The sequence below is a fragment of the Suncus etruscus genome, chromosome 14, assembly GCF_024139225.1.
Source record: "Suncus etruscus isolate mSunEtr1 chromosome 14, mSunEtr1.pri.cur, whole genome shotgun sequence".
NCBI lineage: Eukaryota > Metazoa > Chordata > Mammalia > Eulipotyphla > Soricidae > Suncus > Suncus etruscus.
In genome coordinates, this window is record NC_064861.1 from 70,660,883 (window position 1) to 70,805,061 (window position 144,179).

The 144,179-nt window shown below is 45.3% G+C and overlaps 2 protein-coding genes across 2 annotated transcripts; both read left to right on the forward strand.

Moving 5' to 3' along the window:
• The first annotated feature begins 16,173 nt into the window (after nucleotides 1–16,173).
• VAT1L (vesicle amine transport 1 like) lies at nucleotides 16,174–116,526 on the forward strand. Its single transcript, XM_049786277.1, has 9 exons — nucleotides 16,174–16,491; nucleotides 39,669–39,798; nucleotides 44,247–44,462; nucleotides 67,821–67,963; nucleotides 73,131–73,234; nucleotides 75,935–75,990; nucleotides 78,368–78,562; nucleotides 114,699–114,782; nucleotides 115,186–116,526. Exons 1-9 carry the CDS (start codon nucleotides 16,262–16,264, stop codon nucleotides 115,282–115,284), a joined length of 1,257 nt encoding a protein of 418 aa, XP_049642234.1. The 5' UTR covers nucleotides 16,174–16,261; the 3' UTR covers nucleotides 115,285–116,526.
• Nucleotides 116,527–133,199: 16,673 nt separating this feature from the next.
• Nucleotides 133,200–142,646, forward strand: CLEC3A (C-type lectin domain family 3 member A). The gene is made up of 3 exons (XM_049786285.1): nucleotides 133,200–133,371; nucleotides 139,288–139,371; nucleotides 142,255–142,646. The coding sequence occupies exons 1-3, from the start codon at nucleotides 133,257–133,259 to the stop codon at nucleotides 142,644–142,646; spliced, it is 591 nt and encodes a 196-aa protein (XP_049642242.1). The 5' UTR covers nucleotides 133,200–133,256.
• The last annotated feature ends 1,533 nt before the right edge of the window (nucleotides 142,647–144,179 follow it).

Here is a 144,179-nt window from a genome sequence, read left to right on the forward strand (position 1 = left end):
AACAAACAAACAAACAAAAAACAAAAAGAAATCAAAGTTGGGATCTGGGTAAGACTCAATTTGAGTATCAACACAATGTACCATGAGCAAAGTGGCTGGAGAAAGAACCAGGAAGGGTCTGGAGAAAGAGGACAGCAGAGAGGGCACTTGCCTGGCATGTGGCTGGCACCCTCTATGTTTCAGTCTCTCACACCCCATGTGGTTACCTGAGGACCTTCAGGACTGATCTCTGAACATAGAGCCAAGTAAGCCCTGAGCACCACCAGGTATGTGTGGCCCCCAAACCAAAAATAAAAATAGGGACAACTGTTAGGAATTGAGGGTGAGTGGAATCCCAGGAGAAAGCATACGGTGCAAAAATGCAGCGAGAACAGTATGTTCTGTGCTGCTGTATCTGAGGCGTAAAGGAGAAAGTACCAGTGTTTGCAGATGGAAGCCTGAGGACCAAATAGCGGCAATGAACTCAAGAGCCTACTGGGGGAGGTGAAAAGCATAGCTAGTGCTTCTCTGAACAGGACTTTAGGGTACTTTGGGGAAGCACTTGGTCACTTCACATATTCAAACAAGTTAAATTAAAGCAATGAGGAGAAGAGAGGGGGAGGAAAGGAGAGGAGAGGGGAGGAGAAAAAAGAAAAGGGAGGAGAGGGGAGGAGAAGAAAGAGGAGGAGAAGTATGTCAAGTGTGTGGGCACACACTCCATCAGTGTCTATATGTATTCATGGTGCACATCTGTGTTTCTTGTCAACAGGAGTAAAATGCAAATAAAATTATTTTCTATGCCACAGACTTTGCATCAGTAAGTGAGACAAGGGATATAAAAGCATCATGGGGGACCTGGAGAGATGGTACAACAGGGAGGGAGCTTGCCTTGCCCCAAATAGACCTAAGTTTTATACCAGGCATTCTATATGGTCTCCAGAGCACTGCCAGGCATTAATTCCTAAGCACAGAGCCAAAAGTAACCCCTATACATTGCTCGATGTGCCTCCCCCCACCAAAAAAATAAACCAAAAAAAAATCATCGATGAGCCATAAAGTCACTCCCTTATTAAAACTCACTTCTTCCTCTTTTACTGGTAGAACCAATGTATCTCAGAACAATTTTTCCCTCAAAGCAAGGCCAGTGAAAAAGATGTGCATGTAAGCCCATGACATGGGCATTGTGGATAGAATCAGAAAGCAGAGATACGTGTGAAGAATATGATTGCAAGCTTCTCAGCACAGCTCCGGGGACCACTAGAACCTGCACTACGCTTGGCAGGTCCTTGAAACACCAACTGTTTGGGTGCTTCCTGACCTCACATAAAACACACCTCCAGTGAAATTACTTTAAAAATCCTGTTGTTGGGATCTGAGAGATAGCACAGTGGCGTTTGCCCTGCAAGCAGCCGTCCCAGGACCAAAGGTGGTTGGTTCAAATCCCGGTGTCCCATATGGTCCCCCGTGCCTGCCAGGAGCTATTCCTGAGCAGATAGCCAGGAGTAACCCCTGAGCACCGCCGGGTGTGGCCCCCCCCCAAAAAAAAACTTGTTGTTTTCTGTATTGTCATTATAAAAAACAAATCTTGGGTCAGAAGAAAGTCACAGGGGTCAGGGAACACACATCAGCCTTCCATCAGTTCCTGGCACCACATGGCCCATGAACACCAGTTGGAAGATTCTGGAGATCCCTCAGCCCCTCTCCGGCACCACTGAGATGGGTCCAGTGGTCCCCAGCATCACAGCGTGACAGAGTTCAAGCAGTATTCAACTCTGCAGAGCATCAACCAATTCAGGTTGGCTGAGGATCATCAGGGGTGATCCCAGGGCTTTTTGCCCGCCCCCTCTCCCCCCAGTACTGTTTGGGAGACACCCTCTAACAAACACACACAGGGAAAGCAAATAAATCTCCTATCAAATCTCTTATCCTGCCTCTTCTGGTTCATGTTTTGAGGTCTAGGTTCAGAATGTTATAATTAACACTGCAGAGGAAAGACAGGATCGGAGCTGAATTATTTGCATACATCTTTAATAATTTCCTAATCGTCTTTCTAAAAAGGGAATTGCTGAGCGGACAGTTTACATTTTCTCAAGGCTTCTGTCTCAAATGCACAATGAGCTTTCCTCATGTGTTATACCCCCTCACACTTCTCCAAATATTGCACTAGTGAAGTGGGGGGGGGTGTTCTTTTTTTTAATAACTGAGACCCAACTACAAACATGTTTGTAATCGTGATGCTTAAATAAAGATATAATTTTCAAAATAAAATACAAGTAAACAAAAATATTTAAAATATAACATTTCTGAAGGACCTGTTATGAAAAGCTAGGGGACCTTAGTATTCAGAAATACACAATCTGACTCTCACACATGGCTCAAATTTGCTCACAAGGGAAAGGAAGCCAGTGTCTAAATATCTGTTTATTTGGAGCTTTCTTTTTTCCAGCCATGTCTTGCTCACTAACTAGAGAACATTCTTCGAGAAATCACTGCCCTGCCTGCATATCTTTCTTGGGTCTTTTCCACCACAGGAGTTGAGACTGTCTGGAACTGACTTTCATGCAGAGCACATGCCTTTCTATAAAAGCCCAAATTAATACCCAGATGCCCAGACATCCAGATGGAAAATTCTTGACCAGATTATGCGGTCCATCTGTTTCCAGTACTATTCTTATGGTATAATTTTGTTTTGAACTGAATTGAGAAAATTTGGTCAAGCAAATTTATAAGGGGCCCTAGGGTTATTTTTCTTGTATTGTTTCATAATAAAACATTTCTTTTCTCCAAAGAAGCTCTATAGTGTGTTGACTGATAACAGCAAGACCTACTGCCCAAGAGTTCTTGAATGCTTCCATGGGACTCTTATTTATTTTTGGAGGAGGGGAAGGTAGAATATTTAATACACTGAGTATATATATTTTTTTGGTTTTAGGTCACATCCAAAGATTACTTCTGGCTCTGCACTCAGGAATTACTCCTGGTTGGACCATCTAAGATGGCAGAGATAAAAACCTGGGTGAGCTGCATGCAAGGTAAGTGCTCCATCTGCTATATTATTGCTCTAGCTCCTACACTGAATATTTTTATAGATCCTTTGACTTTTCTACCCATGAAATCTTTTTTCCAACCAGAGCTGAAATTACCTAGCTTCAAAACTCCTTTGCTAGGTCCCCCCTTTTTGTTTTGGTTTTTGGGCCACACTTAGTAGAGTCAGGAGTTACTCCTGGCTCTGTGTTCAGAAATCACTCCTGGCAGGCTCAGGGACCAGATGGGATGCTGAGGATCAAACCTAGTTAGTCCTGGATCAGCTGACTGAAAGACAAACACCCTACCCACTATGCTATTGCTCCCGCCCCTACTTGGTCTTTTTTCCCTACTCGAACGTTTTCTGTGTTTTTTCTAGCAGCTCCATTTCTCCACTGTCTCCTGCCTGCTCAGTGTCTCTTGGGCTCACATTCAGGAGCTGAAGCCCTGGAGTCACCCTTTTTTTTTTCCCTCTCTCCTACCCTCTACCCTCTTGAAAGCTAGTGGACAGAGTTTCTCACCTGCCTAGGAAAGAGAAGGAAGAAATTATGTCTTCTAGAACAGAAGGCTGGCAGAGGCATTAGTGATCATACAATATTATTCTCTGGACAGCTCTTAAAAATCTCCTAATCTGGAACTTACAACTTTTTTTATTTTTTATTTTTGCCATCCAGCCACCATCAATCACTGGTGATATACGGTCATAGAGCAGCCCACTTGTGACCCTTTGTATCAGTCAATGGTCAGTGTAATAGATCAATGAAGAAAGAGGAAAGAAAGATGCTCATGGCAAGTGCTATCTATGCTGGCTCTGAAGTTCCATCCTACCCCAAATATCCCACTCTTAGAACTCTGTCAGATCTCGCTTTTGTTTCAGTCTCAGGCTCAGGGGTTGACCTGCCCTAACCTGCTCTCTGCAACCTGAACTCTTTGCAAGGGTGTAAAGGAGAGTATCCAGAGATTTCAGGAGGAGCTGCTGAATCAGGGACCTCCAGGTCAAGTTCTCCAGGTGCCCAGGGCTTGCTGTAAAGGTATAAAAGCAAGGCTTCCATGCTGACCAGAACTGGAGATAGTCCTCTCCCTAGAAGACAAGGGCTTGAGCGGCTGTGGTAGTGGTTCTAGCTGCTTCCACCCCTTCAAGAGCCCAGAGTTTGTCTTGGCTTCTCTTGGCCCCACCTAAAGACACTCAATCCATCCCTATCCTTCCCAGGTTAATCCAGTCTATGTCCAAGAAGACCAGTAGGAGGGGCCAGCACAATAGTGCAGTGGTAGGGTGTTTGCCTTGCACACAGCTGACACAGGACGGACCTGGGTTCAATCCCCAGCGTCCCATATGGTTCCCCAAGCCCAGAGAGATTTCTGAGTACATAGTCAGGAGTAACCCCTGAATGTCACCAGGTGTCACCAAAAAAAAAAAAAAAAAAAAGACCAGTAGGAATGCAGCAAATTCAAGATAAAATTATTATCAGTCACATAAGCCCAACAAAATCAACACCAAAATGTTCCACTAACTATTAACTGCTTAGTAAACTTTCAGATATTAACATGATGACCCCATTATGAGATACGACAATTTTCACACGTTTTGTCCTGGTTCTATGCTTGTGCTCAGAAATTACTACTGGCAGGTTTAGGGAACCATATGGGATGCCAGGGACCGAATCTGGGTTGGCCATGTGCAAGGTAAAGACCCTAACAGCTGTGCTATCACACTGACCCCAACACAAATTTTGTTTTTGTTTTTGTCCACACCCATTTGATACTCAGGGATTACTCCTGGCTGAGCAGTAAGAAATCGCCCCTGGCTTGGGGGGACCATATGGGACGCCAGGGGATTGATCCTTCCTTGGCTAGCATCTGCAAGGCAGACACCTTACCTCTAGCGCCACCTCACCGGCCCCCATCACATATTTTTTAATGAAGTTTTTTTTTCAATCAATGCATTACCATTTAGCAATATTAAGTCAATTATTTGTACCTATCAAGGAGCAGGCTTTAGGGAGGTTGGGAAATTGGGAATAATGGCAGAGAGAATGTTCCACTGGTGATGTGATTGACATTGGAACATCGAAGACCAGAAACAACTGTGTTGTGAGCAACTCTGAAAACTACAGTGTTTAAAATAAAGACATTCAATATATTTAAAAAAGAATAACAAAGAGACCACCCAGAGGGTCTGGGAGAGAGCACAAGGGTTATGGTGCTTGCTCTTCATGAGGCAAATTCTAGTTTGACCTCCTGAACTGAATGTCCCTCTCTAAGTATTGCCAGGTATGCACCCTGATCTCCTACAAACACTACACAAAACAATGCACCTAAACTAAAGAGCTCACTGTGGCTGGATTTCTATCTTGTAGTAGAGTGATATAGGGGTGTGTGTGTGTGTGTGTGTGTGTGTGTGTGTGTGTGTGTTTGTTTCTAGGCACAACAAGATACTCAACATCCACAGGAATGCAGCATGGACAATAGATGCTTTGTTCACACCGCATTTACATGGCTATCAAGGCAGCTGCAATTTCCTTGGACCAAACACGGCTTCACCTCCCCCCCCCCCCCCCACATCACCTTGAGTTATTATGGCAATTACGGCTTCTATTGCTTTTCACTGCTCGAAAATGGAAGAGGTCAGCATGTTTGTGCTTTTTGGGAGGCGTTTATAATAGCTCTTATAAGCATAAGGATATTATAGTTGGCGGGCGTTTGTATCAAAGTAGTTGGATGATAATAATAGTTGAAATCAATATACTTTACCAGGTACTAAAGATCGCTCCACTCATCTGCCCTCAACATTTTCCTCAGTACAACCTCTCACCCACCCTTGCCAGCTGCCAGCCTGAGACCACTGATATTCTATCTGGGGGCTTTTTTTTTTTTGGAAAGAGGGACCACACCCAGAAGTGATCAGGGATTACTCCTGGCTCTGTACTCAGAAATTACTCTTGGCAAGCTTGAGGGACCATATGGGATGCCAGGATCGAACCTGACCCATTTGTGCAAGGCAAATGCCCTACCTGCTGTTCAATCCGGTACCTGTCTGGAGGCTTTTGTCATGGGGACCTGCTTGGCCTGAAATCAAGACAAAGGCCTAAGTTCAGAATGACTAACACTGCCTTGGGAACTTCTAGGAGAGTTCTCCATGAATCATAGGAAGATTGTTCTGGGAGCCCATCTTCTCATTGCCCATTTGAAATCATGAGTAGATTTGACACTGTTTTTGGAATTCCCTGGCAAGATAACTGCAGATATCTACAGTCTGGGAGGGACACATTTCTGTGGTCTCTCACTCCTACCTCCCTGTCCCATACCATGCAAGACTACCTGGTTGAGATCTTTCCCTCAGAGACCACGTGGGGCTCAATGCTCCTCTGGGTGGCGTTGCTTTGAAAGAACCTGGGCAAAGGCACCCAGAAGCTTTTCCTTGGAAGCAGTTCTCAAGGGCATCAGCAAAAACATGCCTGGTGCCTTCTGATTCTTCGCCATGACACAGATTGCCCAGTTCATGGAGCTCTGTGTTCACCAGCTTCTGGACGTTCCTTGGCTCTTCAGAGAAGAGGTGGAGATAGCAGGTTTGGCGCGGCTCCTCCAGCTGGAACTCAGGGACTCTGTGGGTATCGCATGGCATTTGCTTTGCCGTGGCTTTTGGATGCTCAAGCTTGGAACTGCACTTTCAGGGAACATGCCCAGACTATGGGCAGGCAGCCCCTCACTCAGATGCTGTTCACACCTGCCTTTCCTAACTGAAATGTAGCATCAAAGGTCACAGCCTGCAGGGATCAGAGAAGGTGAACAGGTCCATGCCCATGGGACCATCAAACCCTTCCCATTTGTCCTAGCATAGATGGCAGAAAGCTTGAGAAGACTTGCAATGGGCCAGGGAAGGAATGATACTATTGGGGAGCTGGAACTCTTGCTTCCTAGAGAGAAGGGCTGGGTCTGTTTGCATTGCCTAGTCACTGGGTCAGTGGGATGTGGATGTTGCAATGAGTGCCAGATAGTCTGGCTCCTCCTTTTAATTTTCTTTGCCAGTTATGACTCCATTATTGCTTCCCCCTCTAAGTGTCCCTGGGTCTCCTGCAGGTACCATTTTCAGTCTGTGTCCTACAGCTGCCTCAGTTCCTCCACTGAGCACCTGATTGAATAAATCCCCCAAATCTGTCTCATACTCTCTGACACACACATACACACACCCATTTCTCTCTTTCTCTTTCTGATACACATATATACATTCTCTCTGTCTCAAATTGAAATGGCCAACTGGATAAATAGCCTAGAACAGTGCCAATACCCCAAATCAGTCTCTATTTGGAAAGGCAGTGGTGAATTAAAATAAAGCATCTCTTTTGATTCCCACCCTCCTCCTCAACAAATAGATGAATGATCGCTGCTAAAACCACAAAATTCCCAGGATGATTAAGTCCGTTTCACATGTATCACAGAGTCTGGAGGGAGGAAAGCATGCAAAAATGTGCTCCAGAAGTCCTCCAAAGGAAGAGCCAGAGCTGGCAGGAAAAAACCCCCACCCCTCAGTGCCTGCTGTCATTTCAGGGAGCCACCACATGCCATCAATGCAGTTTCTGCCCAGAGAACCCATGTACTTAGCCACATGGTTGACTAACAAGGCCTTAGCTCTGGGGCTAGAAATACCTGGAGCACTCGAGCTACCATTACCTCCTGGTTCATCTTTTCCCAATGGGAATGAGGATATTTCCTGTCTCGTAGATGAAAATCACACATGGAGTCCTCCTTGCCTGCTGGAACTGGGTGGGGTGCTCTGTGGCTTGATATAGAGTCTCTAGGTGACACTTGTAACATTCAAGCTAGAGCCATCTTTGTGACCTCACAAAGAAGCTGGTCTGTGTGTTGCATGTTGTCAGGCCACACCCCTACCTTCCTTCTATCCTTCCCAGGCTAGTCTCAACAGTAGTTCCAAAGTCTAAAATGCCTCAAGACCTCATAATATCATTCAAAGGACAAAAAAGCCCAGTGGAGCCAAAGTTGCCATCACTGGAAACCAATGTTTTAGAGCAAAACCAGCTCATGGATGCCATGTGGGCTAAATCCAGCTCATGGAGATGTTTGTATAGACTGACTATTGTTTCATTTGTTTGTTTTGTTTTTGGGCCACACCAGGCAGCACTCAGGGGGTACTCCTGGCTCTGAGCTCAGAAGTCCTCTTGGCAGCTCAGGGATATGGAATGGCAGGAATCGAACACAGGTGGCCAAGTGCAAGGCAAATGGTCTTCCCACTGTTCTATTGTTACTGTCCTGTTTCACTACTGTTGCTCAAGAATTTTTGTGGGTTTTTTTTTTGGAACTGGAGATTTGATTTAAAAAAAAAATCCAGATTTCTGGCATCCCTTAGACACCTGCAACCTGGCAAAATGCTTACATAGCCTTAAGCTTCCTGGAAATGGATGGGAGTGGAGAATGCGGATTCCTTCTGAATGGCTCCCTACATCAGAGTGCCCTCCACCTTAACCCACCTTACTAGTTTTATAGGCCTTGTAGGTCTTGGGGTGAGTCTGAGCCTTCTCGAGACTGTGTTTTATATCATTTTGTTTTGTTTTTGTTTGTTTGGGAGCCATACCTAGCAGTGCTCAGGGTTATCCTGTCATTGCACTCAGAAATTACTCCTAGTAAATTCAGGAAACCATGTGGGATGCCAGGGATCAAACCCCGTTTGGTCACATGCATGACAAATACTTTACCCATTGTAAAGTACCCATTAGGCCCCATGGTTTTAAGCAAACTCTCAGCTCACTAAAGGCTCAACATCCCAACCTCTTACTCTGTCTCCCTAAATAGGTTCTGAGCAGACACAGAAATGATAAACATTTCTCTGCCAAGATAGCCTTTCCTCAAAGAGATGCTGTATAATCTGGAGTCCTCAAGACCTCAAGAGAGAAGTGCTGGCTGTTTTTGAAGGGGTTGGGATAAAGTGAAAATGTGTATCTATAATCAGAGAGCCCCAAATCACAACTGACATACAGTATTGAAATGACCCAATATTAAGGAAATCCATTTTATCTCACTGGACCTGGGTGGCTCCTAGGCTCATTAGATCCTTAGAACTCTTTTTTGCCTTAGCATCAGTCACTCTCCAGAGACATGATATCCATGGAGACCAAACATGGTTTTGCTTGTTTGATTTTTAACTGAACCCAGTGGCTGACATGGTAAGTGCCAAGACCAAGAGGCTTACAAAGTCCCAACCAGTCTTGAGAAAGTGTCCAAGCACTGGCATCTATTTTTGTATGAGCTCGAGTTTCCTCTCACATGGGCATAAAGGATGTAAAGTTAATAGCCACATTCTTTAGCTTAGAGAATTCAGAGGCAAAATGATCAGGAAACTTGTTCAGGAAAGAGGTCAAAGTAGCCTTGAGATCCACCCATGGGAGCCCACAAATGCTTAGGGCTGGGATTTTTCTCATGAAAAGAGAAGAAGGCAATTGTCCTTTCATCAAGGATGGTGAGAAGAGTTTCATACAGGCAAGAATTGCTCTTTTATCAAGGACTCTGGGAGTTACACTTAGGATTTTGTGAGGTTTTATTTTCATCTTTTCTGAAAATTTGAGTTTCAGGGCAAGTATCAAACTCTTTGGAGCCTATTAGTCATTGTGAGTAAAAAGTGAAGAGCTGGAATCAGAGTTCCGGAGATGAGTTGTGTATTTCTTCCCCCTTGCTTACCTCAGAAAAAGAAGAAAAAAGAAAAAAAGAAGAAGGATGGATGAGCAGAGATATCAAGAATGGATGGGTACTGGGGCTGGAGCAATAGTACAGCGTGATGGAGGATTTGCCTTGATGTGGCTGACCTGGGTTTAATCTCCAGCATATCATATGGTCCCCCAAGCCTGCCAGGTGTCATTTCTGAGCACACAGCCAGGAATAACCATTTAGAACTTCTGGATGTGACCCCAAAACAAACAACAACAAAACAAACTTAATATAACAAAGAAAGAATGGGTGGATGGATTGATGTATAGATGGATGGATGGATGGATGGACGGATAGGTGGATGAGTGGATGTACTGATGGGTGGGTAGATGAGTGGAGGGGTGGATGGATGGATGCTACTTCTTGCCCACAGACAATGTGTGGGGCACTTCACCACAGCTTGTGAAAAAATATAGTGACAGGAAAAAGAGAGGGTGCTACCCCCCACCCCCAGGAAATTTCCCCCATTTCCTTCTATTCTCAGGTCAAGGAAAGCAGCACACCTTTCTCATAGCCTCTCTATAGATCACCTTCACTCAATCATTTTGTTAAAGCCCCAAAGGACTGGATGTGGACCCAGAGAATAAAGGCAACACAACTCTCAGGGAAATCAGTTCTTAGAGCAAAGCAGAGGCATGAGGGAAATAAGAAATGAAATTAGCTGGAAGGTGATTTCATCTTGATTTAGAATAGAATGCTCTCAGCTGGTAAAAAAAATTTTTTTAAGAAAAAAGGGAGAAATAGATAATGGTGATTGTGGAGAAGAGGGGGCTGGGGACTCCTTCCCCTTGGGCTCCATCTGAGAAGTAAATGCTCCATTTTCATCTGAACCTGAATTTTGCATCCCTAACCCATTACCATTATTCAGAATGATGTATGGGGAAGTACTTTGGGGGAAGGCAGAGCTCTCCACAACATTTGAAAGAAGCAAATAGCAACACGGGGACGATGATTCATTCAAGAAATCACACCGCCTCTCAGTGGGGTGGGGTGGGGGGAAGCCCCAGACAATATTATGTAAAGGGGTAAAAGAAATCACTCAGAAATGATGTTTTAGCCTGAACGAGGCTTCCAAAACACGCTCGACTGATTTAAATTCCTCCCTCTGAGCTAGGGAGCATATTTGCCAGGACTGTTTACCAAACGATACTAAACAATTGATAAGCTCAGTCTCTCCACAGAGAACAGCTACTTATGGAAAAAGGAGTAAGAGCAGATGAAATGTTTTTTAATTCTATTCATACACGAGCAGGTTCATAAAGAGCTAAAGTGGTTTTCATGGTCTTGTGCCTGACATCTTTGGGTTACAGCGAGATAATTGGATTTTCCCATTAACTTCCACGATAATGGGGCAGTGAAATTCCTGCAAAATGGAAAGAGGCTAAAAATCTCTTGTCGAGGAGCTGTGGAGAGGGCAGAGTCCTGGGGATAGAGGTCCCTGGACTGTGCTTTTTGGTTTGCTTGAGGCAGCTTGAGGACTTGCTTCTATTTGCTTGTCTATTCTATTGCTAATTTATTTGCCACCCTTTGGTGGCATCTGCCATATCTCTTCTATACCTCTGTACCTTCTATACTTCTGTATTTCTGTATTACTGCTATTGTCTCTTCTCCTCCCCAACAAGTTTAGAAGCTTGACTTTTACCTAGGACCCCGTCACTAAACTGAGGAAAATCAAACAACCCATTCCCAAGCTCACCTAGCTCTATCATGTGGCTCTGGCCCTAATATGGTGAACAAGTAAACTAGTGAAACTGTAGAAGAATGATGTGGGCCTAGTATGTGATTTGTTGGCTGAAAATATCTGCTGTCTTTGAGTGAGGCCCAGAATTGGATCCTTCGCACAACCACATGTGTCAAACAAGTTCCAAACAGCTCTATTGTTGGGACCTTCTGTGCTACCACAGAACATGCAGAGTCCAACTGTGTGACCTGGCCAACAGCACCGCCAAGGTTGTGAGCATCACAGTTAAGTAGGCATGCCCCCACTCCTGCTGCCATCATTACAAAACAGCAAGAAGGGAAAGAAAGGGGAGAGGAGGAAAGGGATGGGAAGGGAAGGGGAGGGGAGAAAAGGATGGGAAGGGAAGAAGAGAGGCGAGAAGGGAAGGGGAAGGGAGGGGTAGAGAATGGAAGGGAAGGGGAAAAGGGAAAGGGGGAGGGAAGTGAAGGGGTGGAAAGTGAAGTGAAGATGAAGGAAGGAAAGGGATGGGAAGTGAAGTAAAGGGGAGGGAAGGGAAGAGAGGAAAGGGAATGGAAGAGAAGGTATACCCAGTTGTGTTCAAATCTTGCTTCTTCAGAGATCATTTTTGGAGGGACTGGGGGGGTCATGTGGGGTGTTGGGGTGGAACCCTGGGTGGCTTTGGGCAATGCAAACATCTTATCTACTGTACTATCTCTCCGCCCTGGATTTTAATTTATTTTTATTTGATTTGATTGGCTTGAGGGTTCATTTCTGGCCCTATGCTCAGGGATCACTCCTAGTGGGGACCAGATGGAATATGGGGGATGAAGTCCAGGTAGGCAAGGGCCTAAGCAGTCTTACTCCTTTTTTTTTTTTTTTTGGTTTTTGGGTCACACCCGGCATTGCTCAGGGGTTACTCCTGGCTGTCTGCTCAGAAATAGCTCCTGGCAGGCACGGGGGATCATATGGGACACCGGGATTTGAACCAACCACCTTTGATCCTGGATTGGCCGTTTGCAAGGCAAACGCCGCTGTGCTATCTCTCCGGGCCCAGTCTTACTCCTTGTCCTATTCCTTTGTCTCACCCAACCTTTTTGGGGTTTTGGGCCGCACCCAAAGGTGCTCAGGAGTTACTCCTGACTCTGCACTCATAAATTACTTCTGGTAGGCTAGGGGAACCCTATGGGTCGCAGGGAATTGAACCTGAGTTGGCCACTTACAAGGCAAATGCCCACCTCACTATGTTATCGCTTCAGCCCATATAGCAGACAAATTTTACAATTATTTTCCTTTTAGACTCTGAGCTTTGCAAGCAGTTTCTGACAGGATGTCATGCATATCACTTTCTCTCAGAAGAGTTTTCTCCCCAAGGGGCACAGACAGGGGAAGGGGGTTGTCTCTCAGTTGCCAGGACAGTAAGCTGCAGATCAATTAGAGGCTGGGGTTTAGAAACAAGCAAAAGATTCCCTTGGTGGGAGTAATTATATCCCTTAATACTCTTTCTTAAGCATGCTATGTGCTGACTACAAAGCAGATTTGACTTTATCGATGCTAAGGGAAAAAGCCTCACAACCAGGGCAAGGCTCTTCGTGGGACAGAGGCAACAAGAGACCATGAGAAAAGAAGGCACCAAAGTGCCACAGGGAGGGATAGCAATCTGGAAACTGCTTGGCTGTGCAAAACTTGCATAGTGAGAGAACTGAAAGCCTCGATTGGAATCAGTTTCATCTGTCACCATAATCTTTGTGTTCCTCTGAGATTGAACATTGAGTAAGACTCCATTTCTTCTTTTTTTTTTTTTTGTAAGAAAGAGAATAATAATTCTCACTAAGGGTATCTGAGAATCCAATTATAAATCATATCTAAAGTTTCTAGACCCTTAGTCATTTCTCAAAGAAGAATATATATTACTAGCCTATTATTCGGTCCAAATCTGAAATTTTGTCCATTTCCGCTGATATCTACTACTCCCTGTAGGAGATGAAAGCACCCTAAACTCTCTGGCAGTGGTTCATTAGATCTTATCTTCATAAGGAAGAACCCTATAAAAGCATTAACAGAAAAAGCCCTAGGCCAATGTAGTGGCCTACATTGTAGTGTAGTAAGTTCTTATTCATTCATTCATTCATTCACTTATTTGTTCATTCATACATTCCCTACTCCTCAGGTCCACTTTGAGCTCAGATCTACTTGGACTGCTTTTAGGGGTGGGAACTGAGGCCCATTTTCTTTCTGAAGAAATCTTTACATTCACACACCCCACAATGCCTTTCATCACGCCCCTGCCTCCCTCTCTCACTTTCCAACATCACTTCCTGGGATGACCCTCCCAATAATAGATCACAGTGCTCAAATTCTCATTTCCAAAGAGACTCTAGCCTGAGTATCACATCTCACAATCCCAACAGCATTAATAGGCTTCACATGGAAAGGTCCAGTTCACCAGCCACGCCTTATCTTTCCAGCTTCCTTTCAATACCTCACCTCACTCCAAGCTATGACCTCTGTGGAATCAGTACTTTCCAGTTACCTTTGCCTGCACTGTGGTCTCTAACCATTCTAGAAGCTTCCAGTAAATTCTATCATCTCATCCAGAGGTTCCCATATTTATTTGCTTTGTTGCCCCGAAAAGCAAGTTTCATCTAACCTTTTGTTTTGAGGCCATACCTTAGGGTCTTCAGGGTTTATTCCTGACCCTGTGATGGGGATCACTCTTAGGCCAGGGGTTGAACTCAAGCAGGACAAGTAGCTTAAACTATCTCTTTGACCCTCATCCAACTTTTACTTTTTTGTTTGTTTTTGGGACACACGCAGTGGTGCTCTGGGTTCTTCTGGCTCTGCACTCAGGAATTACTCCAGGTGGTACACTAGGGATCAAATGGGATGTTGGGGATAGAACATGAATCTGCAGTGTGCTAGGCAAATGACCTAACCACTGTACTATCTGACCACCTCATCCAACTTTTGGGCCTCAACTATCTCTGCTGGTTGCTGAACACGCCTGTGCTCAGGTCACAGAAATCAACCTAGTATCTTCTCAAACCCTTTACCTGTCACTTCCTATGTGTATGTGATCATCTTTGTCACTTCCTATACATATGTATGTGATCGACTCCATCTGGAGAACTCAGTTCATACTTCAAGGTCTGGCTCTAAGGTCCCCTTCTAGTCTTGGATAAGTGGATGTCCCCTCTTCTGGGTCCTTGCAGAAGCATAGCGGTGCTCATTGTCTTATTCATTCCTTCAACAAGCAGAGTTCTTCTACTGTTTCCTACCACATCCATGTCACGTGTTAAGCCATGGGGAAACCAGGCTGGCTAAAACAGAAATAGTTTCTGACACATGAACATCGGGATAGGAAAAAGGAAGCAGCTGCCTATCAGGTAATCACATATAAAACTCCAGTAGTAAACTGCCAGGAGACTTTACGATCAAGGTGGCCAGCCCAGCTTCTCTAGGAAGGGGCACTGAGGTCTGTGGACAGCAGGTGGTAGAGGAGATGTGATACTCTTTGAGGGAAAGAAGATCTGTGCTTTCATAGCAGAGATGCAGAGGGGGATAGAGAAGAGGCCTTTAGAAGGCCTGTCCTCCCTATTTTCTGCTCCTGGAAGGGAAGGACCACTAGTCACTGATAGGCAAAATGACCCCAGCACACAGCCCAAGACGAAGAACACTATAGATGTACTCATTTTACAGGTGAGAGAGGTGAGGCTCTAAAAAGGGCTGACAGTGACTACAAGATAAGTAGAATTAGCCACCTCCAGCCCAGCCTCTTCAACTACCTCCTCCTCCTTTAAATTAACACAATGCATATCTCAACTCCAGTGACACCTCTGCTTTTTTTCCTTAAAAAAAAAAAAAATCCCACTAAGTTTCACAGAGTTCTTCTAAAGGTCTTGATAATATCTACAAACAAAAGATAGGGATGAAGGAAAGAGAGAAAAGAGGGAGAAGGGGTGGGGAGAAAGAGATGGGGAGGAGTGTAAGAAGAGAGAGAGGAGAGAAATAAAAGAGATGAGAAAGGGAAGGAGAGGAGAGAGAGAGAGAGGAAGGGGAGAGAAATAAGAGATGAGAAAGGAGAGAGAGGGGAGAGAGAGAGAGAAGAGAGAGAGAGAGAGAGAGAGAGAGAGAGAGAGATTTCAGGAGAGAGAGAAGGGGTGCTGAAAAACATGTATGGGGGGTATCAAAAGATCAAAAATCCATATCTAGTCCAAGATCTTGCAGGTCTTTTCAGACATCCCGGAGGGTGCGAGTGGTGAGATTTTAGGCACCAGGAGGGGGGGGGGGGGGCTCCTGGATCTAGGAGGTCCGGAGTGAGCGGACTCTGGGTTGGGCTCCGTGAGCGAGATCTCTAATACCACGCGTCTCGAACCCCGATCCCCGAGCTCGGAGCCGGCAATTGCCAACAGCGCCCCCGCTTCCCTTCCTCCCCCGCAGACGGGTGGGCGATGAGGCCACCTCGTCTCCGGGAGGCGTCCGCCAGGCCCAGACGTTCGTCTCTGTCCATTTCCAGGCGCCCAGCCCGCGCCGTATATGACCAAGTACTGCGCCCCCAAAGAGGGGACGAGGCGAGTTTGCTTCACGCTTCTTGGACTACTCTCAGCACTCGCGGGGGCTGCCCTCTAGAGCAGGCTTGGAGACCGGTGTGGGAGGCCTGGAATTGGGGCGTCGCCGCGAGGCAGGGGAGGCGTGGCCGGGGGCCCGGGGTGGGGCGAGCGCGGCGGGGGCGCGGCTCTTGCGAGGATTACGGCGGAGGCGGTGGACCGCGGCGCGGCTCCCGAGGCTGCAGCCATTGCATCGCGGAGCATCCCGCATTCAACAGGAGGGACCCGCGGCCGAGCCAGCCCCGAGCCCCGGAGCGCCATGGCCAAAGAAGGCGCGGAGAAGGCGGAGGAGACCGAGCAGATGATCGCCAAGGAGGCCGGCAAGGAGCCGGCGGAGGGCGGCGGCGGCGGCTCGCACCGCCTCGGGGACGCCCAGGAGATGCGCGCCGTGGTGCTGGCCGGTTTCGGGGGGCTCAACAAGCTGCGGGTCGCCAGGAAGGCCATGCCCGAGCCGCAGGACGGCGAGCTCAAGATCCGCGTCAAAACCTGGTCCGGTATCCGCGCCTCCTGCTCTGTCTCTGTCTCTGTCTCTGTCTCTCTCCCCTCTCTCTCCTCTCTCTGTCTCTCTCTCCTCTCTTCTCTCTCTCTCTCCTCTCTTGTCTCTCTGTCTCTCTCTCCTCTCTCTGTCTCTCTCTCCTCCCTCTCTCCCCCTCTTGTCTCTCTGTCCTCTCTCTTCTGTCTCTCTGTCTCTCTCCTCCCTCTCTCCCCCTCTGTCTCTCTCTCTCCTCTCTCTTCTGTCTCTCTCCTCCCTCTCTCCCCCTCTGTCTCTCCTCTCTCTTCTGTCTGTCTCTCTCTCTCCTCCCTCTCTCCCCCTCTGTCTCTCTCTCCTCCCTCTCTCTGTCTCTCTTCCTCTCTCACCCTCTCTCTGTACCTTTCCTTCCCTCTGTCTCCCCTCCTTTTCTCATCATCTCTTATCTCTCTCCCCTCCCTCCTTTCCTTCCTTTCTCATCTCTTATCTCTCCTCCACTCTCTCTCCCTCTGTCTCTCTCTCCCCTCTCTGTCTCTCTCCCTCTCTTTGTCTCTGTGTCTGTCTCCCTCTTTCTTTTCCCCTCTCTCCTCCTCCCTCCCTCCCTCCCTTCCTTTTCTCATCTATCTCCCCTCCCTCCTTTCCTTTCCTTTCTCATCTCTTATCTCTCTCCTTCCACTCTCTCCCTCTCTCTAACCCCTCTCTCCGTCTCTTTCCCCTCTCTCTGTCTCTCCTCTCTGTCTCTGTCTCTCACCCTTTTTCTCTCCCTCTCTCTCCCCTCCTTTTCTCATCTCTTATCTCCCCTCCCTCCTTTCCCTCCCTTTCTCATCTCTTATCTCTCTCCCCCTCCACTTCTCTCTCTCTCCCCCTCCACTTCTCTCTCTCTCCCCCTCCACTTCTCTCTCTCTCTCTCTCTCTCTCTCTCTCTCTCTCTCTCTCTCTCTCTCTCTCTCTCTCTCTCTCTCTCTCTCCAGAGCTTGCGGGGAGGAGGGCTAAAATCCCCTCCCTGGGGCGCTCGGGGTGTCCCCGCTGGGCTTCGGAGGCTGGGGAGGGGGCCTGCCGAGGTGGCCTTGTCTAGACGCAGGTCAGATTTCGGGGTCGCCGGAGGTGACAGCTAGCTCCTGGGGTGCGGGTTAGGGGTGTGCGCTCCAGCGCGCCAGGAGGTTTTCCTCGGCTTGGATTTGTCACTTGCCAGGGCTGGGGTGGCCAAAGGGAGTGTGTGTGTGTGTGTGTGTGTGTGTGTGTGTGTGTGTGTGTGTGTGTGTGTGTGCGCCAGGAGGTTTTCCTCGGCTTGGATTTGTCACTTGGGCCAAAGAGTGTGTGTGTGTGTGTGTGTGTGTGTGTGTGTGTGTGTGTGTGTGTGTGTGTGTGTGTGTGTGTGCGCCAGGAGGTTTTCCTCGGCTTGGATTTGTCACTTGCCAGGGCTGGGGTGGCCAAAGGGAGTGTGTGTGTGTGTGTGTGTGTGTGTGTGTGTGTGTGTGTGTGTGTGTGTGTTGGGGACCAGGGGATTGAGGATAATATCCTGGTTTTAAACGCCGTCCGCGCCTAGGGCCACCCTTCTGAGAGTTGTGCCTGTACAATCTCATTTCATACTTCCCAGGACCATCATTATCTCCGCTTCAAGGGAGGGAACAGGGGAGCGGAGCGATCACCCAGGCGCCCCAAAGGCGCGATCTGGGTGTCTTAGTGACTATTACCATTAAGCTAACGGCACTCCACCCCCCGCAAGGCGCAGGGATGGAGTAAAGGCTCTCCCTTCCAGGCTCCCTACAGTTGCTCCCTGGGGGGACACAACAGGGTGCCAGAGGGTCCAGGAGCTGGCTTCCAAAGCTGGAGAGCAGTGAGGATGCAGCCCTGTATCTCCCTCTGCTCCCTGTAAGCCCCTCTGGGCTTCTCTAAGAAGAGGAGGGAGCTGAACCCTGTGATCTCAAGTCCAGTGCTCTGGGAATTCAGGCTCTTTCTGGGGGAACCCTGCTTGGAATTTTCCCTGACGTTCTAGGGCAGTGGGCTCACCTCCACGTTTTACTGGATGGGCACCGAGGATTCAGTGCAGTGGGTTGGGAAGCTCTGGAGGGATTTAACACCCAGAGCTTGCTTAGTTCTTTCCCATCTCCCTCCTACTCCCGTTACCACCACCACCACCCCCAAATAGCCTTAAGAGTCACTGCTCCCTGATGTAGCAGCCAGCACATAACCGATGCACTGAAAACTCTCGGGGTAGATCCTCCACATAAAGAATCTGGGACCAAATCTAGAGGCAAGAAAAATGCAAAGGCAGCTCCCTGGCCTTCATCACTTTGATGGCAGCGCTCAGATTTAATTGCAACTGGAGAGAAACTGAGGGGAGATGACGAGGCTTATCTGGTCTCCTGGCAGCTCTGGGTCCTTCTCCGGATGGAGATAATGCCTTTGCCCAGACACCTGACTCCTGGTCTTTTTCTGGGCACCTCAGGGTCTGGGAGAGAGGATATAGCAAACAGGGGGCGCTCTATTTTGTTAACTCTCGCTGAAGCAAGCTGATTGGTCACTCCCAGGAGCCCAGCACAAGGCTTGGCACACAAGACATTGAGAAGTTAAAGAATTGTGGAATGAATGGCTGTGGGAGAGATGGCTGAATGAATGATTGTGGGAGAGATGGCTGAATGAATGATTGCAGGAGAGATAGCTGAAGGAATGATTTCAGGGGAGAGTCCCAGAGGGAGCTTGCTGATTCATCGTTTCCCCTCTTTCGCTGGTAGAAGCATCTGTCTAGAACAATCCCAGACCCTGTACTGGGAATTCTCCGTCCTTAACCACCAATCAAAAAGTATGCATGTGTGTAAAATCACCAGCCAAATTGAAGATCATGTGTTTCGGGGACTGTCAGAGTAAACCTTCAGAGAGTGAAACTGTTGAAGGCACCTTTTAAGAAGAGAGCCTGCCTCCTGCTTCCCTGCATGGCCATTGGTCTCCATTCTCTGGCCTTTGCTGGCTGCATCCAGGCTGTTAGAAATGAAAGCACTTAGTAATAATATATATTGAGATGATGCAAAGGAGATTGATTCTTACATCTGGACAGACCAGCCTGTATTCCACTGGAATTGAGAAAACACAGACACAGACACACAGACAGACACACAGACAGACAGACACACACACACACACACTATCACACAACAATGAGCTCACTCATTGCAGAACCCCCATCTTATTTATTCAGAAAGCCAACCAGGTATGGGGGGAACATATGGAACACAGGATTACAAGGTGCAGCAGCAGCCCATCTCCATGTTAGCCATCTGGAAGCAAGTGGATCAGCTTCACAAGAGAGTATGGGGATAGGTTTGCTGCCCCCCGACCCCTTTTTCCTTCACTGGGCTGGCCTGGCCTGGCCAAAGAGATTCATTGATGGTTAAGTTTAGCTTTGAAAGCCAGGATGACTCATTCTGTATCTTTATGAATCAGCTGGTGGCCTCCTGCATAAAGGTCCCCTCTTTTTTATTTGACCCCTTTTTTGAATGGAAATCTTTTTATCATCAAATAAGATGTCTTCTTGGCCAGAGAAGAAAGCACAGTCTTTCTGGAGTAGTATTATTCAGACCGGAAATGAGGGTCCGGCTTGGTTGCGCTGTACATTTTATGGGACCAGAAGAGAAGAGGTAGAGGAAATGCCCATGTTGTTTCCATTTCCTCTCATTTGTGATGTGTGAGGGAGTTTGGATGCTTGAACAAACTGGTGATGTTGAGCTGCTTGCCAAGAACATGACACCGAGAGTAGAGCTTGGGTCAGAATCTGGTTCTGTCTCTTATAGTTATGTTACTGCTTGTAACTCTATTGTCTCTCAGTGGGGGGAAGATTCCAGAATTCTCCTTGACCTCTCTGACCTGTGCCCTGTAAACTTGTTCTTCCTTTCTTCAATGGATGTGGCGCCTTCGATCTTTACACGTCTGGCTGCAGGGAAACATTCTCTGGCTAGTGATCTTCCCTTGTAATAAAGACATACGTGATTGTGGCCAATAGCAGCTCCACCAAGACTCTGTGGGAAAGGGAGGAGAGGAGGCAGGAAAATGGCTGAATCTCAATACAATAATCTCTGAATACAGTAAAAGATTAAGATGACTAAGTGGCAGAAGCATGTAGTCTTTCAAAGGGGATAAATGATGCCAGGTGAACATACTCAGCCACCTCTCCAAACTTTCTAGAGCTCCACTGCAGAGAACTGGAAATGTCTCTTAGGGACAGGACACTAGATTGGCCTGTCAAGATGAATAGGTGTGAAAAAGCAATTGCTCCATGGTTGGAGCTAAATATTTGGCAGTTGTGGTTGCCACCATGGCTGTGGTTATATTGATGGTTCTGTGATATGTATTTCTTAGTAGCTATTAATATTATTTTTGGGGAGTCACACCCAGAGGTGCTCAGGGCTTACTTCTGGATCTTTGATCAGGGATCACTCCTGGCAGTGTTCAGGGGACTGGGGATTGAACTAAGGTCATCTGTATGCAAGGCAAACACCTTCCCACTATACTATTGCTCTCTGTCCATAGTCATTAGTTTCATTGTGTATATGTCCTAGGCACTATTTGTGTTATTTCTGCTTGGGGATTAAGCATGAAATTTTCCTAGACTAGGAGATATGGGTCTTAGCTGGTTCTTAGTTGGCACACCCCTAAAACAGGGAGGAGTGCTGCTTTCTTATTTATTTTTTCCTTACATTGACTTTGTCAAATTAGATTTTGTTGGGGTCACATTGGCTAACAAGGGGCCCCACTAGTGAGTCTCTGGCAAATGGGCTGCCATCTCAGAGAATGCAATACTACTCGAGCCCTGGAGTATTAGGGAGACTTGGACCAACCCATTGGTGCTGGAGGTCTCCAGGACAGTACACTGTGATGCTTGGGAGACCATATGGTAACAGAAATCAACCTGGGGTCATTGCTAGGCATGTGCACTAACTATTGTACTCTCCCTCATTGAATCATTAGACCCATTTAGCCCATGTATCCTCTTGCCCCTAAGTAACTTGGATCTGTGATCAGAGTCTACGGCTTTATTGTTTTCACGGATCATTATTCCCTTGTTTTTGCTTTTTCATAGACCACCTAAATCAGGGGTCTCAAACTCGCGGCCTGATGGCCATTTGTGGCCCTCTGTACAACATTTTGTGGCCCTGCCCTAGAGGAATCTTTTTTTGTTTTGTTTTGTTTTAGTTGTTTGGGTCATACCCCCCAATGTTCAAGGCTTACTACTGACTTTGCACTCAAGGATCACCCCGACTTTGCCTCCTGCGGCCCCCAGGTAAATTGAGTTTGAGACCCCTGAGTCCTAAATGATCCATGTTCATCTATGTTCACAGCAGCACTACTCACATCAAGATCTGGAAACAACCCAAATGCCCAACAACTCACTAGAGCAGACAAAGACACTTACGCACAGTGGACCAGTATTCAGCCATGAGAGGAAATTTTTTTTTTTTTGCTATTTGCTACAACAGGGACAGAACTGGAGAGGGTCATATTGAGCAAAGAAGTTAAGTTAGAAGAAATTATCCTATAAGTGGTTTGTTGCCAGATAAACTAGGAGAACAGTAAGAAGGATCTTTTGGCCTTGACTGGGCCTCACATGGGGTTTTGGAACATGATTGCAGCATCATTCCGACCCGAGCTGTTCTTCACTGTCAGTCTGTTGTGTTAGGTGGGTAGAAACCAATTGCACTGATTAGACAGAAGGGTACAGGGGGACACAGAGCATGCCCCTCGCTGCTTCCCTCTCCCAAGTTCAGTTCCCTGCTCTCTTGAGATGGAGCAAATAACAGCACAGCCATGCAGAGGCTGCTGGGTATGCCAGGGAAACCCACAGTTGTGTGAACCATTCAGAAACTGGCCTGTGAATGAAGATGACTGAGATGGATGCTCTTTCCTGTGTCCCCCATGTTTCCTGTCATGTGTAGTGCAAACTGGAACTCCTGGGGTTTGGGGAGACCCAGAAGCACCACTAAGGATGCCCTGGGTCAGGCATCCCCCAGGGACTATTGGAGGCAAACAAGATAGCAGGGACACCTCTGGCCAGATGCAGGCCTGGCCCATGTCATTGCTGTCACAGTCTCATCACAGCAGGCAGGAGCAGGTGGGATGGGAGCAAGGAGGAGGTAGGGCCCAGAGTCTCCCAGGAGGACTGCAGGAATGTATGTAAGTGGCCATTAATGAGACTTGTCTGATATGTGGCTCCGAGTTGGCTTGTGGTGGAAAGGCCCTAATGGACTGGGGGCGGCTATTTCCCCAGACTGATTTACAAGAGACTACATGAAATTGTTGGAAGGACACCAACTGGATGGGGTGGGTGGTTGGGCGATTGGAGTGGGGGGATGGTTCCAGGCAGTCATGATCTGAAAGTAGGCCCGAGTAAGCCATGCTAGTAGGAAGTCGACAGATTGGTGGGCTTGTAAGGTAACAGAATAATCAAAGGCACCACCATCATTGAGCACTTGTCTTTTGGTTTGAGGCCACACCCAGCGATGCTCAAGGCTTATTTCCAGTTCTGCACTCAGGAATTACTCCTGGCAGGCTCAGGGGAATGTATAAACCAGGGATCAAACCTGGTTGGCTATGTGCAAGGCAAATGCCCTCCCCACTGTGCTATTGCTCCGGCTTCTCAGTGAGCACTTGTTAGGAAAATGAGCAGCCTGTTCTCCATACTGTTCAGTTTCATTCTACTCACTCTCTTGGCAAAGTTAGACTTGTGTCTCCTTACTCTGGGCATGGGGATATGGGCATATTCTTAGACACGGCCCCAGAACTGACTGCAACATGGAGGAAGGAACATGTGAAACCATATCTGCCTTGCTCAGGCTGTCAGAGTTGGAAAGACACAGTGACAAAGGGAGAGGAGAGTGATGGAGACACCAAGAGAAACAGAGACACTGGACAATACTTTCAAGATTAGAATCAGGAATACACAGGGGAAAACCATAAATAAATGTGCAGGACTCCTTGATGCTAATTGATGGTCTTGCCCTCCTCTTGCCCTTCCCACTGGCCACTATTGTTCTGCCCAGCTCCTTGCCCTCCTATTTCTAGGGGCTAGGGTGTTACATGATGATGTGTCTAGGACCAAACCCTTAGGACTGTTGATCCAGAATCCTGGAGCTGATGAGATCCACTCCTTATTCCTCAGACCACTGAGAATCCTCAAGTTGCTTCTTTGGTTGCCTCTTTGCCTTTACCTGGGCATTGTAGGTTCAGGGTGTCCCCAAAATAACCCAGCTTGAAGCAGATATGGTCAGTGCCATGAGTAATGACCAGAAAGAAATGCCCAGATAAATGCAAGGAGTGTTTGAAGGTTCAGGCCACACAATGTTTGTAAAACTGAGAACCCAAACCAACACTCATACTGGCACTTAGTTAGGAACTGTGTGTTCTGAATCTCTATGTGTTGCATGGAGAAGACAAAGGTTGATGGAAGAGAATGAATCTGTGTTGGCTCATGTAGAGCCCCATGCAGGGAAGGAGATAGAGTGATATCTCAGCTGTCTTTCTTATTCACTTATTTCTGCTGGGAAGATCGATTGAATCTACTCTCTCTCCAGGTTTTTTTGTGGGGGACCATATGGGATGCCTGATTGAATTCATATTAGCTGCATGCAAGGCAAATGCCCTCTCGTTATACTATTGCTCTGGGCTCTCTTCCTCCAGATTGGGAATGGATTTCTGTGTCCTCACCATCCCGAAGATTTCAGGAAGCAGCAACTCTGCCATTTCATGGCAGTAGGAAGTCTAGAACCCCCTTCTAGATCACCCAATATAGTGTAGTACTGCATACTACCACCTGATCATGGGATCCATCCCCAGCATCCCACATAGTCCCTCATGCCTGCCAGGAGTGACTTCTGAGCACAGAGCCAGGAATAACCCCGAGTACTGTCAGATGTTGTCCAAAAACAAACAAAAATTTTTTCTTTAAATGATAAAAATTAAAGCCCCACCAAAAAAGATCTTTCATATTATCTTGGGTTTGGAGAGATAGTACAGCAAGGAAAGCATTTGCTTTGCCTACAGCTGACCTTGGTTTGACCCCAGGCATCCCTTATGGCTTCCTGAGCCCTGCTAGGTCACTAACAAGCAAACAAATGGGCTGGAGTGATAGCATAATGGGTAGGGTATTTATACGTGGGGCTGACCTGGGTTCAATCCCAAGCATCTCATATATTCATTGAACCCTGCCAAGTGTAATTTATGAGCACTGAGCCAGAGTAACACCTGAGCACCGTTGATGTGGCCCCAAACAAACAAACATATATTCCTTTTAACTTCAGGTCAGTCTTTTTTCTATCATTTGGTAGTGCTGGAAACCCCAGAACTCTGGATGGTTCTGTCACTGGTACATGACAACTCTGGCACCATCACGTGTTGTGGGAGGAGGAACCACCATCTCCCCTCTTCATCCACCCTGTGTTCCATTGTCATTTCTGCTCAGTCTCTGTGTCACCTGTAAATATAATTTCCCCCAAACAAGCATGGGTCATTCAATGCCAGTATCACTCTAAATTTCCCTTACTCTTCTCCCCTTCTTTGCTAAAGTGCTTCTTTCCCTCCAATACACCAGCCCCATAGTGCTGCACTATGGGATATATGGGGCTTTATTTTTGGAGAGGTGATTGCTTTTCTTCATGTAGTCTTGAGACAGTCATTCCCCCCTCTGCACTCTGCAATCATAGCTCCTTTCTCAAGGCGGGGAAATATGGGTTCTTACTTCTCAAGCTGCTCTGTCTTCTTTTCCTTTTTGATATCTGGCTCGTTGGAGTGTAGCGCTACCAACTGGGGTACTTGGAGAGAGCCCTTGAGCAGAGTTTACAACTGACTGTTGTTATTCCAAGACCCTACTCAAATCCCCTTTCCTGCTGCATTGCTCACATCTCCAGGGGACCCCGTACTTAACAGAACCAAATTTCACCTAGTGATGGTTTGGATTATCTAAACACAAAACAAATCATTCTCTTGTACACCTTAAACTAAAGTTTTGTGTCAGTGATAACTCGGTGAAATTGGGGGAGGGGGAATGTTTCAAACCATTGGGGGAGGGACTCCAGTGTGTCTGTTGCTTTTTTGGGTATTAGGGACCTTGAACCCCACCCTGGAATATCTCATGGATAGCGGTACGGTTTCCTAGGGGCATCTACTGAGGGGCTCAGAAAGTTACCCCATGGTAACTTTCTCCTGGCTCTGGCGCCTGGCTCTGCTTCTTCCATGCTCAAAATACCCTTTATATTTGCCCATTTCCATTCCAGATGGGGTCTCACCATCCCCTTCTACCTGAGACAGGCTGCCACGAAGGCCATCCGCAGTATGTTGCTCATCTCTGCTCAACTGTGCCTTCGGCTGGAAGTTAATAACGACACGCTTGTCATCCTCTATCTATCATCGAATTATCTTAACGACCTTTATTGAGTTCTTTCCTGTGCACCACTGGCTCTGTGCAATGTCTTGAGAGGAATTTCTACAATACCTACCATTTTATGGGATACAGGCAGAATGGGGAGACTGGAAAGATTGCACACGGATTCAGGAGAGAGCTGAAACAGGGGTTGCACTCAAGGGCCCACATTTTTTTCTCCTGCCCATCCACCCCCCACCCCTTTCAGTGATCCAACTAGGACACCAGCCCTTGGAGGTGAAAGGTCAGTGACAAAGGGGGTACATATTTACCTTTAGTATCAAACCTTCCTCTTGGCATGAGGTCTGTCTTCTCCAAATGACGATTGCCCTAGGATGGGGCTTGGTTCCCTGTACCCTCCTCACATGAGAAACACTCAGTTTGCCTGATAATTTCATTCATCATGGGCAGCTCCCCAGGCAGGTCCGATGGATTCAGATGGTTTTGAACGCCTGCACTTTTCGCTTCATTATGACACCATCAAGTTACAGGCTTTTCAAAACAAAACAAAACAAAACAAAAATCCCTTGTCTCAGATCAGAAAGAATTGCTTTTCATTAATCTACACTCCACCTTGTTCAATCAGCTAATGGGGAGCTATTAGGGCCAGCATTCTTGTGATTGGCCCGAGTGATTTGGTAATTGGAATCTCTTTATCCTTGCAGTGAAATGTGCTAAAATTGTTCTGGTCCAGGACCTTGCAATAAACTCCGACTTGACATTCTGGAGCTGGAACTGAGGCTGTGTGAACCACCTTCCCAGGACAGTTCTTCCTGCTTTATATCTCCTTGTAGATCCCCCAGAATTTCCTCAGTTTGACCACTCTTGTAGGTTGGGCCTCCTCTCTAAGATGCCCACTAGGCAGAATTTTAAGAGCACAGCTGGTTTTCACACCCTCAACCCCAAATATCAGCCTATCATTTATATCCTCAGCACCTCCTGTAGGTGACTCAACATTCTCCTTTAGCTTGATAACAGTTTTTTTCCATTTCCCCTTCTTCTTTCCCCTCATTGTCTCCTTGATGTAACTAGACTGATTTACTGGTTTGTTTATTGCTTTTTGTCTTTTTAAATTTTTGTATGGAATCAACCAGACTTTCAGTTACAAAGTCAACTATTAAGTTTCAGGCTAACAGTGTCTCAACACCAATCACTTCACCAATGTCCACCAGTGTCAATCTCTACCAGTGTCTCCAGTATCTCTCTGGTCCCCCAACCCACCTTTGTGGCAGGCACTTTCCCTTTCACCATTATCCTAGTGTTCCTATCCCTACCCACACCCGATACCCACTCCACTGGCAAGCTTCCTCTTGCAGGCCAGTTTGGCCTTTTGTTTCTAATGGCTTTGGACCTTTGCTATTCCTGTATGAGATTTCTTTTTTTTTTTTTTTTTTTGGTTTTTGGGCCACACCCGGTGACGCTCAGGGGTTACTCCTGGCTATGCGCTCAGAAGTCGCTCCTGGCTTGGGGGACCATATGGGACGCCGGGGGATCGAACCGTGGTCCGTCCTAGGGTAGCGCAGGTAAGGCAGGCACCTTACCTTTAGCGCCACCGCCTGGCCCCTGTATGAGATTTCTTGATATCCCACATATGAGAGATCATTGTGTCTGTCCCTCTCCCTCTGACTTACTTCACACAACTTGATACTCTCTAGATCAGGGGCCTTCAAACTTTTTAAAGTGGGGGCCGAATTACGGTCCCTTAGAGAGCTGGAGGGCCGGACTATATGAGCTACTAATTCCTACTCACACTGCACATATCTTATATAAATAAAATGAAAACCATTTATAAATAAACAGATCATGCACCAGTATTTCAATGAGAACTGTGGGCCTGCTTTTGGCTAATGACATGGTCAATGTCCGGTTCCATATTTGTCACTGCCAGCCGTAACAAGTGATGCAAGTGGGTATCAGTTAATCTTGATCTGGTTGGAGATTTCAGATGTTTCATTCTTGAAAAAGTCTGTTCACAGGCATAAGTGCTACCAAAGATGGTTACCATTTTGAGTGCATGGTTCCTGATATTTGGATATACACTGAGTGTATATGCTGGCAGGTATCTTGGCAACCAAACAGCGCTCACTGCTGGCGGGCCGGATCAGACTCCTCTGCGGGCCACATGTGGCCCACAGGCCGTAGTTTGAAGACCCCTGCTCTAGATCTATCCACATTGCAGTAAATCATATGATTTCATCTTTTTTTTTTTAAAGTACTCCATCGTGTATCTGAGTCAGAATTTCCTGATTGATTCATCTGTTCTTGGACACTTAGGTTGTTTCCAGATTTGGGCCATAGTTAGTGCTGCAAGGAACAAAGAGGTACAATTGTCTTTTCCACATTGTGCCCTGGGAGCTCTTGTTTTTTTCTTGAATAGAAGCTCAACCTCCAAAATAATTCAGAGGCTTTGTCCTGTTCTTTAGAGTCTTTTGGAAAGCACCAAAGTGGATCCAAAATATGCTCTTCATTCCCAATTTTCACCATATCTGCAGCCCCTTCTAATATGTTTTCTCCATGCCCTCAAAACTCTTCCAGACCCTCCACCCCTGTTATCTTCTTGAATTTCACAGCTGTCTTGTTCATTATCTTAAATTCTTCTATATCCTGGGGAGTAGAACTTGACTTTCCCCCGAGGCTCATCTGTCTAGCAGAAGTGGTTGGTTCTCTTCCTGACAACCACAACAGCTCACATTACAGCTGTCAGCTGTTATACCACTCCTATGGATATATTCTAGGAACATAAACATACAATTCAAAAATCCTTTCCCCACACTTATATTCATTGTAGCAATATATACAATAGCCAGACTCTGGAAACAACTAAGATATCCTTCAAAAAATGAATAGCTAACAAAATTGTGGTACATATGCACAGTGGAATATTATGCAGCCATCAGGAGAGATGAAGTGATGAGATTTTCCTATACACGGATGTGCATGGAATCTATTATGTTGAGTGATATAAGTCAGAGGGAGAGAAAGAGACACAGAATAGTCTCAGTCATCTATGGATTTTAAGAAAAATAAAATACATTATTGTAGCAATGCCCAGAAACAATTGAGATGAGTCAGGCTGGAAGGACTGGCTCATGATATGAATGAAGCTCTCTATAAAGAGTGGTGAGTGCAGTTAGAGAAATAACTACATTGACAACTATGGTGACAGTGTTAGTGAGTGAGAGAAATAGAATGCCTTTCTCATATACAGGCGGTGGGGGGAGAGATTGGGGATATTGATGATGGGAATGTTGCACTGGTGAAGGGGGGTGTTCTTTTTGTGACTGACACCCAACTACAATCATGTTTGTAATCAAGGTGCTTGAATAAAGATATTTAAAAATTAAAAAAAAAGTTGTCAGTTCAACACAACTAAAAGATAGTAACTCTTTAAGAATCAAAAGGAAGGAAAGGGTTTGAATCACTCTTAGCTATTTTATTTTCATTTCTCTATTTTGGTTTTGGGGCCATATCTGGTGGTACTGGGGTTGAGGCTTGCAGCTTTGAGGATTGAATCCTGATATCCAACCTGCAAACTAGTCTGCTGAACTATTTTATCTCCCTGACTCTCTCCTAGACTTATCCCTGCCTACAACTTCAGTGCAGCAATCACAATTGGTGAGTCTAGTCAATAGTGAAAGATGAAATTTTAAGACAAACTGACTGAGAATTGCTCATAGTATATGGGAAGACAGTTAAGAGTGTTGGTTCTGCTACCTTTTCTTACATTAATTCAATTCAAATATCAACAGACTAAAACTAAACATTGAGTTCCTTGGTCACACTAAACACTTTCAAAGTTTAGTAACCCTAATCAGTGGCTGCCACATTGGTCAAAAATTTCAAGCCATTTCCATCGCTGCAGAAAGTTACACTCTGCTCTTCAGCCTGGGACAATCCACCAACAGCAACATTATGGGGAGGTACACACATCACTCCATTTTTCTTATGGAAACAACTGTTGTTTGATCAGAACCAATGACTTTGAAGAGGAGACCATTAGTGTAAAATAAACATTTTGTTTCTGGAGACTTCCAGGAGGATGTTAGTGGCTACCAATTAGAGCCTATAGCTACTTGATCCTCCCTTCTGCCATGGGAAGATGGCGTGGAGCCATAGAGATTGGAATGATGGGACCAAGGAGTGCTAAGTGATGCTTTTGGGGGGCACCTTCATATTCCCAGTCAGCTGAGTGCATCTTTGCTTTCTAACCCTACGTCACCTCTTGTTTAAGGAATTCTCTACCTTAGTCACTTATTTTGTTTGCCTCTGAGCTTCTAGAGATGTGGTTATCACTGTTACAAGATGGGTGCTGAGCCAGGTTCACAATGACTGAGGTTCTGTGAAGTTGAAGTTGGACCCCACTAAATGCCCTGTGTATTAAGTCTCACCTCTAGGTGCTGGCTTGAAGCCCATGTCTTAGATGCCACCAACCACAGAGCACAGAGATATTAACCTTCTCAGGGATCATAATAGGAATACATGCCCATTAGGTGCCCACACAAAATGGGCTATTAGTAAACAGCTCCAGCTCTTCCAACAAGTGTTTCATCTTGGCATGAAGGACTATGTTTTGGCTCCACTTGCCTCTGATATTTTTTATCTCTCATGAAGACATATTCTTTATATTGATATTCCCAGTCTGTCTCCTTGGCTATCTTGTTGGGTGTTTGGAGTCTGACTTACATGTGTTTTGAATGCTAATTGGGACTTATTTCCTTTTTTTAAGAAAATGAAAAATGACTTGTACAATGGGAATATGAGCAGCCAAGCCTATAAGCTTACTTATGGAACACAAGGCTCTCTGTAGGAGATATTCTACTCCTCAATTGAAGCCACACCATTGCAGGTGGCTATGTGGGTATTCCCTTCCTGAGGTGACAACACTTAAGTTCCAAAAGTCAAATCGTTGCTTGAGGTAAAACAAGATTTAAATTTAGTGTTGGCCATGGCAGAGGACCTCTGGATCTCAGTATTTAAAAATTAGATTAACATATTGTGATCTACACCATTAATGATTGCCTTTTTGGTGTACTTAATTCTAACTCGACATCTTTCCTCAATGTTCCCAAAGCCCTTCCCTTTCAATACCCCCCATCCCCCCACCCCCGCGATATTGAGTTGTGTGGATCGATTTTTTTGTTTTGTTGCCTTTGGTACTTTGTTGCTCCCTTGCTTCATATCTTGAAGTCCCATCTATGCAAGATCATTCTGTATCTATTCCTTTTCTTTCTTTCTTTCTTTCTTTCTTTCTTTCTTTCTTTCTTTCTTTCTTTCTTTCTTTCTTTCTTTCTTTCTTTCTTTCTTTCTTTCTTTCTTTCTTTCTTTCTTTCTTTCTTTCTTTCTTTCTTTCTTTCTTTCTTTCTTTCTTTCTTTCTTCCTTCCTTCCTTCCTTCCTTCCTTCCTTCCTTCCTTCCTTTCTTCCTTTCTTCCTTCCTTCCTTCCTTCCTTCCTTCCTTCCTTCCTTCCTTCCTTCCTTCTTTCCTTCCTTCCTTCCTTCCTTCCTTCCTTCCTTCCTTCCTTCCTTTCTTTTTTGTTTTTGTTTTGTTTTGTTTTGTTTTTTTTGGATCGTAGCTGGTGGTGCTCAGGAGTTACTCCTGGCTCTGTGCTCAGAAATCGCTCCTGGCAGGCACAGAGACCATATCTGATGCTGGAATTCAAACTAGGGTTCATCCTGGGTTGGCTGCGTGCAAGGCAAATACCCTACTACTGTGCTATCTCTCTGACCCCTCTCCCCTTTCTTTTGACTGACTTCACTCAGCATGATCTCCCCTACTTGGCCTGCAATTGCATGATTTCATCTTTTCTTCAGCTGCTTAATATTCCATTGTGTATATATATCACAACTTCCTTGCTCTATTTATTCAAAATTGGTCATTTGGATTATTTTCCTATCTTGGCTGTTGTAGTATTTGCTGTGATGAACATAGGTGTGCATAGATCCTTTCAACTGCATGTTTTTGTGTTTTGGAGATAGATGTCAAGAAGTAATATTGCTGTGTTATCTGGGAATTCAATTCCTATTTTTTGAGAAATCTCCACATTGCTCTCCATAGAGACTGAATCAAACAATACTCCCCTACCCATAATGCTCTTTTTTATGGCTGTTCTGTGTGCACTTTGTTGTGCTTTCCCATAACTTCCCCTCACAGTGTACTTAGTCAGCCTTTATGATTCTCCTTACCTATGACAACTTTGTTCCCCCACCACATGAATAATGGAGCCTAGGCTTCAGTAGATGCTCGGTTAAGTTTCCAGGATGACAGAGGAGTCACAAAGTTGACCTCTCACAATGGAGGTAGAGTTTACAGGTAAGATCAAGGGCACTGGAGGCACAGGGCTGACTTTCAGGCCTCGGATTTGAATCCTCAGTGTGCCCCAGGCTTGTTTTTTGTAAAATGTAGGTGATATGATTTAGCATTATTTGGGTGGTTATTAAAAAAAAAAAAAAGCAATACCAGGGTTTTGAAGCACTTAGCTTGATGTGTGGTATGTAGTCCACAACCCACAAATGTATCCTATTACTATTACTAGCTACAAATAATTCCTTTTCTCCCCAGACCCCATCATTAGACACATTAGAACCCTATGCCAAGTGGTGCCTACTGACTTCCTACAGGAAGTCTCCAGAAACAAGATAATTCTTTTGCTCTGACAGCCACCTTCAGAGTCATTGCTACTGCTCAGAAAAGACTTAGTAAAAAGAGTTGTTTCCATAGGGACAACAGGGTGAGGAGTAAGGCAGTGTAGTTCAGTGGACCCCCCCGCTTCATTATAGGATCAGCTGACATGGGCCCAGTGGTGCAGGTTTTTTTCCTAGCTCCATTGTTTCATGAAACTGTGGATCTGGGCTAGAGTCTCACAGCTGGGGCCAGGATGTATAGGTTTAGAGGAGAAAGAACCCAGCTCTTGATGGCATGATGATCCTGAATTGACAGCAATGGCTGTTGTGGTGGGAGGTAGCCACTGTCTTTGCCCATGGTAACAGGGACCCTGTGCTTGTCATACATGGACTCACAGTGTCTTGGAGGGACTCTGTGAAATACTAAGAGCTCCTGACTTGAAATTTAGAATATGTCATCTGGTCTTAGGTTTCTCAATCCCCTCATGACATCATTGATGGTCCTCATAGACACCTTTAGAAACAGCAACAGGGCAGCCAGTCCAGTATTTCTATCAGCAATTTGGACATAGATGTCGAAAGCATAATAACCACATTTTTCAGAGACTACAAATCCTCAAGGGAAAGCCAATTTTTTGGATGAATGAATTTGGATCCAGGAAAGAGTCAGTCCAATTGGAACGATGAACCTCATTTAATAAGACCACGTTTTACAAGAGCAAATATAATCCTTTGGAGTAGGCTCAAAAAAAGCCTAGCTGTCCTAAAGAATGATGAGAGAGCTTTCCATTTTCTTATCTATTGAATCATCATCTATTAATGTCACTTGCCGTATCCCCCAAAGAGCTTGAGAGAACTTTAAAAGGAAAGGACAAGACAGTAATTCTCCAAGCATAGGTCCCAGATCAACAACGCAGGCTTATCTGGAAACTTGTTAGAAATGCAGCTTTGCCCCTAAATCCCACTGAGTCAGAGATTCAGGATGGAGTCCCACACCCTGCATTTTAACGATAATTCCTAGGAATTTATATGCACAGTTACATTTAAGAGCCATAGTAGTTGAATTTTAGAATCTGTGAAATGGAAATGCCAAGGCATTCAGTGAGTTAAAGTCAAGTTGAGTATTCAGACAACACAAGGAGCCAGAAGGGGTTAAGGTGTTTGCCTTGCATGTGGCCAATTCTGATTCAGTCCTATGTATCACATAGAGTCCTCTGAGCACTGCCCAGAGTGATGCCTGAACACAGAGTTGGAAGAGAAACCCTGAGCACTACTGGGTATGGTCTCAAAACAAAACAACAAAATATACAACATGAAACTCAGAATGAATGTCCTGCAGTTTAAGAGTGCAATGGTATACATTTTGTCTCAGAGCTTTGGGCAGTCAATGCAAGGAAATGTAATCCATTACGCACTTCCTTTAAGAAGCAAATGTCTATTGTATCCTAGGTTTTATGCATATTCCTTCTGCTAGGGAAATAGCAGGTATATGAAGACAGTTTCTTTGGCCCTGTAATTATTAGCAGCAAAGGACTAACTCATTGGAAATGATATAGGGCAAACTTGGGAATTGGATTGAGCATGAACTCAACATGTATGATGGAATTCAGATAGTTTGCATGGGTTTGAGAAGCAAAGTAGTGAAAAAATGCCTTTTTTTTTTTTTTGCATTATTGTCTGCTGGTGAGTGACCATGGTTGGGTCACTCCCAGGGGCAGTGCTGAGAAGCCTGACAGTCTGAGGAGGAGCAAGATGGTAGATGATCAACCATTCTTCCATAGGGATAGCCCTGCCCTCTTGTCACTAGAAAACAGAATCTTCCACAGCTCACATTTTATTATCACTATACCCTCCTTAGGTCCAATTTAATCTAAAATTGGAAAATTAATAAACCGTAGCTTGTCTGATATTTTTCTAACAGGCACTTTCAAAAAGCAGTAGCTGGGGCCGGAGCTATAGTACAGTGGGTAAGGCATTTGCCTTGCACATGGCCAACCCAGGTTTAATCCCTGGCATCACATATGATATCCTGAGAACTGCCAGGAATAATTCCTAAGCACAGAGCCAGGAGGGCTCTGTGCATCATCGGGTGCGTTCCCCCCCTCCAATAAAACGAAAACAAAACCAGCAGTAGTTTTTTTTTTTCTTAAAGAAGTCACTTCTATCTTTATTTGACATTATTAGTGTATTCCAAAAACGAGAAACAGGTCACAAACCAGAGTTTATATATACAGTCAGGCCACTGTGGTTTTTGACAATACAATGATAGCCTAGTGTTATTCCCATCTTCTATCTTTGTGCTTTCAAATGGAATGACTCCTTAATTTCCCTTTCAGCCTCATTTTAGCTTAATAATTCAGGATGAGAGGAAAAAGAGAACTTCTTAATCTTATTCATTACCATTATACCAGCTCTGAGGAAGAATTAGATTAGTTAGTAAAATATAATGTCAAGCATATTCCAATGTTGTTGTTTTTTTTTTTTTTGCCTCAATGAGCTTAAATATTCAAGAACCATGTGAAAATAAACTAAAAGAGACACCAGCATATTAGCCCATGCCAGAACCCTCAAATTTCTTTTTTTTTATTTTGTTTTGGTTTGGTTTGGGGCCACACCCGGCATTGCTCAGGGGTTACTCCTGGCTGTTTGCTCAGAAATAGCTCCTGGTAGGCACGGGGGACCATATGGGACACCGGGATTTGAACCAACCACCTTTGGTCCTGTATTGGCTGCTTGCAAGGCAAACACCGCTGTGCTATCTCTCTGGGCCCAGAACCCTCAAATTTCTAAATGAAAATTAATTTGGAGGGTATTGTAAATGATCACTGTGAGGACATAAAATTAAGATGCTCCTCTATCCCCTATATCCCCATTTTGATAGAAAAACTCAAGTGTCAGACAGATCTAAATTTCATGGTTCATTTGCTAAGTGTGGCCCTGAGTAAGTAATTTGGCATCTTTACATAGTGGTTTTCATCCACTGGTTCATAGACCACGTAGGTCCGCATATATATGGAGGCTAGACACCACTATTTTAAGCAGTATTCTTAGGTGATCAAATGAAAAATTGAAGGAGTCAATAATATTTATCTATTGTAGCCTGTTAACCGGGAACATAGAGTTTTCCTGTGGACCTCCAATATATTCCAAGAGGGCCAAATGTAATTGGGAGGGCCATGGTGGGAGACGAAGGGGGCCAACAGGAAGATCTTAGGAAGGAAACAATGTTGACAGGGGGCTGTGCTGAGTAAGAGACTGCAAAATGCAGCTCTATTGTATGATAAAGCCCAGAGTCCAGGCTTCTGAGGATTTTCCAGTTTTCAAGACCCTTCAGATGCCCTTGCTTGCTGCATGTTGTTTAACAGGTGGTGTTTGAGAGAATGTTTGGCTCTTAGACACGCTTCATAGTAAGTAATGAGTTCTGCTTCCATGATGAAAAACCACTTTCCCTGACATGGGCCCACCTATTGGTGCAGTCAGCTGTCAGAGAGACTAAGGTGTAAACAAAGGGTCTTTTGAATAAGAACTGTAGGTTAAGTTCCTGGGTAGAAGAGGGACCAGAGATAGCACTGCAGGTAGGTTGATTGCCTTGCTCACGACCAGTCTGGGGGGAAAAAAAAGCCAAACAAACAAAAAATAAAAAAAGAACCCCTACCAAATTTCTGGGAAGAGGAAGGTTCCTTCTAGTAGTGCAGTGTCACATATCCTGGCTCTGGGCATAGACTGCTTGATTTCTAATTGTAACTCAGACAGTTTTCGTAGACTGATTTTATGCAAGTGATTTGCTATTTCCAAGTCTTATTTTCCTTCTCTGAAAAATAGATGTAATATTTCCTGCCTCATAATTATTGTATCAGAAAAGTTCAATACCTAGCACAGTCCCTGCCTTGAGTTTAGCCTTCAGCAATAGCTAGTTCTGTTCACATCAGAAGTGAGGCTCAGGCATCTCAGCTGCCCTGTATAGTTGCTCACTTCCCTTCTGTGCTAAACAACACTGACCTGCCCTTCTCTCCCAAATATATCTGAACCCCAATTCTTCTCTGTGACCCTAACCAAACCACTGAATGCCTCCATGAGCCCAGCAATGCTGCTGACTTTTACAAAGTCAGTTTCTGGTTGACCCAGGTTTGTTCCTAGCATTCCATTATGGTTCCCTGAACCTAGTAGGAGTAATCCCTGAGCACTGCTGAGTGTGGAACAAAAAACAAAAACAATATCAGACTCTGTCCTTTTCCCCCAAACATGCTGCTCACTCTCCATTGACACTCGTTGCTGATCATGCTGGGTGGAAGGAACATCTGAAGCACCTGGAGCAGTGGAACAAACATCCACAATAACTTTTTTAGGGGTTGCCTTGTTGATAAAACTGTCAAGGCATTTCTGGGAGTGTTTCTCCATCTAGGCTCTGGGGAGGTTTTCACACAAAGGGAAAATGAAGAGAGCTGGAATTAACTTGGAATATGCACAGCACAAGATGGAGTGTGTGGTGTGAGCCTAGAAACCCTTGATTCAAATCGCTAAGCAGCGATGCTCTATTCGGTTGTGTTGAAAAAGGAGCTCGTTTAAAGGGATGAGCTTAGAGATCCCTGAGGTTTCCTATAGAGCTCTGAAATGAATTTAATTCGTGTTTGATGGGAATCTTCCTAAAATATGACACATCCTTTGAAAACGAAGAAGCAACTTCAAAGGCAAAGGTTTACTGCTGCTTTCTATGTTCTTGAGGGCAGTGTTTGAGCATGTTATTCTCACTGATCTCAGGATGCTCCAGTGTGCTGGGAAATATCAGATCCTCTCTCTCCTGGGTGAGGAAATCACAACCTAAGATTAAGCCTTTCATCAAAGTTACATAGGTAGAAGTGGTTTGGGCCAGCTCTCAGCCTTTGAACACTGTCCGCATGACCACAGTAATAAATGACCTTATGATCCATCCCAATCACGTCTTGGCCGTCTTACACATGTATCAGAACTTTGTAATCATTGGGCTTCTGCACTATGAGCATGCCTTAGTTGTTTATACTATGGAGTTAGTACTCAGTAATTTTGAAGATTCACAATGATTTGCATTCACCTGCTCTTTGACTGGCTACTGCATTGATAGGAGCATGTGTGCAAAAAGAAAAAAAAAAGAGCAAAGAAAGAGGAAGGGGAGAGTGCAGAAAGGAGTTTCCATGTTCACTGTCCCCACAAGGCCCACCCTCCAGGCACCACCTGTCATGACTCTGGCTGTCCACAGCATCACTAAGCCTGAGCAACTCTGCCCTCCTGACTCTGAACATATAGAATCCTCTAGTTGGTACAGCCTTGCCCCATATTGCAAGGAATGGCCCCTGAGCTCAATTATTGCTTGGTTATTGCTTAAGTACTTTGACTACTATTTCTAACAAGGATATCTAGGGCAAGATGGGAGATTTGCCAGGTTTGGGCCAGGAAACCCTGGAGAAGGTATTGACTCTGGGATCCACCTTCCTTGGAAATTACCTTCCTCAGTGGCTCATGCTTCATGGATGAAGAACAGGTGCTGTAGGTGGAGCCTGCAGGGCCTTAAAGAGACCAAGGAAGAAAGAGCAAGAGGTGCCGAACCAAGTTCTGGTCATCTTAATTTGATGGGCAGCCAAGGCTAAAGGGCCTGAGACCAACTGGAAGCAGCTTGGTTTCCATAATTGGAATCATATTTAGATGCTTGCCCAGCATATGAGCAGACACCTGTTCCATCCCCGGCATCACATATTGTTCCCCAAGCACCACTTGTTGTGGCCTTCAAGCCCCAAATAAGCAAATCAATAACCTTGAATCATTTAAGATGGTGGCTTCTGAAAATGAAAGTATATCTGGCAGTGATGGCAAGAAATGTATGTTCAGTGGAATGCATATGCTCAATGGATTCATAAAAATGGGTCTTGTATGTAATCCCCATGCATAACCCTTAAAAAAACAGTTTGGGGGGCCGGGCGGTGGCGCTAGAGGTAAGGTGCCTGCATTGCCTGCACTAGCCTAGGACGGACCGCGGTTCGATCCCCCGGTGTCCCATATGGTCCCCCAAGCCAGGAGCGACTTCTGAGCACATAGCCAGGAGTAACCCCTGAGTGTCACCGGGTGTGGCCCAAAAAAACCAAAAAAAAAAAAAAAAAAAAAAAAAAAAAACAGTTTGGCCTATGGGTACCATTGTAAAGCATAGAAGTGACTCTGATCTATATTAATGGTAACTTTCTTATTATAATTAAGATGCTGAGCATACAGTGTTCTCACATCCTTGGCACGTTCCCTCCCCCCCTTTTTTTTTGGTTTTTGGTTTTTGGGTCACATGCGGCAGTGCTCAGGGGTTACTCCTGGCTCTATGCTCAGAAATCGCTCCTGGCAGGCACAGGGAATCATATGGGATGCTGGGATTTGAGCCACTGTCCTTCTTCATGAAAGGCAAACGCCTTACCTCCATGCTATCTCTCCGGCCCCGCCCTTCTACCTCTTCTTTGAGTCACCTACTCTGATGGCAGAGAGCCTGCTTACGGGTATGTTTAAGACACCATATGGCCAGTATGGTATGAAATATTGTAGACTGTTTTGAGATTTTTTTTCTTTGTTTTTCCTTTTTGGAGGGGGGACTCATACCCATGGTACTCAGGGATTACTTCTAACTCTGTACTCAGAAATCACTCTGGCAGTGCTCAGTGGATCATATAGGATGCCGGGGATTGAACCTGGGTTGGCTGCATGTGAGGCTAATGCTCCCCCCAATGCACTATTGCTCTGACCCCTGAGATTTCTTATATTAGATCTTCCTTCTCTTTCTCATAGACTGACTAATAGCACAATGTCTGGTTTTCTCTGTATCTTCTTACTGCTCCTGCCTACTATATTTCTACCCTCCAGGAAGTACAAGAAGGGCTACTAAGTAGACTAGTAATTTTATGTGCAAATATAATGTGCATATTTACAATTGCAAGTACGAAGCTTCCATGCAAGAGCTAAGAGTTTGTCTTTGAAATGAGAGATTGCTCTTGTCCAACTAAGTGAAAAAGATAGCAGAGCTGGCATCGAGAGATGACTGGATTTTTCTTGACTGGTGGGGTTGAATTTTGAAAGGCGACAACAGTGATGTAGGGGGAAGAAAAAAGTGAGGCTTTGCTTTTGGATCTCATTTTGCATTTTTCTCTTTTCCCTTTTGCTCTTTGCAGTGGCTTAAACTTCATTGACTTGATGGTGCGACAAGGGAATATTGACAACCCCCCCAAGACACCCCTGGTACCCGGGTTTGAGTGTTCCGGGATTGTTGAGGCTCTGGGGGACAGCGTGAAAGGATATGAGGTAATGTCTTAACTTATGGCAGGAAGAATAATATTTATGTGGAATATGTCAAGATGAAGATGATAAAAGATTTATGTAGATGGTTTGGAAATGATCTGTGATATACACTGTCACGGTTACCTTAGATTTGGCTTTTATCACAATGTTTGTAAATGACATGATTATCCATATGCCCCTGTACCTTTCTCACATATCAACTTGGCTGCTCCTGGTAGCAGTTAATGATGTAGTCAGGGAAAAATATTCTCATCCTTTGATTCACATTGTTGAGCTATTTGTATTTGACCTTACTTTAAATGTCTGTGCTCTACTCCCATCCCTGGGTCTCTTTTTCCCCATCACATCAAGCTGGGGGTGGGGTGGGAATATCAATGATACAAAGAATGGGGAGAAGTACCTTTATACTTTATAACCCAGTTCCTTTAAACATATACGGACTCATGCTTTGACGCAATCATTTACAAAGCATTATATCAGACACTGGGGAAGTAACATTTTTGGGATGAAGATTTCAAGCCACAGCTAGAGGAAGGAGAATGGGAATGAATTAATCATGTGGAGAGAGGCATTGGAATAAAGGTAATGGATAAAAAGGGTGATTCTATTGTTCTGACTACTGTTCATATTCAAAATTCTCCATAACCATTTTTTGTTAATCAGTGAAATGATGTATGGCCCTTCCTATCATTATCCCAGAAATAAAATAGAATTGGGTCTATAAAAACCTGAAAAGCTGTAGGCAAATCAATTACGCAAAATTGTGGTAGTTTGGAGTTAGAAAAACCAATGGAAATCAGCTACAAGAGCTCTTACTCATAACTAAGTGCTTCCCCGGGGGAAATGAATGAAAGGAACAGTTAAGAATCCACTGTAACCAGCAACATGGGCAAGTTATCTTTTTGCAGCCTTCCTACTACCCTGCGGGGTAAATATGGTTATTATCTTCTTAGAAATGAACTTGAGAGGCATTCCATCATTTTCCACAAGGTCAGGGAGGTGGCAAATAGTAGTTGCACCTGAATTCAACTCACTAGGGAGCATTTTTTTACTCGTCTTTCAGCCCTGTGATCTTGACCCCTGTTCCCAACCTTGATCTATTTTGTTACTAAACTGAGGATGAAAAAAAAAAAAAAAAGAATCCTATCCATCAAGTGCAAAGTCAAGATGCCCTTGGAATTGAATGTAAGCTCAGTCTCAATGCCTCTGAGACTTCACAGACTCTGAAAATATCAATATGCCCCAAATTCCTTCTGATGAATGCCTGGCATTCTCATCCCACTTAGCAGATTTTTTTTGTCAGTGGTTTCCAGATAATACCACCTCAGGAAAAATATTGAGTAAGGAGTGTAAATGGGTTTTTATTTTTCTCCCTTTCCTTTCAGACAACTTTACATTTTCTGTCCCCAAGGTAAGCAGTGGAAGGAGAGACAGTGCCATGTCTCCTACGAGTGAGAAATATTATCTGCTCCTCATTCCTCCCTTTAGCCCCAGAGGAAAAGCTGCCACACTCCCTCTATTTAGTCTGAGCATCAGATAAATAACCCATTATCTGACGACATCACTGTGCAGAGGGGTGTAGTTGGCCTTGCTTTAGAGGTAGGAATAACTCTGCTTGATGATAGGTTATTTTCCTAAATTATATTCTTTCATTATGCTAGTTAGCTCAGACTTGCTCTTTTTTTATTTTTTAAACCAAAGACCCTCTTCATCCCCTGGCCCCACCAATGACTTTAGGCCTTACAGATACTACAAGCATTCACCAAGATAGCCTTTCTGTCAGGATGTGAATTGGGAGTGCACCAACACTACTAGTGCCATATAATTTTGACTTCAGATGTTCAGATGTGCTGGAGATGGAATTCCGCGCAGCAGCACATGAAATAGCTCTTGCGGTTTGATTCATTGCCAGTGAATTCTGAAATATTATCGCCAGAGGCTTGACAATCAAGGAATGAATGATTTGAGCTCAGTGGCCCAGGATTCATTTTCTTCTCTGGACAGACTCAAAGAAATGAAGAACATTACATTAAATTATTTGATTTTGGGGCCACACTCGGCATTGCTTGAGGGTGACTCTGGGCTCTGAGCTCAGAATGGTATGCCAGGGATTGAACCCAGATTGGTTCGAGCAAGGCAAATGCCCTCCCTGCGATGCTATTACTTCAACCCCACATTGCTTTTTTTTTTTTAAGTCTCTATCTCTGGATTCTGAGATTGAGCTCGAGTAGGTGTAGCCACTTCTGCTACACTGATAAAGAAATAAATGGAGCCATGTTGGATGAAGCTGGGTGCAGTGAGCTTTCCATGATGGAATGTTCTTTCACTACAGGGGCTGATGCTGGAAGCTATCAGCTACTTGAAGGTACTGGCTGTGTCTTTAGGTTTTCTGTGCAAAGGAGGAAGGAGAATGTCTGGTCAGGATCTTGGATATATTCCACTTCTAAACCACCGACCACTCTAATGACAAGGTTTCTGAAGACAACATTTGGTGCCTTGAGTCCCTCCTTGCCGACTGCATCTTCAACAGACAACTAGTCCTTCTGCTTTTTGCCATATATAATGGGTCTATATTTATGGTTGGATCATTAGACTGTGAACGCCCCAAGATCAGGAACCAATCTGTTCTTGTTGAGAGTTAACACTAATAGCTCTTCCTTCATTTTCTGTGCATCCTGCCAACTACATTGCATACATATTGTGTCATTTAATCATTATGAGAATCCCCCCGCCCAATGTGGTAACCATTTTAAAACCAAGAAGATCGAGACTTTGAGAAGACAATTAATATTCTTGTATCTGAAAGTCTCCTCCTACCCTTCTTGTACACTTTTAAAACTGCTGTCTTTTTTTGTAGCACTTATCACTGATGCAGTGAATCAATTCCTTGTGCCTGGCATCAGTCTGTAGATCCAAATACTGGCCCAGCCACTCTAGCTACATAACCTTGAACATGTACTTTCATCTCCTTGCTGCCATTTAAATGTCTGAAAAAAAGAATATATGACCATTCATCTCTCATACAACTCCCAGAGGGCTTTTTGTTAGTGTTGTTGTTACATTAAAAAAAAATAAGGCATGCTAGCTGCAGGAAAAAAAGGGAATAAAATAGTAGAATCAATTCTAAAATTATACATGAACTTGAAATGAATGTACATAAAATGCACTTATTGATTGGGAATTTACTATGAGAGCAGTCTGAATATTGAATTTAAAAGCCCTAGTCCAGAAATTAGCATATCAAATAACAAGACTGGTATGATTGACCCAGCACCCATCAGCTTTGAGTATTCTTTCCCTTATTTACCTCGAATAATCACATGCTAGGAAATAAAATGCTAACATGCTTTTAAGTTATATCTTTAAAAACCTCTGTCTTCTATTCCTCAATTTGCCTATGAACAAAAAAAAAAAGATCACAATATTCAATTATGAGCTTTTGTAAAGATTGGATGAGTTAAAACAGGTGACCCTCTTAGGGCAATGTCTGCAGTATAATATGTGTCCAAAAATAAATGTTATTTAGGCATCCTACTTTGCTCTAAGTCTGAATGCTCTTGAGCAGTCCCCGACAATTAGATTTATGGCTCTTCTGTGGCACCTTGTCTCAGAGTCCTGGCAGTGAGCCCTCCAACTTCTGAAGCAAATGCCACGATGAGTTAGCCTGGCTTGGGATCCATATGGGCTGGCAGAAGACAAAGAAGCATTGATTTTACTCTGTCTCTGCCCCTTTAACCTGACTTGGAGCTCAGTTTTCTTTAAACTCCGACACAGAGTGAGCAGTTACAAGAGGGAGGGGCCAGAGAAATGGTCCAGTAGTCCAGTATGACCTTGCATACAGCCAACCCAAGCTTGATGCCCAGTACCCCCATATGCTTCTGTAGTCCTACCAGATATAATTTCTGAGTTTAGAGCCAGGAATAACCACAAAACACCAGACTCCAAAGCAAACCAAAACCAGATGCAAGGTAGAATCTTAAGAATTGAGAAATTTGGGGCCGGGTAGGTGGCGCTGGAGGTAAGGTGTCTGCCTTGCAAGCGCTAGCCAAGGAAGGACCTCGGTTCGATCCCCCGGCGTCCCATATGGTCCACCCAAGCCAGGGGCGATTTCTGAGCACATAGCCAGGAGTAACCCCTGAGCGTCAAACGGGTGTGGCCCAAAAACCAAAAAAAAAAAAAAAAAAAAGAATTGAGAAATTTTGGGAGCTAGAGCGATAACACAGTAGTAGGTAGGGAGATTGCCTTGCATGTGGCTGACCTGTTTTCAATCCCCAGAATCCCATATGCTCCCCCAAGCCTGACAGAAGTGATTTCTGTGTGCGAGCCAGGAGGAAATGCTGAGTGCCATTAGATGTGGCCCAAAAACCAAAAAATAAAAAACGAGTTGAGAAGTTGCCCCCAAGAAAGATGGTGGCAGTGCCACTGAGTATGTCTGTGCTTCCTGTGCCCAGATTGGAGACCGGGTCATGGCATTTGTCAATCACAACGCCTGGGCAGAGGTGGTCTGCACCCCGGCTGAGTTTGTCTACAAGATCCCGGATGACATGAGCTTTTCTGAGGCTGCTGCCTTCCCCATGAACTTCGTCACGGCCTACATGATGCTCTTTGAAGTCGCGAACCTTCGAGAAGGGATGTCGGTGCTTGTGCACTCTGCAGGCGGCGGCGTGGTGAGTGTTGCCTCTTGCAAGGCCTCTTTCTCCATGGCAGGGAGAGGACTGTGGCCCCCGAGACTATGATTTGACTACTTGAGCCATGTCCAATGTGGAGGGGTGATATCTTTGCTTTTAGAGATGCTCTCCTGGATAGCAGAACCCAGCTAGATGTTTGTATCTCCCTGAAGTTTAGAAAGCTTCCCCAGATGGCATCAGAAGGTTCCTAGAGCTCTCAGAGCAGGGATCTTAGGAGTAATATTTTTGGTTTTGATATCATAGTTGTGAAATACCTTGGTTATGTGTTACTTCTCTCATCTGAACTGTAAAAATGGCAGATTGGGGGCTGGGCGGTAGCGCAAGAGGTAAGGTGCCTGCCTTGCCTGCGCTAGCCTAGGATGGACCGCGGTTCGATCCCCCGGTGTCCCACATGGTCCCCCAAGCCAGGAGCGACTTCTGAGCGCATAGCCAGGAGTAACCCCTGAGTGTTACTGAGTGTTTTGGGAGTGGCCCAAAAACCAAAAAAAAAAAAAAAAAGGCAGATTGTTAACTTTTTCTTTTTTGGGAGGCAGCACACTCCACTGTGCTCAGGGCTGACTTCTGACTTCTGACTCTGTACTCATGGATCACTCCTAGTGGGAATCAGGGATGCTGGAGACTGAACCCAAGCCAGCCGTTTGGAAGGGAAACACCTTCCTCATCCACTGTCTTATGTCTCAGGCCCTGGTTAACTTGATTTTTCATGGTATAGGGATTGCTCCAAAATTGGTGGCTTGCACACTTATTAAGATTCTGACCTTTTTTTTTTTAATGGGAGGGAGGCAGATGGAGTTGGTATTACCTCACTGGATATTACACCTAAATCTGGTTATGAATTGGCAAGGGTCAGGTATGTCTTTAATAATGGAGAAAAGAAGGGAAATGAATGTTCTCTGGTGTACAGGGATGGCAGAAATATCTGCCCAAGTCCATATGCCAGTCATTCAGTCTATGTCTCCCCTGCCAACTTCTTGGCAATGTAATAGTCCTGTGATGGTTTATTGGAATTGGAGTAGAACTCTAGACCCTATTGGGATTGTTTAGAGCCTACAGGATTGAACTGGGATTATCACACATGAATCCAACCCACATGCATTGAACACATCTTCTGCACAGATGGGAATAGAGGTTATTAAGAGAAGGTCCAGATAGAACCACAAGTTCATCTTCAGGATGGTGATTCTGTGGTATAGTGAGCTCATTCTCCGGCAGGGCCCATCTTGAAGATGTTTTCACAGGAAGTTCTGCTTACATTGATGTATTTTCTATAACTGTGAAAAAGCCTGGCAGAGAGTGTAAAGCATGTTGCTGGTTTCCCTCTCCAAGAAGACAAACTCACATACAAATACAGGAAGGCGAAGGCGTGAAACGTAAGGGATGCCTGACGAAGAATATCTGAATCCCTTTAGCAAATTTGCTGATGTCTTTTGACCATGAGTAAAGATATCATAAAAGTTAAACATTCCTGAGAAAAGAAATGGATTTCAGTGCCACTGAATCTGAGAGCAGCAAGCAAATCATTTAGAATGTTGACATTTATGATCTTAGTGCAGTGTGCCCAGCATGCCAAAGGCTTGGGGCTTGTTTTCATATCATCCGTGAAACACCAGCCTTGGCAATAGGGCCTCATGCAATTCTGCCGAGAGCTGATGCTACTAACCATGGGCACTGATTGGTATTTACTTTCATTTGGAAAAAAGTAAGAGTGTGTGTGTGTGTGTGTGTGTGTGTGTGTGTGTGTGTGTGTGTGTGTGTGTGTGTGTATTCCTAGAATAAAGATAACTAGAACAGGGGCATGTGTCTCACAAAAGAGGAAAAGAAAACAATCTCAGGAAATAGAAGTTTTTACTGTTCTGGGCTTTCAATTGCTGCCAGTATAAAAGTAATGTGAAATGAAGGAATGAGATGGGGAAAGGGACATGAGAAGGGAAAAAGAACCAGAGCATGTAATGCAAGCTTGGATGTTCTCAACTTGCTAAAATGGGTGTCAATATGAGCTTTCAATGATGTGAATGTGAATAGGGAAGACTTATCGGCCCCATGAATCTGTGAGGGATTCATTTAGTGGAAACAAACCCTACAGGGCAGCCCCATAAAAAAGATGCAGACATTGCTCTGGACTTTTTGCAACAAAACGTGCCAGGAATGTGAATATCCTCAGCCAAGTTGTATATATGTAGTCTGTATGCCATGTTTTATGTTTAGGGCTCATAGGTTATTCGTAGAGGTGCTCAGGGGACTGTATGGAGTACCAGAGATTGAACCTGGGTTAACCACATGCAAGTCAAGCACTTTATCTCTTGTTCTCTCTCTCTCTTTCTCTCTCTCTCTCCCCCCTCCCTTGTAGCTTTTTCCTTTTTCTCCTTTTTTTTTGTTTGTGCTATTGTTTTTGGGCCACCCAGCAGTGCTGAGGAGTTACTCCTGGCAGGCTTGGAGGACTGGACCATACAGGATACCAGAGATCTAACATAGGTCAGCCATGTGCAAGGCAAATGCCGTCCATACTGTACTATTGCTCTGGCTCCCAAATTTGATCTTTTATTGGGGGGTTTGGGAGCAACATCTAGAGGTGCTCAGAGATCATTCCTGATGTTACAAGAAGGTTTTTATGTGGTCTGGGGATTAAATCAAAGTAGGTTGTTTGCCAGGCAAGTGCCTTGCCCCCATGGATTATTGCTGTGGTCCCACATATAGTCATTTTAAAGAGCCAAAAGACTGACCCAGGTATGCATTTCCTAATTGAATGCTAATCAGATAACAAAGAAGATTGGAGAGCAGATGGCCTCTTAAAATGAGCTACTATGCAGGGTGCAGTTCTAATGGCACCAAGATGGTGGTCTGATTTATATCACGGATGGAGACAGGCAGAATGATGACCTCGCACAGATACGCACATCCTAACCCAGGGGCCCCAGTGCATATGGCTCTCTGCAGGGCGAAAGTGGCTAAGGAAAGGTCCTTGAGAAGAGGTTTTTTTTTTATTTTTGGAGTTTGCAGCTAGAAATGCCAGTGTGGAAAGGGACAATGTTCAAAGAGGAGAGGGAATTTGTGACTCAGAGCAGATTACTCTCTCCTTGGTATTGGAGTGCCTCTGAATCTACCTTACCTTGCGTTTCACTGACTCTAACACCACTTGAATCATCTGAGGGATAAAAGCTCTAGTCACAGCTTCAGAAGTGGCTTGAAAATGGACTCAGGGTTCTTTCAAGAAGAAGTCATGGAATCAGCAACTAGCAGATGCTCCCGTCCAGTGGCTTGGCTGCTAATTCCACTGGCTGAGCTGCTGGGGCGTTATGCCCTGTGTTCTGTTTCTGGGGAGCTTCATGAGCACTCTTGCAAAGGTTCTATATGCACTACAGAGAACTCATTTGCACCTGATTCTGCCTTTTAATTTCCTGTTTTCAGAGCTCTGGTAGTTTTCCCAACCTCTCACAGATCAGAACACACCAGAGGAGCTCTGGGAAAGGGCAACAGAATTGAATGTTCTGTTCTGTGGAGTGAAATGGCTCTGATGATGTTACTGAGTCCCCTGCATCGAGCACTTCCAGTGTACTGTGATCCTTTCAAAGCAGAAGGCCCTGGAGAAAAGGACAGTCTCTAAAAGAGGGCCATGATGAGACCCCCATCATGTTAGACCTGGGCCCATGTGCTAGGGAGCTTCTCCAAGGGACCAATTAGCCATTGTTTCACATCATGCTGTGCAGTCTTGTAGGGCAAAAAGGAATCTTCTGTTTGGAGGGATGGGAGGATCTGGACATATTGGAGGGTTACTTTAGGCTGAAATGGTCATGATATCTGCCAGACTAAAAGGAGACTGTTTTGTGGGTGATCAAGGCACTATTGGTGCCAAAAAGTACCCACATTTCTACATTTCTACTCAAGTACTTAGATCTACAGCACATAGGTCTTCATATCTACTCATATACCTAGATCTTGACTTAAGGCACAATCCCAGGATCTTGGTCAGCTCTTCTGAGACCCTGCTCTTGCTCTCCCCTCACTCAAGGCCTAGAGTGAGGAGCCTTTCGTGCCCGAACCCCTTAATGAGGCCCCCTGAGCTCCAAGGTGAGCATGCCCTGTTGATTGACTCTGAAAGAGCTGCCTCTTCACCCAAGAAGGGAATATTAGACTCATCACCCCGCCAACCTTCAAAAGGGAGATAGATGTTATCTGGTGGGTGTGCATGCAATCCAGAGCTGAGCTGGGAGATGAAGTCACTTTTCTAAGAGGTGACATTTGCCTCTGTTCTGAGGGGGACAGTGGGTCCTTCTGGATGGGAGTAGAAGTTGGGTGAGGTAGGACAGGCTTTTGCCTAAAGACTAATTCCTGACAAGGGGCCCATTACTTCTTTCTGCCTGCCACTGCCAGTCCTATATCCACTGTTACACCAGTGGCCCGGCCTCCCTCACTCAGATGACTGCCATGGCCACAGCATCCCCTCCCTCAGGTCTGCTCTTGAGTGGCTCTAGGAAGCTCCAAGTTTTATGATCCCCATCTGTGGACAGAATCAGGGCAGCCCTTTTCCCAGGGGCTGGACCTACTGGGCTATGGCACTGACTTCCAGTGCAGTTACTCATCCCTTCCTGCAAGACCCTCTAAGGTCCTTTCATGCTGGTTCCTGCAGAAGCCAACATTAACTGGAGGCGGGGCTTGTAATAAGCTGGGGAAGGGGTTTTACATTAATGGATGAGGATTTTACTTAGGGGGCAGAGCCTCCATCAGCCCCTGGCCTTCTCCCAGTCCTGTCTCTGCCACTGCTGTTTATATGTGATATCAGCACAGAGCACATGAGGTCAGCAGGGAGGGACCACAGCAGAATCTATCAATGGTTATCTTAGTCTTGGGGGTTGTGGGACTGCCCCTTAGCTTTCCTCAGGAAGGGGCCAAGGCTGGAGGTCTCCTGAGTGGAAAAAGCCTGGTGCAAGCCCACCTCGTAGGCACGCTCCTCAACATCTCTCTCTTGTAGTGGGAGTAATTGCAGCACACTGATTCCTCCCAGCTTGTCTGTGACTGCTCAATGAGCTGGCACACTGGAGGGCAGCACTTAGCGTCGAAGCCCACATAAAGCAAGCATCCACCGCCATCATCGCTGTTATTAATTATGCTTTGCTCATCTTCTCCCCTCCCCCCTCTAAACTGCTCCATTAGTGTAGCTGGAGTTACACTGTTGTTTTGTTCCCAGTTCCCAGCCTCAGAAGGAGCGCAGTAAACTCCTGGAGAACAGGAAAGCTGTTGCTAGCCTTCCCCCTTCCTCCTTCCCTCCCTCCTCCGCTATGTTCTAGAAGAGTTATTTGCTGAGTGTATGAGAACCCGGTGGAGGAGTTAAACACAGACAGAAGGAGGGGTTGCTCGCAGCAATCCTGTCCATTGAGCTCCCTCCACTGTCACTTCTTGATCTAGCGTGATCTCTGGTTGAAGGAGACCAACCTTCCCCCCCCCACCCCCCGTTCATGATGACCTTGTGGCACTCCCACCCATCACCCCTTGTAGATCAGTTACACTCAGTCTATATTATTCAGAGACCCAACTGGTAAATGGGTAAGCTAGGAAAGATAGAGGTGCCAGCCTTTGTCCCTCACCCTAGCTGTGGGTTTCCATATCTCTTCACAAACATTGTTCCTAACTTGCCTCCTTGTTGAACTGTGAACAGGGGACATAAGGTCATACCATCAGGAGCTGGGCTCTCAGAAGTTCCATTGGAGCCTTCCTAGACCTAGAAGAAGACTTCACTTCTTCATTAACACGGAAGTCGTGGGGGCAATGTTGGTGCCCACCTTAGGTGATCCTTGTGACTCTGGTGCAGCGTGGGCACAGGATAAAGCCCCGAGCATCATTCAGCTCTTGTTTGAGGTTATGACGTTCCATGTGTGTCCCAAGGTGCCTTGTGAATTAGAGTCAGGGGTTTATATTTGAAGCCAAAGCTTGCAATGCTAGGAACACCTCACCCAGGGGCGCCCTTGCAGGACACAGTGGCCCAGGAACATCTGTCTCAGAACATCTGTTTCTCCCGCCCTAAGCCCCGGGAGAGGGAGACTTCATTACTGCCAGACAGCAGGGTAGGAAATGAAACCTCTGAAAATTTAAAGAGGACAAAGTGGCTCTGTCGTAGCCTCCATGAATAATGAAAGGAACCAGGATGAAGGGCTGTGGCGAGGGATGCCCCGAAGGGCAATGATGCTGGGTGGTACCCGATGAGCCACAGACCTGAATGTACCTTCTCTGACGTCAGGGGCCCTGCAGGGGCAGGTCAGGGGCTGATTCCCCCAAGTGAGATTTATGCCTTCAGCTAGGGCAGAATGGATATGCTATGTCTACACCCACAAAAAACTCACTTGAGTTTTGTCAGCGTGCTTTTCACTGCATTACAGTCTTTCATAACTGGTCAATGATGCTGTAGTCTGGGCAGTGTGAAGATGGAACTGGGCCTCTGAGATAGGATTCATTCCTTCCAGGTGAGCTGAATGAATACAGCGGCTGACAGAGCATGAGAGCTCAAATAGCCTGAGCCTAGTCATTTTCTTTCACTGGAACCTGGAAGGTAAAGACTACTACTATATCCCATGTGTCAAGAATCACAGAGGGTTAAGAAATTTGCTTCAGGTTACACAGCTAAAGAGGGGAAGAACAAGCATGTGACCTGAGATCTCTGAATACCGAGCCCCTTTTGAGTGGTATTGATCAAGGCAAACTGGCCCAGCTCTACACAGAGGGATCCATTGCCCACTGGATTCTTAAGTAGGTATCTCTCTCCCAGGAGCTAAGGAAGACTGAGGATCAGGGGGAGAGCAGCTTCCACGGACTTGGTGGATATTTCGAAATTCAGTTTAACCTGCCCTTGATTGGCATTAACCCTGCAGCTGGAAATCAGTTGCTCCCTCAGCAACTGCAAATTAGTTGCTCCCTCAGCAGCTGGAAGTCAGCCCTGACCCCAGCATATGGAACTCAGCTCCGCCCATATAGATAGAAGTCAGCCCCACCCTCTATTGTGAGCCCGAAGGTCTGGATTCCTCTCTAATTCTGAGCTCTTAAGCTTAGTTAGTGCCTGGCACATTGGTACTGTTTGATTAGTATTTAGGAGGAATGAAGAAGGGAAAGAAGGGAGAAATGGGTGAGATCACCCAGGTTAAGTTATGGAGTCAGGATGGAACTGAAGAGCCCAGATTCTGGGTCCAAAGATGCTTTTTCCTTTTCCACTTCTCTGGTTTCTAGGTAAGAGCGCTCACCAAACCACCTTATTTCTTCACCTGTTAAAAATCAGCCTCTTCTCATCTTCATTTTTTTTTTTTTTTTGGTTTTTGGCCCACTATAAAATAAAGTCCAGAAGTTGTGAGATCACCCTATGCACCATATCTTTAACTCCAGTTGGATGGGTCTGAAGAAGCAAGGTAGTGGCAAAAGATTAATAAACCAAGCCAATCAGGAAAGAATCATAGCATTCCTGGCTTTTCATCTTCTGGTCTCTCTGCCTGAGCCAAAAGCCAGAACTGCTTTTTTCTTTATTAAAAACCAGTACCCATTCAACCAGGCAGGGCAGGGTGGAGTAAAATGGGGATCGGGGGCTTTTATATATCAATGGAAGAAGTTTATGAGAAAGAGGAAGATAGGGAAATGCCTTTGTTTTGGGTTAATAGCTGGGTGTCAATGCTCGGGGCTTACTCCTCGTGGGGCTCAGGGTACCATATATGGTACCAGGATTTGAACCAGATTTGCCTTAAATCCTGTACTATCTCGCTGGGCTTCTCTCTCATCATTTGCACATGGTGTTTTGTGCTAGCAGTCTTAGCATTAATATCGGGCACATAGAAAAATCAACATGTTGGCTGCTATTAGTATTACTAGCCTCATATTAATAACACTGATGAAAAAATATGAGCCTCACAATCTGAAGCTCACCACAAAGAGTGGTGAGTGCAGTTAGGGAAATAACTACACTAACAACTATCATGACAATCTTAGTGAGTGAGAGAAGTAGAATGCCTGTCTCTAATACAGGCAGGGGTTGGGAAGGAGGGAGGGGGGGCATTGGTGGTGGGAATGTTGTACTGGTGAAGGGTGTGTTCTGTTTATTACTAAAACCCAACTACAATCATGCTTGTAATCATGGTGCTTAAATATTTTATTATAAAAAAAAAGAAAAAATATGAGCCTGCAGGACTCTGATGTTAGAGCCAGAGGCATCTGCATAGGGTACAGAACAGGCAGCCTGCAGCTTATTGTTGAAATCCAGAGTAAGGGATAGTAAAACCAATCAGTTCCCTCATGCCACTAGCCCTGCCAACCAGCTGACTCGCATGATCTCGTGTCAGAGATGCCCGCTGTACAGCATCTCCATAGCATCATTCTCTTCTGACTCTAAAGATACAATGACACTAGAAGGAATATCTTGTTCTATAGCCCTGGCCTTTGCCAAGAGCCCCAAACAGATGTGTCTTTTCTGGGTTTAGATGACCCTGGGGACTCATTCACTTTCCCAGAAATACACCTGAAACATTTCAGGATTTCACTGCCCTTATAAAGGGGGAAGAAGCTGTTCTGCTGGGGAATATAGAGACATTCATAACCTGCAGCCATGCCCTCAATTCTCACCTGCACCCTTAAACTATTGAGCCCTGCGTGGCCCTGCCTGCAACCACTCCTATCTCAGCCAGCTCACTGGGTGCTAATCTCATTATTTCCTGGGTGCCCAAAACAGTTCACGCAGGGATCCTTAACTCTATGTCAGGACCCAGGGATAACATTTGAACACCACTTTTTTTCTGACTCTGGAGCACCATCCTGGCCCTCTTTCTCCTTGCCCACCCCCACTAACTGCTCTATAATGCCCCTCTGTTTCTCACCACTGCTAATGTAATTTCTTTTCACCTGGCTCCTCTCTTCTTGATGTATTTCTTCCTTCTCTCTTCCTCCAGTTTCTCTCTTTATCCTTTATTTTTCGTCTCTCCCTTAGTCCTCTAGGCATTGGTGCCCTAGTCCAGTGGATTAACTCAGAACAGTGGTCCCTGAGCCATCTGCATCAGCTGGGCTTATGTTAGAACAAAGAGGCAGACACTCAGGGAGGCTTGACTGGTTATAGCACTAGGTACTGTGCACTGGTGCTGGGAATGGACAGGTGAATTCAGGCTCTGACCCAAGAATTTGAGATCTGAGCGAATTTGCTTTTTCACCTTCTCTGGTTTCTGGGCCACACCTGGTAGCACTCAGGGGTTACTCCTAGCTCTGCATTCAGAAATTACTCCTGGCAGGTTCGGGTGACCATATGGGATGACAGGAATTGAACTTGCATTGGCCATTAGCAAGGCAAACACCCTACCTGCTGTGCTATCATTCTGGCACCTGGTTACTTAGACAATCAACAAACTTTCTTGAGCCTTGTTTCTTCATCTCTAAAGAACTGGCATTATTTTCTTCTCATGGTTTTTGTTTGTTTGTTTGTTTGTTTGTTTTCTGGTTATTAGGCCCTCACTTGGTAGTGCTCAGGGCTTACTCATTACTGGCTATCTGCTCCAGGGTTTCTTTCTAGCAATGCCAAGGCCAGCTGTATACAGTGCAAGTACTTATCACCATACTATCTCTCCAGCTCTAGCCACATTTCTTACCTTCTCCGAGTGTCAACCAATGTCTATCATAGGCATGGAGGTTGGTATGTGATGCACACTCAGCCATTGTTCTTATTAATGCTGGGAATGACATCTTTTTCAGCTGACATTTTGGGCCCCAGGCTGTCCAACTGCTTATGCATGCATATTCCTTGGTACATTTTGGGTGCTCTGTCAGGTTAAATTAGGGTTATGATTATTATTACCACCTCTGCATGTGAAAGAGTCACATGAAATCCTGTGGGCTGGCACAGTCACATGCTCTTCAGAGCCCTGTGAAGGGCTCAGACATAACTACCCTCTTTTTTTTTATTCCTGGGCTGGCCCTGCTATATGTGACAACTGTCATCCCCTCCCACTGTAACGTGGTGACTGTAGAGGGACCCTCTCTTTCTTCCTGTGCCCCCCCTCACAGACAGCCACATGGTTTCTGAGACTGATTCCATCAGTAGAAGCTTCCAGTGGCTTCTGGAGTCAGGATCCTTCTGAGAATGCTCAAAGGGAAACAGCTTTCTTGGGGCTCTGGGGCAAATGAACCTGTCATTTGCAACAGAGCCATACAAACAGATGTCCAGGCCTATAGTGGGGTATACACTGGGGGAGACAAAGACACATGAGGCATTGGGGGGAGGGACTCTGTGTCCTACGACTAAGCAAATAATGCTCAATGTGTAGAGTTGAGTCTGCCCTGATAGAAGCCATGGAATTTGGTGGGGGGAGGAAATCTTCATGGAGCCGAAAACACAATAGACAGAGGCCACATCCATGGCTAATGGGTCTTGCTCTAAACCAACATCCTTTGACCTTTTCACACCTGCACTCCACACCTGTGTGGCCCCTAGAAATAAAGATAACCCAGAGGTTTTAATCCTACACATGCTTGTGTACGCCACTGAGCTGAACCACACAGGTGGGCAGGAGCAAGGAAGGCACTGGGGTTGGGCCCACTTGCCTTCTCAAACTGCTGCTAGGCATTTCCTGTGGTCTGTGGGGTCTTGGCCTTTGAGAGGCCTGTGTGGGGATAATGGGGGGTGGGAGTAATGGATAGAGAGTATTTATTTCTGGACTCTGGTAAGATAGTTATAGCTTTGCTTATTTTCCAACTTTTGTTTTTAACAATGGGAGTGTGTATATATATATATATATATATTGCCTGAATAATAATGTTTTTGTAAAAAGGACAATGAGAGAGATCAAAGAATGAAGTGGGAGTGGGGGGGCAGAACAAAAGTGTAAAGTGTGTGCCAAGCCCCCAGCCTAGCGGGTGGGCAAGCCTTGGCCCATCTTCAGTGCCTTCAAAATGGCACCACAATTGGGAGCAAAGATGAGTTTTCTCATGAGTTTTCTTTGCCCAGGCTTCTGTCCAAGTGACTCCTGCATTTAGGGGGTTAATTCTAAGAGACGAAAAGTCTGGATTTGAGGGGATTAGGAGATGGGTCGAGTTAAAAATGCAGTAAGGAGGGCAAATATTTTAAGCCTCAAGAGCAGCAAATGAAAGGAATTCAACTCCTCCAAGTTGCTAGAGCAGAATGATGAAGGAATAGTGGCCGAGTGGTCCTTGCATGGAACTGGATCCCTCAGAGGGCACGAATACACCAGGAGCATCCCTCAACAAATCAGCCTGAGTTGGCCCCTTTCCTTCCCCCAGTCCCTATTCTTCCTGGGAAAATTCTGGGTGCTTTCTATGTGGTGTTCTCAGAGTTTCTACTGAGATGAGTTTGCCAGGTTGAGCCCTGTAATAAGCATCGCCTTTTTCTGCCTCAGCACCCCATTTCTTCCTGAAATCCATTCATCACTAAATCCATTCCTGAAATCCACCCCTACCTAAACAATATAAACTGAAACCTTCATTTCATGAGTGGCTTTAAGGAACATTTGAAGCGCTCTAAACAATCACCCCTGATTGGTCAAACAGACTCAATCATCCTTCCCCTTCCGCCTTTTCATCTCTTCTCCTGTGCATTTCTCCACCCCTAGACACTACAGATTTTCCAACTAGAGTCTGCTAAGCTTTTCTGGCTTCTCTACCTGTAATATTACTCTACATTTCTTTTTTAATTTAGAGGCACAAAAATTATCACATTTTTTGTGCTTCACTTTGCTATGCTTCATGCTCATTGCATTAAGAATTTTTAATTTAGGGCCCGGAGAGATAGCACAGCGGCGTTTGCCTTGTAAGCAGCCGATCCAGGACCAAAGGTGGTTGGTTCGAATCCCGGTGTCCATATGGTCCCCCGTGCCTGCCAGGAGCTATTTCTGAGCAGACAGCCAGGAGTAACCCCTGAGCAATGCCGGGTGTGACTCAAAAAACCAAAAAAAAAAAAAAAGAATTTTTAATTTAAAAAATTACTTTATTTAAACCTTGTGGTTTACAAGATTGACTTAACATTTTTAAAATTCACCTCGTCTTGGAAATATTTTCTATTTGCTCATCTCTACACCCTTCACATTATCTTTCTAATATTGATCTCACAAGGCAATCACATTTATACATCCATCCATCTATTCCCCAGATAACTACCCCCATATCCAAGGATGGATCTTCCTGATGCTGAAGAGAGTCATGTGGCTTACTTTGCCTTAGCTCAGGGTTCAGAAGGGAGCGCTAGCCATTGAACTCCGTGATCTGGTTAAATGAATTAACTTTACCTGTTCTAGGCAGTGAGATCTGTGAAATGAGAATGAAGGTTTGTATCACAAGAGGCAGGTACATTCAGTAGGTGAAATTAACTAGTGGCCATATTAATATCTGGATGTGAATTACACCATAGATAGATGCATCACTTCAAATATGTTGTTAAGCCATTAAGTAACCAACTGTTGGACTTTTCAGAATCCCACACTATTCTTCTCAGCTGAAGCAGCTCTAGACAACTGTCTGTATCATGCAGTGGATCAGAGTCAGGGCCTCCTGCCTGGTCTCCCAAATACTTTTTACAACTTTACTAAGCCATCTGACTTCCTAAACTCCTACTGAGAAGGTCACAACCCTGACAACCATTAGTCTCTTTTAAGGAAATACCCAACTGGCCACAAAGACAGTCAGTTTTTACAAGCACCTAGATTTTGTTTCAAACTGTGCTGGATACAAAATATAGCAGTAGATCAAACAGATCCAGAGTCTGGCTTCTGAGACTTAGATTCAAGGGTCCATGTACAGAGATGAGCACTGAAATATGGCTAATGTAATCTAGCATTCCTCTTATAAGACTGAGATTGGGTTATTATATTATATTCACACTATAGAACACTCCCTCATCTTTCAGAGTGATGGCTTTTAAGATATTTCTAGATGCACCCCAAAAATGCATGCATTCTAGGCTCAGAAAGAAAAAAATAAGCAATTGAGTGAGACCAAGGAGGGTGCAGACGTAGTAGAAAACTTGTGGACCAAAATTAGCTAATGGATAGAGTGTTTATTTCTGGACTATGGTAGATAGTCATAGCTTTGCCTATTTTCCAAATTTTGTTTTTAACAATAGGAGTATATATGTATTGTGTGAATAATATTTTTGTAAAAAGGACAGTGAGACAGATTAGTATCACCCCTTCTGTAAGAGAATCTTAGCATTTCATTGCCTCCTCTCTCGGGAGAATTTACTTTTGTGTTCCCTATATTTGATGCTTGGGAGAATAATGGCGTCAGTCTTGCCAATAGCTTTGGGAAGTGAGAAGACAGACACGAAACTCTAGAGCTGTGAGCTGGCTACCTTTAGTTTGCCAGTTGATGGAGACTTACATATATCAATAGGGGCCACTAGCCATGGAGTTATTTGTGGAAGAAAGAAGACAAATAAGCCATACCCTTCCTCCCCCAAACTCTGACATACAAACACATGCTTCTTAAATTGTATTGCTCTAATACCTTACCAGCAGTGCACCTTCAAAATGTGATTACCACTGATTCTTGATACACTTGGTATTTGGTATAACTGAGGGGACACCGTCTGCCCATCCAACAGAAATGAGCTGTTGGTAACAACCTCACCTGTCCCACTGTGAACCAAAGAAGATGAAATAAAAGTGGAAGCCATGGCCCCAGGTCAATAATGGATTCCCAGATGGGGTGAGAAATTTGTCTTCTGAGCAAAGAGCTCAGTCATGCCACTGAGGAGTTCTAAATTAAGTGGCATAGCTGAGGGGCAGGGAAATCACACTTTTGTAAACTGAAGCATTGCCAGCAGCATTCTATCCCTGCAATTGGGGTCTGTGAGCAGCTTTCCTGATTCATTCAAGTGAGCCATGCAAAATTGGGTGATGAAGAAGTCAGCTTACAACATGGACCGAGCTAGAACTGCTGATGCTCAGGCAGTAGGACCTTCCGTACCCCCATTTAATCCTCTGTAAGAGGACTTCCACACCTTCGTCACTGTTCAGTGGACACAGTTGCATCTGGCAGAGAGAAGAAGTGTAGGGATTGGAGAGGGTCAGGCTGGAGCAGAGGGAATTCAGGGGCAGGAGCCGGGCTAGGGACAGCAGTGCAATAGAAATGAGAAAGTCCAAGATAGTCTGTTTTTTCAGGGGCTCTGCTTCCAAGGAGCCAAATTGAAGTAGAGGGCACCCAGAGCACCGAGAACCAGAAGTTCCAGCCTGGACTAGACTTGCAGAAACCCTGTAATGTGGATTCTCTGGGAATAATCTTCCTAACAACTTACATCTCCTTTGTTTCATCATTCCGGAGAGAGGGGCCCAGGCTTCATACCCCAGGCCAGGGGCTGAAGTGGATACACCCAGGACATTTGTTGATTTGGCAAGGGGCGGCTCAGGGCAGCCTCCCTACCAATACTTAGGAGGCCTCAGATCTTGTCCCAGGAAGGGGAGGAGGAAGAGGTGGAGGAGGAAAAGAAGGAAGAGCAGGAGGAGATGAGGAAGAAGAAAGGAGGAAGAAGAGGAGGAAGAGATGAGAGAAAGAAAGAAAATGGAAGCAGAGAGGAAGAGCCCCACAGAATGAAGGTGGTAGGTTGGTACTATGTGTTGGTCTGGAGCAAAGCACTCTTGGGGGTCTCTAGGTAGGCTTCCTGGAAGAGGTGGCTTTGGAGACTGTGGGCAAGAAGCCCCTCATTAATCCCACGTCAAGTTTGCTATCTTTGATGCACACTTGGCTCCATGGAGCAGACCTTGTTCCCCTGCTTCCCCGCCAGCCCCCTAAACCCCATAGTCACCTGACAGAACTCAGCAGGATGTGAAGGATCCAGAGTCAAATCCAATAGAAGGCACTGGGGGCTTGCCTTGTCCTGCAACCTCGGGGTAGTTCCCTTCTGTGTGGCTGGGCTGGTGGTCTTAGACTCGGGTGGGGAGGCTTAGGTCTGAACCCCATCTTCTCCATGGCTGGAGATCAAGGCAGGAATCACAGTGCTGCAGCTTCCGGCTGCTCTGAGCCATTCTTTCTCCTGGGGGCATAATGTTAGATGGAGGGGAGCAGGCCATATGCATGTATATGTTTGAATGTGGATGGTGTGCATATATTGTGTTGTGTGTGCATGCAGGTATGTGTGTTTGTGCACATGTATGTGCATGTGTTCATGTAGTGCCTGGAGCCTGGCAGAGAGCACTAGCAGGAGGAGAAGCACCTTCTCTCCACCTAGCTACCCAGCCTGGGGAGGCCTAAGATTGAGGGTACTAGGCCGAGCAGTGCAGGTTCAACTCCTATCTCTGCTATCGCTGTGCAGTGGGGCCTGTACCAACCTCACTTCTCTTTTTGGAGGATGAGAAGGAAGATGCTGCAGTTCATGGTAGTGGAATGAGCCAGAATGCACCAGCAGGAACATGGCCTAGCATGCGGGAACCTCTGCATCTCGGGCATCTATATCCTGCTGCTAGGGTGCACTGGGCCCCATTGTCTCTCAATATGTGCTCAGAGCTGAATTCAGCTGAGCTTGGCATAAATGGAGTGGGGGAAATCTTGCTGTGTGCCCCAGGCCTGAGGCTATAGCCAAGGGGGAGCTAGGAGCCTGCTGATCAGCAACTTAACCGAAGACTGCCGCTACCTCACAGCTGAGGGCCTGGCTCTTGGCCGCTGTGCTCACACTCTTCTCAGCTCTCAGCCTTCCAGAAGGCTGTATTGGTCCTTCTCCAAATAGGCACAAGGAGAATTGGGATTCTACCCCTAGACCCAGGGACCATGACATCAAGTTGAAAGGGAAGAGGCGGTGACTTGTTCCAGCAATGGGGAAGGAAATGGTCACAACTCAGGGATAATGCACTAATTCTCCCTGCACTGCCTAGGTCCCTGTTCTGCTTGGAAATGCTGTATCCCAGACAGGGTTGTTCTGAGCATCATCAGAACTGTGGCTCCAAGCCAACTGGGGCTCAGTGGGGTCATTCAGGCACTCTTCACTAGGGTGCTCATCTCAAGCAGCAGCAGGATCTCTTGAGAGGCTGGTTAAAGTTCAGATGTCTGAACATGACTGGAAAGCCACCCATTCCTGCTGCAGGGATTTTGCAGTGCATTTGGTCCCTTTTCACTTCACTCTCCTCCCTCAGCCCAAGAATCTCATGCTATTGGCATTCTCAGTGTGTTATTTGTATAGGAGCTCAGCACTTGGATCCCACTGGGACTCAGACATGGGGGCTCAGACATGGATCCCCATGAGGACTCAGACATGTGATTAATCCATGGGGACTCAGGACACATGCCTCACAGGTTCTCAGCCATGGGATTCAGTGGGACTCAGCCATGGGATCCACAAGGATTCAGGATACATGCCTCACAGGAACTCAGCAATAGGACCCACTAGGATTCAGGACACATGTCTCACAGAGACTCAGCAGTGTGATCCTCTAGAACTCAGCCACGGAATCAATGGGGACTCAGGCATAGGATCCACAGGATCTCAGGACACATGTCTCAGAGATTCAGACATGTGATCCACAGGAACTCAGCCATGTTGATCCATGGGGATTCAAACAGGATCAATGGGAACTCAGATATGGAATCATTAGGAACTCAGGATACATGTTTCACAGAGACTCAGGCATGTGTTTCATGGGGACTCAGATGTGTGGTCCACAGGGACACAGACAAAAGGACTGAGACATGTGATCCACAAGAACTCAGGACACATCTGTATGGACTCAATATAGGTGTCTCACAGGGAGGGCCAGGTAAGTGTCCACCCATGACAGTGGCAGGGGATAGAGCAGTTGACTCCATTCCAAGCAGGCTGGGTCTGAAGGCACTGACTGCCTTTTGCCCTGTCTGGTGGCAGGTCTCATGTATAGCCCAAATGCCACTGTTTGAAGTTCTTCCCTGCACAATAACCATGTCAACTGAATCGTAGAGCCAGTGAGCAGCATCTCCTCACTTTCTCTCAGCCTGACCTCTGTACCCCATTGGGGACTCCCTTTGTCTATGTAGAATCCATGCAGAATTCATGCATGATCTCAGATCCCATGAAAGAACATGGACAGGACTTTGAGTGAAGCACCTCATACTCCCTACCCAGTACTCCCACTAACTAGCTCATTCTACTTTCTAGTTTACTTTTTTTTTCCTTTTGTTTTTTAGATTACACCTGACAGTACTCAGGTGTTACTCCTGGCTCTGTACTCAGAAATCACTCTAGGCAGGCTCGGGGAACCATATAGAATGTTGAGGATTGAACCCAGAACAGCTGTGTGCAAGGCAAACAGCCTCTCTACTGTTCTCATTCTTTGACCACATACATAGGATACTATTTTCCTGGCTATTTTGAATGGAAACAGCTTCTGGAGATTAAGCATGTTTGTGTTTGGGAGGGAAAGGTCAAACCACACCGAAGAGGTGCTCCAGATCCACTATTGGCTTTGTGATTAGAAATCAAGCCTAGCAGCACTCAGGGTCACAGTTCCAAAGGCCAAATCGAGGTCAATTGCTTGCAAGGCCAGTGCCTTAACTCTGTGCAGATATATCTCTCTGGCCCTGGTGGCTTTGTTCTGAATTTCAGGCCATGACCTGATGATCCTCCACTCTGCCACTCCCCTCAGGAGCAGAGCAGCCAGACAGTTCAACTAAATTCCAGGGCAGTTTACCTAAAGCCTCAGCAGTATACAAAACCTCTTGTATGTACCTGCACACATGCCTGTGTGTGCACCTGCGCTTGTTTGTGTGTGTGTTTGTGTGTGTGAAATCATTGATCCTTTGCACCTCACTTATCAAAATAGGTAGGGCTCAAGTAGCTTTTTTAGTGGCTGACCCTGAATTTCTCAGTATCTGGGCTTTGCTCGGGGCACCCCAGAAGCTCTAAGGACTAGGAAGGCGTGGTCACAATCAGTTCAGTTCCATGAGCCTGAGAAAAAGCTGTACAGTGAGACTCCCTGGGACCTTTGTGAGTGAGGTCATGGCCACACAATTTCCTTATGGACTCCAGTGCCCTGGTGTGCTTAGGCTCATTAAAGCAACTCAAGACAGGGTGATGACCTGCTAGTGGGGCAGCCTGACTGACCTCCACTCCTGGTATATAGAGAAATTAGAGAAATTCTTTCCCCGCTAGGACCCCCCCTTTTTTTTTTTTCAGATTTTGAGGCCACCCCCGGCCATAGTCAGGGTTACTCCTAGTTGTGTATTCAAGAATCTCTCCTGATAATGAAAAGGGTTCTTAAGTGGTGCTGGGGATGAAAACTGAGGATGCAACGCAGTTGCCACCTACCCCACTGTATTATCTCTCCAGCCCCTGAATCCCAGTTTTTGTGCAGAGAAGGAACTTACTATCCTGGCTGGGAGAAAAGACTCTCTGGTCCATTTTATGTTCTAGGTCTGCAGATAAACTGCAAAACCCCTTTCTGTTAAAATTTATTCCATCTTGGGCAAATATTTATTGAATCCCTGAGGATGGAGAGGAGCAAGGGTAAGTGAGATGTGCTTGAACTCACTTGGGAGCTGCACAGGGAGTGAACACGCTTCCAACAAACAGAAGGGAAGCGTTTTTCTGCTAAAATAAGATCACTGAGCCTTATTTGCTTTAGAAAATCATCCAGCAGCTTGTGAGGTCCACACTCACCTTGGAAAATAAACAGAGAGCCAGGAGAGGGTGCAACGAAATGGATTCCCGCTCAGAATCCCTTTATAGTGATACCAAATGATGGATAACATATAGCACCACACACCACATAATACTAATCATTATTGTTTTCTATTCCAATTATGTATTATAGAGAGAATGCTCTCTATTAGATATCATTGATTAGGCATATATTCTACTAATTCACATATACATGTAGTACTAATTCTATAGTCTAGGACTGTTTTTAATTCTATTTTTTTTATTTTGTTTTGTTTTTGGCCACACCTGACAGTGCTCAGGGGTACTCCTGGCTCTGTACTCAGAAATTACTCCTGGTGGGATCAGAGGACAATAAGGGATGTCAGGGATCAAACCTGAGTTAACTTCATGCAAGACAAATGTCCTACCCATTCTGCTATTGCTCCAGCTTCACTAGTCTAGTTTTAATTTAATTACATGTCTGTTACATATTTTATGTTAGCATACTCCCATGTTATAACATGATGTCAGTGTGTAGATAATTAGTGACTGTATTTTATTTCTTTACTGTATCTTTCTTTTAAATATAGAAATGGTGGAGTTGAAGAGAGTATAGTGATTATAGAACTTTCATTGCATGCAGCTAACCTTGGTTCTGTACTGATTTCTGGCTCCACATGTGGTCCCCAGCACCCCTGAGAGTCACCCCATAGCACAGACCAATGAGTAGCCTCCAATACAGTTGGTGACACAGCCCCACTTTCACCCTCTGCCCCCTCCAAAAACAATAAAGATCTATGGATTAGAGACCAGATATATTAATTAAGCCAATGCTTGATTCCCACTTTATAGTAACAGAAGAGATAGAAATCTGTGCAGATGATGAGGTGGGTTCCCCATGATAACCCCTACTCTGCTCATCTATCAGTCCCTGGTTTTATCAACCTCACTCAGTGGTCCAAAGCCATGTGGGGCTCAGATCATGGGAGAATGACTGTCTTGCTCACTTTCTGCCCTGACAGGTTCTAGGACTTTCTGGAGCTCACAGAATGGCCAAATAATGGTGGCCACAGTGGGAGTAGTGGCCTCTGTCCTGGAAGACAGAGCCACAGGAGGAAGCTAGGTAGTCTGGATTTGGGTAGGTGGGGCAACTTCTAAAAGAGGAAGTTCTATTTGGGTGGAGGAAAGTGATCCTGGCTATACTCAGGGGTCACTCATGCCAATACGCAGAAACTTTATGTAGTACTGGGGAATGAACTAGAGTTGGCTGCCTAAAAGGCTAGCAACATAAACCCTGTCCTCTTTCTCTGGTTCTCAGAGAGGAAATTCTTCAGAAGATGGATGTGAGAATGGACATAGGAGAGGACAGTAGGAAGGAGACTTGTGGAAACATGACTTCCATGTGGAAACAGAGGACTCCGGACTACAGCAGCAGTCTGGGCACCTCCACATCCCCACACAGCAATAACACCTCAAAGATACAACACAGGCCCCCGATTCATAGTGCATGTCAGGCAGTAGGAAAAAGCCTGGTATTTTTAGTGTGTAGTACTGAGAGGGATGGTGTCCTGCCCTGTGGTGACAAGGGTGGTCTGTGGGATATGGGACACTCTTCTTTCAAGAATCAAGACTATGACTGGGAAGCTTTGAAAGTGACACACTAGCACTAGGTTTGAGGAAAAGTTTCAGCTTACAGCAGGATAGCCAAGCTATAGGGAAATATTGACCTTCTTCCTCAGAGGGAGGGTGACACTCAGATTGAAGAGTGACAGCTAGTAGTGACACTAGGATGCTATGTGAAAATGCTGACTAATTGGATGTGAGTGAAGTTCTGATGACCTGCCAGACCTGGTGCTAGCAGTGGGTGGATGGAATAATTCTCTCCACTGAGGCAGAAGATGCTGTCAGAAGGGTCTTGAGGGCTGAACGGTGCACCTCCCATTTATATACTGAATTCAGAGTTCCCAGTACCTCAGAACATGCTGTTTGGAGGTGAGATAACTGAGGTTAAGTGGGATTGTTAGTGTAGTTTCAATATGAAGAGGTAGGGGAATGTAGATGGGCAGAGGAGGACAGCTGAGGAGACACTGGGCAGACAAGGCCACGTACCAGCCAAGGAGAGGGGCTTGGATGAGATGGTGCACTTCCGGCCCTCAGAAGGAACCAGCTTTGCTAACGCTCGAATTTCAGGTGTCCCACCTCTAGAAATGTCAGCCTTTCAGTTGTGGTTCACTATTAGAAAAGTCTTAGCACTTGAGTACATGGGTTACATCTTGGGAGAAAGCTTGAACTGTGTCTGAACCCACTGAATTGGAGACATTGTTTTTGGAAGGCGAGGTAGAGATAGGTCAGGAAGGGAAGTTGGTTGCACAAATCTGGGAGTCTGCAGGGGTGTTGGGACCAGCGGAAAGATGGATGTTATCACCAAAGACTCCAATCCCCACAGCATAGTAGAAGGCTAGTTAGTACCCAGCAAAGATTTGACATATAAACAGTGGCTGAAAGGCAGGTTCGCTGGAGGACAGAGGAACAAAGGGACTCAGTGGACAGTGGATCGTGTGCTGACAAGGTGAGCTCAAGTCCCTCAGGTAGAACTGAGCTGAAAGTGTCCAGAGAACCTACATTGGTTGCTGATGTTTACACTGGCTAGGAAGAGTCTTCCCTCTGTCCTTCCAAATCAGGGGATAAAACACTGGACAAACACCAGTGTTATTGTTAGAGGCGAGGACTTTAAGCCTGCCTGACGTCTCCCCTTTGGAAACACTGACCTCCATGTGAGCATGTCGGTGACTGTCTATTTTAAATGGGAGCTGAAACAGCTGCTTAACTTTCTCTGAATGTCAACAGAAGTAGACAGCATGTCCTAATAGGAAAGCTTGGTTGCCAGATCGATGATTGGTCAGTCCCTTTTTTGACTCTAGATCTACCCTTAAAAACTGGGGCTCTGGGGTCTGAGTGATAGCACAGTGATATGGCATTTGCCTTGCATGCTACCAACCTGGGACAGACCAGGTTGTGATTCTGAGTGCAGTGCCAGGAGTAACCCCTGAGCATCACTGGTGTGGCCCTAAAACAACAACAACAACAAACTGGGGCATCTTAGCTTTTAGGAAAGTTCCCCCCCCCCATGTGTATAAAATAAGGAAGAGCAGGAGTAGTTAAGGGATAGGTACTTAACTACCACTTAGACATTCTCCCATGTTCTTTGTGTTGTATTAATTTGCCAATATAGAGAAAGTTGGGCATTTCCAACAGTGACTGACCTAGCTTATGTGTGTGTCACTGACAAGGCATATAAATAAAGAGCCAGACAGAAATCAATATCTCAGAGGGCGTTTGGGGAATGATGTTCCTCCAAAGTTTCTGCTTTGAGATGGCAGATGGAACCTGGGGAAGAGATATGACTAGGGTTGTGAATGCTTCTTAACCATCAGCAAATGAGAATTTTCTGTAAGGTTTCTAAATACCAGGATCTTTCATTTAATGGCTTTGAATTTCTGGCTCTGTTGGAAAAGGCTGTGGAAAATCACTTATTCCTAACCACTGTTGTGATTTTTTTTCTGAATAAAAATTATTGGATATTTAAATGTCATGGGTTAGTTGTTCTCTATGTGGACTTGTTTCTTGTCTCTGGATTAAAAGGAAAAACACTGAAGGGCATAGATGCTTGAGACTGCTGGGGTCCCTGAAAGCATTGTTTTATATGTTAGATGCCTGGTCATGTTAGACGTGACATTGCTGACTATCCTCATAGCAGATGTCTCCAGCCAGACCATCTCTAAGCTCAGCCCAGTATACTGAAGATGGTTTAGTCAAGCTATCCACCTGGTATGTAAGGAGCACATTTGCTACATCCGCCTGAGCTAGACACGAACAAGAGATGCTTCTGCAGAATGACTCTCAACTAAGTTCCGATGGAAATTTGGTAGATAATTTTCTAGCTTCCTCCACCCTCACTTGGGCTACTCTGAAATAAATTCCACTCTTGTAGTTTCTCAAAGAGTTGAGTTTCATGGTCCTTGATGTTTTTTGGACTTCTTAAGACACCCTTTATCAATTGCTTTCTTTTTCTGTTTTTATACCCTGCTATTGCCTGAGATCATGCTTCAATGTCAATGTTTTAAATGTGCCTTTACCTCTGAGTCTGCTTCTGGGGAATAGAGTGAGTATAAGACATTACCCCCAAGAGTCCTATGGAGTTGGCTGCCAGTGTACAGATGAGGAACCTAAGACTCTACATGATTTAATCATTGTAGTTAATTCTTGAGATGTGTCTCAAGCTCAGAGCTAATGTTGATCGTACACGGGTGGTTATCAGCTAAGGTGGACTTTATCCTGCTTTGTAAGGCATTTTTCTATATGTCTAGAGATTCTGTGGATTGTCACTTCCTGGGATAAAGTGACAGGAGCCACTAATAATACTTGGTCAAGCTCAAGGATACTGTCGACCACCTTTACAGTTCAGCCCTTTGCCAGGAAACGTAAACCTGTGCTTAAAAGGCTGAGGATGGTAAGGTCAAGACTCCTGCTCTGGGGCCAGGAAGGTAGGGCTAGCATAGGACGGACCGCGGTTCGATCCCCCGTCATCCCATATGGTCCCCCCAAGCCAGGAGCGACTTCTGAGCGCATAGCCAGGAGTAACCCCTGAACATCAAATGGGTGTGGCCCCAAAACCAAAAACCAAAAAAAAAAAAAAAAAAGACTCCTGCTCTGCCCCCAGTTCAACTGGTGATAGGGCCTTATTTCTCATGTGGGACTTATTTGTCATATCTCAATTCCAGGGCCAAGCTGTGGCTCAGCTATGCTCTACTGTTCCCAATGTGACCGTGTTTGGAACAGCTTCGACTTTCAAGCACGAAGCCATCAAAGACTCTGTGACCCACCTCTTTGACAGAAATGCAGACTATGTGCAGGAAGTGAAAAGGTAAGATGTTCACACTAACAATCACCTTGCTAGTCTTTGCTCCTGGCTCTCCTCAGAAATAGCAGCATTTCTTCAGAGGAAGAGGTCTGTCAATAAAAAATATGACCAACAAACAGCAGGAAACATGGGGGCTTGGCGAACGTAGTGCTGAATACTTCTGGCACCATTTCATTGAATTCTCTCAACCACATCATCATCATCATCATTATTATCCCCACTTTGTACTGAATGGGTAAAGAAGGAGGACAATCACAAGTGCACATATTAAGGGTGGGGGAGTACAAGAAAGTGTCCTGAAGTACAAGTCATGAGGTTTGAGAGCTGACCTAATTATGGAGACTGGCAAAAGGGAGCCTGGGAGAAGAGCAGAATAGGTTGTAAAGTGAGGCTGGGTAAGAAGACGGTTGTCATTTAGACAGAAGCCCTCCTGTGCCAGCCTAGGAAACTGGAAATTCAACCTGGTGTGGCCAATAACACTAGAGCATAGCAACATATCATCAGATGGTATCGGGTGTGTTGTTGGAGGGCCAAAGTAAGGATGTGAACAATCACTACTGGTGTGGAGAGATTGAGTTGAAGGGGAGGTAGGAAGTAGAAAGATCAGTTTCCTGGCTGTGGTCAACACCTGGGGAGCAATCTAGTTTATAACCTGACCCACTTTCCACCTATGATCCTGAAGCTATTGGCTGTGGCAATGAGCATGTTCACACAAGAAATCTGATGGCAAGCCCAGCTACACAGGCTGTGAGCTGGTTTGTGGCTCACCCTCCTGGGGCTCAGAGTTTGTAGCTGATTCTCAGGCTTTGTGGTTCTGCTCATATCTCCTGAGGGATTCAGAGAGGCCATGAGCTATTGCTTCTGCATTTGCATGTTCCACCACTACATGGTAAGGTACAGTGAAGTTTGGTTGTCTAGTTAACCCCATCACGCAATATTTCTCCCATTCCAAATCAGAGTAGATGGATGTTAGTTGGTTACAGTAATAGATGATTTAGACATGTACCTGGGGTAGATTTTCAGACTTGTTTTGAATGGAGAAATCTGCATGAGATTTCAGGTGGTACCAATATTTTCAGTGGAACTGAAAGGAGAACTTTATTTTTTTTCTTGTTTAAATATTTTATTAATTTGAGAGTATGGTTTACAATATTATTCTTAATATTATCTCATGCACATAATTCCAACACCACACCCATCATCAGTGTAACCCAACACCTTTGAAGGAGCCCAACACCCCTCTCTCTCAACCCTGGATTCCCCAACTGAATTATGTAGATCAGTTCTCTCATTATGTTCTCACGGACTAACTGCTAATGTTAGAGGTTCCTCATTTGGCTTCCAAGATATCTAGAGAGTGCAGATTAATTTGAAAGACTTTGGGATCTACTGCTGCTTAACTCAAAGTCTATAGAACTGTGGTTTGGAAAATAATAGGCCTGCAGCAGTTTTTGCTTTCTCTTCCGCAGTGATCTCTTTTCAGATCTTCTTTCCTTTATTCACCAACTAACTTGCTTAATAAATATTGGGACTCCATGATGGGTCAGCAAGATTCACATAAAGCCATTTTAAGAGTTTTTATCCCAAAGGAAAAGTTACCACGGACTTACATGGGGGAAATAACCTACCAAATCATGCCAAAGAGAAAATAATTCAACTTTTAGATAGCAGGGAAAGCTTGTGTTCAGATACAAGAATCAGACACATTGTCCATCCATCTGGACACAGAGTTGAAGAAAGAGGATATGGCCAAAGAAAGAGCATTTCTGAGTCTGGAGTACAAAATAAGCTGAGGCCAGAGCCAGGTCCAGGGTAAGACTAGTGCATTGGAGGTAGCCAGAAGTGAGAGAAAAGAATAAGGGCAGATACTCTTTTTTTGTTTGTTTGTTTTCTTTTTTTGTTTTTTGGGGTCACACCCGGCAGTGCTCAGGGGATACTCCTGGCTCTACACTTAGAAATCGCTCCTGGCAGGCTCGGAGGACCATATGGGATGCCAGGATTCGAACCACCGACCTTCTGCATGCAAGGCAAATGCCTTACTTCCATGCTATCTCTCCGGCCCCAATTTTTTTTACACCCCACTTTAGGGCAGATACACTTATGGAAAAGTTCTAGTCTTTGCCAGGCTACTCTTGCCGTCTCCATTTTAAAAGAGCTGGTCCAGCTCTTCATCTATACCCGTGACCTGAGACCTTTGCCCCCAGAATTCATGACTTGTACCAATATCAACAGAGCAGATTGAGACCCAGCATCTCAGATCCGTCTTATGACCATGTTTTTTCCCTTGTGACTCCCAAGAGTTCACAAGGTTTTTAAAAGTAGAGACCTTGGGATTACATAAAGACAACATGGAACTTCTACCCACCAGAAGTTCACCTTAAGAAAAACCAAGGCAACACGAACTTCTGCCCTGCTGCACAACCAGGCACTTCTCTGACTCATTGTAGATTCTCCGTGGATACAGACAGGGTGAATGATGCCATGGACTGTCATTGTGAAAATTCAAAACCAGCCTTCATCAGTTTTGAGCAGAAAGGAAATGACCCAGTAGGTCAGGCTTGAATGGTTAGGCAGTCCCTAAAAATAGGATCATTATGGACTTTGTGCAAAATGGAAAAAATTTTTTACCTGTGGTAACAGATTGGGGGAGGAGGGAGAATGTCAGATTCCAACTATGCTGTCATCACAGCTTTGTCTAAATTCTTGGCACCCAAGGGAAGACAATGAAAGGAAGGTGTGGGGGTGGATGACACAAATAACGTGCAAGAAGAGTGGAATGCAGTGCTTTGCCTTTATTGTTTGAGCACAGATATTGTCTGCCACACTTTTTTGCATATGATAAACTAGAAAAGACTAATAGAATTCTTTCGGATGAAAACTCTTTTTATAAGCCCATTTGTAAGCCTCTTTTGAACATGCTCTAGCTTTGATTAAGGCATTGTTGAAGGAATAAGAAGGCATATTTATAATACAGACTGAACCTTTCCATCACTTACACATCCCTCTATTCAGGAAGGTGAGGTTGGAAATTAAGTAGAAGTGTTGGAAAGCTTGAATCCTTTGCACCTGACTCTACAAACTTCAAAAATAAAGAGGAGAATGTCCTCATAAAATTTAAAATAGCAATAACATATGATTCAGTTTTCTGGGATCTCTGGGAATTTGTGTGAACTATGAAGATGCAATTCACACCTGTGTTCATTGCAGTAGAGCCCAAAACTGGCATAAACTCAAGTGCCTCCAAGCAGATGAAGGGTTGTTAAAGTGACATGTCAAATGGAGAGAGCCTAATATCCTATGATTTCACTCAAAGGTAGTATATAAATAAAACAAGTGAGTGCATAAAATAAAACAGAAAACAAACATTTAGATTGTCAGCTAATTAGTAGTTACCAGATGGGATGGGAGGAAGAGATGAGAGGGGTACATTTGGTAGTGAGAATAGCAACAAAATTTCTTATAGAAATGGGACTGGGCAGAGTGATCACACAAGTGGTAGGGCATTTGCCTTGCAGCCCACCCAGCGCAGACTTGGGTTCAATTTCTGGCATCCCATATGGTCACCTGAGCCTTCCAGGAGTGATTTCTGAGCATGGAACCAGGAATAACCCCTGAGCGCCACTGAGTGTGGCCCAAAAACAGAACAAACAAACTAAAAAAGGGACAGACTTCCCCCAGTTTCTATACTTCCAAAAGCCCTGACAGCTATACATACAATCCACAGCCACCACTATGTCACTCTGTCAGCTCATCAGCTCAACTCCACAGGTCCTTAATGTCCTGGAACTCCATATTTTTCAATACCAAATGAGAAGGAAAATTATCATAGAAACCACCTAAGCTCAACAAACAGAGCCAACAACAGAATGCTCAGCTGCAACAAACAGCTTAGTAAACCTTCAGACAATGCTAATAGTGACCCCATTGTGAGATATGAAAAGTTTCACAAATTTCTTTTAATGAAGTTCTTTTGATAATTACATTACCACTTATTTGTAGTAAGCAATATTAAATAATTCATACATTCCAAGGAGCAGGATTGAGGGAGGGTGGGAAAATCAGGATGACAGTGGATGAGAGAACTTTATACTGGTGGCAGGATGAGTATTGGAACATTGAAGGAAGGAAGGAAGGAAGGAAGGAAGGAAGGAAGGAAGGAAGGAAGGAAGGAAGGAAGGAAGGAAGGAAGGAAGGAAGGAAGGAAGGAACGAACGAACGAAGGAAGGAACGAAGGAAGGAACGAAGGAAGGAACGAAGGAAGGAAGGAAGACAACAACAAAAACTGAATCATAGATTAAAAATAAGATCATTTTTCAGTCACCAATCTCAGAAAATGGCATTCTTGTGACAGGAGAGCAGGCCCCAGTCACATAATTAGACACTGGATGGGCAGTCTGGATAGTCCCCAGAATTTCCAGAGCCTGCCTATTCCCACATAACTTTCCCCAGCACAATAGGTTTGAACAGTAGATGATTCTTAAATGCATCCAGGAATAAATGAGAAAATCAAAGAAAGTGACAGAAATCAGCTGACACATTCATCTGTCTAAAAAAGAACAAATATATGAATTCCCTCTACTTAGGACTTCCATTGTGGCAGGTCCTCTCTATTTTTATCTCTCTTCTTCTCCCTTTCAGAACAAACCTGGAAATTGAATGAATACAAGTTTTCAAATTCAATTAAATGGGTCATAATAGGAAGTGGGGAGTGGAAAGGAAGGAAAACAGATCTCAACTAGGCTTGAGGCCCCAGGCCTTGTTGGGCTTTCTTCTGCTGCTTTGACTTCAGCACCTTGGACAGGGTATGGCCCTCTATTCCCTCAACCTCCACATAAATTAGAATTTGTCTTGCCAATTGTTCATTTTAAATGTCTGGTGAAGGGCCAGGCATTTCCCTGATCATCTCATTGCACTCTGAGATCATGGGAAAATGCCATTTCTACTTGAAAGTACCTTTACTAAGGCTCAGAGGAGTTGAGTGAGGTAGCTAGTTGCAAATTCAAGGCTGTCTTTCCTCATTCTTGGGCCCAGGCTGGGATTCTGATCTATTTGTTACTACCTGCAGAAACCTCACCTGTCCTGGGTCTGGGAGTAAAGATGTCTCAGGGAGTGAGAGAGATGGGAATATGATGTTGCTGATAGTCTCCTACTCTGTCTTTGCACCGTGTAGGATCTCTGCAGAAGGAGTAGACATCGTTCTGGATTGCCTTTGTGGGGACAACACCGGAAAGGGTCTCAGTCTCCTCAAGCCACTGGGCACCTACATTCTTTATGGTGAGTGTTGGCCAAAGAGGAGAACATGGTCATTACTGGAAAAACGCTGAAGAATAAAATGTGATGACATGGGAATAATGAGAACAAGGAGCGAGTTGAATTTTTTTAAATGTTTGCTATAGTAATGTTGTTGCTGTTGGTTGTTTTTAGTGAGGAAAATACTCTTGGGGGTTTATGGCCCTCAGTGAACACATCATTTCAGAATGGACAAAGCAATGTCAAGTCTAATATGATCATATTGACAGTATTAATGACTTCAAAGAAAGTTCCAAATAGGCAGAAAGAAAAGATTGACCATATCCCAGGGAGTAAGGGGTTTTGGGAGAAACTAATATGGAGGTGAAATTTAGCACAAACACTTCCAACTCCAAAATACTCCCATATGTCTCAATCAAGATGGAAACCTTAGAGAGAGGGTGCTATGTCTGTCCCTGCCTCCTTTTTTGGGCTTTGGGGATATTTATAAAAGATTCTGGGAACAGATTTTGTGCAGCAGAATGAAACCCTTGATCCCATCTCCCTTTCCTTCTGTCAGAGGCATGCAAGCTGAGTTAAGCATCAATATTTACAAAGTTAAAAAAAAGAGCATGTCAAAGCCAGATGTCCTATTCCAGCACAGAATGACATTGAGGTTCAGCTGAGGTTTGAGTCTTTTCTCTGTCCTCTGTTGGCTCAATAGAAAATTGACTCTTAGTTCCATAGACCTCAGAGGGGAAATGCAGTACCTTTGAGTTAAGAAGCATATATATGGTATCTGAGAGAGATAACTGTTCAAGCATCTTGTTGTCATCACCAAATCATTTTGATAGAAAGAAAGGGCTTACCCTTCCCATTGCTGGAGTCATGGGCATTTTGTAAAAATAATATCTTTATTTAAACACCATCATTACAAACATGATTGTAGTTGGGTTTCAGTCATAAAAGTCATGGGCATTTTTAGAGTCCACACACTTGAAAGTGTTTGGAGTTGAATGTATAATTTATCTTTTAGTTTTGGGGCACACCTGATGACTCTCAGGGGTTACTCCTGGCTCTGCACTCAGAAATTGCTCCTGGCAGGTTCAGAGTATCATATGGGATGCCGGGAATTGAACTCAGCTCCATCCTGAGTCAGCCGCATGCAAGGCAAACACCCTACTGCTATGCTATCACTCCTGCCCCTAACTGCATAATATTTTGAATAATAGGTATGGATAAAGGCACTGATGAGCATTATGCCCAAGGGAGAGATATTGACTATGACCAACATGAGCCAAAGACACATAAATCACCTCTTTGCCTTTCCAGTTCTATTTTTGCCTAAGTTCTATGATGTCACTTTGGTAGAGTATAATCTGATCATCTTGCAAGTATCTAACTCATTAGGGTGATTACTAAGAAGCCAAAACCTAATATCCATGATGCTCGTTGGAAGTCACCCTCCCAAAATAGAAGCAGCAGTTAAATATTCATTTCCCCAGAGTCATTCAAGGCCAAATAATTAAGTTTAAAGCATATGTCATTTTATCATGAAACAACAGTTCTCTAAGAAGAACTGACTCCCAGACCTTTGGGGACAAGGTAGGACAGTCCTTGGAAAGGTGCCAGTATAGTGCTTTGCCGCTAAAGGCACTCTCTGATCGCCATTACAAAGAAGCCGACAAAGGAGTCTTTGGCTCTGTAAGAACCTACCTCCACTCCATCTTCTCCTGGCTTCCCTCTGAATGTCACTTGTTCTAATCAGCAAAGCTCAGTGTTACCCACCATTTGTCTTAGTGCTTTTTAACCTTACTGCCCAGAAATTCTTAGAGTTAACGCACTGGTTATACAATTTCTTTGCCTTCTTGACCCATGTTCAACCTCAACATTTTTCCCTTTTATCTAAACTATAGCCTAATCCCATTACTCTCTACAGTATAAATGCCCTGCTCCACACCTCTCATTTGCCAAAGTTTCAAACACAAACCTTGGCAGACAGATACAGCTAGGACTTCATTTCTTAGTTTCTCTAAGAACAAAACTAATAGGACCTTTCAGCAATGCCTCATCATATAAGAATATTGGCTTAAATGTCCCATTTCCCAAGGGCCCAGGTCACAGCACAGTAGCTAGGCCATTTGCCTTGCATATAGCTGGCCCAGGTTAGAACCCTGGCACCCCAGATACTCACTCAAGTCTGCCAGGAGTGATTTTTGAGTGCAGAACCAGGAATAATCCCTAAGCACCACTAGGGTGCTCCCCACAAAATGTCATATTTTCTGAAGGAGAGAAATGGTCTCCTTGAGAAATGTGTCCCCTTGGATCCAGTGGTAATAAACTAAAATGAAGTCAACAGGGGGCCACTGTACCCTTCCATTACCTTCATTCCTTTCAAGGCTGTGAAAACTAAGCTTGTTTTTCAATTCTGTACTGTACCACTTGACAGTCTTCTGTGAGTAGCAGCAACATTGGTTTTCTTTTTTTGTTTGTTTGTTTGGGTTTTTTTTTTTTTTTTTTGGTTTTTGGGCCACACCCGGCAGTGCTCAGGGGTTATTCCTGGCTGTCTGCTCAGAAATAGCTCCTGGCAGGTGCAGGGGACCATATGGGACACCGGGATTCGAACCAACCACCTTTGGTCCTGGATTGGTTGCTTGCAAGGCAGACGCCGCTGCGCTATCTCTCCCGGCCCGCAACATTGGTTTTCATGTGCTACGGCTTGACTTAGGAATCCTCCTTTTTCAGGTTCATCCAATATGGTGACTGGAGAGACCAAGAGCTTTTTCAGCTTTGCAAAATCCGTAAGTAACTACTTGTGAATATATACCAGAGTGAGTTAGTAATGTGCCTGTTGTAAGGTCTTTCTTTGGAAGAGAATGACCTTGTCAGTATATGGGCAGAACTCCCTTCTGAGAAGATTTTGTCTAAATGAAGCAGAGAGGCAGGAAATTTCATGGAACTCCAGAAAGCTTTGTTTTCATTTCAGTGGTGATATTTTTCCATCACTTTTTAAAAAATAAGCTTAGCCCATGTGCATTTTTACTGCTTTCCAGAGAGACCAGTCTCTCTGTGTGGTCACTCTCTCATCCTGTGTCTGAGGTTCTCTCAGATCACCCCAGGTCTCTATGCTACCAACTTGGGGGTACCACTGAGGACATGGCTTTTAGACCCATGCAAGTTTGAGCTCTCACAGTGATACTTGGAATCCAGTAGTTTCCTTGCACTTGAGAAGCTTTATCCCTGGCCCTGTGGCTCACAATAGCCTCCTCGCCTTCATCTGTACCTTTCCATTTGCAGCTTCCTGACTAGAAATAAACTAATTCAATTAACTAAGGTCTCGGACACACACACACACACACACACACACACACACACACACACACACATGCACGCACGTGCACATGATTATTCAAGCTCTCTGAGGGTCTGGGGATGAGACTACAGTGCCTGGGGCCAAACTCAGGGCACTGTTGCTTGCAAAGCTTTTCTCCAACCTATCAAGCCACCTTTCCCTCCCCATAAGAGGCTGCTGCTGGACCTTCATGCTTGCATTTTGTATTGTCTCCCCCAGTTACCTAGACAGTCATGCAGCACTGACTGTTTTCTCCCTCAGAAGCACCTTTTTAGCACCTCTAGCCCCACAGTGGGCACCAGGATGGCAGAATGAAGGAAAAATGAAGATTCTTTAAGCTGGCACAGCTCTTGCATTCTAATGAGGGAGACGAATAGAAATAAGGGAAGCCTACATTACCGTAAATGATCATAATGTCCCTGACGGGGATAAAAGCAGGACTCTGGGAAGAATTCACAGCAGGATGGGGAGGGTCAGAGGGGCACACTGTAAGATGGGATTGGAATTCATCCTAATCACATGCACTCCAAATCCCAACTCTGCCTGCCTGCCAAAGATTTCACTCCACACCAGTCCCTGACTCTGGAAAGTTCCTACTCCATGTCCACTGAGATGAGACGTGAAAGGCTTCTCCTGCGTTCAAATTTCAGAGTCCAGGCCAGGGAGCAAGTCAGCTCTCATGAAACAGGGGGACTGTCGTAGGGAGTGTAACACAGGAGGCTTTCCCCAGCTGTGGCCCCTGAAGTTAGACTCTTTGCCACTCACAGCTGTTGGAAGCAATTACCGTGCCACCATAGGGGAGCCCAATTGGTCGCAAATTATATATAGTGGTAACAAGTATTTTCCCTTTCTCCTTGCTATGTCCAAGCATAGCACAGTGTTAATGAAATAATTTTGGGGTGCCCAGGTCTGATTCATGAAGCTCATAAAAACACAGCGAGTGTGGTAGCAGCTAGACACTCCTGCCTGGGGAAATGCCTAGAGAGGCATCTCTTTGCAACTCTCTTTCAGCTGAGATAAGGAGAGAAGAACATTCCCATGCAGAAGCTGGAGTAAAAATAGCTATAATTGTAGTCATAGTAGGTCCAGGGGAAGCAAAGGTTATGGGCTACTGCAGAGGTTCAGGGGCAGGATAGTAGCTTTATTCTGGAAGGTTCTAGAAAGCCATTTCCTCCCAAACTTTCAAGGAAGGTTCAGAAATTGAAGGCACATTTGGAATCACACAGGAGCACTCTCAATTATTTAATTTTGTTCTACTTTAAAATTTCTGCAGAGCTGCTGCTCATTTATGGTCCAACGTTCTGTTTGCTTTTAGTCTATGAGGAGGATGGTGATCATGGATGAAGTTAATGTTCAGTGAGCAAGTTGAGATCAAATTCTAAATAATCCCACAATCACACCTTAAGAGGATCATAGATATTGACTTATTTCTATAGATGATATACTACATTGCAGATCCTGGCCTTAACCTTCATATTCATTCTTCAAATTAACATGCGGTCCACAGAGAGACAAAGCACTGAGTGGCAGAGCCAGGGGGACAGAGAGCCACAGCACAATGGGGAGGGCTTTTGCCTTGCATGCAGCCAACCCAGGTTTGATCCCCAGCATCGTTTATGGTCACCTGAACACCACCAGAGTGATTTCTGAGATGCAGATCCAGGAGTAGATCCTGAGCATTGCCAGGTGTAGCCCAAAAATGAAATAATAAATTTTAAAAATAAAGTCATAATGCCAACAAGATCCTCTTTGGGCAGGCTGGAATGGGCCTGTCCTCTACCTGCCATGCTGTACCGGGGGTAACCTGGTCTTGTCTCTTTTTTCAGTGGTGGCAGGTTGAGAAAGTGAACCCCATCAAGCTGTATGAAGAGAACAAGGTCATTGCTGGCTTTTCTCTTCTAAACCTGCTCTTCAAACAGGGCCGCGCTGGCCTCATTCGAGGTGTGGTGGACAGACTGTTTGAGCTGTATGGCCAGAAGAAGATCAAGCCCGTGGTGGACTCTCTATGGGCCCTGGAGGAGGTAAGTTTGAGGATTTACCCTCAGCAAGTCATCACTTCCATTCAGTGCCGCACAGTTCAGATAATCAGAGACTGGCTTCCACCAATTGCCTTTCTAAAAGTTGGTTCTATAGACAGGTCCTACAAAGTCACTGACCTATAGAACAAGAGCTTTGATCTAAGAACATCATCAGCACCCCAGCGACCCCTCACCTTATTACTTGTGCCATGAACCCTTTCTGGCCAACCTCATTGTAATGGATGCAGATAATTGACTTTTTTTTTTTTACAAGCCTGCATGCACTTTGTTGCCATGTTGTTCATCTTGCTGCATGCAGGTTTATGTGAGTTTAAGTCAAGGTCAGCATAGACAGTGGCTCTGAGCTACTGTGATTTGTGTTCTAAGCCCAGATGCTTGACACCCCTGAGAGATGTCTCTCTGGCTCTGAAATGATTTGCAAGTGGTTGGCGCAAGTGTTGAACTGAGCCCTTTTGTTGAATTATCTGCTAGATTCTAGAATGAACAATCATTTCTGGAACATGTATGAAACAATAAGAGCCCGTGAGGTGAGGTGAGGTGAGGTGAGGTGAGGTGAGGTGAGGTGTACAGGGAGGGATGGGATCTGGAAACATCTGTAGCAGAAGGGAAATCTCAGGTGATTGGGAAGTTGGTCTTGGGACCTACGCTGTAAAAGGAATTTCACTCAGAAATCTTCCTAAGAAATTATTCTATAGTGTTGACCTTAGAAAGCCAGAAAGTCCAGAGATGAGCTAAATGTGTGTGTGTGTGTGTGTGTGTGTGTCCATTTTCCAAGGGGTATGGGTGCCTTAGAATACCAGTTACTTTGTTATGATTTAAGGGAGTTACAGACCATTTGTAAAATCTTAACTAACACAAAGTTCATCCAAAGAGAACAGTGGGTACATTTTCAGCAAGAAAACTGGGAGTATTTGCCTAATAGCCTAGATTAACCCCAAATCTTGGCGTTTCTTATCATAAAATAGCAACCCCACCCCACCCACCCACACACACACATATACACAAAAAAAAATCCTGTAGGGCCCCAATGTAATTGTATAAGACTGACCCTGGATCTACAGGTTTTAACTCTTGGATATTGCAGTACTAGTACTATGCATGTATCTCTGTCTGATCGGACTACTTCCAACCCTGCTTCCTTTGTCTTGGAGAGGATTCCTTAAGCAGAATTCAGGAGACTTGGGGCCATCACCAACTAGCTCACTTCTTTGATGCATTTATGCTGAAACCCTGAAATATGGCCCTGCTCAGACTCAGCATGTATGAGGACTTCAGGGTCATCCTGGAAGTGCTTTGGGGCCAGACCTGGCAACAATTGGGGTATCTCTGGGTCTACATCCAACAGTGGAGGAGCGCATGGGACACGGTGCATACAGTGATTGGTATCAGACTCAGGAACTTGCGAATATAAGGCATGTACTCCAGCCCTCTGCACTTTCTCCTCGGACTGTCCCTTGGTTTCTTATGGTAAATGGAAAGCATTGCTGATGATGAAAAACACCCAAATGAACCAAAAGCACATGGAAAATATAAAGTTCAAATCTACATTCCAGAGATGAATAACAATAATAGTGACGTTTTGGTTTGCTTCCTTCTAGCCTTTTTTTGGCTCTTTGAGGTGTTCATTGTGGTTTCATTTATTGCCAGATCTGATCTGATAGTCATATGCTCCTTCTATTGGGTCATTTCTGAGGTGGACAGCTGATAAGTATAACTTCTGTTGATAACTTCTGTTGAAGATGCCTTCAGTTTATGAGTCTGATCTAATAGAATCTTCACTCTAGTGTCTCAGAGTGAAGAGGAGGATTGGGTTACATGTTATTGGTCTCAGAGAAATATGAAGCAATCTCTGTTGACTTGTTTAGGCTTTTTTTTTTTAAGCTCTCGGTGGCACTCGGGTTGGTTACTCCACGCTCTGCACTCAGAAATCACTCCTGGCAGGCTCTGGGAACCATATGGGATGCTGGTGATCGAATCTAGGTTGGCCAATGTAAGGCAAATGCCCTCCCCATGACTCTAGTCCCTTATTTCGACTCTTATTTTCCTTCCCTGAAGTGAAAAACTTAGAGCAAAGATGGAGAAAAACATGATTAAATTGCTTGGCTCTAGGCCCAAGCCAGCGCCCAATATGTTTCAATTCCATGAGTCAATGCATGAACCCGCCAACACAGAGACCAGGGGCTATGTGGATTGTTTGTATGTTTCTTAATATTTGTTGGATGGGGTGGTGAAATGAACAAGCGATGCTGAAAACAAGATATTTCTGTAACGTGACTTGGGCTGAAAGGCATTGTTGACTGAATAATGCTTTGTTGTGGGAAGGCGGGTAGGGGAGGGGATGCCCTGGGCATGGAAGATGTGGATCAGCATCTCTAGCCTCTGCCCCTACCCCCCATCAGATGCCAACAGTACCCCCACTGCCCTCTGTGACAATAAAATTTACCTCCAGGCATGATCAGATATCCCTGTGGCTGGGATAGGGAAGAGGGGCAGAGACGCTTCCTTGCAAACCCAAAGCTTCCGAAGAAGCTTCTGTAAAGCAAAGGGCTTCAGGCCCCTCCTGGCAAGCCAGCCACCCACAGTAAGAAGAAAGATGCTGCCTGTTTGCCCACAACGGCACCCCCAGCTCCTCATCAGTAACACCCGCCAACCTGCCGCGGGTTTGTTTCTGCAATGTTTACCGACATCTGTTTAGAGCCGCGTTTGGGCCAAGTGCAACGATTCATCAAACCCACACAGCGTTTGGAGGGACTGGAAGAGAGTGGAGCGTATTTATTACTCACAAACCTCAGAAGGAAGATGCTAATGGTTCCCATCCCCCACTCCCCGCCCCTTTTGGTAAGCAATTTTCCAAAATTGCTTTTCAGGTCAGCTCTATAACTTCATCTATGGAACAGAAAGCCCAGCGGGATTAAAAGAAAATTTCTTAGCTCTTGGAGCTCTCAAACTGGAAGATTTAATAATATCAGAGGCGATTAGGGCTTCTTTCTAGCCATCCGTCTTGGACTTGATTGTGAAGTGAATAGACACAGTGCCACAGAAATCCCGTGGCCTCAGGTTGGTGTCGAGATATTAAACATGCAACTCTGTTTTTTCAGTTGCAAGAGCAGCTTATGTCTGCTCACAGCTCAGAGGTAGGAAAGGGATGAGATCTTACATTTGTCTACCAGGATGCAGTGATATTCTAGGGATGTTGCCAGGTATGAGGACTTAAGGATGTCACATGTAAAGAGAGGAGAAGCTCACAAGTGCCTTTAGCCTTCAGTAACTGGTTTCCACATTCAAAGACCAGTAAAACAATCTGACAGTTGCTGCATGTTCTATCATGGGGGATTGTTTTCAGTGCACCCAAACAGGAAAGTGAAAGTGATGGGAGAGAAGAATGAATAAGAGGTGCCTCTCTTGGGGCCTGAATGATAGCCCCAGATCCCCAGGATCTTATAGGATCCCCCAAGCCTGCCAAGAGAGATTTCTGAGTGCAGAGTCAGAGTAATGCCTGTGTGCTGCCAGGTGTGGCCCCAAACCAAAATAGATAAATGAATAAAATTAAAAAAAAAAAAGAGTTGGGGACTGGAAAGATAGCATGGATATAGGGTGTTTGCCTTACATGCAGAAGGTCAGTGGTTCGAATCCTGGCATCCCATATGGTCCCCTGAACCTGCCAGGAGCGATTTCTGAGCATAGAGCCAGGAGTAACCCCTGAGCGCTGCTGAGTGTGACCCAAAAACCAAAAAAAAATAAAAATAAAAATAAGAGGTGGCTTCCAGAATGGGGTAGAAACTGGGTGAGGTGAAAGGAACTCAATTATTTGGATGATGTTGGAGCTAAAAGTGCAAGGCTGGGAAACTTTGTGTGTAAAGCAAATAGGAGTAAGTATAAGTGGCTGGGCAGGGAGGACCGAACTTAGTAAAGCTGAGGTTGCTGATGGAGAAGATGAGGACACTTGACTTGGGTAGGCCCTGGAGTCAGGTCTTTGCTGTCATGCAGAGGAGCTCTAGTGAGCACTCTGGGAGGAGGGATGGTTACAAGGGGATTTGCAGAAGCCCAGCATCATTTGATTCTCACAACTCTCAGAAGCATATGCCAAAGAGGGTGCTAGAAAGGAAAGTCTGTACAGATGCCGGCCTGCCTGCCAGCTAATAGTCCACAGTACTGCTAAACATGGATTCCAAGAACACCATTCACTGCTAAGAACTGAACTGGGGATCCTTGTCATATGTTGAAACCCTAACAGCCCAGGACTCAAGGCTATGATGAGTTGAAGAAAAAAGCCATTTGAAATTGCGGGCTAAGGCACTAATTCCTTCTGAATGGTATCCCAAGAGAACCAGGGATACCCCCAAGAGGAAAAGAGTGTGGGAGGCCCTGGTAGAAGATGGGCAGATGGACAAACCCAGCAGGGGGACACTGGTATAAAGCTAACCCTGGACTCTTCTGCTATTGAAATTGCCCCCTGCGGTGTTTGTCCATAATGATACCAACTGGTCCAAAGTTGCATGGAGAGTGCAAAAATTTAGTGTTTTATTGTGGAGCATCTGGCAATGCTCAGGGTTTACCCCTGGGTCTGTGTTCAGGATCATTCCTGGCAGGCTCAGGGAATCATAGGGGATGCCAAAGATCAGACTTAGGTCAGCTGCATTCAAATAAAATGCCCTTCTGCTGCTGTGCTCCCACCCTGGCCTTGAACACAATGATGTAAAACTTCCACAAAGAGTACTGTCTATGGGATAGGACATTACCCAACATCTATGACTCTACTCACCACTCACCAACTGGCCACATGCTCTTTTTTTTTTTTCATTTAAAGGACAAGTTTCATATCAAAGATTTTGTGCTTGTCTCATGATCAAGAGCCACATGTGGTTGAATGGTTAGATCATTGGGGCATGGAACAGATCCTTGTTGGGGAATGTCTTCTGGGTTGGCCTAGGGAACTATGCCAGACTTCTGGGCCAATGTGGGTCACACTTCCTTCCCAGCAGTGTAACATGCCTGCCTTTTAGTAGGTGAGAGTGATCCATGACTCTTTCTCTCTGTCTCTCTTCCTCTCTGTCCCTCTCGTCCTTTTTCTGTGTCCCTCTCCTCTCTCTTTTCCTCTTTTCTCTCCCTCTTCCTCTCTCTTCCTTTTTCTCTCTCTCCCTTTCCCTCATTCCCTCTTCATCTCTCTCTCTTCCTCATTTCCTCTTCTTCTCTTTTTATTTTAACCTCCATCTCTCTCCCTCTCCCTCATTCTCTCTCTCTCTATGCCTTGGCTCAGTGAAGTTCCCTGCCCACTTGATTAAGTGCCCTTTCATCCCTCATTACGTCTCCCCCGTGGTTCTACCTTCACACAGAGCTGCGGTTTAATCATGTGTGTGTGCTCCCGCAAGTGCCATTTACCCGCCCAGACAGAGACAGCTCTGCCAGAAAGGCAAAATGAAGAAAGAAAGATGTGCTGCTGAGCTTGATGACAAACCTTACCCATCCTGGAACAAGAGGTGATTTGATAAAAGACATGGAATAGAGAATAGGACCATGAGACAAGGCCAGGGATGTGCTTTTCAGTTTGGAAAAAGCTTGCCAACTACAAACCAGCAATTGAGGTAGGACAAAGCATACATCTGAGTTAGATGTGTAGACCCTGACTAAGAGGCTAAGAAGTGAGGAGAATCTGGGAAGACCCTTGCTCCATTATGGCAGGTAACTGACAGGTGGCCTCTTTGGAGACTTGAGACCTTCGTTCAAAGCCCAGTGGGAGTTGGAGGAAGAATTTTAAAAGCACAGGCCCAAATTATTCAATGTGGGTTGTGTCAAGTTGTTCTGTCACCCTGAGTTGAAAGGTGGTCTGGGGGCAGCTGTCTGACCAGTACAGCTGTGGTAATGGATAGGGAAGTCAGGTGGGCCGTGGAATGGGGGTTTCGGGGTGAGTCCAAGAAGGTGCTTGGGGAGGATGGGGTAGGGATAAAGGGCAAGAGAAGCCAGAGCAGAGAGGCCTGGCAGTCACTTGACCTGGAGATCTAGATCATAGTGGGAGGACAACTGTTTTCCCTCCCAGTGATAAGGACTGTTACCCACAGAGATGAGCTTAGACAGAAGTTTGGGTGATGGTAGAAGAAGTGGGGGGAGATGCCCATAAACAACAGGAATCCAGAATCACATAGGGTGAGAGAAGAAGGTGAGAAAAGTACCATTACCATCATCACTACTATGACTCCTCCTCTTACTACAACTACACCCCCATCTTACTATTAACACCATCACTACTCTTACTCCTGCTGCTATGCTACTATTCCTACTATTGATGCAATCACTACTGTCGCTGCTACTATTGCTGCTTGTACTACTGCTGTTGTTACTCCTGATGCTTCTGGTACTTCTATTACTACCACTGCTTTTGCTATTACTGCTTACTGTTGTTATTACTACAACTACTACTACTATTATTATTGTTACTATTGCTATTACTGTCATTATGACTGCTACAGCCATTTCTAGGGCATCTTCATTGTTCCTGCCCTTGTAGTCAATTTTTCACACGTATTAACATTTCAAACTCTCCAACAATCCCAACATCCAACTTCTATTACCTTCATCTCTCAGAGAGGAAAAAAAAAAAAAAACAATGAGTCTTTGGAGGGAAGTTCAACTTGCCCCAAGTCCCTGCCTATAATTGAATTTAATGGAAACGTGTACCCCAGGGAAGTCTGATGCATAGAGGTTATTATTTTTAAGTGGCAATGAATAAATTCACAGAATGTAAGAATTACGTTTAGCTAAGATGTCGCAGAACAGATTCATTATCGGTGCCAAGCGTTCCTCCATTCCTGCCATTCATTAACCCACTTACTCCCTGTGGTGACTTGGCGAGGCCCACGTGGTGCTATAGCTGAGATACTAGCCAGGAAATGGACTTGGGAGGGACAGATGACACTGCCCAAGGACACACAGCTGCTGGGTGGTGAAGCTGGCTTTTTGGCCAAGACCAGCTGGCTCTTAAAACTGTGCCAGGGGCCACTCACAGGAGGAGAGGTTCAGCCCAGCCCCTTCATCCTCCATCGTTCATCATTCATCATTCACTTCACAGATGAAAGGGGAGGTATCCATCGCATGAGAAGTTGATGCTATGACCAATGGCAGTCATCAGCAGAATGGCAAGCAGAGAGGAAAAGCTCTAGGGTTGAGCCTGAGGGATGCTGATGCCCTTCCCAAAGCCTTTCAGTAGGATGATGATGATGATGATGATGATGATGATGATGATGGCAGCAGAAGATTGAGTAGGGATGCACAGAGGTTTGCAGCCAGTACATAGAGTCTTGGATTTAAAGGGAACAAATGCCAGGAAAGAGCCTCCCAGGAAAGGCTGCTTCAGACACTGAGTGGGAGCCCATAGCCAAGCAAACACTGCTTATGGGCACACTCTGCAGTTTGGAGGGTGCACACGTGTGAAATTTAGTGATGGCGAAGACTGGCATTGCATGTGTTAGATGAATGAGTTGTATGACATTGAGCATGCCACACCCCTAAAGGAGAGAGTCTAAGAAAATGAAGGAGAAAAAAGGAAAGAAGGTTATTGAAACATTAATGTATATAGATTGACTACAGATATAGACCTACTTCCAGGTGATACTCAGCACAATTCAATGCTCACAAGACCACAGGTGCACACCTAATGGTGTTCAGGCTGCTGGGAATCAAACTTCAGAGCCTGGCGCATGTAAGACATGTACCAGCTCCCCTGCTTTAAGGATTGTCTTTGGAGTTGGGCTCAGGGTTCTGAGAGAGGGGGACGGGGAAGCCAGTCCTTAGCCTGACTGTCAGTGCCACTTGATTGTGGGGATCCTTTGCTTCTGCTCCCTCCTTGCTTGCTTTCATTCACTAATGCCTTCCCTCATCCTGGTCCACAAAACTTCTACTCTCTTTTCAGGACTGGGAATGATTGAAAAAAAATCCCTCATATCCCTCAATCCCTCAATCTTGTCATGATCTAACCCCAAGTTTGGAACTTCGATTCTCAGACTCCCAGTCTTTCCTCCCTCGTAGACCTTTGCTTTGAATATGGAGATGACCAGAGTGTCTCCCTCCAATCTGCCATCAGAGGAATGAAATAACCTTGGATGCAAATAGTGCTTCACCCAATGCTTGTAGTAAGGCCACATGAGTCGTTATTCTGACTGGACAGTGCAAAAAAATGACCCCGCAGAGAGTTGATGCCCTTGTATGCATTCTGCTATGTACCAGCCAGCAAAGCCTTTCTAGGGCCCAGTGAAAATTTCCTGCTTCATGGAGCAACTTCTGCCCTCTGAGTCTTAGCCAGCTTCACCAGACATCACTTCAGTTTACACTATTAGTTCTTTCCCAGCTCAGAAATCCTCAGCAGGCATCCAGGGGTTCAGCTTTATGATTTCTGAGAGCAGAAAAATGATTGTTCTTGCCATCTAGCCTATTTTTTGTTTGTTTCTTTTTTCTTTTTTTGGTTTTTGGGTCACACCCGGCAGTGCTCAGAGGTTACTCCTGGCTCTACGCTCAGAAATTGCCCCTCGCAGGCACGGGGAACCATATGGGATGCCAGGATTCGAACCACTGTCCTCCTGCATGGAAGGCAAAATGCCTTACCTCCATGCTATCTTGCCAGCACCTAGCCTACTTTTGAACTGAAATATGTTTCAGACCTGGGGTTTCTCCACAGTTACTCTCAGCTAAATTTTTGGAAAGCCCAGGCAAGATTCTGTGATTTCCAGGGGCTGAAGAGATAGCGTGGAGGTAGGGTGTTTGCCTTGCATGCAGAGGGATGGTGGTTTGAATCCCGGCATCCCATATGGTCCTCTGAGCTTGCAGGAGCGATTTCTGAGCATAGAGCCAGGAGTAACCCCTGAGCACTGCCGGGTGTGACCCAAAAACTAAAAAAAAAAATAATTAAAATAAGATTCTGTGACTTCCAAAGGTTTATTATTTGCTTCTGTTTCTTCCTGAGTTGAAGGTGAGCCACTTCCTGCCTCTTCCTTATCTGGCAGCAGAAAGAGCTTTTTTCAAATTTTTATCCCAGGTCTCTAGGGATGGGTTCATCACAGATTCTCATCACTCATGTCCAGAAGGGAGTCGCAGACAAGTCATTTGAATACTTACACGTGCATTTCTATCAGAGCACATAGGAATAAAAGTCTGAACTGGGTAGAGAATTGTACCCCAAAAGGGTCTCTTCCCCAACTTTTGGGTGTTCATTGACCCCGCCCCAGAACTGCATTCTGTCTAAAAGAGGTGCCAGCTACATTCGCTACCATGAAGGATTTTATGGTTCTTGTGCAATGACTGTGTCCTTCAGCTTGGAACCCGGTTAACATTGGACCATTATCGTAAGCCGCAGTAGCAGTAGCTTGAGAGAGATAGAAGGAGCCTTTGAAGGAGTGTTTGAAGGGGAGCCTCCTGCTAACTCGTAAAAGATGCTTTTCTCTGACCCCCTTTTCTTTCCTCTTAAATTGGGGCAATCCACTCTAGTTCCCAGTGCAACCAGACTCTCGTTTTCTGAAACTACTAGAGCAAAGCCCGATAAACTAAGTAGGTAGAATGGCACAGAACATGATGGTGTCAGAGCTCTGGGGGTAGAATCTAAAATCCAAATATTGGTAGGGTGGGAAGATAAAAATCTGATTTTGGCTGCTCTGCCAGCATCTGTGGGGGGCTATTAGGGGAAATTATTTATAGCCAATCTGTGATATTTTCTTTGGCCTGAACCTTCCCCCCAATCCCACCCCTGTGTCTTCCTTCATCAATTACCCATGGAAATATTCTGGCCTATGTCCAAATTTCCCCTTCTTAGAAGAACACCAGCCCATCTTACATGGCCACAAACTCAACTACATACATCTGCAAGGACCCCGCTCCCAAATAAGAGCCCATTTTGGGGTAGGACATAGGCCTGTGACTGGGTAGGGGATGAGAGGGGAACACAATACAGAGAAGGTTGGAGCAGAGACTATGGGAATCGGACAATCTTCTGTGAATTGCACAAAAATGATGGGAGCAAATGCAGAAGGATTATAGATATTCATCATTTAGCAGATTATTGTAGTAAGCTGCAAGTCTACCTGCTGCTCAACAGCTGCTCAGCTGCAAAGGCCCAAGGCTGCAGGGCTACATGCTGCAGAGGCCCAAGGCTGCCAGGACTCAGTGCTGCAAGGCTCGAAAAGATCTGTGGGGTCTAACTGCCGGGTGGGGCCTCGTGCCCACCCAGGGACACCATCATGTTGGGACCGCTTGACCGGGACTGAGAGAGAGAGAAGAGCGAAGTGGAAACCAAGTATACTTTTTATTCCTCCTGGAGTTTGAGACCTGCTGCCACCACCCAGGGGTTTCTGAGAGAGGAAGAGAGAGATAGATGGAAATTCACCAATCAGAGGTAGCCAGGGGAGGCCCTGGTACAAGAAAGACAGAGAAATAGATACAATGCAGGCAGCATCTCTCCAATGCTTTATCTTTGGCCCCCTATGGATCAGCAGGCGCTGAACTGGTCACTATCCTGCCCCACCCCACTGCCCAAGCTTTTCCTTTTATACCCAACTTGATAAGGGGGCATGTCCAAATTCAACTGTCATTACAGTGGGGTTATCCAAGAGGCATGTCCAAGTCCAACTGCCATACATTAACAAAGGATGAAAGGGAACATAGGGCCAGGCCACACTCTTCTCCCACCGGGGCCAGTGGCCCATCTGAGCCCTGCTCTGTGATTTTATTTTTGCTACTGCATTCTCAGGAGAATGAGGGTTTACAAATAGATTAGTGGCAGCCCTGTATGCTGCACGATGCTGTGTTCCCTCTTCCCACCAGCTCATGCTCACTTACTGTCTTGGTCCCATGGAATCACTCTATGGTGGCTCTTTAGACATACTACTATTGCACCTTAACACTGCCAATGCTGATGCCAGTGTGTGCTACTGGTGGCCCATACTTGGATATAAATACCTTCAGCAACCTCAGACTATAGGTCTGCTTTTGACCTTTTTTTTTCTTTTTTTTTTGGTTTTTGGGCCACACCCATTTGATGCTCAGGGGTTACTCCTGGCTATGCACTCAGAAATCACCCCTGGCTTGGGGAGACCATATGGGACACCGGGGGATCGAACTGTGGTCCGTCCTACGCTAGCGCTTGCAAGGCAGACACCTTACCTCTAATGCCACCTTCCCAGCCCCGACCTTTTCTACTTGTTTCTTATTTTTGTAGTTTGAGGTAGTGGTGGTACTCAGAGGTTACTCCTGACTCTGTGCTCAGGAATTACTCCTGGCAGGGCATGGGGACCATATGAGTTGCTGGGGATAGAACCCGGGTCAGATGAGTATAAGACAAGTGCCCTCCACATTGTACCATCACTCTTCCAAATTCTTTAGAGCTCCATTGAAATCTCATTTCTTGCGTAATTACCACTCAGCTCCAAACACCCTCTATGTTCAGTCCTGAGATATCATTGACCCTCCATATCCCGATTCCCCATTCCTACAGGCAGGAGTGGACTTGGACTTTTACTGATTTATGATTTGAGGGCCATCATGCTTGGATTTTGTGCCCAGTGGTAGTTAAGGGACAACCAGTGGTAGGATGGAAACCCAGGACCTTAAATGCAAAGCCTGTACTCAGCCCTCTGAGCCATCTTCCCAGAACATCAAAAAAAAAAAAAAAAAAAAAAAAAAAAAAACAGGGCCCGGAGAGATAGCACAGTGGTGTTTGCCTTGCAAGCAGCCGATCCAGGACCAAAGGTGGTTGGTTCGAATCCCGGTGTCCCATATGGTCCCCCGTGCCTGCCAGGAGCTATTTCTGAGCAGACAGCCAGGAGTAACCCCTGAGCATCGCCGGGTGTGGCCCAAAACACCAAACAAACAAACAAACAAAAACAAAACAAAAAACCAACAACAAAAAGCCTCATGTATTTTCAAGGGGCTATTTTTTTTTTTTTTGACAGTGAGGTGAATTTGGACCATTTCCAGCAGTACTCAGGGTTTGCTCTTGGGTCTCCTCCTGGGTTGTGCTCAGGAGCAACATCTGGCAGTGCTTGTGGAACCATATGGGGTGCTAGGGATTGAACTGGGGTCAGCCATGTGCCAGGCAAGCATCTTAGCTGCTGTACTATCTCTCTGGCCCCTAAAAGGATTTTTAATGATGTACTAATTTAAATTTAATATTAAACATCATTAAATTTTGTCCTTTTTTTTTTTAAACAGAAATGTCTTGTCATAGGTCCCTGGGCCAAAGTGCCCTCTGACGACTCACTGGGTAGATCCATCATGTTCACAACCATGGCTGATTTAGACTCAAAAAAAAAAAAAATCACACACACACACACACACACACACACATTCTGGTCTATGACTTCAGTGAATCTGAGCTTATCATTCACCCACTGCTCTTGAAGGCTTGAGATAGATATTCTTCACTCATTTGTCTCCTTGGCCCGACAGAGCTTCTGAAACAACCCAGATTCTCCTCATTGCCTTGAAAGTCTCAGTTCATTAATTGAGGACCAATTTTGGGAGGATGAAGGAGAGGAGAATAAAGAGGGGGATTAGAGGAAATCTAGGCTCTCCTTGCAGTGAGATGTGAGGAGGCTGAAGGGGAGGGGAAAGCCAGGGAGGAGATTGAGGGCTCAGTTGCAGCACCCACCCAGAGGGCCTGTATGGAAATGCCGCTCTGTACTTTCTAATTCCAGTAGCATTGCCTTTTAATAAAGCATTTCTTGTGCCCCTTCACCTTTAATATTAGATCCTCAAAACCACAAATAGGGCTCACTGGGAGTGAAACTGGCCATTGGGCTCTTCACCCAGGACTCTCCCAGAGTGCTTAAGTGGAAATGAATATACCGTATTTATTCGAGTATAATGCGCACACCTAATTTTCTATTAAAAATCGGTATAAAATTTTGTTTCACACCAAGCATTGTAATTGACAAAAAAACGTTGTTGAACACATGCGGCCATGATAAAAATCATTTATTGACAACGTAAACTGGTATAAACACCATACCGAAATAAAATTACCAGTTGCAATATTTATTTAAAATGCTTCCAAGTCAGAGTCATCATCAGATACACTAAAGAGTTGTTCCCATTCTTCTCGAGTTAATTTTCCATCAGTGTCCCAGTTGGCAGGAACATCTGTTTCTCCAGTTTTTTTGCTTTCTTCTGAGTCTGACTTCCACAGTCTTCTGTGCCGTCCATTTGATTGCTGGTGCCTGTCTTCAAAAAACTCTGGATGATCATTTCTTTTGGTATGATGTTTTAACCCTGGATGTCTCGAGAGATAGGCCAGGTTTCTTGAGGTTTTTTTTTTTTCTTCGCCCTCACATACAGTGCACAGCTGCAGGCTAGAAAAGGCACAGTGCGAACTCACAATTTGCCTGAGCTCTCATTGGACCAGCCGCCACTGCCACCCCAACCCAGCCCTCGTTTATAACGCACAACCAAAACTTTGATTTCTTTTTTTGATAGAAATTTGTGTGCGGGCCCGGAGAGATAGTACAGTGGTGTTTGCCTTGCAAGCAGCCGATCCAGGACCAAAGGTGGTTGGTTCGAATCCCGGTGTCCCATATGGTCCCCCGTGCCTGCCAGGAGCTATTTCTGTGCAGACAGCCAGGAGTAACCCCTGAGCATTGCCGGGTGTGATCCAAAAACAAAACAAAACAAAACAAAAAAAATTGTGTGCGTTATACTCAAATAAATATGGTAATCAACTTTGTGTGTGTGTGTGTGTGTGTGTGTGTGTGTGTGTGTGTGTGTGTGTGTGTGTGTGTGTGAGAGAGAGAGAGAGAGAGAGAGAGAGAGAGAGAGAGAGAGAGAGAGAGAGAGAGAGAGAGAGAGAGAGAGGTGCTCCAACCCCAGAAGAAGCCTGTGTGAGTGAGACATGTGCTCCACTACCGAGCCACATCCCCATCCCACAAAGCACTTTTCAATCCACTTAGTGGCCAAGCCACCTTTTTATGTGTTGCTTGGTTTTCAGTGAGCAGGAATTGAAATCTTAGAGGACTACAGGAGACTTAAAAAAGGAGATTCAAAGAGACTGGCTCAAGGTAGAACAGAACTTTGGATTCTTTCTGTCTTATTGCTGGCTCCCTACACTTTACTGATTTACTTTTTTGGTTCCAAATACATTTCTGAACAAACTCTAGCAGAGAAATTTTACCAGAGTGTTCATTATGAGGATATCTGACTTGTTCTGCCCTTGAGCAGGAGACACCTGGGAAGGATCCTGAATTCATAGACTTGCCCATGTTCATACTTGAGGGGAGCCTCAGAGATGGAACTCTGTTGGTGCCAACCCCTGATTTTTTAGATAAGTAAGGACTTCTTGCTGTAGGCTACCTACCCCACCATCTCTTCTTAGGAAACGAGTCATTTGCAACCCAGCTAGACAAAAAGTAGGGAAACAGAGAGCAGACAGAGACATTAAACTGGACATGTATCCCCAGTATGGGGATAAGCTCTCTGGAAGATGAGCAAAAGCATGAAGAATTTGCAACTTCACTTAAGCAACTTAAAAGATACTGTCAGGTGCCCAAGAGATAGTACAGTGGGTCAGCACTTGCCCCCACCAGAAAAAAAAAAAAAAAAACATAGAAATAGTATATGGGTTAAGGCACTTGCCTTGCCTTGCACACAGCCTGGCCCAGTTTCATCTCCAGACCCCACAGGGTTTCCTGAACTCAGAACCAGGAGTAAGTCCTGAGCACCACCATATGTTGGCACAAATTGCCACCCTGGGGAAAAAAAAAAAAAAGAAATCTTCAGAAACTAAAAGGTTATTTCACTGAGCTTACTCACAGTAGCTGGCCTGGCCAGGTATTGATTCTGGGTTGCCTCGGAGGCCAGCTGTGTGCCCAGGAAGTTATTGACTCAAACATCGGGAAGTGTTTTTCTCATTATCTCCCAATTAACTGTGCTGCCTCCCACATAGGTGGCCAGAGCAGAAATCCTCTCCTCCACACACACAAAACCATGGTTTTATCTGCTCTTTCAATAGCCCAGCAGGTGAGAAAGAAAAGCAGGGTGTAACTTGGATCAGTTTGGGACTGATCTGCCACAATACTTTTGCCACTGACAGGTGGAGAAAACTCCTTGAGGGACCTTGAAAAATCCACTGGAGTTAGAGACAGTTCAAGACAATGCCCTCTGTCTTTCGAGGCAGAATATCATGAAGACATAGCAATTGCTGATGGCCAGATGTACTGAAGTAGCTCACAGGGTACTCGGGGGCAAAAACCTTAAGGAGCTGCTTACTCTCCTTAAGGCCCACAAACAACCTTGAGATTGAAATTTGGGGTGTCCTGAATCCTGAAACCCTGCCTGACCTGGTTTTAGCTCTGGTTCCAGCTCTGTCTGCCATTTGTGTTTATTGAAGTGTGACAACCGTGCACTTGATCTCAGCACGATCCTACATTCACTATTACATTCTGTCTGTATTTCTCCTGTTTATGGTCCTGGGCTCGTAGCCCTTGATGGAAAGGGCTGTTGCGGGGATTAAGCGTCCGCATATATGCTTCACTCATAAAATGCTGGTTTTCTCTGCCCGGAGCCAATATTTTTTTTAATGGACCATGTCAGCTTCCCAGGTACCTGTGTTTTCTCTGCTTCGTGTAAGCCAATGAACTCGGCAGGAGATGAGATTAGGGCCCAGAACCACTTCTCGCCATCTCCCTCCTTGAAATCAATGTTGCTTTTGCCCCAGTGTGATGTCTAGTTCGAGATCGGGACCAGAAAGGAAATTGAAAGAGTGAAATGAAATAGATAGATCTTGAGCTTGGGGATTCGCTGCTGGCACCTTTGGAGAAATCACAAAAAAAAAAAAAAAAAGGCAAAAGCATCAGCTTTGGCTTTTGCTTCCTTCTTGCTTTGAAAGTCCTTGATCATGAAATTGACTCTATACTTGGATTTGGTCCCTTTGATGATCAATGGTTACATGTTCATTTCCTGCCAGTGATTCATCATTAGAAAAAAAAAAGGAAGAAGCGGGGGAATAAATCCCTGAAAGATATGGCTGCTGATTAGGTACATGAGCCTCTGAGTTTTATTTGAAGAATTTCAGAGTAACAAGAGGGTTGGGGTCAGAGAGATGATAGCACAGCAGGGAGGGCATTTTCTTGCACGTAACCGACCTTGGGTTCAATCCCTGGCACCCCATGGGATGCCCTGAACCTTCCAGGAGTAATTTCTGAGCACAGAACCAGAAGTAATCACTGAGATCTGCAGGTAGGTTGGCCTCAGCAGCCTCACAAGCCCCACAACAAATCTGACAGCTTTTCTGACTCCCAGTCTCTGTGTGACCCCAAGTTCTGGCTAAGCCTTTGCCTCTGGTCCAGAGATATGGCCTCGCCTCATGCTGTGTGCAATGTTTATTCAATGGGCCACTGTCTTCCTCCTTGTATGAGCAGGAAAAAGCCAGCACCCCTGAGTCACTCCATAGGGACCGAGTCTGCATTGACCATTCAGACTACGTTACACAGGCGCAGTGTCCTTGTCTAGTTTAAGAATTGTTGGGGCTGGAGCAGTGGTGCAAGCGGCAAGGCGTCTGCCTTGCTCCTTGCCGGTGCTAGCCTAGGATGGACCAATCCCCCTGCGTCCCATATGGTCCCCCAAGTCAGGAGCGATTTCTGAGCGCATAGCCAGGAGTAACCCCTGAGCGTCACTGGGTGTGGCCCAAAAACCAAAAAAAAATAATAAAAAATAAATAAAGGATTGTTGGTGACTGTTGGGGTACCTAGTGTGCATTCCACCTTTGGGAGCATCTGGCTGATGGATTACTGTGACTGTCCCTGTGTTACTGATGGAGAAACCAAGACTTGGCCAGGTGACATGCTGGGGCAACAGAGCTTGGAGGTGGGGAACCTGGCACATCAGACCACTTCATGAAGCCCCTTCATCGCTGAGTGAGTGCTCGCCAAGACCCCGGGCCCCTGACCATATTCTTCTTACAGACCCCTCACTTCACCTTATCCCATCCTATTCATTCTCACATGCAGTTCAGAGCATGAAAACTGCTCTGGATCCTTGCATTTTGAAAACTCAAAATCTTGGGGACAGAAGGTGAAAGAGGGCAGTGGTTAAGATGCTTACCTGGCACCTGGCAGTTAGGTCAGCCACTGGCCCCTCATATGGTCCCCGAGCACCACCAGGTGTGTCATAATAAAAAAGAAATGCACCCCCCAAAATTTGCCTTATTCATATCAAGCTCCTTGCCCTCTCTGGGGTAAGTCCCTCTTCAGGAGAGGGAGACAATGAAGACTAGAGTCTCTCTGGTGAGTTCTTTTGGGTTCTTTTATTTTTGGGGTTGGGGAGAGCTATCTTCAGAGGTACTTAGGGCTAACTCTTGGCCCTGTGCTTAGATCATAACTGTAGGGACTCAAAACCACCAATTATTTGCATCAATTGAACTTGGATCCGCTGTATGCAGGGCAAGAGCCCTACCTACTATACAATGCCTTGGTTCCTTTTAGGTGCCTTTTCAGCTCTCAGGGAGCACTGTCATTGCAGGACTCATGAGGAGCCTCTGCACTGGACATAAGTATGTCCCTACAGATTCTAGAGTGGGTGACCCTCTGTGGTACCTAGGACTGGGACACCAGATTCCAGGACATACCTGAGACCCAAGGAAAGCCACTGACTCATGTCCGGCCCCCAGAGTACTTTTTGTTGTTTTTGAGTGTGTGGGAATCCAGAATGAGAAAACACACAAGTGCCATGAACACACTCCTGGCCTGACTCTGCTCTCCTCGAGACCCTCCCTCCCTCTGTACTCTATCCAGCTATGGGAGGACATGAGGGTGCAGGAAGACTCGGGGAGTGTGGATGGGAGCCTCTCAGTTTTGAAACTTCAAGCCTGGAAGCTCTAGAATACATCGACTTTGAGGTCAAAGTCACAGTACCGCCTCCCCAAAGTTCTGTGATTGGAGCTTGCAAACATTTTTCTGAGCCTCTCCTGCCCACACCTTCCCCTTTATGCCTTTGGATTTTCCTCTCCACACTGCAGTGGCATTTCAGGAAAGTTATGCTCAAAAGCATCAGCTGCGAGGTCCTTCTGAAATGCCTTGTTTTCTGTGAGTCACCAAAACCTATCCTAAAAGCAAATGTGCAAAAAGTCTAAAAGTCTTCAACTGATGAAGGAGCTGGAAAAGTAAGACGTATTTTATGTGGTGTGTGTGTGTGTGTGTGTGTGTGTGTGTGTGTGTGTGTGTGTGTGTGTGTGTGTGTTTAAAACCCTTCCATGTTGCTACACCAGGAAGCTGTTAGTTTTAAGCTGCTTGGTGCTGACGGACTTTGCCTGTTTTTTTCCATGAGTTTGGAATTCTCAGGATGAGTAGAATGAGGCATTCTTTGTCTCCTGGCTCCCCCTACTTCCTCCCCTTCAATAATCACATTGCCTGGTGCTGATTCCTCTGAAGAATGGGATGCTCTTTTATGGGAAGGGAACGCTGGTGAGGGAGGGAACAACTATACTTTTCAGTTCTGGTCGCCCCAGGGGTTCTGCCTGCCTTGGAGCTTGCATTGTTAAGAACATATATTTGTAGTTCTCCCTAAGGTGTTTCCAGACACACTGAGTTTCTCAGGGTCTTTAATGCTCCATAAATAAAGCCAGAGGAGCAATTCTCAGCTCTAGCAAATCAAGGGTATGTTCAGGAAAGCAGTTAAAATATAAAGTAATTTCCAAGGAAAGAAATGAGCCCCAGTCTTCAAGCAGCCGACCTATGAAATCACCCTAAATTTTCAGAACGGAGAGGGTGGTAGAAAGGGATAGGTAGTGCCCTGGGACAATGGGTCCTGACAAAAGGAAAAAGGGGAACCCCCTAAGCTTTCCCATGTGCTTCAAGACCATCTAAGATTAGGGATGTCCTCACTCCCATTTTATTTTACTTGAGGAAACACCTAAAAGTCCAGCAAGTCTTTGTCCCAGAGGACCAGACTGGGCCGCCCCATGATGGAGTTTACAACCTGGAGCAGCTTCCTGAGTGGGCCCTCCACAACACACAGGGCTGTTGCCATGGGCTGTGCAAGACCTTTCCAGAAGGCACCATAGTCCTGAGTGATGCTCCTAGCCCTGATGGATGGCCTACCCACAAAGCCTGTTTCCCAGGTATCTCTAGAATTAGCGAACTGCCCCCAGTGTAGCCCAAGCCAAACTTCTCCACTTCTCACCCTTAGAATGAACCTCCAGGGCCCCCATGTTCCACACCATCTTTAGGATTAATGACACATTGCCCCAGTCTCACCCCAGTTGTCATAGACCTTGAGGTGGGGGAGAGACACCTCAGCCCTGAGGAGGTGGTGGGAAAGGCCCAACTCTCCCTCTGAGAAACCCTCTGCCCAGGTAGAATCCCCAGGGTGGGATATTGACTCTCTTTAGATCCCTAAATAGATCCCAGGGTTCTTGACTCTCTTGAGGACTAATAACCTCCCCAAGGTCCCCATTAAAACCTTTTGAGTCCCCATCCTGGCTGGCATGTTCCCAGTCCCAGGGCCCCAAAAGCATATGGGAAAAGCCTATGTGTTTGCTCCCTACTGGAGCACCCCACCTCTGGGCCAGACCCCATGGGTGCCTACAGATATCCGGCCCTGGACACTCTGTAGTCTATAAACATTAGAGTAAAGTCCACTGGAAATGAGGGAGTGTCAGAAAGAGGCAGATAATGCACTCTTTCTGCCTTGCCTCAGAGCTAACCTCAGACAGCAGAAACATCCCTTATGGAGCGACTTTGACTTGCCCCAAAATCTACTGAGGGTCTGAAAATCATCTCATATCAACTGTCTGGCTCTTGAGTGGACATGTGTCACCCTCATCTTGCAGGTGGATCTAGGAAAGAGGGGAGAAAAATAAAAAGTCCCCTTCCAGCTGGGAGCACAATAGGAGAGAAAGTGACATTCCAAGCAACCACGGTCATTGTGCTCAAGGTCCCTGGCTTAATCCTTCTAGGAGATCCTCTCTGGGCTGGGAATTATTCCCTTCCTCCAGAACATTCCTCTAGGAGGGTTGAGAGGTCAGCCAAGAAGCTTAATTTCAGTAAAGTGACATCAACACAGGAAGGGTTGGAATGTGTGGAGGACCAGGCCTGGGCCTTACCTCTGCCCGGAATACCACATGGCTTACAGTTGAGGATACTGAGGTCCTGTCGAGACAGCAGCTAGTCAGGAAGTGGATGCCACCACAGGAAGTGGACAAGTCATAGGTGTCTTGATGCATGTTCCAGGGGATGGGAAGGTCCATGAGCAAGATGTGGCAGGGTAGATGGAGGGAGAAACAGGACAAGGGTCCTAGGGACAAGCTATATATTTATAATATATTTATATATATATTTACATGTATATATATAAACTATATATACTATATATTTGCTGCTGTGCTAAATTCACCCATTATATGAGACATCCCATGTCATATTGAGATTTTTGGACCAAATAGCACTTTCCGGCAAGTTTGCAGGACAGCCACTTATTGTGTAGAAAAATGAACTCAGCGGAATTCACTGATAAATTGGGGACTCGAATGATGGAGCAGCTGGACAAGCAGCAAGAGGTTCTCCTATAGTCCTTGGGGAGAGACTCCAACAGCAGGGGATTTCCTGCTATTGCCCTCAGTAATTTCAGCCGGCATGTTGATGGGAGGTTTAGCCATGAGAGACCCAAATTCAAAGTAATAGGGGAAAACCCACTTGATATGCCTAGGCAGTGATGTGAAATTTCTCTTGTGGCCCCCTACCTAGCTTTGTTCTTGGCTTTCTCCTGGCTCTGCTCTGGGATCACTCCTGATGGTGCTTGGGGGGGGGGGGGCATATGATTTGAAGCATATTTGTTACCAGGGTGAGCTTTGTGCAAGGCAAGCACTTTAATCACTATGACTTTTTTTTCCCATTCAGGACATCACAGTGCCTTGAATCTGTCTTCATTCCTTTAGAGCACTGGGAAAAGGGTCATTTTCAGAGGCTGACTGTGTATTTGGAGATGGAGATAGGAAATGTCAAAGATGGATTAGGGACTGCATCTGGGAGCCTGAAATCTAGTGAAGCCTAAGAAAGACTCCGAGTGCCTGTCCAGCAGGGTTCTCTCCTGGTGACAGGCCACACTGCCCTGCCGCCTTGGCATCACTGGGAGGGATGAGACAGTGCTTGTCTTTGGAGCTGACTAAAGATTCCCCTAAGGCACTGGTGTTCTATGAAACCTAGTTTGGAAAACTGATATCTATGAGGAAGTGAAAGGGCTTTCCCAAGCGAGCTCAAAAGATCCTCAGGCCTCTCCACATGATTCTCAACCAACCTGACTTCTTGTTCAGATTAAAGGCTTGAGAATGTATTACTGCTCATACCCACATAAGTGTTTGGGCATTTCCCAGGCCACACTCAGCAGTGCCCAGGGCTGTATCCAGTGATTCCAGGGGCCATGTCATACCATGCCAGGGATGACGCTAGAGCCAACACATGTGAGGCATGTGACTTAACCCATATGCCTTAACCCTCACTGGCTGGAAAGCAACATTCTTACAGACCAGAACCTTGACTCTGTCCTAAGAAAGTGATACTTGGTGTTTAGGGAAACAACAGGACAATGCTTGAGCATTTAGAACCCACAGTAAAAGCACAGTGTCAGGGGGACAGAACATGGCCACCCACAAGAAGGCGACCCCTGAGATATTACGGCTCATTCCTTAAGCCACCTCCAGACTGCTCTTTTTCTCGGCTCTGCCCACAAACTGACATTCTTATTTGCCTCTATGAATTCAAAAAAGGATAAACAAAGAACAATATAACACACTATAAAGAGGGCCCTTCTTTGGCAGGAGAGTGGTGACAGTGCCTAGAAAACCCAAGGGTAGGACTCAAGCATGCTAGCACTAGACATAGACTGACACCATGATGGTATTCACAGAGATTCCTACACAAATCTCATTGATTAAAATTTGTCACTTGTCCCCACCTACCTACAAGGAAGGCTGGGAAATATAGTTCCTTTGAGAATCTGGGCAGGAAAAGAGAACCAGGAATAGCTAGCACAAAAGAACAGGTCTTAAGCCCCCAAATTCTTAGTAAATGGTATGGCAGGGATTAAAAAAATATTCTAGGGGCTGGAGAGATAGCATGGAGGTAGGGCATTTGCCTTGCATGCAGAAGGACGGTGGTTCAAATCCTGGCATCCCATATGGTCCCCCGAGTCTGCCAGAAGCAATTTCTGAGCATAGAGCCAGGAGTAACCCCTGAGCGCTGCCGGGTGTGACCCCCCCCCCCAAATGGGATAGGACATCCAAATTTGGATAGGATATCCAAATGGGATAGGATTTTAAGTTTTTTGGCAATATTTTTTATCTGCCCTTAAAGTTAAACTTTATTTTTATTTTCTGTTTGGGAGACAGTAGGCCAAAAATTGCCCAGTCATTTCTAGTAATTTCAACTAGTACATGCCTATGTCAGAACCAAGCCAATTTCCATTTGACTATAATAGCTGAATTTACCTGCCAGGGCTGTTGTAAGGCCTGATTAAGTTAGAAATCTGTCTGTCTGTCTGTCTGTCATTTCATTCATTTGTGTAGCTCTTTATCAAACACCCACAGACATAATTAATCAAATGAATTACATTGTAGAAAGAAAATTCTAGAAAGAAAATCAAGACAAGCTGATGGCATATGGGGAAAGAAGGGACATGAAGGGATGGCATATAGGGGAAAGGAGGGACATGAAGGAATACCTGAAAGCTGTTGTGTTTGTTGGTAGAAATCTAGAGGAGGGGGTACAGTTTTAAACAAAACCAAAAGCAGATACAAAGGCCCTTAGGTGGGAGTGAGCTGGCCATTGCTAAAAAACTAGCCACTCTAGGCCAGTACAGCTGAGAAAGGGGAGCAGACCTGAGTGCTTTGCAGTATTTGCAGTGTTTATGCACTGCCCCCCTCCCCAGTTAACATGTCAAAACTGTATCTCCTGGAAACTCCCTCCCCCCAAACTCCCTGACTCTTCTGTCTAGTGAGGACATGTTTTTTTTTGTTTTTTGGTTTTTGGTTTTTGGTTTTTGGGCCACACCCAGCGTTGCTCAGGGGTAACTCCTGGCTGTCTGCTCAGAAATAGCTCCTGGCAGGCACAGGGGACCATATGGGACACCGGGATTTGAACCAACCACCTTTGGTCCTGGATCGGCTGCTTGCAAGGCAAACACCGCTGTGCTATCTCTCCGGGCCCTAGTGAGGACATGTTGACAAGTGTCTGTGAACCTGAAAAGTTGTTCTCACCTGCAGCACCAGTAAAACCAAGTCTCTGTAGTTCAGAAGCTACCCTGTCAAAAGGTGTGTCTCTTACAGTGGCCCAAGACAACTGAGGCAGACAAGACCAGTGCAAAGGCTAGAGAGTTGGGCAATAGAACATTGTCTAAGGTAGAGGCACAGCAGGAAACATGAGAATTTTCCAGCTCAAAGGAAAGGAAGCCTCCCAAGAACCTAGGGAGAGACTGGTCTGACAATTCTTGTTTTCAGAGGTTCCCTGGGTCCCTCTATGCTGCTGAGGCTTCTGAGAAAAATGAAGCTGAAAGGAAAAGTGGGGAAAGGGATTAGGAAATGGAAGTGATTGAGGCCAAGAACTCCCTTGGATCCTGAGGGTTCAAGAGGCAACTATAAATAGCCTGATTGATATAGAATATAAGGAGGATGTGGACTTAGTCCACTACACCTAAGGCCCCACTGGTTGCAAAGACTGAGAGGGGGAGGGAAAGACAATAAAGATACATCTCCCTCCCTGATTTGAACCTGAAATGCCAGGTAAAGAATGAGCCAGAGAAGAATCACACCTTGAGATGTGACCTTGTCTTAGTCCTGACATCTGAGACTATCACTTTACATGACAAAAGAGACGTGTGTGTGTGGGGGGGGGGGATTTTATGAAGGTCTCCTACATATCTCTAGAGGAGGAGAGTTGAAAGGTTGGAATCAAAGGTGAAGAGACAGAATAAAAAGCTACAAGTCCTGGGATATGGGATAGAGGGGAGCCAGAGTGGCAGGCTCTCTCCCAGGGAATTCTAGGGGAGCACAGCCCTGTGACCCTGACATCAGTGACAGCCACACGGATTTGTGACCTCCTGGACCGTGAGATAATAATACTGCATCAGGGTGGTGGGCCCCAAAATATGATGTGAGTGGTTCCAGGGGCCAGAGGAAGGCATTAGAACCGGCTGGGAGGGATTAGGAAAATTGACCGAAACACAACAGGGGGGACTAGCTGAGTGTGTGGCTCCATCCTAAAAGCAGAGAGAGCACTTCCTTAGAGTCTGTTATCCATGCAGGAAGTACTGACTTCACCTCAGATGTGCAGTGGAAGGAGGAGTGAGTAGCAAGGCCAGACCTCCTGGAAGTACTTTGGCTGGGAAATAAGTTTGTGACCACTTGAAGGACCTGCCTCCCATCCCGTAATTTGCCTGACAGAGAGACTTCCCTTTTGGGGTTGAGCACTGTGGGTCTGCTAGGCCACCCTCCCTCAGGGCTTCAGGCAGCTTTGCTCACTCTCTTACCCCCCCCCCCATTGCATTTTCTCTATTTTGTTTTGTTTTGTTTGGGGGCCACACCTGGCAGTTCTCAGGGGTTAGTTACCCCTGGCTGTGCACTCAGGGGTCATCTCTGGCAGTGCTCCGAGGATCCTGTGGGATGCCAAATCAACTGCATACAAAGCAAGTGCCCTCCTTGCTGTGCTATCACCTCCAGCCCCTGCTTTCCCTCTTGAAGTAGAAACAGTGCAAATGGATTATTCCCAGGGAGTGTGGCACTTCAGAGGCAGGACTAAAAGAGTCCCGTGAGAGGGGGGCGTCTTTCTAGTTCTCTGCATGTTGCTTTATCTCATCTGATCGGATTCTAGCATGATCATTGAGCTCTTTATGGCATGTAATTACACAGCGTCATTACAGCATATCACTGTTAATAACAGAAATTGGCAGTGCGGATAGCAGGAAGGATAGTAGGCTGCATCCGAGCTCTGGGGGAATCCGATGGAAACAGCCTCTTGGGGGCCCTGGGGAAAATTTAAACACCTTCTAGAGGGAACAGGGAACAACCCAAGTATTTCCTACACAGCCCATTCTCTGGTGTAATGAGAAAGAATAATTTCGTCTTCCTTCAAACCCAGAGGAGGAAGGAGGGGGGTTCAAAAGGAAGCAGAGAGTGGGAAAAAAGACCAAAAGAAAATGGACAAAGAGAAGGAAAAGACAAGGAAAGCAGGGAGTAGGCGATTCTGGCTTTGGGGACTGTGCACAGTCCTGGCTGGAGACAGATCTTCAATAACCTCAAATGTGACTGCAGTGTTACAAGATTTGAGTGGGGCCTTGGGATCCAAGAGAGAGAAAAACAGGCAGGGCACTTGCCTTGCATGTGACTCACCTGGGTTGGGTCCCTAGCACTCATATAGTACCTCAGGCTCTGTCAGGAGAGCCCTAAAGCAAAGCCCTAAGCACTACCAGGTGTGGCCCCCAAACAAAAATGGGGAGGGGGAATTTGGACCACACTTGTGTTTAGGGACTGCTCCCAGTTTGGTGCTAGGGGACTGCTATAAAGGATAGGATGGACAGAAGGTGGGACCCATCAGTGACAGTGGGATGGGCCTATGTGCTTTGCCCCATTCTCCATCTCAGTGACAGCTCTTAGGAATAAGGATGGTCTTAAGTATGCATAATCTGAGTCAGATTGTGCAAACTGGTAAAACTGCACCCCTGGGGCTCATTTGTATCCCCTGGGAATGCAGCTGACACCTAGAAAGTGTTTAGCTGGATCCAGGGACAAGAGCCCCACATAGGAAGCAGGAATCAGTTCTGGTTCTTTAAAATGATCCATGAGAGAAGGAAATGAAGACTAGGGTGCAAAGACGACCCTTGGAATGGGATAAACTGTTCTCCTGATACCCATGTGATAAAGGGTTAACATCTAAAATAAATAAGGCACTGGTAGAGATTAACATGAAAAAACACTCCATCATAAAATGGGGTGAAGAGATGAATACATTTCCTCAAAGGAATATAGATAGCCAAAGGCACATGAAAAATGCTCCATATCACTAATCATAAGGGAGATGCAAATCAAAACTACAATGAGATGTCTCATATCACAGAAACTGGCACACATTACAAAGAACAAGAACAAGCAGTGCTGGCAAGATTGCAAAGAGAAAGGGATTCTGATTCACTGCTGGTGGAAATGCTAACTGGTCCAGCCTTTTGGAAAACAACATGAACCTTCCTCAAAAAACTAGAAATTGAGCTCCCAGATGACCCAGTAATATCATTTCTGGGAATATATCCTAGGAACTCCAAAACATCATGCAGAAAAGCCTTCTGCACTCCTCTGTTCACTGCAGCTCTATTCAGAATAGCCAGAATCTGAAAACAATCAAGTGTCTAAGAACAGCTGACAAAGAAACTGGTACATGTACACAATGAAATATTATATAGTTTCTAGGAAAAATTAAGTCATGAAAAATGCTTATACATGGTTGGAGAGTATTATGCTGAACAAAATGAGTCAGAGGGAGAGAGATAGACATAGAATGATTGTACTTATTTGTGGGATATTAAAGAAATAGTATTGTAATAATACTCAAAGATGGTAGAAATGAAGACTAGAGGACCAGTCCATGTAGGAAGCTTGCCACAAAGCACAGGAGAGTGTGGTTTGGACAAAAAAGGGACCACAATGACAATGAGAGTTGTGAATGACCAAAAACTGGATGCTGAAAAAGGAGGTAAAGTGATATGTGTGATACTCTTTCAGTAACCATAATTCAAACTAGTGTTTAGAAGGGGAAATGATAAGAGTAAGTGAACGAATGAGGGGAATATCTGCCCTAGAGGGAGGGCAAGTGGGAGGATGGAAACCAAATCAGGGACATTGGTGGCTAGAAATGTGTACTGGGAAAGGGTGTTGGACATTGTGAGACTTAAACTCAATCATGAACAACTTTGTAATTATGTATCTCATGGTGATTCAATTGAAATTTTATTTTAAAAATTGATCCATGAGCGACACTGGCCAGGGGGCTGCAGATGCCTGCACCCCAGAGTGAGAAATGTAACAACCCATCCTTATTCAGAAGAAAAGAAAGTGGTCTTTTATGATTCATTCTTTTCCTTTAGTTCAAGAGAAGCCTTGTTTTGCTTTGATACTTTCTAAGAAATTCAAGCACACCAGATAAACATTTTTGGTAACCCCCATTTTTCCCCTTACATATTCCAAAAAGCTTTCAAAGAATCATGGCCCCATCATTTCTCATCAAATATGTGTTTGGGAGTTTCCCTCATTCCATCTTCCTACACCTTGAGCCATTTCCTTGCTTGTTTATTTTGAGGCCACATTCAGTGGTACCCAGCATCACTTACAGTGGTGTTTGGGGGAGGACCATGTGAGTGCCAAGGATTGAGCACGGACCTCCTGCATGCAAAGCCTGCTGAGCTATTTCATCCCTATAATTCCATTTTTATGACTATTAGCTGCAACACACACTTGAGATACTTTCTTTCATTTTTTGTAATTATTGAAGATGTGGGATTATTTCCTTAGGATATAAGCACAAAAGTGAAATGACTAAGTGAGGGCATTAAAAAAAATCGTCCCCAAATGTCTCCCATGCTCAGCGTGGCTCATCCAGAGTAAATAACCAAATCCTACCAAATCTGGACTCTTATGATTCCATAAGATCTTATGGATTCCAGAGGGGCTCCATATTGTTCAAAAGCTGACCCCTTGGGGCTCAGTTCAGTTTGAGCAGTCTGTAAGCCCCAGTTTGAACCCAAACTGGGTCTTCCTAGTTGAGAGGCAATGAGCTGGGCCCTGAGACTTGCTGGCAGATCCCCCTCAAACACCACCGCCCCCCCATGCATTTACTTTCTCCAGTATATTGAGCCTGCTTTTATCTCGTTGCTACGGCAACACAACCTCAAAGCTAATAGATATTCCTTGGTGCTTAGAGGGGGAGAAAAATACTCAGCTGACAGACCACTGGAAAGATTCCGGGAAGAAAAGGTTAGTCCCCCTGATTCACCTCTCTCCCAGGCAAGTGAGCTACGTTATTAAAAATCGGCTTTGGAGTGACTCAGCTCTGACGTCAGGCAGCCTGTAGGGCCTGCCAGGTCATGATTCCCAAGGCTTTTGAAACGGAAGATGGTAAATCAAATTAGCTCCCTCTCCTCTTTCCTCTCCAAGGGGAGCCTTCCCAGACCTAGGTCATTTCAGAGAATTTCCCTGCACCGTTTCCAGAACTGTGCCTCTCCCCAAAAGAGCTTGAAGAGATAGATATTCAAGGTAGGATGGGATGTAAGAGAACCTCTAAACAGTTCATTATGACCAGTTTCACTTAGTCTCCCTAAAGCCGAAGACCCTTTGGTCAATCAGCCCACTTGAACCACCTATTCTGTCCAGTTTGACCTATCGATTTTCCTAATGTCTAAGACCCATTTGTCTCCGTTTGAAACGTCCATTCTAGTCAGTTTCACCTGTCAGTTTCCCTAACACCCAAGACCCATTGATTTCCCAGCCTGTTTCAACTGGCATATTCTGGCCAGTCTGACCTGTCAGTTTCCCTAATGTCCAAGTCTCATTGGTCTCAGTCCAACCCTAAAGACGCACCTTTCCTCAGACCCAATTGAAGAGGGGTCCAATTCCCTGCTACCCACCACAAAACTTGCTGCACAGTGGCCTCCAAAGGCACAGTGTCCCTTACTAGTTCCCAGGTCCTGAGAAGTGCCATCTATTCCACACCTCTTTCTCGGGACTCTGTTCTTGCATTTTTCTTTCTTTCTTTCTTTCTTTCTTTCTTTCTTTCTTTCTTTCTTTCTTTCTTTCTTTCTTTCTTTCTTTCTTTCTTTCTTTCTTTCTTTCTCTTTCTTTCTTTCTTTCTTTCTTTCTTTCTTTTCTTTCTTTCTTTCTTTCTTTTCTTTCTTCCTTCCTTTCTTTCTTTCTTTTTCTTTCTTTCTTTCTTTTTTTCTTTTTCTTTCTTTCTTTCTTTCTTTCTTCCTTCCTTTCTTCTCTTTCTTTCTTCCTTCCTTCCTTCCTTTCTTTTCTTTCTTCTTTCTTTTTTCATTCTTTCTTCCTTCCTTCCTTCCTTCCTTCCTTCCTTCCTTCCTTCCTTCCTTTCTTTCTTTCTTTCTTTCTTCATACCTTTCTTTTTTCTTTTTTTTCTTTTTTTTTAAGAATTGAGCTCTATATTGGAGGTTTGGAGGGCACATCTAATGGTGCTCAGGGATTGATTGTGACTGCACTCAGGGATCACTCCAGGCAGGCTCTGGGGACCTTATTAAGTGCTGGGGGATAGAACCCAAGTCAGGTGCATGCCAGGCAAATGCCCTATCCACTGTAACATCTCTCTGGTTCCTATTCTCTTTTTCTTTTTTGGGGGGGTTGGGCCACACCCACCAATGTTTAGGGGTTACACTCGGCTATGCACTCAGAAATTGCACCCGGCTTTGGGGACCATATGGGTCGCTGGGGGATCGAACTGCTGTCTGTCCTAGGTTAGCACACGGAAGGCTAACACCTTACTGCTTGTGCCACCACTTCGGCCCCTCTGAACCCTATTTTGACAGGTTAGTCTCACCTCAAGAGAAAAGGAAAACTCATCAAGTTAAATCGATACCACCTAGGATTTGTATTTATCAATGAATTAGGCAGGTGTGGCCATACTGAGTGTCCCCAGAACTTGATGTTCTTCTTGTATTAAAAACCAGCAGACATCAGCTAGTCTTGCCCTCAGTCCTCCTCTACCCGATGGGCATTTGCTCCTGTGATTTTGCTCTCAGATACCAAATATGAAATGCTGCTGTTCAATTAGCAGAGGTCTCACCCACCCCGCTTGCTTCGGCTTCTCTAATTGTGCGACTGTGAAAAGGCCGCTGCTAGCAGGAAGCAGAAAAGAGAGAGACTCCATTATTCAGCCTCTGCATCGCTGCTAATCAAATCATGGGTGAAGGGACATGTTTCCTTTTGAAATGTTGGCAGTTCGGAAATGAATGTGCAGGGCTAGAACAGGCACCAGCCCTTTCCCTGTCAATCACTGGGCTTGCCTTAGCAGAGGGGCCACTGACTATTACAAGGAGAAGGAAGTAGAAATGGACGGACACGGCCTAGGAACTAAGTCTGCCCGATTGAACATCTTTCTGTGTTTGGAGGAGATACACATAATCCAGAGTATCAGTAAGCCCACACTGCAGCGCAGTTCTCTGTGCAAAGAACATAGGGAACTCAACATCGCAAATGTAGGTTGGGTATATCTTGATTCATCAGCAGTTAAAGCAGGGGCCAGGGCTTGGTTCTAGGGCTAAACAGCTGCCCGGCACATGTGAGGTTCCATCATCTTAGCAAACAGGTCTGAGAATGGCCAATAACACCTTCTCTTTTCTTTGACTTGTTTGGGGGTTTTGGAACACATCCAATGGTGTTCAGGGGCTACTCCCAGTTCTGTACCTGGGGAGTCACTCCCAACAGTGCTTAGGGACCATGATCTCCTATGTGCCAAGCCCATTGAGATCTCTCTCTCTCTCTCTCTCTCTCTCTCTCTCTCTCTCTCTCTCTCTCTCTCTCTCTCTCAGCCCCACTTTCCAACATTTGTTTTTGTTTTTGGACCACATCTGGCAGTGCTCTGGGGTTATTCCTGCCTCTGCACTCAGGAATTATTCCTGGCCATGCTCAAGGGATGATATGGAATGCCAAAGAATGAATTCAGGAATCCGAGTGCAAGGCAAGTGCCCTCCCCATTGTAGTATCTCTCTGGCTCTCCCCAGCCATCCATTTTAAGCTGCCCCCCATCCCTCCCACCCTGAGATGGACACTCTGTGAGGCATCTCCAGCAGATAACACTGTCTACTTCTTCACCCCACTTCATCTTTCCTTTCTCAGAGCTTTCAACTTCGTCATCTGTGTCCCCATGGTGAAACACACTGCCTTCCCCCCTCCACTCCCCGGGTTTCACTGGCTCCATTAACTGCTACTCAAAGCTCAGACCAGATGCTCTGGTTATTAAGTGGTGTCATTTGTGCTCTAATGATGCCATGCCAGTCATCAGACACATTTTCGCAAACAAAAACCAAGCATCACTGTCCATTCTTTGGAGAGTGCAGAGGATCCAGCCTCATGCTTCAAAGGTGATGGGAAATGGGGGATACATCTGGTCTGGGGAGGCCTGGCAGATGTCTCCAATGATTCTGCCTAGCCCTTCTTCCCCCCTCCCTCATTCTCGTCCTCTTATTCCTGTGGGGGACTATGACTCTTTGTCATGATCTGCTTTACTGGCAAAAATGACCCTTCTTCTAGCTGCATTCTCTTCACCTACTCAGTCCCACCTCTGCCATCATGTCTTCCAAAAGCTCTTCTCATCTTTCTGCCGAGTTGAAATGATGACATTTTAGTGACCAGCAAGTCTGGTCTTCACAAGCTCAAGAGAGGTTCATAAGTAAGTTCCAGAATTGGGGAGCATGGAGGGGGCAGTTAGGAGGAAATGACGACAAGCTGAGGTGTCAAGAGAACTCATCAGAAATGTAGGCCAATTCTGAGGAGCAAAAGTATGGGTACAGAGAAGCTTCCTTACACCAAGCAGGTATAAGACAGAGCCGAACAGGTCCCTGGTGCCTGAGCTCAGTCTCCAATTGTCTGGGCAAGGGGCAATGAAGTATTATGCCAGGAATGCCACCGGGCTGGGTGCCCAGTAACTCTAGGCATTTGGAACTGTGGCTCAGATGTCAAGTGGAACATTTGGTAGCAGCCAAAAGGCAGAAAGAGAAAGGTGGGCTGAAGTTTGAGAATGGGTCTCTTGGCCTGACCTGATTTCAATGTTGTCACTTCAGCATTCCATAATGCCAAAAACCTCTCTGATATTTACTGAACATTACTTTTTGTCCCTTCCTTCTGGATTTATCAGTTTGCATCTCAGAAATGTAGCTTCTCTCCCATCTAAGTGGGCATAAGATTCCTGACCCCTCAACCACATTCCACAGTCATGTCACCACCTAAAAGACTTCTTGACCTGGTCCTCCCCTTCCCTTCCTACCCTCACTCATTTCCTAGACTGAGTCTTAAAGTCAGGCTAACTCCTTTCTGCTTTAGTTATCCTCAGTCTGTATCTTGCCAGGAATGTTCCCTTGCTTGTCTTCCACATCCTGACTAAGTCCATTCAGCGTCATCTCCTGTTATTCCCTTCGTTTTGCCTCTAAAGCACCATCTCAACCTTTTGAGCCACAACAATTAAGGGAAGGTAATGTCCCTGCCTTCTTCGTGGACCCTGGCCACACTCCAGGGGCTTGGTTTTTGGTGTCACCAGGATTAGTGATTTTGTAGCAGACCACAACAGGTCTTCCAGACTTTCTCACCTCTCCTGTGGCCAGCAGGGAGGCAAGAAGCTTGATAGAGGTACCCACCCCCATCTTAGGGCTCTGGGTATGTTAGCTAAAGGGGGTTCCACTAGAAGATAGGGGTGGGGTAACATTTGGGTGCTGAGGAGCCCAATCCCTTTGTACAAACTTACCCTGAGTGAGTGTTCCTTGAGCCAGGTTGGGGTATGCACTGCAGAGCCACCCTATCCTGACTTTTATCTGGAGTCCTGTGAAGAAGAATCTGCCCTCTTAATCCCCTTTCCATGATGCCTCATGCCATCCAGAGAATACCTGGCTTTTCAGGGCTTGCAGTGCTTGTGTGGGAACTTTGGATACCCACTCACTCTCCCCTCAGAGATGTGCTGTGTATAATGAACCCACAGGGTTCAGGCACCTCAATCTGTGCCAGATAAGAATTCATCAGAAAGGGGGCTGGAGCGGTGACACAAGTGGTAGGGTGTTTGCCTTGCATGTGGCTGACCAAGGACGGACTGCGGTTTAATCCCCTGGTGTCCCATTTGGTCCCCCAAGCCAGGAGCAGTTTCTGAGCATAGACCCAGAAGTCACCCCTGGGCATCACTGGATGTGGCCCAAAAAGAAAAAAAAAAGTCATCACAAAGAACTGGAGTAATAGCTCAGCAGGTAGGGCGTTTGCCTTGCACACACCAACCTGGGTTTGATTCCCAGCATCCAGATCATAGGGTCCTCTGAGCCTACCAAGAGTGATTTTTGAGCACAGAACCAGGAGTAACCTTTGAGCACTGCTGGGAGTGGCCCAAAACCAAAAATGAATAAGTAGATAAATAAAATCTATGAGTCCAATCAACAGTGAGATGAAAGATCAAACCATGCTGATGCTCTCTGCAATGGGTCCTGCAACCTTTTCTCCATCTCCTCCCCACATCACTAGGCAAAGAAACTTTGAGAACTCAGTTCATTTCAGAAATAAATGTTTCCAAGCATGTGGATTAAGCCAGCTCTCTGCAGGGCCACTTTCCCCCCAGCACCACAATAAGCTTTAACGGGTAAGAAAGCAGCTTGTCTCTTCCCGTTTCCTTGGGCTCTGGGTTATGGGAGAAGCAGCTTAAAAACTGTTTCTAAGCTCCAAGGAGTTTCCAGGTGCTTAACGACTTGCCTGGGCTATAAACAACGGAATCCTGAGAAGCTCTTCTGGATCCTTCTCCGCTTCCCCATCCTCTGGGAATCCAACCGCAGGGTCTGCGCAGTGTCAGTCACACACACACACACACACACACACACACACACACACACACACACACACACACACACAGCTTCTGGCTTCTGGGGATGCGATGGATCCTCTACTCTATCCCTTGTAATGGAAGAATCATGTGTCCCAGGGAAGGGCATTGCTTTCTTTCCTTGTGCAACCAACTTCCATACACACTTCCTGGCTTCAGACAAAGTTAGTGATTATTCTGTTTCTGTGGGTGAGGAATGAGATCTTTGGGCTCAGAATTTCAGTTTTGTTATTGTATTGTTTCTTTGGGCCACATCAGCGGTACTCAGGACTGACTTCTGGTTCTGTGCTCAGGGATCATTCCCAGTAGGGTTCATATGGGATGCTGGGGATTGAATTGAGATGGCTGTGAGCAAGGCAAGTTCCCTGCCTTCTGCCCTATCTTTCTGGCTCCAGAATCAGGACTTCACCCAAGATTCCATGAGAGGGTGGTGACTGAGTGGTGGGGGTGGGGGTGTTCCTTATGGCTGTGGTCACAAATCCAAACTGGCAGGAAAGATTTGATTCCACTCATTAGTTATTGGCATGACCCAGTTATTTTCACGAGGGTTTTTTTTTTATATTGGGGGTGGTGTTTTCTTTGCTGGCCAGCTCTTGGGTCAGTTCCTGTCCATTGGACATTCACTTGTCCACTGCCCATTACAATATGGCAGCTCATTCTTTCAGCACAAAAACACAGAGTCAGAGAAAGGAAGATAAGACAGAGTGGCAGAGAGCTCAGCCTAGCACCCTCATCTTGAAGGCAGTAGTGCTCATGGGGGCTGGATTCTGTGATTCAGAAGCAAGCCATGAGGTTCAGTTTGCCGCACTGCAGGGATAGATTTTCTTTAGAGTGTGAGAACCAGCAGACGGGCATGACCCCCTTCAGAAGTTATGGACTGAGGTCTATGAAGATTCTTGGGATGTGGGAGCTGTGATGGGCCCCGATGTGAAAGCACTTGAAAAGCAATCAGTGGGTCCTGGAGCAATAGCACAGCAAGGAAGCTGTTTTGCCTTGCACACTACCTACCTGAGTTCAATCACCAGTATCCCATAGGATACCTGCCCCCCCAAGCACCACTAGGAGTAATTCCTGGGTAACTCCTGAGCATCAACAGATGTCCCCAAAAAAAATAAAATAAGAAAAGAATGAATGGATGGATGGACGGACGGATGGATGATGGATGGATGGATCACTTTATTACTATTGGACCAGGATGAAGAAATCCAGCACTAAAACGAAACCATCTCTAGAAGACAGGCTACTTCAATCTTATGCAAAGCTTTAAGAGATATAAACATCCTCACTTCTATTATCTTGATCTAATACTGTATGACCCCCCAAAAGTGAATGTGTATTAAAAGACACTCATGTCAGATACAAGTCTATCCAGATGCCTTCTTAGTTATTTCAGGGTGTCCCTGTTTTGTGGAAATATGAATACTAAACATGTCTTGCCTTCTCACATTAGCTAGGTGTTGGTTCCTGCCCCTCATTCTTTCTAATGGGCATTTCCCATTCAATAGATAAACTTGAACAGGCTTACTAACCAACTTTGATGAGGAAAGTGGCCCTACCTTGGCTGTCACCTAACACAAAACTGTGATTGTGTCCTCTGGGTGGCCAGCTTCCTGCCCCTCATTTGCATTATCATTGAGATAAAGGGAGCTGAGATAAAGGAATAGGAACCTTTTACTGGTGCTGTCAAGTCTCTATTCACATGAGGAGATAGTGGGTTTCTGTAAGCTGACAGTTTCTAGGGCCCCAGGACATTTCTGAAAGGCAACCTGGCTTCTTTTATAGAACAGTGGGTAGGGCATTTGCCTTGCACGGGCTGACCCGGGTTCAATTCCTGGCATTTTATTATAGTCTCTTGAGCCTGCCAGGAGTAACCCCTGAGTGCTTCTGGGTAAGGACCCCCTCACCCCCCACCAAAAAAATTTTGGCTTGAGGGCTGGGAGAGAGAACAAGGGGGGAATGCATTTAAACTGCACACTGCAAACCCAGATTCGAATCCTAGCATCCCCTATGGTCTCCCAAACCCCGCCAGGGGTGATCCCTGAGCACAGAGCACCTGAGCAAACCCTCAGCACCATAAGGTATGACCCCCCCCCAAATAATCTAGCCTTGAAAGCAGCATTGAATATGCATTTGTGGACTGTTTGCAATCAGTATTTCAAAACCTGTATCATCCCCATGCAAGATAAGAGCCTACCACTGTTTTCTTTCTCCTCCTAGAAAGCACCTTAATGGGTAACACTATACTGGCCAGTGCATGTAGCTCAGAATCTTGTAGCTCTTGGCACTCTAGACACTCTCGTTCCACCCTGCCTCTATATTAAAAAAAAAATCTAGAGTTCTTATTTCCGAAGTTTTCTCCTCTTCAACATTTTAGGCGCTCGAGAGCTTGCAGAGTATGTGAGACTTGGATCCGAGTTCTGAAACCCGTGCAGGAAACTTGAGGCAAAGCGCCCCCTGGTGGGAAGAGAGCGATTAGCCTTTTCCCTCTCCCTTCTCTCTCTCCCCTTCCCCTGACTATGGCATTTCTGCCTCTCTCTCCTGTCCCTCAGGTGAAGGAGGCCATGCAGCGGATCCACGACCGAGGAAACATCGGGAAGTTAATTCTGGACGTCGAGAAAACCCCCACCCCACTGGTGAGTCAGAGGTCAAGAGATTCGCTTCCTGCAGCAGCCCATGGGGAAACTGAGAAGCAAGTGGCTATATCTCCCAAGGAGTCTCCCCAAGACAGAATCCCCACAGCCAATCTCAGAAGTCTTTAGATCAAAGACCAGGACTGGCTTCTGCCCTGGGACCAGGTCCTGACCCCCACTCCTAGACACACTGTTCTGTCCCACTACCAAACACTTGTCTTCAAACCCTATGTCAGAGTCCACTTTGGGGGAGATCTCCCCACATCACGCTGCCTTTCTGGGAGCTTACACACACTAGCTGGTGCCCCTCACTCGCACAAGTTCCTCCAGGGGGCTTCCAGTGTTTCTCAGAACTGGAACAGAGGGTGTCTGGACAGTCCCCTGACTCTCCTTTGTTGAACCCCAGATGGCAAATGACAGCACCGAGACCAGCGAGGCCGGAGAGGAGGAGGAGGACCACGAGGGAGACAACGAGAACAAGGAGCGCATCCCCTTCATCCAGTGAGAGCCATGGAAGAGAGGAGCTGACGGGGACGCCCCTCTTGGGCCCCCCCTCGTGAACAAATACCGTAGTCAGTGCGTGTCGTGTTCGTCTGCAGTCAGCTGAGCTTAACACTGAAGCTGTTGATCATTGTTGTTTTTTGAAATTAAGTGCCAAATCCCATCCCATGCAGTATTAGGGTTCCTCCCATTCTGGGCAAACCCCTCTCCCCTCCTTCAAAACCTCTTTGGGGTCCTTTGCGGCAAGTCTAGAACAACCTGGCAAACCCATGCACCAGCTCACAGGCCCAAGGTCTACAAAGACCAGACAAGGGCCGAGACAGGTAATAGGGAAGGTTACCACAGCCACCACACGCAGGGTGAGGATTCTTTTGGGCCAAAATGACATTTGTCTGCTGCTAGTCACCCACGCATGTGATAAGAATGGGCACCAGGTGAGGAAAGGGCAAGGGGTGTCTCCCCAAGCCACCCAGTCCTCATCATTGGGGACACCCACCCCAGAAGGCCAGTGCACCGTCTCTATCCGTCCCATCTGGTGGAGGCATTGGCTGGTTCTGACTCACAAACACAGATTAAACTTGGTCCCTGTGCCCTGGGCCCACCCAGCCATTGAAGATTTCTCTTCCCAAATCCCATCTCAAGAGCTGCCCCCCCCACCCATGCTGGCCACAGTTGATTTTCGCTTTATTTTTGGTTTTGTTTTTTTTTTTTTAAGACAAAACACCATGTATATCAAAAACTGTGACTCAAACCTGCCCATGTATGCCCACTAGCTACTGGCATGTCCAGTTGTGTTATCCCTATTCACCCCTTTATTGGAACACCTCCCTGGTTCCCCTTGTAGGATGAAAAATCCACTTGTATCTTTCTTGTTGTTTTTCCCAATCCTGTCCCAAGCTAGAGACCAACTCTGAGGACACCCGAGGCTGAGGTACCACATCTGATACCAAATGAACCTAAAATCATGGTGCAGACTCTTGGTTGGGTTCCAGCTCTGTGAAATAGGGGACCCGACAGCCCTCGTTCCTGATTGAACACCCATGCTGAATTTTTTCTACTGCTGCCTCCTAAGAAACTGCCTCTTCCTCTCTTAGTGTGGCTTGTGGGGTATAGCCACTCCACAGGAAGAAACATGATATTTCCACAGGCTGGTTCCTCTTACCCTCTTCCTTAACCCATTTGGCTACAAGGTTGACTCCATCCCTCACAACCTGGCACCTAAGGAGGACTCACTACCAGCACCCAAATCACTTCATATCCTGAGAGATCTGGAGTATGGGGTAGTGCTTCCCCATGAGGCCAAATCTTTCTTTTTTTTTTTTTTTTTTTTTTTTTTGTGGTTTTTGGGTCACACCCGGCAGTGCTCAGGGGTTATTCCTGGCTCCAGGCTCAGAAATTGCTCCTGGCAGGCACGGGAGGACCATATATGGGACGCCGGGATTCGAACCGATGACCTCCTGCATGAGAGGCAAACGCCTTACCTCCATGCTATCTCTCCGGCCCCGAGGCCAAATCTTTCTACCATGAGCCCCAAGGTAGACAGATCTCTCTACTTGTCCCTACCCCATGATAGGAATAAGTACATCTTGGTTGTCCCCCAGGTTGCCTACCAAAGTCCCTTTGTCAGCCTACGTCACCTGGCAAGTTCGCCCTCTTCCTTCCTGTCCTATGCTGGTGTCAATGATTTCCCAATGCAGGAACTTCTTCCTCCCCATGGTGGGGGGCACAGGTAAAACAGGCAGAGGAGATGGTGTTGCCCATCGCTGACTCCAGTTTGTGTGTCAGGAGACCCCCAGTCTATCCCCTCCCTCCCTAAGAACCACCTCTATAATATTTCTGGGCCTTTTTTGAGAGGTCACCTAGCAGATCACCCAAATCCCATGCAGAAAGAAAGCTGTGTGGATCTTTCATCAAAACACACACCAATGATAGGGGCTTAGAAAGAGCCTTATGTCGAGTAATATTCTTGGAGGGGGGAGGTTGGACAGATAGTATTTCCTAGGCCACAGAGAGCTGACCTACCCTGGGTAGTGAGGGGCCTCATATTTGGAATCCAAATGAGCAGCAGACATGCCTGCCAAGTCACTTTCCCACCCCACCCCCAAATCTGTGTTGTTGTTTTCAAGAAATCATTGGGCCAGGCTATTAGGGGAAGTTTCTCCATATCCTCAGAATATGGAATCAGAGCAAGGACTGGGGTTTGGCCACCAAGCAGTGCCCCCCCCCACCCACAGTGAAATGTCAACATCCCCTGCCCACACTCCCTCTCCTGGGAAGCCCCTTCTTTCTGGCCCCCCTGGTGCTGCTTTTTGCAGAAGTATCAGCCTTGTCTGTTTGCCTTAAAGGAACCCCGAGGATGTCTCCTGAGCTGGGGGGGGAGTGATCTGAAACATTGTCCGATGTACTTGTGGCTTTAGAGCTTTTGTTAAATTGTGCCTACAAAGCAAATTATGTTTACAGACAAAATATAAATAAAAATGTATTCAGCATAGCATCACCTCTCCTGCTGTGGACAAGTCTCTATGAATGGTCATTGAGAGTGTGGCCAACTTTATTGAGAGAGGAGAAAGTGGGAGCTCTGAAAAAGGACATAAATGAGAAAGCCATGAAAGAAAGTTGTCCATATGTAAAAGACTTTATAAGAAAAAATGGAACAAGGCTTTTGGAGTTTTGGGGGAAGAGGGGTCAGGAGCTACCCCAAACTCAGGGCTTGAGCCAAAAAGTCTGGTGCACCAAGTAACCATGTGCAGGCCCCAGACAAATCTTTAGAAGGACAGTCCAGTTCCAGAAATCAAAACCATGAGGTGAAAGAGCTCACGGAGCTATATGGAATGAATGATCAAACCAGGGCCAGTGGGGCCAGAGAGCTAGCATGGAGGTAAGACGTTTGCCTTGCGTGTAGAAGGTCAGTGGTTAGAATACCAGCATCCCCTATGGTTCCCTGAGCCTGCCAGGAGTGATTTCTGAGCATAGAGCCAGGAGGAACCCCTGAGCACTGCCAGGTGTGACCCCCCCCAAAAGAAACAAAAACCAGGGCCAGCCATGAGCAAGACAAGCACGTTATTCTTTGCCCCATCTCTTTGGCTCTACGCTTGCTTCCTAAGATCATTTTCCAAATAAACTCTACACCCTCATACTCAAATCTTTATCTTGGAGGCCAATTTGAAGAAATTAAATGAAAATAGCATTTGTGTATGTGTGTGTGTGTGTGTGTGTGTGTGTGTGTGTGTGTGTTAATTTGCCAATCTTCAAACCCACCCTATAACCTAAGGGAGTGTTCTTCAACATTTTCACCCATTTCACCAACACCTAGCCTGTGTCAGATGATGGGTAGGTTATAACTAAGGTGTTTGGCCAGTGATTTCAACCTTTCTGCACCTGGCTAAAGGCCACTGACATAAGCAACAGCGACCCCATTAGAGGGGTGCCACAAAATGACCAAAGCTATGACTCTAGGACCCAGAAGTCAAGCACAGCAGTTTCTAATGCTCACGTTACTGAATAATCTCACTTAGAGTTGAGGAGAAATTCCTCAGAAGCTAAGTGAGTGTCAATTCCAATGACTTCTGCGCCAGCCCCCTCTGAATTAAGTCTGGGAGTCGGAGATTTAGTGCTGTTTCCCTGACTCTGGAGAATTCTACCACAGTCAGCACGAGAAGGCTGGGACTCCCTGATGATTTAAAGGGCTGTGCTGTGAAACAGAGGTCAACCAAATATACTCAATCACACTGCATCTGAGCTCTTCATTCTTTGCAAAGATCTTTCCTTTTCTACTCCTTGATCCTAAGCAGGTGGACTGCTGGTGTTTAAAGCAGGTCTGGCCATGTCTTTAAGCTCAGAAGTCTGGAAATTTTGAAGACCCTGTGAAATTAACTTATGGTAAGACTGGAAGTTAGAGCACTTAAAATTGACATGCAGGTGCTCTGGCTGACTTTGCTCTTTTTTGTTTATTAATTTGAGGCCACACTTGACAATGCTCAAGGGTCATTTCTGGAGCTGAGTTTTTGGGATCACTCCTGGAAGTGCTCACATAAACTATGTGCAATGCTGGGATAGAACCAGTGTCCGCTGCTGTTCAAAGCAAGCACTTAGTTGTTGTACTGCCTCACCAGCTTCTGTTAACTAAATGAGTTAAGAAGCCATCAGAAGTTCCCATTCTTGTTCAATAGCGCTCTATTATTTATCATCTATCCACCCATCCACTCATTCATCCATCATCTATTATCTATTGCTTTCATCTATCACCTATTCATTCACTGTTGTTTACCTATCACCATTTTATCATGATTCATCTGTCATTGAGATGAGTTATGACACTGAGTGTTGATTTCATATCAGAAGACTGCATTGCATTCATGCCAAAGTGCCTGTTGGTTATATTATCTCATGTCCTTCTTTCTAGAAAAAAACACTCAGACATGTAGGTCTGAAGGAGAATAATTTTCCCCACCTTCTCTCCAACAGTTTCCCCCAAATCAGGCCAAGAGTAAAAGAGAAGGTTGTAAAACAAATGGGACAGAATGTAATTAGTAAGGGAATCTAATTAGTAGAGTAAGGGAATAAAGTGCTCCCTACACGATTTTTTTTGCCAAGTCTATAAGTTGAAAGCTTCATCTGAAATGACCAAAAATGCACTCAAGAACATTAACAAAGCAGCTCTTGGGGTCTATTGTAATACTGTTGTCTATTGCCATCTGAGCTGGAGGACAGCTTCTTTCTTGCTCATGATAAAAAGAGATGATCACTTTTTAGCAAGATTGTTAAAGATAAAATTAAAACCCACATCAAATTGAAACCAGTTCCTTGACACTGGAATCATGACTGAAGAAGGGGCAAGAGGCTCGGGCCTTTTACTGTATGCTCCAGTTTTGCTGGTACATTGGTGAAACAAAGTGCATGCATGTGTCTATGTGTTTATGGATACTGGGGACCCAGCACAGCCATCAGCAGGTCCCGGGTTTCATCCTCAGCACTACGTGGCTTTGGAGACCCTTTGAGCACTATCAGAGTTTCTCCAGAGGATCTGTCACCACAAGACCTCAGTACTGTGTCCTGGGACTTTCACACTGATCCTCCAATGGGTTGACTGAGTCTTGAGGGGCATGGTCTTCATTCACCCCACCCCCTGCAGGGAAAGCCCCCTGCAAAAGGATGGAAACCAAATGGAGCCAATTGTGTTGTGCTGGAGGAGGGCAGGAGTTTAGAACAGCAGAGAAAGGGCTGGGTTGTGCCTGACTCTCCCACAAGGTGCTGGACTGGGAAGACAGGCCCACAGGCTTCATTTAACACCCAGGTTTGGGATAGAAGCAACATGCTTTGTTCGGCACTTAGAGAAAGCATGCTTGTATTCTGAGTTTTTTTTTTTCCCTTGGTGGCTCAGGGGTTACTCCTGGCTCTGTACTCAGAAATTACTCCTAGCAGTAACTAGGGAACCGAATAAGAGGTTGGATATCAAAACCAGGGTAGCCATGTACAAGGCAAACACCCTTTCTGCTGTGCTTCCACTCTGGTCTTTGTGTTCCGATATTTTTGATAAGCAGGCATTTGTGTTGAAAGGCTGCAAAACCCGCTCCATCGATGTACAAGCCATTCACAGAAAATTCAGTTCCTCTGCCTGGCAGATAGGAAGAGAAATCCTCTGTCTACGCTTCCTGTAGCCTGCATCTTGTCACATACACATAACCTTAACATTGAGACAGAATTCTCTAAAGGGACACCCAATATGGTCCTTGTATGTATTTTGAAAGAGCATGGGATGCTCAAATCATGCCCATTGATCCAATGTGCATTTCCTTGAAGATTTTTAGCTGCTACATTTCAGTGTGAAATGAAGAAGGAAGGGTGAAGAGTCAGGTAGTAAAATGCAACTGAGAGTAGATCTGTCTGATTCCAACTTCCAAGAAGTTTTATTTCCTCTTAGATCTATAATCTCTAGGCTCCTATAGAGAACACACACCTTTACCTGCAGAAACCATGTCCATCTGTGTATATGTGTGTGTGTGCACACTTGTGTCTCTGCATGTGAAGTCAACAGTGGGGGCCCCTGAGTGGGGGGTAATGGGTTTTCAGGTTGGGAGTGAACCCCACACCTAATTGTACATTACCCATCAAGGTTGGTGGAAAGCAGACATAGACCTATGCACTTGTGGCCAGTCCTTGTCTACTGGGCACCCCAGGGGTGCCTGTCTGGGATCCCAGCTTTCTCCTCAGCAGTTCAGGTCACAATGAATCCTCCTGAGTGACAATCAAGACAGACAATGAGTCGGACATGCTTCTCTATACCTGGCTCTGTAGCTCAGGGGTGTGGGATTCAGGGGTACAAACGTACAGGGGTTGCTTGAGGTTAGGGTGGCAAAGGAGAGCAGGAAATAAAGAAAGATATTTCACACTTCAACTTAAAGAATTTGGAAAATAGATAAATCGATAGTTCTGTGAATTTGTTTCTGTTTTTTCAATCTTGTGAACTTCTTTTAATCTTTTCATCTTTTTTAATCCTGTAAACAAGGGAAATGTATGCTTGTGAGTGTGAGTTGTGTATTCTGGTGAAAGAGGCCTACACACACACACACACACACACACACACACACACACACACACACACTCAATGCCCTCTAAGACTCCAATCACAAATCTTAGCCTAGAAGGACATTTAAGGTTTTCTGACTTTCTGGGGCCTACAGGGGTCAACTCAGGTCACCTGGGCTCGCTTCATTTTGCACTTGGCATGAGCTTTCTGCAACCTAGTGCTCCAGATGAGGCACTGCTGATAACTCCCTCACCCACAGATCTCCACAAACCTGTCAACTGTGGAACTGATCCTGACCCATGGAAATAATAAATGGACTTTTGAGCCATGGCAATGTCTATCCATGCCAGAGGAAACCGAATCAGCCTTCAGACAGCATTTGCTGAGAATAGTGGCCAGGGGAAGTAGGCAGGGAGAGAAATGGTTGGGGAAAGGCCTCACCCTTTTTCCCCACCCCCAGACCCCTCTGTGCCACTCTCTGCCTCTCCTGTGTTCTAGAGTTTCTGCTGCTTAAGCCCCAGGGAGGACTCTGGCTTGACCTGCAAGTGAGATTTCCTGGTAGGTTTGTCCACCTCAGAGAACAGAAATGGAAGTGAGCGGATCATCCCTGCTGAATCATAAAGAATCTTTTTTTACACAGAGGTTCTTTTAGTAGAAAAAAGAAGCATCTGGGAAGACTAAACCCAATGGAACACAACAAAATATAACTCTGGGTTGGAGAGCTAGTTCGAATCCCAGCATCCCATATGGTCCCCTGAGCCTGCCAGGGGTGATTTCTGAGAGAACAGCCAAAAAGAACCCCTAGGCACCGCCAGTGTGACAAAAACAAAAAACAATAAATGAAAACACAAAAAACCCACTGTATCTGTCCATTAGAAGACTCGGTACATCATAGTCCAAGACAAAATGGTGGACTCAGGAAGGAGAGTGAAGCATCCTGGTACCAGAAGCAGAGTTAGGCTGAAATTTTTGTTTGTTTGCTTGTTTTGGAGCCATACCCAGCTATGCTCAGGGATTACTCCTGGTTCTATGCTCAGAAATCACTCCTAGCAGACCATAAGGAATGCCAAGGATCGAACCCGGATCAACCACAAGCAAGGCAAACACCCTCCCTGCTGTACTATCTGTTGCTCAGGCCCCAGATTTGAAATCCCCCACCCTGTATCACCAGATTTGAAATTTTTTAAGATTCAGAGAGGCCTAGGTGGATGCATATAAGTGTATGTATATATGTGTGTGGATATATATTACTCTTTATGTAATATAAAATGTCTATGTTTCATGTTTACAATATGTCTGCATTTTATGCAAAGAGCTGGGAAACCAAAGGAAGAGAAGAATATCATCTCAATATCCAAACGTAACTATTTTGGGGCCTGTCCCTAACTTCAATACTCCCAGGAGTGTATCTGGGGGTTCTGTTTTATATCTGCTTTGTAATCTCCATGTCCGTCATAGCAGAATTTTAATGATGGCTTAGAATTTCAACCGAATACTTCTAATAACAATCCCCTCTCAGCTTCAGGTCATTAAAAACAAACAATAGGAAGCCAGAGCCATAGCACAGTGGGAGGGTATTTGCCTTACACACAAACAATCTAGGCTCGATCCCCAGCAACTCAGAGGTTTCCTGGAGTCATTTCCAAGTGCAGAGCTGGAAGTAGCCCTTAAGCACTGCCTGGTGTGGCCCAAAAACTAAAAACAAACAAATGGGGTTGGATAGATAGTACAGCAGGGAGGGTGCCTGCCGTGTACACAGTCAATCTGGGTTCAATCTCCAGAACTCTGTAGGGTCCCTGGAGCCCATCAAGGAGTGAATCCTTAGTGAAGAGTCAAGGAGTATTCACTGAGCACTGCCGGGTGTGGCCAACCCCACCCCCCCAATCTTGCTGACTCCTTACCAATTCCTGTTAAAGTCCTAAGCCAGAGGCTGCCGCCTCATTTATTTCCAACAAGGGCTACTCAAGGGCAAGTCTGGGGTTTTCAACAACAAACCCAGTTCTCTGGCATAGCCTCGCCTCCTTGGGAATAAGAAATAAATCACAGGAGGAAGCTGGCAGTGTGAATGCAAGTCTTTCAGTTGAAGCCTTGGGCCTGTCTCCCAAACATCAAGGCTCTGGGACTAGTTCCCTCCTGTTTTCCACTGGAAGCACCATCAGTACAGACTGAACAGTCCCTCTGCTCCAGAGGGGGAAATGGTAGCAGGTGAAAATGGTTTTAAGATGGAAATGAGACAATAATAAATCTGACTCCTTCCCTGTTTACTCGACATTGGAAAGGGATGTGCTAGTGATTTCCTGAAAGGAAAATTGGTTGAATGTCTAAAGTCTTCTGGCCTTTGCCTCTGAGGAAAGGGACAGTGTTTTCCATACTCTGACCCAACTCATAGGGAGCCACCATCTCTCCCTGACCCGACAGACTCTGCCATACCTCCAAAAACAGACAATGAAAATGAATCTCTGACCTATATCTGGGGGGGGGGGTAAGCATCCGTACAGAGTTGAATTGAATATGATGGTGTTATTTGGGACATCATCAAGAGAGTGGTTCAGGTGCACAGAGATTCTCGAACCTTCCAAATGGGAGTCAAAGGACTCAGGGCCAATCTGCTACCCATGCCATGCCAGAACTTCCTATAGTATTGGGTGGAACCAGACTTCAAGTGTAGGCTTTTGTCTCTTCTTAAGACCCTACTATCCTCCATGGAGTGGCTTGTTAGTGGGATAATGAGAATAAATTCTCATGTCAGACCTTGCTTTCCCTTTGAAAACTCAGTGACCCTGATCCTCCTGACCCAATCTGGGTTCTGAAATTGTCCCCATGTAATTACACTTTATTCCCTCCTCTTTGGAAAGCAAAAATCTCCTTTCCCATTGATTCTAATTGACCTCATGTATGCAAACAAGAACCTCCAAATATTACCATGTCCCTTTGGGCCAGTCATGTCAATTCTTATTAATCAGTTTTTACCTGGAGTTCAACATCATTCTAAGGAAGTACACTGCAAATATTCATTTACTCAAGGCCCATTTAATATGGGTTTTCAGGTACTGCTCTCTGCCAGGAAGAAAGAGCTGAATGTGGGAACTGGTGTCAGAGCGTAGATGTGAGCCCAGAGTTCTTTTGTTAAGTATTGAACTTTACTGTCTTTTGTAGCTGCACATGTATCGAACTCTACATGAATTTCTCTTGAACTTGGATACTAAGAGAGGAGTCTAAGTATCAAGGGAAACAAAGAGATGAACACAGTAAGTTAACCTCATTATTGTTTGTAATAAAGAGAAATGAGATAAATCCATTGGAGAAGTTTCTTAAAACAAAGGGAGACCATTAAATTAGCGTGAACAGGCAGAGAAGTAGGATAACGGGGAAGGCTCTTATCTTGCTCATGGCGGACCAGGGTTTGATTACAGGCACCCATACGGTTCACAAAGCATCCTTGGAACTGATTCCTGAACACAGAGACAGAAGTGAGTGCAGCAAGCATTAAATCCAATCACAAGCAAAGGCCAGCATGAAGAACTCAGGTATTAATCAGCTCCAGTCCCAGGTACACTGCAGGCTGCTCTGAACACAAGTTTTTCTGTTGCCCCACAGAATGAGGGATGCCAGACCAGAGTCCCAGTCAAGTCTCTAGGACAATAAATCAAGTGAACAATTTGCCTGGAAAGAGAAGCAGAGTTAGCCAAGCAGGGTTAGCAAGTTCCCATCCCTATGATGACTGGGGGTGGGGCTACTAGCACTTATTAGAGGCAGACCCTGCATTGGTACAAATCCACAACTTGATTTAGAGCAAGGCAGCTGCTGTACCTACACCTTCCGATGGAATGGAGACCATCGGTGCAGACCACCAGAAGCTTGAGTACAGTTGAACATGGGAGCACTGGTCTGGCCACAGAGCCTCCAGCCACCAATCCACACAGTCCTTCCTGCACAGAGCCTCAGAGCTCATGGGCATGACCATCATGTGTCATGTGTGTACTCACACACACTCATCAAATCCCTGCATTAAGAGTGAGCTCAGGATTAGCCGGGTCAGACCCTGGGTTGGGCAAGGCTTGAAGCAGGAGCTGCAGAGGGGCAGATTTCACTCACTCACACACTCACACACACACACACACACACACACACACGCACACACACAGCCTGTCTGACACCAATATACAAACAGACATATGTGTGGGGAGAGAGGACTGTCCTTTGCTCAGTCATGGCTCAGAAGTGAAGCCACTATAAAATAAAAAGGCTCTTTTAAAAGTTTCCTGTTGAATCTCCCTCATCATTTCATTCACTGCTGCCCAGCTTCCAGATCTTGTGCAGCTACAAAAAATGGCTCAAAATCCTTCTCTGGCTCCCAAGGTGAGGGCTTGTGTGAGCTTCTCTTTTGTGTTTCATCTTTGGGATCCTCACCACTTCCCTTTGCCTTAGTAACTTCATCTGAGTCTTGGAATGTGTTTGTTCAATCAACCAGGAAAAAAAATCAGCTTTTTCTTAACCTTCTGGACTTCTGAATCTCTTCTCTTGAATCAGAGAGGTTAGGGCTGAAGGCATTTCTCTTACACTCAGCCAACCCCAGCATGATTTCAGGCTCCACAGATGGCTCCCTGCTCCTTTGCTCTCCCCACAAGACCTGCTGGATTTGTCCTTGACCCTCTTTCTTCTGTGTGAGTCTCCCAATTCTGTGCCCATCATGAGCACCTTTATTGCTACAGCATTGATCCTTTGTTAGTACTTTAGAGGTACTCTCAGTACAATATATAGTATATACTATAGATATAAATATAGATAATATAGATATAGATAACACATCCTTGATTCTCTGCTAACAAAAGCATTGATTACCCGCTGGAACTCTCTTTATCTACCTCATTTGTGTGCTGACCCATTCATTTCCAACATCAATTAGACAAATCCAGCCAAGAAGCTCACAGAAATCTGGAGACCAACTTGTCCAGAATCAAGTGGTTTTGATCCCTTCTCCATCCCATCATCCTTTGCCCCTGTGGTTTCTTCCATAAACCTCAGATCTTTGGGAAACATGGCGAATGTCATGGCCACACAATTCACCTTCCCTTGGAGCCCCTTTGCCAAGTTCTTTTGAGAAACAGGTCACACACCCAGTTCCCTTGATCTCTCCCTTCAGGATAACATCCTCAGTTTACCCATTTAGGGCTCAGGGAGAATTTGCTGCCATAGGCAAATAAGGGCAGATTTTGAATCTCATGTCAATCAAAGGCCACAACTCAACTTTCTGTGGGAACCAGCTACAGGGGTTCCCAAGATGATCAGCCCAGTCACTAGTAAAATTTTAATGTGTTGAAAGCTGGGAAAACAGATCACTCCAGAAGGGCAGACCCATCCACTGTCCCCTCCATGGCCCACAGCCAGTTTATTCCAAGCGGGGTCTAGTCTGCTGGGCCCTGAGTCTTGAGGGAAACAAGCACCTCACTGTTGGCCCCAGAAGGTGGAAAACTCTTTCTGCAGGCACAGAGAGCAGTGAGGGAGGTTTTTCCATAGCGGCTGCCCTGCTCTGGATGGAAAAGAAGCAAATACTGACTTTTCTGTGCTCTGCGGCTCCCCTGGCAGCCGGGTCAAGGAAAACTCACCAGAAATGTGAGAGGCTGGTCCACCTAGGGAAAACAGAACCAGGCAATGTTTGCCTTGTGAACAAAATGTCTCTTCACTGCTGAGAACCAGCAGGAGACGGGGGTAAAAGGGAGCTGTAAAGGGCTTCCAGAGTGGCTAGAGAGCTCATACCAGGCCCAGGAGAGCCAGGACAATATTTATTAGGATGATCAGGACAGCGACAATAAGTTTATTAACAGTAAATCTACATACAAAATTGCTCTGTGATATCTTCTTTTAATTGGTTGTTTCCAGGGCATCTTGTCCTCCTCCCTCCCCATCCCTGATAATACTATCAAAATAATCATAACAATGCCCAGTATTCAGGCCTGGGAGGCTCAAAATGGTTAACACACCCTGTGTGTTTACACAGCAGGATAGTTAAAGACTGTTTGCTGTGGGAACCTCTGCAGATTGTTGGGAGAAATAAGAATGGAGGGGAACAACCTATCTATTTGGAGGCCAGGTACAGTGGCCACAAGTACTGTCTGAGAGATCCTATAGGAAGATTAGTGTGGTCTGTGGCTCAAAGGACAATTCTAGGAACCAAATTCCAGTAAGCACATCTAGCTGCAGGCAGAAGCAGGAACTAGCCAGAGGCTGTTCTTCCTTCTGAGCATGGAGCAGGGGAGAAATGGTGAGAACAGGGCATGTTCCATCTGACAGAGCCATGTTTGAATCTTCATGAGTATTGAGTTCTCTATCCTGAGAAGGGCCAGAGCCAAAATTTTCTAAGCTTATGTCACTGCCCTGACCTTAATATAAAAGTTCACAGTGACCTCCTAGGGGAGTACCTACAATCCTGATCCCCCTCATATCTCTCCTAACCCCTGCAGCTAAGCTTTGATGTGGGAGACAAAGGTATGAGAGTTCTAAGTAAGTCACTTCACTCATGAAAATCCAACAGGGTTCACCATCTCTAAGACAGGGTAACACAGCCAGCCTTGCTTATTTAGCTGGGAATCACTCAGCATGCTAATTGGGGCCCAGTTGATTGACTTTAAAAGATGCATCTTATTTCCCCCAAGAACTCTTTCTCCCTGTCACAGCAGACACATTCATTAAACATCCATGGGATATGAGGCAAAAATGTTGGAACTTTTTAATATGGTGGCCACTAACCAACCACAAAAGGCTGTTGAGCCCTTCTGACAAGAACATCAAAAGGAATCAAAAATCAAATAGAATGTTCATGTCCAAGAAAACTTAAAAAATGGGTCTGGGTAGATAGTATGGTGGGTAGGGCACTTGCCTGGCACACAGCCAGCCCTGGAACTACATATGGTTCCCTGAAGACTTTCAGGAGTGATTCCTGTGCACAGAGTCAGGAGCAAATCCTGAGCACCACCAGTCATTGGACCTCAAATGAAAACATAACAGAGCAAAAATGTGGGGGAAGCAAAAAAATAAAAAAGGATGTATAAAACATGTACACTTTCTCTGGCAGAGTGATATTCAATGTGGTGCTAAATCTGCGCAGTGGAGGTAGGGAAGGGGCAAATCAGAACCTGCAGGTATAAGGTACTTCATGTCTCTCTTTGACCAAATCAGGGAAACACAAATGACACACAGTACAGGCTGGATGTGTCCTCTCATCCCCATCAAGAAACCTGACCAGTAAATTACAAATTCTTCCAGACAACTAATAGGCTCATCACACCTTTGATTACAAACTCTCACAGCCATTCTCTTCATGCACCCATCTCAGCAAGGCCAAGATATTTCATGATGCAATACTCGTATGGTATTAAACTACCTGATTGCCACGCCCACTTTCCGGGACAATGGTGACACCCTGCAGACCTAGCAGGGTCCTGGGTCTTTGGTCTCTGGTAGGAACTACCCCTATAGCTACAGGACTCAATCCTTAGTACCAAACCCTAGGCATGCTTCGACCAGCAAGCTGTGGGCATTTTCTAGTGCCCAGTTCAACACTTCCTGGATACTGACAAAGAAGCCATGGGATTGGCCAGAGATTATTGCATCTTGCATGGGGGACTTTAAAACCTCCAATTGGGCTTGTTTCAGGGATACCCAATCATAACACTCTGTCTCACATTGTCTTTCTTATGTTAAAGTATTAGCCAAGAATCTCCCCAATCTCTCTAAAAGTCCTTTTTCCCCAACCAAAGTAAGGAAAAATCACTCCAGTTTTGCGGCACATTTTTATTTCTTGAGAGTTAAAGAACCTGGTGTCTGTGGGCCAAGATCTCTGGGCTTGGCCAGATCAATGTGCCAACAGGAGATTTGCCACCTTTGCACAAAGGCTTTGATGTTCTCTACCCCTTTGCAAAACAGAAGGAGGACACCAAGTTTAGAGAGCTGACAGAACTAGCTACTGTCTCACAACTGAAGAAAAAAATAGATCCAAAATTCTAATTATTAGTCTTCAAAGATCATTCCCTAGGATGATCAACTCAAAGATTCATCCCCTAGAATCAATATTGCCAACCCTTCAAAACTAGCAGAGAGATAGGACAACAGATGAGGTTTGCTTTGCATACACCAGGCCTAAGTTCAAATCCCTGGCACCACATATGGTTCCTGGGCACTGCCAGGAGTGACCCCTGAGCACAGAATGAGGAGTAAGCCCTGCCTGAGAACTGTTGAATGTGACCCAAAATAAAAAGAAAAATGAAGTAAGTCAATGCCTCCCCTACTTAAACATTCCCTTTATCCAGATCTGTCCTTAGTTTCTCAAATCCCTTGTCTAATAATTTGAGCAGTTCTGGCCACAGTATCAGAGCCCTCAAGAGGAACATAGCAGCTGTCTGAAGATCCTCAGTCATATATATTTCTTACCAGCACAGAAATCCCAATTGTTTTGCCTCCAAGTCTGGACTTTCCATCACTTCCCCTCCACGTTGCCCTGGACCCTCTGGACAGAGACTTTGAATGTGGTCAGCCTTGAGACTCACAGACAAACACTCCGGAGGCCAGCTGGATTTGCTGGTTAAAATCTGATGCTCTGGAAAACAGTTTAGAGCAACTTTAAAATAGCAACCTGTGGCCTCAGCACAGCCACTACACCCTGGGCAAGGCATGGCATTGTACACAGCAACTTCTCATAGCAAATAAAACATTGGTACAGGTTTAAACATCCTCACAAAAACACTTCAACCAAAGGTAATATTTGTATAGTTTCTGTGCCCGGTTATAAATAAAGGTGTCTTTTTAAGGAGCCTTTTCAGAAGCCTAGGTCCAGCCCAGGAGGTAAGTGGGTGATATCATCAAGCTTCTCAAGAGATTATTGTTCTGCCTCTTAATATGAGGGAGTCCTCCTTTCCCTTACGCCAAGGGGAAAAGGCCACCCCCTTATCTCCAGCATGCATAAATTTCTTTTTCTTTTCTTTTTTTTTGGGGGGGGAGGGAGGCCACACCCAGCAGCGCTCAGGGGTTACTCCTGGCTCTGTGGTCAGAAATGTCTCCTGGCTCAGGGGACCAAATGGGATGCTAGAGATCAAAACCATGTTCATCCTGAGTCAGCTGTATTCAAGGCAAACGTCCTACTACTGTGCTACCACTGCGGCCCCATACGTGCATGAGTTTCTGATGTGAGTTTCAAGATTTTGCCACCCTTTGGACATGGTTGCCTACCACTGTGCTACCACTGCGGCCCCATACGTGCATGAGTTTCTGATGTGAGTTTCAAGATTTTGCCACCCTTTGGACATGGTTGCTTACCCAAACAGGCAGGCCTGTTTGATGTCAACTAGCATTAGGACAAAGACAAAATTCCTTGAGGAAGTGCTCAGATTCCCGTCTCCATGCCCCATGACACTACCCACTCCTTCTACATTTTGGATCCCTCAGCTGGCTGGGATTTCTCTGCAGTAAGCAGAGATGGGAAAATACAGTGCCTTTCTAGTGTGGAGCACAAGCCTGAGGGCTTCTTAGAGTCACATGGAGAGCACATGCTTTGACCTGACCCCCTCTCCCCCACATGCCTCTCTGTCTTTTCTCACCACAAGTTGAAGTGTTGTTTCCAATGGGATGAGGAGGAAGTGACTCCAATCAAACATGGCTGTGAACTAACTCTCAGTCAAACATTTATTGAAAAGATTCCCGGGGCCAGCTTCAGCCCTGCTGTTCCACACACAGAGCTGTGCCCACTGGACACAACTTCAACCCAGAGACCCATGTTCAACCAGCAAATCAATGAAGCAAATTATATTTCTCTTTTGGCTTGTCTTTGGGACACACTTTGAGGTTGCTCAGGGCTTAGTCCTGTGCTTTGAGATCACTTCCTGGTGGTGCTCAAGGGACCATAGGCAGTGCCAGGCATTGAGCCATGATTGGCCACATGCAACCCAAGTGCCTTAACCCTTGTGCTATCTCTCCGACTGTATATTTTACCTTTTTTGACCCAGTCTATGAGTTCAACCAGGTGAATCTTGCTGGTGACCTAAGATGTCCAAAAAAGAAGGACTGTGAGATATGAATTAGAAATCAGTGCTGTGTTTTGTGGAAAAGTTGTGCTGTGTCTCATCTCCGCCCATTAATCAATGTTACCAGATCATACAGAGAATGGCAAAGGACACAGGGCACATAGGTGGGGGAAATAGAGATAGGTCTCCTGAAAAGCAGTGCTCAGGGCTTACTCCTGGCTCTGCTCACAGGGATCACTTCTGCTTGCATTTCAGGGACCATACGGGGGTGATGGGGATCAAATCATAGTCATAGTGGTCCATATGCAAGGCAAGCACTCTGCCTGCTGTACTATTGTTCTGGTCTCTATTTCATTATTTTCATTTTACTTTGACTCCAAAGTATTTAGTGGAGGGCCCGAGAGATAGTACAAGGCTGAAGGCATTTACCTTACACATGGCTGATACCTGGCACTGCATATGGGTCCCTGAACATCGTGAGGTATGACCCCTGAGAACAGCTAGTTGATTGTCACCCCCAAAACAAAACAAACAGAAGTATAAAACAAAACAAAAAAAATCCCAAATCTCCAAAGTATTTAGTAGACTAGCTTTAAGGAGAACCATGCTAAGTGGTGGGTTTCTAAGATCCTACAGCTGATGTTTTATATTAATCTTTTCTGCTTATTTATTTTGGGCCACACCTAGTGGTGCTAAGAGGAAATTATGAACTCAGTGTTGGGGGGACAGTCATTCCTCATGGTGCTCTAGGGAGCATGTAGTGCTGGGAACCAAACCAGAGCCCCCTGCAGACATTCAGGCCTTCTCTGAATTCTTACAAGAATCATTTCCCAACTTAAAATTCTTCTCACCTGAAGTTGTCCCCCAAGAATGTAATTTGTGATGACTCCCTTCTCCCCTAGCTTCTACTTGAGCTATGTTGACACACCATCAGGTGATGACACACAGGTGGTACTAGGTGGGGTTCCTCTCCTGCCCCCCAACACAATCTCACTGGGGCAATAACTCGCCCTTGTTTCCTTTATGTCAATTTCCTGAAACTGATTCAATTTCCTTAAACAGGCAGTAAATGTCAGAAATCTGAGCCCAACCTTTCATCTTGGGGTCTTTGCTGAGAACCCAAAACTTCCTGGATTTGAAAAAAAATAAAGGTGTCAACCCCTTACAGCACATTGACAAAGAAAATCACTGAAAAACGGAGTAGGAATTAAGCTTTTTCTTTTCTTTTTTTTTTTTTTTTACAACCTGAGAACAAGGGACCATCTTGTGCTGTTCCAGGGGGGCGGCCAAGCCTTGCGTCAGCAGTTCCCAGCCACGCTGCACGGCTCCTGTTTATAAAGCAGCCTGCATTCCACTGGAAGAGGTGACGGCTGGTCTGCCTGCCCTGTGGTTCTTGCAGACTCCTAGCAAAGTGGCATTTGGATTCTCTCAGGAGCCATGGCACAGAACCGGCTGGTCATTTGCCTCCTGGTTATCATCTTGTTCCTGGACCAGGCCACCAGTCTCCCAACCAAGGTCAAAGCCAGGAAGCACAGCAAGCGTCGAGTCAAAGGTAATGAATGGACAGGCTACCCGGTCCAGTTGTGCCTGGGGCTGGCTATGTGGCGTGTTGTGGGCACTGTTCACCCTCGATGGTCTTCAAGGGACCTGCCTTTGGCACGAACCTATGCCAGCCTGGCAGGGTACAATGGGACATTTTATAAGAAACTTTATCTAAAGGACTTGGGGTGGAAGTCAAGGCTCTTATAATAGTTTTGTTTTGGTTTTGGAGCCATACTTGGTGGACATTAGGGGTTACTTCTGGATGTGTGCTCAGAAATTACTCTTGGCAGTCTTGGGGGCCCTATGGGATGCCAAGAACCAGATCAGGAAAACACCCTCCCCACTATACTGTTACTCTAGCCCCTTCTAATAGTTTTTTCTTTTTCTTTTTCCTTTTTTTTTTTATCACATTTTATATATTTTAGTTTGGTTTGGAAGCCACACTTGGAGTTGTTCAGTTGTTCCTGGCTCTCCACTCAGGAATCACTCCAAGTAGGCTCAAGGACCATATGGGATTCTGGGAATCAAACCCTGTTAGTTGCATGCAAGGCAAGAACCTTACCTGCTATATTATATTTCCAGTCCATGTTTTATTTCCAGGTGGGGTTATGAACTTGGACATGTAGAAATTTTTTCAGAGGGTTCACTAAACCCATGAATGATGGGTTTAGTAGGATGTACTGGTTCATAGAACAGCTCATGGAGACAGAATTGCTATTCTAATACAATCATGAGATTCTATAAGCTTCTTGAATGTAGAGCCCAGGACAGCTGTTGGCAATGGTGACTTCTGCTTTGCCATTAACTATCATTAAGGTACAGGCTACATTGCTGGCAGCCCAAGATCATGTGCAACAATACAAAGTACATAAGCATTTTTTATGTCAATAAAAAAGTTTCACCCAACCTCTTTTTACTGGCAAATGTTTCAATAAGCAATTCATAAGTATCTGAAGTCATTGCAATGTAAAACTGGATCTCCAAGCAATCTATAATTGAGGTGGCTTGAACTGAGCTTTTGAGGTAGAGGAAGAACAAATTTCAAAGAGCAGAGGTGAGGGCTATTTATTTGCAATCATTTGCAATTCATTTGAGATCAACACACCGTATAAAGCAATGATGAAGACATGGGCTGGTGCTTGAGCTCATCTTTGGAGGCATTTGCAGCCCCAAAGTCAGCTTCCTTTCCTCTATAGAGTCTGCTTTGTTCACAAGAAAACATTGCTGACATCAACATTCCACAGATGAGTTTCATGGTGGACTCAAGAAATGGAGTCTTGCCTTGCCCCATCGAATCATGAGAATGACAAAGTACCTATTTCCAGGGACTGTGTGTATGTAATATTGGTCCAACTCAGGTTTCCAGAGTAGAACCTTTCTCCCTGATAAAATAATGCTCTCTTTGTGACATCTTTTAATGAAAGATTCCAATGTTGCTCCTGCAGAAAACTATGATGTCTGGATGGAACCTAGGGCATCACATTTGCAAGGCAAGTCCTTTGCCACTGGCCTGCATCCCAGCAGTGGTTATATTTTTTTTCTTTTGGCTTTTGGACACACTTGGGGATACTCCCAGCTCAATGGTTAGGGGTGGGGCCTGGCCATGCTTATGGGATCATGCAGGACTGGACACACTCAAGACCCTTGCCTGGCCTCGGAACTCCAACCCCAGATATACCCACCTCTTGCACACATTTTAAATATCCTTCTAAAGTTGGCTTTGGCTTATTTTTACCAGTAAATTCAAGAAAATAGGATCTCTCATTAGTGAATCAGTTAAACAGGTTTAACTTAATAGTTTTTTAAGGAATTCTTTTCCTGCGTACTTCTATGCCTTTAAAATATCTGAAGTTATATTGTTTTAAAGTTATAGTGGGTAGGTTGCTAGCCTTGCATGCAGCCAATCTGAGTTCAATCCCTAGCACTCCAGAGGGTCCCCTGAGTCTACCAGGAATGATCCCTGAGCTCAGAACCAGGAGTAAACTCTGAGCACTTCTGGGTATGACTCCCTAAAAAATAAAATAACCTGGAGAAAAAATATACCAAAGTTTAGGATATCAAAACAGGAGGTCATGTTCTCTGTTATAATTCTCCCCATAGAAGTAGCTACAACTGACTGTTGGGAAATATTCTCAGAGGGGACATAAAATAAATATACAATCAAGACTGGACATTCTTAATAAAATGAGATGGCTCTGAGAAGAATTCAGTAGATAAATTCATTTATTCCACCACTTAAACCTTGGACCACTATCTTACAAGGTCTACTTTTGCCATTTTAACAGCTGTGTAATAATCCATTGTGTGATTGAGCTATGTTTCATCTATTTTCACTATGGTTTTGTGTAGTTTCCAATCCAGTCCCTCTTTGATTAGAGGCCTAAGTACAATGCAGTATCCACAGGACTGATCCCCAGGCTAAGCTGCTATGAGGAATTCCTCAGAGGAAAACTACAGAATGGGCTCCTCCCATCTTCTCTCCATCTTTCCCCAAGCAGGGCTGGAGACCACACATCACACACATACCCTGAAGACCCAATCTTCGTTCATCAACTAAAGCTCTGAAACCCAAAATCAAACCCAAAAAAACAACAAGAATCCTTTTTTTTAACTTGTACTTCTCTGATTATAAAAAGTTGATCTTTTCACAATTGCTGGTTATTTCTTCTGGGATCTTTTGGTTTTTAGCCCACACTCAGTAGTGTTCTAGGCTAACTCCTGCTTCTGTACTCAGAGATCACTCCTGATTGGGCTCAGGAGACTACATGGGATGCTGGGGACTCAAATCTTGGGTGATTGTATGTAAAGGCCAGTGCACTACCCACTGTCCAGTCATAAAATCCAATTATTTTTAGGGTAAATAGTGCCTTCCTGTACCCAATAAAAACAAAGCACATTCATGTTGGTGACTGTAGAATTAATTAAATTGATCAGAGTCCTGGATGGTAGTGGATGATTATGGATGGGGTGGATGGATGGTGAGGCCTGCCTGGTGCCTGCAGCTTCTGTGGCCTGGTGGGTTTGAGGGTTCAGGTTAGCAGCGAGGAAATGATCCACAACAGTCATATTTCAGGAGACATGAAGCTTTATTATTAATAGGCCCTAGCCACCATGTGTGGCTTCTAAACTAACCTTTTAAGCAGGATCTATAAGCTGCCCTGCTTCCAATCCTGTCTCTGCCCTCTACATCCTAAAGTCTTCCTCCTGAGCCTTCCCTCCTGCCTCTTCCCATGAATCTCTCTTCCACCCCACAGGCAACCCCTTTCTTTCCTTCCACAGACCCCTCCCAGATGTGGGGTGGTCTGACCATCAGGTAAGATTAGCATTTAGCCTAGGGAGGGATGACAGGTGACCACATAGGATGGAAACAGAAACCAAGTCACCTGGGAAAAGACTTCCAATGATCTCCACACTGATTCATGTAGCTGTGTGCTAATGACCCAGGTAGTGTGGTATAGTATAGTGGAAGTCTCATCACCCAGTGCTAGGGGGATTGGAGAAAGCAGGTCTAAAAGCAATGTGAACACAGAAATAATCCACACAAGGTTGTAGATATATAACAGGTTCAGAAAAAACTTCCACAATGAGCTATCTGCTAGCTGGCAAAAGATACCAGCAGGTAGATAGGCAGGCAGGCTGTGGAACTGAAATCACAAGCAATTTTTCTTACCCAAGGTCTTTATTGGGAAGAAGAGAACAGGTAAGGGTATGTGGTATTGGACCAATTCAGAGGTACTTCCAGCCCATGAGTGACAAGCAAAGAAGAATGATCCTGAATAGGGTAAAAAGCAGTTACTCCAATACAGTGGGGACTTAAATACAGTCTCTAGTGACAGTTACCTAGTTCAATGAAAAGACCCAGAAACTTGAGTTGTTTAAAGCTGATTGCTTTAAAGCATTGTTTCAGGCCTCTTGTCAGCAGCCAAAGGCTCTGCTCTGTGACTGAGAAGGAGGAGCCCAGGTTGCAGATGTGCAGGCCATTGTGTTTCTGAGCTAAGGTACTAGAGAAGAGAGCATGCCTGCCCCAGTGAGTGAGGTGTAGGTGAGAGTCTCTCTGGGCTAACCTGGATGGAGAAACATCTGCTCACAAAGCCGCCGTGTAAGGGGGCTACACATTGGCATGTTTGGGGATGGGACTACTCTCAAAAGATCCAGGGCAGGAACACAGCAGGAAAAGAATCATTGGCTTATACTGCCTTCAGTCCTTCTCTGAGACCTACATGTTAAACTCTTAAGGCGAGAGACAACCACTGTGTAGGAGAGACAATGAGGTTCCAGTCCTGTTCCTGCCCAGCAGTTCAGCTTCGTTTTTTGCAGAAAAGGGAAATAATAAAGCTGGTATCTAAGTACAGAGCCAGAAGTATAAAACCAAATTAAAAAAAATGAAGATGATAGAACACAATATATGGTGGCCATCAATGCTGCATGTTATTTGTTCTAATGGATTTGTTGCTGCCTTTGGAAAGGGCGATGTGGTCATTGGCTAGGAAGTCCCTTTGGGGACTGGAATTTCCACTTGGCCAAAGCCCTAATTTTCGAGCACTTGATCAGGGACAGTCACAAAGCCTCATCTGGGAATGTCCAAGAATAAATAAGCTGCTAATCCCTCTTAAAGAGTGGTGCTTCATGGCCCCTTAACATGCAGAGGGCTCTTAGCCCTGCTCCATGCCTGGCATATAGCTGGCGATCAGGCATCTGGGCATAGGGAGCTGGAGGCCAAACTGTCTGACTGTGAATTTGGCCACATAGCTGGCGTTAGCATGGGGTACTGATCTTATCTTTGCTTTAGGAAGCTCATCTTTCTTTCTTCAGCTGCTTTTGGAGAGTGGCACAAAGTGTGCCTGCAAGTGTGCATGAGTTCCACCAACAAGAACTAACCCTATCAGGTGGTGACTATCAGAAGTAGCCTCAGTAAAGAAACAAAGGAGATCAGATGGACTGATTTAACCACAGATTGGAGGGAGAGAAGGAGGGAGGGAGTGAAAGGAGGAAGGAGAAAGGAGAAGAGAGGGAGACAGAGGAAGAGAGAGGGAAAGGGAGGGAGGAGATGGGAGACAGAGAGGAGAGAGAGGAAAAAAGAGGGAGGGAAAGAGGAGAGGGAGAAAATGCGAGGGAGAGGGGGGGAGAGAGAAGGAGGGAGGAAGAGGGAGAGGGAGAGAAATGGAAAGAGGGAGAGAGAAAGGGAGAGGGGCCAGAGAAAGGAGGAAGAGAGAATAAAAAGAAGGGAGAGAGAATCCAAGAGAAGATGGTTCTATTACCAAGAAGTCAGCCCAGAGCAGTTAATGTTTAAGGAGTCACATAAATCTCATGGCTTTAGATTGCTTTGTGTACTACTAAGAAATGTTATGATGTACTACAACCTGGGTACTTGTGGACAAAGTAATTGTACATGGTTTATTTTTATTTTTTTATTGTACATGCCTTATTTTTCTTAATGTTCTTTGACTGTAAGTTCAATATTTAGGCGTCAGCAAGGGGATTTCTTCTGAGAACTCTGTTTATGGGTGATTGTCCTTTCACTGTAACTTTACCTTATCCTCTTTGCACCATTGTTCTCATAATTAAAAATAAAAAATTAATTTAAAAAAAGGAAGTACTTTTAACTTTAGGGACTCTCTGAAGGAGAGGGGAGGGAGTTCTCTGAGGATCAGGAATTGTTCTGGATTCTCTGAGATCTGATGACAGAAGGCAAGTCCCAAGAAGTAAGGGGCTGGGTCTTCATTAGCAGGAGCACAGAAAACCAGCACCACCAGATGATTCTTCCTGCATTCGATACCCTGCACCCTGGATCTGCTCCAGCTGAACCACCCTCCCTTGGAATCCCTGCACCAAAGCTTTAGTTCATTCTGTTTTCATTTCATCTCGTAACTAAATGCTTTCCCCTATTTCCTTCCTACCACACCTACCCCAAAACTGTCCCCTCCAGAGAAGGATGGAGACCTGAAGACCCAAGTGGAAAAGCTCTGGAGAGAAGTCAACACCTTGAAGGAGATGCAAGCTCTTCAGACAGGTGAGACACCCCCCCCCAACAGGGAGAGAAAAAGACCCCCATCCTGTGTGGGAAAGAAATGGTGACTTGTCACCCCTTTAAATCCTATTTAGTATCTGGGTGGCACCTTCCCAGGAGAATCCCTAACTCCAGAGAAGTGTCAAGAGCCAAGATCCACAGGCGACGCTTATTTGGGGAAAGCCATGCTAACCTGCATCCTCCTACAAACAGACTGGAGGAACCGAGACTTTTCCATATTATACCTTCACAGCCTATTTGAGTCTAGTTGAGCTGGCAGCGAAGCAGCACCACAAGCACACATTTATTTCCTGGCTGGATGCATGCAGGTCAGCATGTGGACCAGCAAATGCCCCATGGCAAAGCTGTCCAGGTGCCTATTACCCCTGTCCCCGGGCCACTGCTGCCTCACAGATTCAGGAGGCTCAGGGAAGGAGCCACATGTGGTCAACAGGGGCAGCACTCTGCTCTTTCCCTGGAGGAGCATGCACTGAGTACATCCCCTGCTCTCTGCCGTGGGTTTTTCTGTGCACAGTGTTGGGAGAGCCAAGTGGGAATTAATCACATCCTAGGGAGCCCAGAGACTCAAAGGGTTCCCAAGTCAGAAAGGAGGGAAGTCCCAGGAAGTATGTTGTGTAGCCAACCAAGGTCAATGGTGTCTGCTAAACTGAGGACACGCTCTCTTAGTCACTTTTTCATGGGACAAATTAGGAATATTTTTGTTTGTTTTAGGATCACTTTTTTGTTTGTTTTTGGTTCACTCCTGGCATTGCTCGGAGGATCAGATGGGATGCCCAGTGCAAGGCAAGCATACTACCCATTGGACTGTCTCAGATTCAGAAAATCAGGTGCTTGTGCAGAAAGGGAAGGAGTTCTGAGGATCCTGTCCCTTTGATCAAGAAGGCAAGAGAAATATTTTGTATTTGCAATAGAGTATGTGACTCCTCTATCAGTTTAGGAGACTAGTGTCCCGACACTTATCCTCATTTTACAGGGCAAAAAAACTGAGACACTGAGAAATTAAGGCATAATTCCACACAGCTAGTCTAGATGAAAGACCGATTCACTAATACTTTGCCCTGAAACTACCTTTGTGTTTGGCTTATTTTAAATAACAATTCACCACTGGTATAAGACAATCACACTCTTTTTCACATGCAAACTCAGACTTCAGGTCAATAGGTGGGGTTGTTTCCTTTAAAAATAAAATTGAGATGGGTTCCAAAAGTGCCCAGAAAAGTCAGCTTATAATGCGGTCCTGCGAACCAGCCAACACATGCATACCAAAGCAGCAGGAGGCCTAAGTCACTTTTTTAGTTTGCTTTGGTTTTTTTTTTGTTTTTGTTTTTTTTTGGTTTATTTAGTTTTCCTATTTTTAATTTTTATGTTTCTTTGATTTTTTTAAAAATAAGTTCTTTAATGGAATCCCAAAAGAGACACAGTTACAAAGTTGTTCATGATTGAGTTTTAATTGTCTAACATCCAACACCCTTTATTAGTGCACATTAAGCCCCTTTTGAGTGTGGGACCAACCTGGGCTTGTGTAGAGAAAGATGTACTTCGACATGCAAAATACTTATAGGTAACAAGTAATTACCTCAAGGGGAATCATAAAATCCCTTTGTGGGATTATTGTTTCAGTTAAAAGGGTTGATTCGTATCAAGTGCTTACCCCAAACGTGCCCAAGTCTTTCATAGAGAAGAATCATTTAAATTTTGCTTATACGGGGATGGATATGGAGAGTATTAGGCTGAGTAAAATGAGTCAAAGGAAGAAGGATAGACAAAGAATAAACTCTCTTATTTGTAGGATATAAGAAAAATAATAATATATGGTAATTAATATCCAGAGACAATAGAGATAAGATCCAGGAGAACCCATCCATTGTAGGAAGCTTGCCACAAAGAGTGGGGAGAGCAATTAGGGTCAAAAAGAAACCACATGGGGCTGGAGCAGTGGCTGGAGCTGTAAGCATCTGCCATGCCTGAACTAGCCTAGGACAGACTGAGTTTGAACCCCAGGTGTCCCATATGGTCCCCCAAGCCGGGAGCGATTTCTGAGCGCATAGCCAGGAATAACTCTTGAGAGTCACTGGGTGTGGCCCAAAAACAAAAGCAAAAAAAAGAAGAAGAAGAAGAAGAAGAAGAAGAAGAAGAAGAAGAAGAAGAAGAAGAAGAAGAAGAAGAAGAAGAAGAAGAAGAAGAAGAAGAAGAAGAAGAAGAAGAAGAAGAAGAAGAAGAAGAAGAAGAAGAAGAAGAAGAAGAAGAAGAAGAAGGAGGAACCACTATGATAACAAGAGTTGAAAATGATCACTCTGGCCAAGAATTGGGTGCTCAAGGGAGGGAAAGTGATATGCATGATATCCCTTCAGTAACAATATTGCAAACAGTATCTAAAAGGAGAGAGAGAGAGAGAGAGAGAGAGAGAGAGAGAGGGAGGGAGGGAGGGAGAGAGAGGGTGAGAGAGAGAGAGGGTGAGAGAGAGAGAGAGGGAGGGAGAGAGAGGGTGAGAGAGAGGGTGAGAGAGAGGGAGGGAGAGAGAGGGTGAGAGAGAGAGAGAGAAATAAAACATTTGCCCAAGATGTAGGCAGGAGAGTGGGGAAGGAGGGAAACTGAGGACATTGGTGGTGGGAAATGTGCACTGGTGTGAAGGGTGTGGGATATTATATGACTGAAACTCAGTCATGAATAACTTTTTAATCACGGTGCTTAAATTAAAAAAATATAAACAGATTACTTTACAAAAAAGAAGATTCATTCATTAGCATCATCCTACAAGCTCTGTTCCCACAATGCCATTGCTGCTCTCTACCAACCTCAGCCCTGGACCCCATGGCAGTCCAGAAACATCTCACTATGTCAAACTTCCTCTCACTCTATCTCTAGTCTGTCTTCGAGGCACCAAAGTTCACAAGAAATGCTACCTGGCTTCCGAAGGCTCGAAGCACTTCCATGAGGCCAATGAGGACTGTATTTCCAAGGGAGGGACGCTGGTCATCCCCAGAAACATGGACGAGATCAATGCACTCCGGGACTATGGCAAGAGAAGCCTGCCGGGGGTCAATGACTTTTGGTTGGGCATCAACGACATGAACACGGAGGGCAAGTTTGTGGATGTCCATGGCTTTGCCTTCTCCTTCTCCCATTGGGACCGAGCCCAGCCTAATGGGGGCAAGCGAGAGAACTGTGTTCTGTTCTCCCAATCAGCGCAGGGCAAATGGAGCGATGAGGTCTGCCGCAGTAGCAAGCGATACATCTGCGAGTTCATCATCCCCTAACGGACTCGTCTCCAAGCTCCTCGTCCCAGCAAGATGGCTCCCTATAACAGGTAGATGGCCTCCAAGAGCAAGGCAAAAATGTGGTACAGGATAGACATGAAAGTGCCAGGCAATTGTGTTGCCCACAGATTGTGATATTATTGCTGTCTGGTGTGTGTGTGTGTGTGTGTGTGTGTGTGTGTGTGTGTGTGTGTGTGTGGGATCATTCATAGTGGGACCCCATGAAAGTGGCTTCTGCCAAGAACCTCACAAATCCTGCCATCCTTCCTGTTGCCTCACCCCTTAGAAATTCTGTTTAAGCATCACAGCAGCCCAGAAAGTCAGCTGAGTGAGCCATTCCCCCCGCCCAATTTCTACCCCATTTTGTGGGGTCTATGTGATTGGGGAGAATTCTCTAAATAAGAGATTCCAGGTGCTACATAATCTCAAAGTGATTCCATCTAAAGCTTAGACTCCAGCTAAGCTCACTTTGGTGTCTTTGTCTCTCTCCTGGTGAGACACACATCTGACAGTCTCATCAGAACATGCTACTGGCTGGGAGAGGGAAATAAATGGCTTTTTCCAGGCTCTGGGCCCCAGAGGGAGTTCCCAGTGGATATGGAATACATGTTAGTTTCCTTTTAATATATATGTTTTTCTTTATGCATTATATCTATTCATTTAATATATGCATTTTAATATATTCCTTTTAAAATATACATACATGCATATGTAGATATAATTACAAGCAATCACTATTGTTTAACTGTATTAGGCACAATCCATCTTTGGAGGCTGAAAATTAGATTTAAGTAATATTATTTGGCTGGCAGTCACATGTTGCTATGATTTTTTAATTCAGCCAAATGCTAGTCCTATTTAATTGCTGAAACATCATGGTCTACAACAAGTTCTCTGCTTAATATACCATTTACAAGTTAGGTTTGAGGAAGATGGGCTTTCAAGCACATGATTTGTAGTATATTCTGTCCTTTCTTTTTCTTGAGAATGTTGTGTTTTGTGAACAGTATCCTCCTCTGTGATCTTTATGTCTTCTTGGAATTAAGTTTTTGCTATTTTAATTGCACAATAATAAATACATAAATAAATGATAAACAACAATAAAGTCAGATTCACTATTTTCATGAATGTTTTGGATATTGACTAGAACTATTTATACTATGTTGATTTACATCAGTCTTGGCACAGTTGGAAGGAAGTCCTGGATATGATTAAACCTATGATAAACAAGTCTGACCAGACAACTAAGAGGTGGAATCTTAGGGAGAAGATCTGAAAAGAAAATAGAAAATAAACTTGTAATTATTTTTGGTGGGTGCTAGCCAATCTCTACTCCCCCTTCAAAGCTGACAATAATGAATAAAGGCACAATATCATCATAGTCTCGTACTGTACTAAATTTTACATAAATGTCATTTGTCTTAAACAACAAATACAGCAACTAGACTCCAGAATCACTTTGTTTCACAGAAGACAACTGGGAAAAGGCCAGAAGGTTGTTTTACGTAAGTGCGCACTAGGCAGCAAAGTGAT

Excerpts from the sequence above, each read along its gene's own strand:
- CLEC3A (XM_049786285.1), top strand. The coding sequence starts at position 133,257 with ATGGCACAGAACCGGCTGGTCATTTGCCTCCTGGTTATCATCTTGTTC. Across the intron at positions 133,372-139,287 it reads CAGCAAGCGTCGAGTCAAAG|AGAAGGATGGAGACCTGAAG; the intron begins GTAATGAATGGA and ends TGTCCCCTCCAG. Across the intron at positions 139,372-142,254 it reads GATGCAAGCTCTTCAGACAG|TCTGTCTTCGAGGCACCAAA; the intron begins GTGAGACACCCC and ends CTCTATCTCTAG.
- VAT1L (XM_049786277.1), top strand. The coding sequence starts at position 16,262 with ATGGCCAAAGAAGGCGCGGAGAAGGCGGAGGAGACCGAGCAGATGATC. Across the intron at positions 44,463-67,820 it reads ACTCTGCAGGCGGCGGCGTG|GGCCAAGCTGTGGCTCAGCT; the intron begins GTGAGTGTTGCC and ends TCTCAATTCCAG. Across the intron at positions 78,563-114,698 it reads CTCTATGGGCCCTGGAGGAG|GTGAAGGAGGCCATGCAGCG; the intron begins GTAAGTTTGAGG and ends CCTGTCCCTCAG.